This window comes from Arvicola amphibius, chromosome 12, assembly GCF_903992535.2.
Source record: "Arvicola amphibius chromosome 12, mArvAmp1.2, whole genome shotgun sequence".
Taxonomy (NCBI): domain Eukaryota; kingdom Metazoa; phylum Chordata; class Mammalia; order Rodentia; family Cricetidae; genus Arvicola; species Arvicola amphibius.
Genome location: NC_052058.2, coordinates 3,198,624 through 3,341,198, shown reverse-complemented (window position 1 = coordinate 3,341,198; position 142,575 = coordinate 3,198,624). Strand labels below are relative to the sequence as shown.

The 142,575-nt window shown below is 49.8% G+C and overlaps 3 protein-coding genes across 3 annotated transcripts; 2 read left to right on the top strand and 1 right to left on the bottom strand.

The window, feature by feature from the left end:
* Positions 1 to 8,762: 8,762 nt before the first annotated feature.
* Positions 8,763 to 15,488, top strand: Slc30a1 (solute carrier family 30 member 1). Its single transcript, XM_038350094.1, has 2 exons — positions 8,763 to 9,627; positions 11,209 to 15,488. Exons 1-2 carry the CDS (start codon positions 9,021 to 9,023, stop codon positions 12,108 to 12,110), a joined length of 1,509 nt encoding a protein of 502 aa, XP_038206022.1. The 5' UTR covers positions 8,763 to 9,020; the 3' UTR covers positions 12,111 to 15,488.
* A 44,452-nt stretch (positions 15,489 to 59,940) lies between these two features.
* Positions 59,941 to 72,711, top strand: Rd3 (RD3 regulator of GUCY2D). Its single transcript, XM_038348465.1, has 3 exons — positions 59,941 to 60,043; positions 71,757 to 72,068; positions 72,420 to 72,711. The coding sequence occupies exons 2-3, from the start codon at positions 71,773 to 71,775 to the stop codon at positions 72,709 to 72,711; spliced, it is 588 nt and encodes a 195-aa protein (XP_038204393.1). The 5' UTR covers positions 59,941 to 60,043; positions 71,757 to 71,772.
* Positions 72,712 to 85,194: 12,483 nt separating this feature from the next.
* Positions 85,195 to 135,838, bottom strand: Traf5 (TNF receptor associated factor 5). The gene is made up of 11 exons (XM_038349691.1): positions 135,509 to 135,838; positions 107,804 to 108,022; positions 105,839 to 105,896; positions 100,226 to 100,327; positions 97,046 to 97,210; positions 95,966 to 96,043; positions 95,590 to 95,664; positions 94,071 to 94,163; positions 89,426 to 89,566; positions 87,369 to 87,537; positions 85,195 to 86,000 (listed from the first exon to the last, which is right to left on the bottom strand). The coding sequence occupies exons 1-11, from the start codon at positions 135,538 to 135,540 to the stop codon at positions 85,423 to 85,425; spliced, it is 1,710 nt and encodes a 569-aa protein (XP_038205619.1). The 5' UTR covers positions 135,541 to 135,838; the 3' UTR covers positions 85,195 to 85,422.
* Positions 135,839 to 142,575: the final 6,737 nt, after the last annotated feature.

Sequence of the window (142,575 nt, the reverse complement as noted above, 5' to 3'; positions counted from 1 at the left end):
ATGGAGTGAGGAGCTACAGGAAGTAAGTTTGCAGAGACCACTTAGGACTGTTTCCAAAGCTTGAACCTTAAATCAGGTCCAACTACAGTTCTCAAAGGTACTATTAGGAGAGTCAAACTAAGCAGATGTGGTGGTACATGCCTTTAATCTCAGGAGGCAGAGGCAGGAGGATCTCAGAATTCTAGCCCAAAGCGAGTTCCAGGACAGCCAGGACTACACAGGGAAACCATCTCAAACACCAAACCAAACTAAAAGTGAAAAGCAGACAGGAGACATTTATCTGATGCAGCCATAAGGGACAAACAGATGCAGCGACCTCTCCAAATTAGTCTTTGGGGTTCAGGAATAAGATTAAAGTTTAAACAGAGGCGATCATTTGTAGTGCAGCACCGGGGAGGCAGAGACAGGCGGATCTCTGTGAGTTCAAGGACAGTCTAGTCTACATAGCAACCTCCAGGACAGCCAGAACAATATAGAGACTGTTATGGTTTTGGTCTCTAGTCCCTTTAAAAGACAAGCCATACCCACTCCCTCCCCCATCCACTGAGGCAGGCTGATCTTCAGCTTCTGGCCTGAGCTTGCTTTCTTTTCCGTCTTCTCTCGGAGAGGCAGTTTTGCTTCTGCCTTTCTCCCCACTTCTCCGCTCCCCCTTCTCTCTCTCTCTCTCTCTCTCTCTCTCTCTCTCTCTCTCTCTCTCTCTCTCTCTCTCTCTCTCTCTCTCTCTCTCCCCTTCTCCCTTCCCCCTTTATAACCCCCTGAATAAATATTCAACCTCACTCTGCATGTCTTGTCTATCCATGTCTCTGTCTTCTGCCCGCCTGCCATGTGTCTCCCTGCCTAGGACCAGCCACTGCTCGGGGGCCAGCAGCCATCTCTGCCTGGGACTAGCTGCTCCCAGGGCCTGCTGTCTGCCGCCACATGGCCCGCCACCACCATTTGGGACCTAAAGCATTTCTGCTGCCTACTGCCTCCGGGGATCTTGCAACATTTTTTAAAGAACAACAGAGACCCTGTCTCAAAAAAACAAAAAACAAATTTAAATAGGAGGTTAGGATTTGCAGTCACAGTCAAACTGTGCCCCCCCCCCCATCTGTCATTGTCTTGTTTGTATTGTTTTCTATTATTTTGAGACAGGGTTTCACTGTGTAGCTTTGGCTGTTCTGGCTGACCTGGAACTCGCTTTGTAGACCAGGCTGGCCTCAAACTCACAGGGATCCGCCTGCCTCTGCCTCCCAAGGGCTGGGATTAAAGGCGTGTGCCTCCACCGCCTGGCTCATTATCTGGGTTTCTGTGTCATCCTGTCAGGTGGGATGAAAAGTTGTTACAAATATCTTTGTCGCAGACAAGTTCCTCTTCTGACTGACACTTTTTCCTTTTCCCAGCATGAGATTCCTGGGGAAATTCCCATTTCTTTGTGGTCCATTGTTTACAAGAGTATCTTTCAATTATCTTCACTTCTGCCAGGCTGCTTACAAAACTGCAGGAGGGTGATGTGGCCTTCTAGGAAATGCTCAGAAGACGGCTATAAATGCCCCTTTCAGTCTGTCCTTCATGTCAAGCTCACCCGTGGAGCAGCTGCTCCTCTACCGAGGCTACACTCTCTCTACACCAGGAGGCAAGCCAGAGGGTCAGACAGGCTCCACTCCTCCAGCGTGGCAGGCACTTGTGTTCCCGCAGAGTGTCTCAGGGAGACATCTTTGGATGGTGGGCACATCAAAGGCTCTAGGGCTTCAGGACTGACCAATGTGTCCCTGGAGGCTGAGAGATGGTCCCCTCTGACGTCATTCATGATGGAGTAAACCTTGGAGTCAACGCAAGGCATGGCAAAGTCAAAGGCCTGCAAGGAATAGTCTTAGAGGCGCAGAATTAGTCGACAGGCAGAGAGGACTGTTGCTCTCCTCATCCCCATCTGCCTCTGGGAATGAGGACTACCAATGCCCTTGGCGCAAGAGGAAAGAAATTATTTAAATTTGGGGCTGGTGGTGCGGGCAACACTGCACGTGTGGAGGTCAGAGCACCACTGCAGGAGGAAGTCCCGTCCCTCCTTCCACCCTGTGTTCAGGGAAGCAAGCTCAGCAAGTGCAGGAAGTGCCCCTATCCACTGAGCCATCTTACCAGTCCCCTCAATGTTCTAGAATCCCAAACCACTAAGTTTTCTCTGGCCCAATGCAAGTGACCTAGAATGTGACCACTTTTAAGGGATGCCTTCTTACAAGGGTAAGAAAAGGATTTGTTTAACATCTGACTACAAAAGCAATACCTGTTCACCTTAAAACACGGCTGACGGATATGAAATAAAGGACAATTACGCGAAGTTTAAATGTGAAGCATCTTCCTTTTAGGATCTCAAGGAAGCTTATGTGTAGGATACGGTGGCAGGAAGATGTCGTCCTGGTTACTTGGGAGGCCGAGGCAGAGAATTACTTGAGGACTACAGGGTGGCTTGGGAACACAGTGCAAATGAGTTTACAAAGTCTAGAGACACAAAAGTACAGCCTGCCGATTACAGACACCAGGAGGTGGAAATGCAGGCTCCCCCGGGTCCCCACTGCGGACCTTCAGGATCTGAGGTGACACCCAGGCCGTCACAAGTTGCGGCATACTGACCAGGGCAGAGCGCCGCACTGATTTACCTACCCTACAGAACTGCGTGCGAATAGGACCCGATTTTGGAACACATCGCTAGAGAATCAGACCTTGGAGTGACCTGTTAAAGAGAGGTGTCACTCACAAGTAGGCCACCTCCCCTTAGTGCTTATAGTAATTACAAATTAACAAAAGACTCACTGAGACAGCAATGGAGAGGAACGGCGAGCAGAGAGGGTGAGCCTCGAGCTCCAGACCAGTTTGCTGCCGTCCCAGGGAAGGTGTGGAGTTAAACAAACCGTGGTTCACGCCAATGGAGACCCACATCCTGTGGGGTCATAAACCAATTCTTAGCTGCATAGACTCTCCACCCCTTGTCTGCAGATTCTGCCTCACAATTCTGTGTCATTGTGAATCTACACAAAAACCCTACAGAGAAGCTGTGGAGAACCCACTGTGAGGAGGGGGAGTGCAACAGTAGGGCTAAAGACAGGGTCTCGCGTGGCCCAGGCTGGCCAAGGATGACTTTCAACCTCTCAACTTCCGGCCCTCCTGTTTCCATCGCAATGACTGATGGCGTTATTGGCACCTGGCTTGGTCATGCCTGGTCATGTCATGGCCACGCTGACTATTATGCATATACCATCAGGCTCCGCCCCCCACCTCAAGTCTTCGGCTTAAGGTCCAACTGCACCTTTGCTATGCGCAGTTAAGGGCGCCAAGCGCTGTGCTCCAGTAATGACCTGGTCAGAGGGTCAAAAGTGACCCTGCAGCTCAGGGAGGGGGTGGAGGAGTGTCCAGGAGAAAGAACAGTATATGCACAGGCCGGATGTACGGCTGTGGGCAAGGCTGGACCCAGGGCTGATGGGGACAGCAGGGCCATTGGGTACTAATCTGGGTATCCTTTGCTGTGATGACGGGGGTGGGGGGTGGGGTGGAGGATAAGTGGTTTGGTGACCAGAACTGGGTTTTGTTTTGGTTTTTGTTTGAGACAATGTCTCACTATGTAGCCTTGGCTGGCCTGGAACTCTCTCTATAGACCAGGCTGGCCTCCAACTCACTAAGATCTACCTGCCTTGGCCCTCCTGAGTGCAGGGTTTGAAGGCATGTGCCACCATGCACGGTTCCAGGTCTTGGTTTTGAAGGATCACTCGGGGGCCACAGCCTGGGAGCAGGAAGGTGGCATTCCTGCAGGCACTGCCGGGGGGCTATCATGACCTGGAAGAGAGGCTGGGTAGGCTGCCCTCCACAGAAGGTCTCCCTCCCAGGACCAGTTCTGGCCTCCCAAGCAGTCTTTCACCAGAAGGGAAGCAGGAGGCTGTGGTCCAGGAACCCACTGCAGCCAAGAGTGCTAGCTGGAGAGCTGGCTGGTGAACTGTCCTTGGGAGTGGGGGTAGTTTCTGAATATACCGATTGAGAACTCAGTGCTGGGCTACAGGGACCCCAAGGAAAAGTGGCCTAAATCAAGTCACTTTATTTGCTCTTCATCTCTTAACTCCGATAAAGAAGCTACCTTGCCAGACCCGGTGGCACAGGTCTAAAATCCCAGCTACTTAGAGGAGCTGAGGTGGAAGGTTCACAGGTTCAAGACCTGCCTGGGGAATGTAGTAAGCTGTAGCTCAGCGGTCCAGCACTTCCCTCATATACAGGAGTCCCAGGGGTCCATCCCCAGCACCTCAGTCCTAAAGATCATCTTTCTCATAATCCCTCAGCCAAGAGACTTGGCAAGGAAGACTCAAAGATGCTGAGTAACTCGTTCAAAGACAAACAGGAGCTCCTCGGAACCCAGGACCAGTGTCATCCTCTGGCCAGAGTCATCTCCATATAGGACATGTTCTGCCTTTCTTTTTTTGAGGCAGGATCTCATATAGCCTAGGCTGGCCTCAAACACAAGCTGTAGCTAAGGATGACTGTACTTCTGATCCTGCTGCCTCCCCAGCTCTCTAACTCCGGGGTTATAGGCCTGTGCTACCAAGCTAAGTGTATGCAGTGCTACAGACTGGGCCTGTATGTCCGACCTTCCTCTAAAGAGACACTTTATTGTTTTAATTTGAGGGGACATATGTCCAGGGCTGGCCTTGAACCACCATGCCAGATAAATTTAATTTTTTAAAAAACATATCCTTTGTACTTTGAGACCTTCCAACCTGGAGAGTTGAAAGGACTACAGAAGAAGCCAAATGTGGTGGTTAGTGCCTGCAATCTCACCACTTGGGAGGCTGAAGCAGGAGGACCATAAATTCAAGGCTAGCTTGGGCTGTATGTCAAGCATGTCTCAAAAAAAAAAAAAAAAAAAAACCCACCATGATCAGAGAAGGACGAGCACTCCAAGTCCAAACCACAAGATGACCTGAGCCTTCACCCATTTCTGCTGTAACACAGCACCTAAAACATAAGGGTGGAGGAGTTGGCTTGGCAGGGAAAGATGGTGCCGCCAAGACTGAGAGCCCAAGTTCAATCTCTGGGCCTACGGTAGAAGCTGAGAACCAACTCACAATACCCGTCCTTGGACCTCTGCAGACATACGTAATAAAATTTCACAAATGCTTTTTCTGTGGTGCTGGAAACAACAGCCTCCCGCACTTGAGGCAAACAGCATACCATCGAGCTAGGTCCCTGCTTCTCTCTTCACTGTTGACAGAATCTTGCTAATTGCTCAGGCTGGTTTCAAACTCACTCTGTAGTCCAGGCAGGCCAACTCTTGCCTCAGCCTCCACAGCAGCTGGGCTAACAGGCCTGAGCTCCAAGCATTGTTGTGTGGGTACCAATGCCTTAACTTCTTGTCATGACTGCAGAACTTGATATCAATTTCAGTATCTCTGATGCTAGCCTCACCTGCTGAACTTCAGGTCCACCGAGGAAGACAAAAGTGGACCCTTGGACCCTCGCAGCCATGGCCAGGTAGGTCTCTACATCGCTGGGCTTCCCCTCTACCCCAGTAGGCTTCCTGCGCCAGGCTTCTTTATATGTTTCCCTTGGACCACTGGGACCTTTTGTGCTGTTCCCGAGCTTTATGGCCGCATTGTTTCTAGTCTATGCTTTGTTCTGTTGCTTACTCCTCTGGGGCAGCTACACAAATATCAAACCTTGGCACTCACATTGTTGCTAGATACCTCAGCTCAGTATTTAGTAACTACTCAAGCCTTTCCAAAAGACACAAAATAAACAATCTGATTTCCCCCGGAGTTTTCCTCTGAGACCGAGCATTGGGTGTGGTTCAGCTTCCAGCCCGGAGTGGAGGTGAGGGCTGGTGAGTTCAAGGACAACCTGGGCTACACAGTAAGATCCTGTCTCAAGTACAAAAACCAAGCAAGAAGAAACCTAAGTTTCTTCAGTTTCTAGGGCTACTTGTGGAAAAGAGGAAGGGGGGAACAAAACTCAAAAACAAAAACAAAAAACCCATCTTGAGTCAAACTATCAAAGTTATTTTGACCACACAAGGAGGGGGGGGGGGAGGGCTGGTAGTTGATGTGAACACCTTATAATCCCAAACATTGGAGGCACAGAAAGCAGGTCTCTGTGAGTTCCAGAGCAGCTAGGGTTACACAGTGAGATCCTATCCCAAAGACAAGAGGATAAAGGAGAAGATAAGCTTGACAGTTTTGACAGTAGTCCTGCGGCTTTGTGCTCTCTCAGGGACCCAGGAGGGCCTTTGCTCCTGCCAGGCAATCACAGGTCCCCACCCTGTGTCACTTGGGGCTGGCTGCCCTTTGTGACTTCTCCACACCTTGGAACTGGGCTGCTCCGCCCCCTACCAGGGGATGAGGGAATAAAGCCCACTGGCAAAAGGCATAAGTGGGAACCGGGGAAGCACCTCAGATGGGGCTACAGTCTGAAAAGATGGCTTTACACATCTTCCAATTGATCTGCTTAGCCCCTAAGGTGGCAAGGCCCTGATGGCATGGCAAGCCTGCCTTACACATTTACCTAGTATTTCTGCTTTGTATATCAATGCTGAGTTGCGACCCCCTGGGGGGATCAAATGACCCTTTCACGGGGGTCTAAGACCTCAGGAAACATGGATATTTACATTATGATTCATAACAGTAGCATAATTAGTTATGAAGTAGCAACGAAAATCATTTTATGGTTGGGGGTCACCACACCATGAGGAACCGTTATTAAGAAAGGGTCACAGTTTTAGGAAGGTTGACAGTCACTGCTTTAATGGAATCTGTCAATAAAGGGCCACAATAGGAAGCCAAATGGTCCCCAACTGAATAGGCACATAAGGATACCTTAACCGTAAGTGGCCTCCAATTTTTTTTTTTTTTTTTTTTTTTTTTTTTGGTTTTTCGAGACAGCGTTTCCCTGTAGTTTCTAGAGCCTGTCCTGGAACTAGCTCTTGTAGACCAGGCTGGCCTCGAACTCAGATATCCGCCTGCCTCTGCCTCGAGTGCTGGGATTAAAGGTGTGCACCACCACCGCCCGGCCTGTGGCCTCCAATTTTTAAGCTTCTATTATATAGGCAGGCTGGGAGAGAGTTTGAATCTGTGTTTCCCACTTAAGTGTGTGGAATCCCACACCCACCAACCCAAACACCACTATGGTGCATGTATTACTTCAAGCTCAGCGGCTCAGAATGGAACGCAGTATTTTCCCCTTGATGACAGCTTCTGGTCCCATTCCTTATTCAATACCATTTAGGGCAGCGTTTCCCTTACCGGTTTCAAAACTTAACTGCATTAATTCTCCCTTTTAGCTCTGCCTCCCAATAATCAGTCAATCACCAAATTCTACCATTTCTTCTCTTGCGATGTTGGAAACCTTTCTCCATGCTCGCCTATTCAGCGAGACTGAGATGAGGACGCATGGGTGCGGGGATGAGAACGTCACATACAAATGAGAGACAATCTTGGAATAAGAATTATTGCCAGGCAGTGGTGGCTCATGCCTTTAATGCCAGCACTAGGGAGGCAGAAACAGGCGGATCTCTTGGGAGTTCCAGGCCAGCCTGATCTACAGAGTGAGCTCCAGGATAGCCAGGGTTACACAGAGAAACCTTCTCAAAAGCCAAAAAGTAGAATTTTTCATGCAGAAGAGCAACAGACCAAGCGCATCTCAATGCAATGGCTAGCACCTAGGGAGCCCCTCCTCCGGTTTGGTGGCCCAGCTGAGGCCGCTGATGATTCTAGCCACCACTCTGGGGGACTTTTAACCACAGAGAAATGCTCACATCCACTGGTCTCACTTTGAGAGCCAACTCCAATAAGTTTTAGCCCAACTCAGCAAGGGTGTTTGGTTCGTGGCTTCTCATGGCCACCTTTCTTTTGTATTCTGGCCGCCCCTCCCCCTCCAAGCAGCCCACACAAGGGTTCGGAGGTTTGTAGCCTATAAATAGTGTGAAATCACAGAGCCTTGGAATTTTAGCTAGAAGGAAGCAGAAGCGTTCCACTTGCCCAATCCTTCCCTCTATTGATGAAGAAACAGGTGTAGCGAGATTAGGTGACCTGCCCAAGTCACGCAGCAGGCTCCTGCCCCAAGTCTGCACCCCACACCTCAGAGAGGCAGTGACAGGCAGGCCTGACTTCACACGGTTCCCTCGGGGAGGTGGCCCTGAGGTTGACCCGCTGGATGGAAACTGTTCCCGAAGCTGGGGTCGGGCCGCTAGCAAGCCAGTCCCCAGCTCAGCACCCCGCTCGGCCGCGCCCCCGCCGACCCGCACAGCCCGCACTCCCCGCCCCTCCCGGGCGCCGACCTGTCACCCAGCCGCCCCCACGTGCACCGGGATGGCAAGATCAAAGTCTAGGGAGGCCGGGCCGGCGCCGCAGAACCGCAGCCCGGAATCCGCAGCGCGGGAAGCGGGAACCGCTCGCTGCGCCCCAGGGCTCGGCGCCACCGCCCTGCCGCCTGCCCTCCGCTGCACGCGGCCCGCGCCCACCCTCCCCCGCACCGCCCGCCGCTGCACCCGGCCGCGGCCCCCCGGCCCACGCCCGGCTCCCCAGTGCACAAGCCCCGCCCGCCGCTCCCGCGGCCTCGCCCCGCCCCCTCCCTCCTCTCCGCCGCGCCAGCCAATAGAGGCCGCGGAGGGGCGGGACGGCGCGGCTGTCGTGAGGCCGCCCCGGCCAATGAGGGAGCGAGCCGGGCCTAGGGGCGGGGCACCGGGGCCTTGTCACGCTCGGGTCCGTGTGAAAACGGGGGTTCCGAGTGCAAAGCAAAGTTTTTTTGTAAACCGTCTGCAAAGGCGGGGGGGTTAAGACGGCGGCTGCCGCCGGGTCGAGCGCATTCGCGGCGGACACCGTCTCCCGAGCGCCTCGGTCCGATGCTCAGGCGCCCCTCGGCACGCAGTCGCCCTCCCGCGCCCGCGCCCTCCGCCTCGCCGGTCCCCGTCCCGCCGAGCGCCGGCGCTTGAGTCGCTGCGCGGCCGGCGGTTTCCCCACAGCGCCGCTCCCGCCCGCTTCAGCGCCGCGCCTCAGGCCGCCACCGCCGCCGCCATGGGCTGCTGGGGCCGCAACCGCGGCCGGCTGCTGTGCATGCTGCTGCTGACCTTCATGTTCATGGTGCTGGAGGTGGTGGTGAGCCGGGTGACCGCGTCGCTCGCCATGCTGTCCGACTCCTTCCACATGCTGTCGGACGTGCTGGCGCTCGTGGTGGCGCTGGTGGCCGAGCGCTTCGCCCGCAGGACCCACGCCACGCAGAAGAACACGTTCGGCTGGATCCGCGCCGAGGTGATGGGCGCGCTGGTGAACGCCATCTTCCTGACGGGACTGTGCTTCGCCATCCTGCTGGAGGCCGTCGAGCGCTTCATCGAGCCGCACGAGATGCAGCAGCCGCTCGTGGTGCTGGGCGTCGGCGTGGCGGGGCTGCTGGTCAACGTGCTGGGGCTCTGCCTGTTCCACCACCACAGCGGCGAGGGCCAGGGCGCGGGCCACGGCCACTCGCACGGCCACGGCCACGGCCACCTCGCCAAGGGCGCGCGCAAGGCGGGCCGCGCAGGGGGCGAGGCGAGCGCGCCGCCGGGACGGGCGCCGGATCAGGAGGAGACCAACACGCTGGTGGCCAACACCAGCAATTCCAACGGGCTCAAGGCGGACCCGGCAGGTGAGCGAGCGCCGCCGGGGTCGGGGACGGGCGCCCCCTGGCGCCCGAGCTGGGTGCCACGCCCCGCGCCCGGGTGCGCGGCGGTGGTTCCGTGCCCACTGAACAAGTTTGATAATGATGGGTGGAGGGTGTGTGGGCCCTGGTAAAAGGCGGCCTTTGTGAGCCGCGGCGGGTGTTTTCCCAAACTGACCACCTAATCCGGGAAAATCACAGGTTAGCGACCTGCCAGGGCACGTTGCACGTTCGGCGCTTAGGGTTTGGCGGAATGGTGCTAGACCTGACGGGGATGTAGTTCCCTCGTGGTTTTGATGAATGTTATTCATCTTGAGCCCATGTGCTGCTGGTGGAAATTTGGAAGGTGAGGGTGTTGGAAAGAAACGAGAAAGAACCAAGCCAGCATCGCCCCAACCTGGATGGTAACATGTTTGTTGCAGCTTCTCATGCGGTTTCAAACGCACTGAGAGGCAGGGCAACTTCTCCAGTGCACGGTGGAGTCCGGGTGGTGCATGGGAAAGGTTTTCTCTCCTTCCAAACAAAGTGAAACTGCTCAGGTGTGCTGTTGGACTTGAACTTCTGTTTTGTTTTTTAGTTTTTCGAGACAGGGTTTCCCTATAGTTTCTAGAGCCTGTCCTGGAGCTAGCTCTTGTAGACCAGGCTGGCCTCGAACTCAGATATCCGCCTGCCTCTGCCTCCCGAGTACTGAGATTAAAGGCGTGCGCCACCACCGCCCGGCTGTTTTTTGTTTTTCGAGTTAGGGTTTCTCTGTGTAACGGGCTCACCAGAGAGATCCTCCTGCCTCTGCCTCCCGAGTGTTGGGATTAAAACTGTGAGCCACCACCTAGCCCTGAGTCATTCTTTTAGGTAATTTAGTGATTATTGAGTTCCAGCCTCATTGGTAGCTACAGGTTGTGTTTTTTGTTTGCTTGGAGTTTTTTTTTTTCTGAGACAGGATTTCTCTTTGTAACAGCTCTGGCTGTCCTGGAACTCCCTTTGTAGACCAGGCTGACCTCGAACTCAGGGAGATCCTCCTGCCTCTGCCTCCCAAGTGTTGGGATTAACCTGTGAGCCGCCTCTGCCTGGCAGTATCCCCAGGTTGTTGATTTGTCAGTTTGTAAACTCTGTCTACCAAGACACTATATATAACATATATGATAAACGCTAAAGACTAAAGCCACCTTTATTAAGCAGTCTGCCTAGTGCCGCTGACTGCCGAGAGGTCCCCATCAGATCGACTGTGTTAGAGGACTTATCCTCAGCGGTGCTGAACTGAAAGCCCCAAATTTTGTTTAAAATTTTGTTTCTCTTTTGTATGTGACAGAAAGTGTCTCCAGGACACCAACCAGTAGTCAGGGGCAGGGGCGAGGGTGGGAAGGAAATGAAGAAACAATACCCTAATGACACAGTCTGGTCCTCCCCTATGGTTGTGGCCTGGCAGTACCCAGAGGTCCCTTCATTATGCATTGTTCCCAGCATACTTTTATTGTGCTTTTTGAAAAAAAGTTTCAACTTCTTCACCCCTAGGCAAGATGTTTATCTGAAGAGTTTTAATGTGTTTAATTAAAAGTGTATTGTTTGTTGTAGAGCCAGAAAAACCCAGAAGTGAGGATCCGGTGGACGTACAAGTAAATGGGAACCTTATCCCGGAGCCTGAAGACGCTCTGGAGTCGGAAGACAACAAAGCCGCGCAGCTGAACATGCGAGGGGTGTTTCTGCACGTCCTCGGTGACGCCTTGGGCTCCGTGATCGTCGTCGTGAACGCCTTGCTCTTTTACTTTCTGTGGAAGGGTTGTTCCGAAAACAGCTTCTGTATAAACCCATGCTTCCGTGACCCCTGCAAGTCATCCATGGAGATGATCAATGGCACGCAGGCCCCCATCCTAGAAGCTGGCCCATGCTGGGTGCTCTACTTAGACCCAACTCTGTGCGTTATCATGGTTTGTATACTTCTTTACACAACTTACCCGCTGCTCAAGGAATCTGCTCTCATCCTTCTACAAACTGTTCCCAAGCAAATTGATATCCGGCATCTGGTGAAGGAGCTGCGAGCCGTGGAAGGCGTGGAGGAAGTCCATGAGTTACACGTCTGGCAGCTGGCCGGGAGCAGGATCATCGCCACCGCTCACATAAAATGTGAGGACCCAGCTTCGTACATGCAGGTGGCCAAGACCATTAAAGACGTTTTTCACAACCACGGAATCCATGCTACTACCATCCAGCCTGAGTTTGCTAGCGTAGGGTCGAAAGTAGTCCCGTGTGAACTTGCCTGCAGAACTCAGTGCGCTCTGAAGCAATGCTGTGGGACACGGCCACAAACCCAGTCTGTAAAGGATGCAGAAAAGGCCCCAACAGTTAGCATTTCCTGTTTAGAACTCAGTGAAAATCTAGAGAAGAAGCCCAGGAGGACTAAAGCTGAAGGCAGCCTTCCTGCTGTGGTGATAGAGATTAAAAACGTGCCAAAAAAGCAGCCCGAATCATCTTTGTGAGTCTTGAAAAGGATGTGATATTTGACTTTGCTTTTAAACTGCAAGAGAAAATAGACTCCATTGAAATACTAAGTTTGCCAAGTAGTGTAATTGAAGTCCTTGTCTGGTCGCAGAGTTTAATTCTATTTTTGTAAGAACATAAGGGAACTGCATAGTAGAATGTTCTCCATTACAGCCTAGCGATTCCTAGTGCACAGTGCAGCGATGCTGTAGCACTTTTGAAAGCCAGTTTAACACTATGTTACATTGTTGTTTAAAGTAAGTATAAACCTTATATGACATAATGACATTTGATTCCCGAATTTCCCATGGTAAGAATTAGGGGGATAAATAAAATTGTTACTGGAATTTCTCTGCTTTTCTTTCCCCCATTGTTAGGATTGTGATTGCGAGACCTTTCAGACCATCCAGTTTGTCTCCGCTGATGCTGAGGGGTAGCTACTTGCCCTTTGAGATCATAAACATAGCATAATGGCAGCGTGTTTTCTGAGTGACTCATGATTATTAGCAGGAAGTAAGAGTAGTTACTATTTTGTATTCTCTACTGCTGAGTGATAATCTAGTAAAAAGATAATTCACAAAATGAATTAGAGTTTACATGTAGTAGAGTGAGCGTGCAGGGGAGGAAGAAAACCAGGTAGACTATTGTATGTTAGTATTGAGATTACATATCTCAGCTATCTTGAAAACCTCAAGTGGTTTTTTTTTTAGTCTTACCAAAGCCGCTCCACACGTGTGTGCCAGCGTGGCTTTCTTTCAGAGACCAACTGGTATTAGCAGTGTTAGCCTAAAAGTTTCAAAATGCATGAATATTTTGAGATTGAAGACTTGGTCTTTGTCAACTGCAGCTATTAATCTCAAATTGTGTCTTAAAAGCCTTTCCTAGTGACTGGTCAGACGCATTTGGCCTCTTTTAGGCCCAGCAAGCACAGTCTGCTTCTGCCAAGAGCCAGGGACTTGAGAGGAAGAAATCGGATGGTTGCTGCAGTTTGGACATTGTGGAAAGCAGGTCACTGAGAAAGCCTCGGGTCTCTGAGTCACCTGTCTTGACACGCTCGGTTTTCCACCGGCGCTGCCTCTTCACCGGGAAGTGATTTCAGATCCACGCACACATCTGAAGATACTTAAGTTCTATTTTCCTTGATAGAGAAAGGTTAATGCTTTGTGAAGAGAATGTAGATTTTTTTTGTCTTCGAGAGTGACTATTAACATTAGTTGTGATAGCTCTATTTTTCTAGGGACAGAGTACTCTGACTACTTCAATAACTTTTATAGCTGACTACTTTTGGGAAAGTTAAACTTTTGGAATTTGAAATATGAATTAATTCATTGTTTAATAATCTGAAAATGGAAGTGTTAGCATATGACAGTTACTTTTGAAGGGATGGTCTTTCCCTGAGTGTAAAGAGCCTGTTGCTGGCAATGGGCCTACTTATAGCAGCTGCTTTTTCTGCTGAGAAATTTCATTTTAGGAACGTAGTTTGTAAGTTCACATTTACTACTCTGGGCCAATCGTCAGCCTGCATAATGCTTCATTAATATGTGACCCAACCCCTTGACAGGTGGTTACTTTGAATTTTGCAAAAATTTGCTTTTTTTTCTCTTTTCTTTTAAACATGAACTGGAGAGATCTGTGGGTGAGGACGAGAGAGAACTGGAGGTAGTTGTCTGGAGCACACTCCCAACTGGCACCACATAGGTGTGAGCGGTGTCCGCCGTGACCACCAAGGGAACTGGTGAAAGTGGGTGACATTCAGCCAGTGTCCTTCAGAAACACTCTGGGTGGGTTCGTGTTGAAGGTGCCCCAGGAGTTGGAACAAGAGCTATGCTGATCTGTTTTTCAGAAGTGCGTTTAGGTTAAGTGGCTTCTGTGTAAAAAGTACCACAGGGTTTTTTTTTTTTCCTTTAGAAGTGTTTTTCACAGCAAACCATGGGCACCCACTCACCTTGGAGTTTAGAGAATTATTTATTTCTTTACAGTGCACTTTCTAAGCCATTTTTAGCTATATTAGCATTATCTTTAAGAAAAAGACATGTTTTTATATTTAAGTGTTATGGGACTTGAGTGTCTTTTCCAAAATGGCTTCCTTTCGCTGCTCTCCTGGTCCTGTGTCTGAGCCAGGCCAGGGTGGACCTGTCTGTCATCTGGAGCTGAGTGGGAAGGTGCTGCGTGCTCCCCAAGGATCCTTCCAAGCCTCGTGAGCCTTGGAAGAACGGATTTCATTTTCCACGGTCAGCTTTTAACTTGTAGGAGTAATTCTTTTCTGGATGGTATCTACATTGTAGAAGTACATGCTAGAACATGAAAAACAGTCCTCAAACATTTTACTGTATTTTTACATTCAAAAGAGAAGCAAGATGCCGAATGGCTTTAACCTAAGATGTGTAATTTGAACAGGAAGGGTTTGGAAAGTCACAGGAAGCTGTGTGTGTGTCTGTGTGTATGTGTGTGTGTGTGTGTGTGTCTGTCTGTTTGTGTGTGTGTGTGTGTTGTCAGCATTCTGTTTTGAGTTTCGGAAAGTTCTGAGGGAAAGGACGAAACCTAATGTGAAGTATTTGGTATGCAAACTGGTTTTGAATGTTTTTACTGTTTTACAAGCAGATACCATTTGAACAATAAATGTCATTAACCTGCTGTCTTAAGGTAGTCATACACAGATATGGAGTGTGATTCTACAATAGAAAATATTTTAATACTACGTTTCAGTTAAGTAATAAACAGTGTTCAGAGGTCTTGGGGAGGTGGAAGGCTTTTGTTGTCTCTGTGATCGGAACTGTGCTTCGCGGACTGGGAAATGTGACTGTAATCTCACTTTTTGGATACAGCACTGTATATATACATGTGTGTGTGTATATATATGGTCATGCTATTGTCTTACTAACAAGCTCTGGAATATTTAGCAGTCATTTTCACTGGCACAAGAGCCTTTTGTATATTAATCAGTTTAAACTTTTAAACCAAAAATATTAAGGCTCAGTGTCTGGCAAAAAGATGCTGAGGCGAATGTAACATAGAATTAATATGTGGTTATATAAAAAGACACAGATCGCCGTGATAGGGGTCTGCCTTGAAACAGCACAATGGAGCGTCAGTGTCTGATTCTTTGGTGTTCTCGTGTTGGGTGTGTCTGCTGCCACCTGTCCTCTGGGCCAACAGTGTGGCTGATGTGGCTCTCAGCTTGTTGAGTGCCAGTACAGACAGAACAAGTGCAGGACATTTTCCCTAATTTCTGTGTGTTATTTCCAAAGCTGTTCCTACCTCACCATGAGGCTTTATGGATTGTTATGTATTATAAATGTTCTATATGAGACAAGACTACTGTGTTTCTTCTCATTTATTAAAAGTTAAGTAGAAAATAAACTAATTTTAATAATCTACTTTGTTTTATGCTGTGGTGGGTAAAGGAGAAATGGGCTATAGCACAGATTTCACCAGCACATAGTTGGGGCAGTCGTGTGGACCACAAGTGATCAAAGCTTGTCATAGGAACAGAAAGGGTTCATTACTCAATGCTGGGATGTAAGGCGGTGGAAATGGCTTTAAGCACAAGCTTGTAGGATATCACTTCACAGTTAGCCTGCTGCTCTGGGTAGTTTACAGTCTTTAGTTTTAAAGTTACAAATGAGAATACTTTATGCTTATACGACACCTAAAACTCGTGCAAAAGGCTCCTCAGTTCACTTCAGGGCAGTACAGATAATTGGAGGGAAAGCTTCAAGAACTTGCGTCTGGGAGACAACGGTTTACAAGTCGATGGACAATAAATGCACGAGGGAACGGATAAGTACAGAAGGCATTCCAAAAAAGGTGGATATGACCAGAGAAGATGGTTTAAGGTGGACAAGATTGAAGGCAAAAGATGACAGATTAGTGACGTGGGAGGGTCTTCTGTTTTGTGTTAATTTCATTGGTTAATAGAGAAACTGCCTTGGCCCTTTCATAGGACAGAAAATTAGGCGGAGTAGACAGAACAGAATTGTGGGGGAAAGAAAGCAGAGTCAGGCAGTCGCCATGAAGCCAGCCACCAGGTCAGACATGCTGAATCTTTTCCAGTAAGACACCACCTCGTGGTGCTACACACATTAATAGAAATGGGTTATCAAGATGTGAGAGCCAATAAGAGGCTGGAACGAATGGGCCAGGCAGTATTTAAATGAATACAATTTGTGTGTTGTTATTTAGGGTGTAAAGCTAGCCGTGCGGAGGGGTGGGGGGTGGGGGGGGGAGGAGGACGAAAACCGGGACTGCCGCCTCTTGACTACAGATTAGGATACAGAGCGGAGTTGAGAGATGGTGACGGGTGATGTCATACCAGAGAGTTTGTTCTTAAGATTAGTTTTTTATGTGTGTTAAGTTATTTTGCATGTTTGTGTACCATGTGTGCCTGGTGCCCTTGGGTCAAAAGGTCATTGGATCCTCTGGAACTGGGATTACAGGTGGTCAGATGTGTGGGTTCTGGGATTTGAACCTGGGCCCTCAAAAAGAGTAGCAAGTGTGCTTAACTGCTGAGCCATCTCTTAAGACCCCCTATTTTTAATTTAAAAAAATTGCATGTATGTCTATGTGAGTATATGCCACACGTGGCCTGTGGAGGCCAGAAGGGGGTCAAAGCTCATAAAGCTGGAGTCCCAGGGGATTGTGTACTGCCTGGCGACGTGAGGACTAGGAGCCAAACTCAGGTGGTTCAAATATGTGGGGAATGCTTTCAGCCTCCCAAACCTAGTTTTTGAATGGATAAAGTCCTGTGCCTGATGCGGAAAGGAAGACGGGCGAAGCCAGCTTCACCAACGCCCACACCCACCTGTGACTCCGGTCGCTCCACTCCGCGCTCACACTAACACCCGGCTGACCTCAGAATGTATGCCTCCGGTCGCTCCACTCCGCGCTCACACTAACACCCGGCTGACCTCAGAATGTATAGCTCAGTCGATGCCGTCTTAGAATTGCTGCTGGCCAACTTCCCATCTAGTCCTGTTAGGGAGAAATTGCCGTCTGAGGCAGCCGGGATATTCTCAAAGCTCCCACCATCCCCCAGCCTGCGGGCATGCGACACACAGCTGAACAAGAGTGTCATTTTTGAAATAGGTGAGCACGTGAAAGAAAGCAATTTTAACAACAGGTGTTTCTGTACCTCCAGGATCAGTACTCATTTCTGCTACCATCATATCTGCCTTCAGTCCATCGTTTATGACTCGGGCATTTGCTTAAGAACTGTTTCTAGACTGCAAGCTGAGGTCAGGTTGTTTATCCTGTCTTTATTTCCTTGGGATATTTCCAAGGACTGGGACCGCTGTAGGAATTGACAGGTGTTTGAATGAGGCTTTCAGGATGGCGGGCAGGCTAGGAAAGATTCTTTAATAGTTAATAGATGCGCTGAGCACTTGGTACTTGTCAAGTATATTCCAGTTCTTGCAGAGTGGCCATATTCCACTCTTTGTGCGTCTCTGAAAACGTTAAAAAACAAAACAAAAACCCCCACCCACTGATGGAGTCAGACCTAGGCAGAGGCTGGACAGGAAGCAGCTTTCTTCCTATTCCCAACCTAAAAGTTCAAAATGTGGTTCGGTCCAACGAGGTTGACAGCAAAGTCGATTGAGTCACACCAAGAAAGCACGGCCACCAAAAAAAAAAAAAAAAAAAAAAAAAAAAAAAAAAAAAAAAAAAAAAAAAAAAAAAAACACGGGGGAAAGCATTTCACTTGATATTTATTTTAAAAGTCCAAGTAATCACTGGATTTAAACCAGCACCTTCTGCTCTGAATTATACTTTATCAAGTTGTGGCTTAGTGTCAGTTTTTTTTTATTTTGATTTATGTGGAAGAAAGGCATAACATGTTTTTTGTTTTGTTTTTTTGGATTAAGAATCTTGGTTTTAATCCAGCCTCGTGGATTAAAACTGGCAGTGTTTTCACTCAACGAGTGGCCCATACTGTTTCACATGGTGCTTCAGCTGGAACGAGGGACACTGTGGCTTATGTAGCCTGGGGGTGATGTTGAACCCAGGGTGCTTGGGTGAGGAGCAGAGGTAGCGGGCACATGCAGACGAGACACAGAACACCTTTTGACAAACGAGTAAGCAGATCGTCTGTGCTCCCGTGATCCATCCTGGGTGTTGAGTTAGTAGTCTAAACTTCTGGGGTTCCCTCCCTCCTTCTGCTCACTGACAGGACACCTTTTCTGCTGTGACATCCCCTAAGGAGGTGACATTGTACTTGGGAAGACACAGAGGTCTGGCCCACCGTATCTCTTCTGATCTCTCCTTGCACAAACTTCAATTTCACCAAGAAACAGTGCTCACATATCTGGAGAGTCAAACTGAAGGTCTCAACTGGATTTCTGGGTTTATAGTCCTGATAAAGGGTCATCACAGGTTCATGTAGCCAAACGCTGTTCAAAAAAAAAAAAAAAGGATCTGAGAGAGAAAGTAGGTGTGGCCGTCTGCGTTGTGGAGACCCTGCCTAGCTCCTCTCAAGTAGAGAGTAAAAGTGGGGTTCCAGCAATGTAAAAGGAGTTAAAAACCTCAGCATCTTTTAAGATACAGAATTGAATAGTCTTAAAACATATGACTGGCCAACTGACCAAAATTTCTTTTCTAATGGCAGAAATGCCAAGGACAATATTAGGCTAAATATACTAGAATTTTTCATAGCGTAGAACAAGGGCAACTTGGAGATACCTGTTCTGGGCTCTTGTGTTGGGCTTTAGGTTTCTCTGGGTGATGTGATGAGACAATACTTATTAATCTTGAATCTATACCCTATCAGCAGTCAATGAGCTAGAAAATAAGGCCCCTGCGGTAAACAGAATACGGTTCCCTAAAGGAGTGCTTGTCTGCATCCCTAGGCCCCGTGGGTCTGTGTCTGTCCAGAGCCTCTGCAGATGTCAGTATGGGGCCAATCGGGAGAGCAAAGATTGTGGTAGAGCTGATATGGACCCAACGTCGTCATAAGGCTCCTGAGAGAAGAGGCAGAAGGCCAGTCACAGCATGTGATGGACGGCTGAGAGGCCACGGCAGGAGCTTGAGTGAGAAGGTGTTTATGGCTACCTTGAAAAAGAAGGAAGGGGGCACGAGCCAAAGAAACACAAACAACACACAAAAGGCTTCAGCAGGTGGAAAAGGCAAAGGACAGAGCCACTGGGCCCTGTGGCAGGCTCGCGCTCCTTCCACTTCCTCACTGGACCCTGGCAGGCTCGCTCTCCTTCTGTTTCCTCACTGGACACTGGCAGGCTCGCTCTCCTTCCACTTCCTCACTGGACCCTGTGGCAGGCTCGCTCTCCTTCTGTTTCCTCACTGGACACTGTGGCAGGCTCTCTCTCCTTCCGTTTCCTCAATGGACCCTGTGGCAGGCTCGCTCTCCTTCCACTTCCTCACTGGACACTGTGGCAGGCTCTCTCTCCTTCCGTTTCCTCAATGGACCCTGTGGCAGGCTCGCGCTCCTTCCACTTCCTCACTTTGTCCACGATGAGGCTCCAGAAGGGATGCAGTTCAGCTTGCACCTTCAAGATCAGACCTTTGAACTTGTGGCTCTGGAGTGGGAAAATGGTTAAATTTGTCTTCCTTCCTCCCTTTTTACCTCCCTCCCTCCCTCTTTCCCTCCCTCCCTCCCTTCTTCCCTCCCTTTCTTCCTTCCTGCATCTCTCCCCTCTCCCCTCCCTCCCTTTCTTTCTTACCAAGCTGATGTTGAGCAAACTCTAGCTGAGGATGACTTTGTTCTTTGGATTCTCCCACCTCTGTCTCCAGTGCTGGGATTTTGAACATGCACCATCATGCCTGGTGTATGCAGTGCTAGGGATTGAGTTCCGGACTCCTGCGTGCTCAGGAAGGTACCAACTAAGCTACATTCCGAGCCCTAAGTCATCTTCTTTTAAGCCACTAAAGTTATGGCAGCAATAAGAAAAATAGAACAGAAAAGCACATAAACACTACAGTGTGCTTACTCGCTTTTGTATTTATGAAGACTCCTCTCCCTGGAGTTGAAGTACGACCTGACTTGTAAACAGGATTTTATCAGGAAGGACTGGATGCACTGAGAGGTGACAGGACTTATGTAACAGCTTCTATTGAATCTGGACTCTGAAGAAGACAAGCCTGGGGGTGCAGTGCAATATGAAGGGATGGCTTTCTTTAACTCTAGGTGTGGTTTTTCTCAAGTCACTGAGCTTAAAGGTAAGAAAGAAGTCGGGTGAAAGTCCAGACCAACTCCTGTTACAGTAAGAGCCCACCTGAAGTCACCACCCAGACAGCTCCCAGCCTCCTCGTCCCCTGCCCTAAGCGACCTTTCTTCTGCGTTGTATTTCCACTTTCCTTCCTCCTCTCTTGTGTGGAATATTAGCTAAAGCTGTGTTACATTCTTTTTGTTTGGGGTTTTTTGGTTCTTTGAGACAGGGTTTTTCTGTGTAGCTTTGAAGCCTGTCCTGGAACTCCCTCTGTAGACCAGGTTGGCCTCGAACTCAAAGAGGTCCACCTGCTTCTGCCTCCCAAGTGCTGGGATTAAGGGTGTGTGCCACCACCACCAGGCACTGTGTTACATTCTTTCATGCGGTGGAATATTTGTTTAATGATGCAAAGATGTGCTGCATTCTTTTATGCTGTATTCGTTTAACTCTGTAAAGCTGTGTTACTTTGCCTGCCTAAAACACCTCATTGATCTAATAAAGAGCTGAATGGCCAATAGCTACGCCAGAGAGGAATAGAGGCAGGGCTGCCAGGCAGAGAGAATAAATAGGAGGAGAAATCAGGAAAAAGAAGCTTGGGAAATGAGAAAGGAAGGAGAGAGGACTCCAGAGACTAGCTACACAACCACACAGCCAGCCACAGAGTAAGAAGGAAAAAAAGATATATAGAGCCACAAAAACAAACAAACAAACAACAACAACAAAAAAAAAAACCAGAGGCAAAAGGTAATCGGGATAACTTAAATTAGAAATACTGGCTAGAAACAAGCCAAGCTAAGGCCAGGCATTCATAAGTAAGAATACATCTCTGTATTTTCTGTGTATTGATTTGGAAGCTGGGTGGTAGGCTCCCTCCTCCCATTCACACAGCTACACCCTTCTAATGATGTTATTAACTCGAGTTTAGGAACTGGGGCTGAGAGAATGAGGATCCTTCAAACACCCGGCAAGTGTTTGAAGACACTTGTGTTCATCTGTGTAGTGTCTTGCCCAAGCTGGTCACACTCTGGTGAGAGCCGTGGCTCTCTCCACATTCCACAGAACAGCAAAGTGTTTCGTGTGAAAGCTGCCTGGTTGGGTCTGAGTCCTACCTAGACTCACTGCCTTTGTCTCCTCATCTGAAAAGTCAGGGTAATAATAACACTCATCTCAGTTGACCCGCTGATCATGAGAAGGCGCTCTGGACAGTACCCAGTACTTAAGTGTTAAATATTAGCTGGGTTTATTCTGGTCATTTTTTGCTTTTCCCTTTTTCCTGTCTCCCTCTTTTCCCCTTTCTCTCATGACCTAAGCCCTATTACAGACCCTTAAGGCCTTTAATGGATACCTTCTGTGACCCTCGGTCTTACTCAATGGTAATCCTCTTCTTTACTTTTTCAAACCGTGTGTGTGTGGGGGGGAAGGGGGTGTATTTTCCCCATGGTGACTGCGTAACCATACCTTCAGGAATAGCAGGTATTTACCTAGTAATCTGAAGGCTGGTCTAGGGGTAAAAGGAGCCGGGGGGGGGGGGATGCGGGGAGGAGTTTGCTGCCTCTGGAGCAATAATACTGAGCCTCAAAGCAAACAAGACAATTGCAGCAATCTTTATAGGCCATTGAAGGGATGGGTGGTGAGGTGATGTAATTGATGTAATTTCATACGAGTACATGCTGCCCACAGGCCTGTGGCTGGAAGCCCTAGGATGACCTTTGTGAAGAACCTACTTGGACGTGATGACATCCGACAGGCCTTTCGGTGATGACTTCCTAAGTCACTGTCCTGGGACAGTGCAGGGTGCCAGGCTGGATACCCAGGGGCTTTGGTCCTGAACCTTGTTTCTTCCTGCACAGCCATGGGCATTTGGCTTTCCTCTTTGGGCCGGCTCCTCATCCTCAGGCCATGTTAGGGTTCTGGTTCTGTGCCTCTGTCGGGGGTGGGGGTGGGGAAGGGGACACCATGATGGCTTGGTCACCTGCAGTATAAAGTGTCTCTACTGCAGAGCTCCTGAGAAGACTGGGGTTTGGATCAGTACTTTCTGGGTGTCAAGGACTGGACATGGGCATTTGCAGCTCAGTCCTCCACTGTGAGATAAGCAAGCATAAACTCATCTAATTCCATTCATTTCATTGATAAACACATTTCAGGGATGATGTAGCTGCTGGGATCCTTGCTTGGATGTCCATTAATTTTGCTAAGAAGTTTTTGTTGTTTTTATTTTATTATTTGTTTTTTGGTTTTTTGAGACATGGTTTCTCTGTGGCTTTGGAGCCTGTCCTGGAACTAGCTCTTGTAGACCAGGCTGGCCTTGAACTCACAGAGATCTGCCTGCCTCTGCCTGTTTGTTACTACTCATCCCGTGGACACAATCTAAATTCTAGTGCCAACCGCGATCCTTCCTTCTGGGAGGCCCACTGTTCTCATGCTTCCCCGGTCCAGGAATCTCTCACAGTCTCAGCCCAGTGAGGTGCTGAAGAAAGGAGTGAGCCTGGAGGCCAAATGGTGGCTTCCAGGAGATGCAGACATTCTGGAGGAGTATGCGGTACATTCATGCATCAGAGACAAAGACAGCACAAGCCAGCAAACACGAGGCATGAGGCTGTCCTCTCCTCAGACTGTATGGGTGCCCCTGTTGGCCTTTTCTGGTAAGAGACCCTGAGGTAATGAATGAAATTACTACTTTCACTGAAATGTCACAAATATTTCATTTCCTTCCCTTCAAGCAGTGACCGGAGTCTGTTTTGTTAGTGCCATTCCAACTTGGATCCTCTTGGCTCAGCCTCCCTACCACTAGAATTACGATGTGCTCTGCCTTAGAGTTTGACGTGGTGTCTGACTTCTCAATGATATTCTAGAGAGGCCTCCCAAAGAACACCCACTTGGACTAAAAGTTAAAGAACAACAAGAAGTAAATACAGAGTCTGCAAATCTGTTCCTCAATGATGTCCACTGGCTACTTTGTTCAATTTACAGACAGAAACATGGGCATTCATCCAAAATTCCACATGCAGATGGGTGCTGATTTCATCCAACATAGACTTCAGGGTCTCGGCAGGAGGAGTCTCACCTTGTGTGCGTTTGCAGAGAAGAGTGTATGTGGAGCGACCTGAAACCTTTTCTTACCTCATCTTTTAAAGCAAAGCACTAGCTCCCCGCACACACCATGTGTGTAGCAGATGACTGCCGGTCTGTCATTTCTTATTGTACACACACACACACACACACACACAGACACACACACACACACGCTATGGTGCATGACTGGAGGTCAGAGGACAAGACAGTCAGTTCTCCCTTCTACCACATGGGACACAGGGATTAAACTTGGGTCTTCAGACTTGGTGGCCTGCATCTGTACCCCCTGAGCCATCTCTTCAGTAAGTCAGTTCTTAGAGCACTTTATTGTTCAATGATGACACACAGGGTCAGCCTACATCTAGCAATTATATGAAGTATGTACTCATCCATGTATGGATTTGCGAGTATTTCTTTTCTTGCTCAAATGAAAGAAATTCTATTGAGCAACTTCATCCACTTGATAGCATCGGAAAGTTTAGACTGTTTTTAATAAGCATCTAGAGTAAAAAATACCATCCTTCTCTCTCTCAAAAAAAGACAAAAACCAACCAATCCCTCTATAAATCTCACTCTGTGCAAAAGCCACCATGCCTTTGTTGGGTCACCAGCGCAGGCACAAGGCACCCTGAGGAGCTGGGCTGGCTCTGCAGCATTCTGATCTGTTACGTAATAATGGAGACAGTGATAACTCAGCCCAGCCCTGAGGTAGAGAATCAAGCCAGTGGTGGCCAGTTCCAGCTGCAGGTCGGCTAGGGCCCCTCTCAGAAGCTCCACAGAGGGGAGAAGGCAGCCATTTCTCAGAGCTGTCAGTATCTCCACGCCTGGACTCTTGGAGCTGTGAGCAACCATTGGTCTAGAGGGCTCCTGTAAAAACAGAGCCTACTAAATGCAGAGAAACAGAGCCTTTGGAATGAGAGACTCACTCTGGAGCAAGGCATCTTTAGAGACCGAGGTCCAGCCAGCTGCTGGAGGTGTGTGATTCACACCATGCTGGCTCATGGAAGTAGTTCAGGGAGCTAGCGCTGGGGTGGGTTTGGCCCTCTTGAGCCCTCTCATGGCAACGGACCGGCCAGCCATAACTACTCTGCCCATCTTCATCAGCTGTTGGTGAAACTGTGGCCCCTGAGCATCCAGGATCACAACGTGGGCTATCAGCGGAAGTAGGCGGAGGTGGGGTGGGGCCATATCCGATAAGCTGATATTCCTGTCCCCTAAGCGAAGGGCCTGGTGTCGTTCCCATAGGACTTCAGGATATCATAGTCTCTTTGTATCACCCTTCCAGAGAGCCAGCGAGATGGCTCAGCAGGTAAAGGTGCCTGCTGCCAAGCCTGGTGACCTGAGTCCACTGCCCCAAAACCACAGGGAGAACTGAAGTCAGGGAGAAGTGACTCTTCCAAGTCTTCCTCTCACCTCCACATGAGCCTTGACGTGTACAGACACATATAAAAAGTTTTTTTTAAAGCACACAGATTCACAACCTCCTAAAACATCTACTCACTAAAACCAGACCTTCAGAGGTTGCTTGCCGGGTCATTTGTTGCCAGACAGAGCCCTGTGTGGGCCTCCGGGAAGAGATGAAGTGGAGGATTTCAGTACTGCCTTCCTTTCCCCAGCTCACAAGATTGCAGAAGTTGGAGGACAAGCCTGCCTGGGATGAACCTTCACCAAGTCTTCTCTGCTCACAACCCAGAGAAGTCCCTTTAGGCGCTAAAACCTGCTCTCCAACTGCCTGCCCTTGTCCCACTGAGGCTCAGGTCAGGGTAGCCATGGTGGCCTCCACTCTGGGATTGGAAGGTGTAAATTAATTTTTTAAAGATTTATTTATGTATATGTACACAGTGTTCTGCCTGCGTGACAGAAGAAGGCACCAGATCTCATTATAGATGGTTGTGATCCTCCATGTACTTGCTGGGAATTGAACTTAGGACCTCTGGAGGAGCAACCAGTGCTCTTAACCTCTGAGCCATCTCTTCCGCCCTGTAAATTAATTTTTAATCACATATTTTGGCACTTGAAAGTGTAGTCTGTTTGAATTTTTGTGTTCCTTTCCCTGTTGATGTGATTACTGGCTGTTGTCTCTCAGAAGCTGTTTCCAGACTCAGTCTTCTGCATCTGACTCTGTCATACGCAGCGTGCTGTCCACTGGCCTCTGGCTCCACTGGCCTCTGGCTCCACCTGCTACTGCTGCACAGTGCCTTCTGCAGGGAAGTTTACTTGTTTAGGGTCCTACTGAGGGCTACTTAGGGGGCAGCTCTTCATTCCCAAATGCCCCCAGCAAACGCCATCATGGCACCTGCCAAATTGCCCTACAAAGTGCCAGCTAAATCCCCACATCCATGCATGAAAACTCTCAGAAACTCCATACTGGCGAATGTAAAGACTTTCACTCAAAAATGTGTGTGGCATTATGGCTTTGTTTGAATTTGCATATATCTGCATACCAGTCCAGGGATTGTGTTTACTGAGCACCAATGGCTCCTCTTCAGTGAATATTCTCTCTTTTTCTCCTTCTGTGATTTTCTTCAAATTCTCTGTATAGTTTTGCCATGTTAATTTTTAAAAATTTTTTTTAAAGATTCTTTGTGTGTGTGTGTGTGTGTGTGTGTGTGAGAGAGAGAGAGAGAGAGAGAGAGAGAGAGAGAGTGTGTGTAGGCTAATGCTCATTCATACACATGCAGATACCCTTGGAAGTCAGAAGAGGGTTTTCGGTCCCCTGAAACTGGAGTTACAGGTAGTTGTGAGCCGCCTGATGTAGGTGTTGGGGACTGAACTCAGGTCTTCCAGGAGAGCAGTCAGGGTTCTTAACCACTAAGACGTCTCTCTGGTCTTTTAGGCACATAGGGTTTTTACTTTTTATGAATGTTTTTGACCCATCGTTGTTTGGGTCCACACATGCACAGGACTGTTTGCAAAGCATGGTCAGCACAGAGAAAGCTGGGGTCCACGTCCACGTCCTTCTTAGTCCACGCTCAGGTGCTAGGGAAAGCTGGGGTCCACATCCTTCTTAGTCCACTCTCAGGTGCTAGGGAAAGCTGGGGTCCACGTCCTCCTTAGTCCACGCTCAGGTGCTAGGGAAAGCTGGGGTCCACATCCACGCCCTTCTTAGTCCACACTCAGGTGCTAGGGCTCTTTCCCCAGTGCCGGTCCAGCTAAGACTGGACGTCTGGCAGAAGGAGCTCAGCCACACATACCTTTCTGCTCCATACTCTTCCTCTTCCTCCCTCCAAACAGGCATTTTTCTCCCCACGAAAGTGAACCCACTGGCTAATGATTCCAGTTCACCGTCTTTAGTCTCCCACGAGCAGGAACTAGGTAAAGAGAAACTTGGTCAAGAGCGAAGATATGGGTGAGCTGCTGGACTGGGGATCCACACATTAAGGACAGAGTCTGGATTGCGGATTCTGTCTGGGAGCTGTGTCTGATGAGTCTCTTTTGTCTACAGTACCTCCACACATACTGACCTAGGGTTGCCTGTTATCTGTGGCTAGTGGCATCACAGTCCCAGCTGCCTCTGCCCCAGGCAGGCTTTGTGAGGTGGTGCATGCATGGCAGGGGCACCAGGAAGGTCCTGGGTGGGCATTACTCTCAGAAGCACTCACTGCCTTACAGCCTTTGAGAAAGGGGAAAGAATTCTAACCCTTGAGTGCCCGGGTGTGCAACACTCTTCCTCAACAACTATAATTCCCTTGTCTCTTAGCTGAGTTAATAGATGAATGTTGGCTGAAGTGGAAATTAATTTTATTACTCTCAGCAAAGAAAGTCCCAGCTGTGCAAAATGGAGGGGCCCTTGAAAGGTGTTTCTACCTTGGCTTGACTTGTCAGGTTAGTCTAAATGGTCTCACTGTTCCTACAGCAGTTCCTAGAACCCTCAAGGAATGTGCAGAAGGCAAAGGCAATATGAAGGACCCAGCAGGACGAGGGAATGCTGCATGCTTACGCTGGCTCTTGTTTGGAGTGCTGAGTGGGAGCGAGAGGCAGCTTAGGACCATGAACACCAGGGCTGATGCTGGTAGCCCCTGGGGGCTCCATTCCAAGAGCACCTATGGGTGACCTGCGATCCACACGGGCACTCTCCTCCCCAGGCCTGGGTGGCTCTTCTGCCATCATGGCCATGGAGAAGGGTCATGCCCTTCCTTGGTCTCGATTGCCACTGAAATGAGTCCAGGTTAGAGAGAGGAGAAGGGGTGGTGGGAGGGACTTCCGTGTTCAGAAACTCTCTGAAGCACGCAGAAGGGCAGGCCTCTGCATGGTGGGGCCAGTTCCTGCAGGAGATGCTCGGAAAGAGGCAGCTCCCCACGACCTGGGTAGGCTTTGCTGCAGGACTTGACTCAGAGCTCGGGGCTGATTATCCTTAATTACAGCCCATGGGGAACCGAGTGTTGCACAAAGGTAGGGATCTCCTTGGTCCCAGAGTCCCTCCCAACCCTCCTCCTAAGAGGGAGAGAACTTTCCAGAAAGCAAAGCTTTAGACTTCTCCACTGGCCAGTCCATTAAGGCCAGGGTAACCACTGTAGTAGAATGTCCGGTCCTCACCTCCCCACACCTGCCCAGCCAGGTGAGCTTTTCCAAACACGTGGAGGCGTCAACACTCCTCCAGAGCTGGAGCAAGACTGACAGGGCCTGCTGGCCTGGCTCCTGCCCACACCTCCACCTCACTCCACATCTGCTACCTCCACCCCACCCCCACTCTGTCACTGAATGAATACAGCAGAAAATACGCTTGCCTGAACCAGGCATCACTCTGGGTCCTGAGGATTCTCCAGGAGAAGCCCTTGTCCTCGTGTATTGCGGTCTACAACAGAGAGATGGGCACAGTTTACACAGTAAAATAGCCTGGAGTGTTCAGGAAGGAAGCAAAATGAAGGGGTGGGCGAAGGGACCTCATTAGTAATGTTCCCCTGGAGCACAGACCTGTCAGGATCTGAGGAGAGCCGCACTAGAGGGAGAGGCCAGGAATGACTAGGAGGCCACTGTGGCCAAACAGGGAGAGAGTGGGGACAGGATCAAAGAGATACCAGGTACTCACAGGCCAGTTGTCCCTCTGGGACTGGAGGGCTCTCAACCCAGTGAAGACAAACTCCCCACACTTATTTTTAAAACTTAAATGCATCCCTCACTGCTTTGGGGGGAGCAGAACACAGGTGAGCATCTGGGTTGGTGAGCAGCAGGAGAGAAGAGTGGAGGCTCAGGCCAGTTTGGGGCAAGGCTAGAGAGGAGAGGCCAACTCCAGACTTGGTAGGTAGAGATCTCAGTTTCCTGAAGACTCACTGGGGCTGTGAGGGAAAGGGAGGAGTTAGATGTGGCATTGCACTTTTTGCCCCTAACTACAGAGATGGGGAGTAGGAGCCCTTGGTCCTTGCAGAAATAAATAGACTTCAGAAGTGGGGTTCAAGGAAAATGTAGCACCCGGCAGATTACAAATTCCATGTGTCCGCTGGATGTTCCCGGTGGTGGGAGGGAGACAGCTTACCAGGCAGTTGGGTGCTGGAGTCTGGAGTCTAGGGGCCCACACTGGCTGGAAACACAGCTAGCTACCAGCCAGCAGAGGCACCGTAAGCCCTGGATCTGGATGCAACCATCACTTGAAATGGATGGCTGCCAACCTCAGTGTGCCCTTTGGGAAGATGGAGAAGATGAGTTGAGGAACTTGTGCTCTTGGCCTCTTCAGTGTGTTTGGGGGTCAGGAAGATAGATGGGGGCTGGCATAAGACAGCAAGAACCAGCAGCCACAGAGGTAGAAGGTAAGCCAGGAGAGTATGGGACCTGGGAGGAAAGAAGCGTCTCCAGGGAACAAGTGAGGGGGGTGGGGAATTGATTATTATCAAGTGACATCCAGAAGGTCTGCTTTGTGGAGACCTGAGGAGAAGGCTGATGGAATGGGGCCACGGCAGAAAGGGGAGCCAAGAATGGGAATTTATGAACCAAAGAGCCTCCTCTCCCCCTGTAAAATGAGTTTTTCTACTCAATAGGGAATAGGGCTGTAGCTGGGGATAGAACCGAGTCTCACAAGCTGTCCTCTGACCTCCTTACTACGTCATGGCACATACACAGACACACCCACAATAATAATAATAATAATAATAATAATAATAATAATAATAATAATAGCATGGAACTGGGGGAAGGCGATTTTCCAGGTAGAAGGAACAAGATGCGTAGGACCCCGAGACTGGTATGACAGAGAAATGAGGACGTCAGAGTACTGCCCTCAGGAGATCCCAACACAAGAGGCAGAGTCCACGACAGGCAGATAGTGTGGGGCAAAGAGGGTCTCAACCTAGAAAGACGCCACACCATTGTTAAAACGCTGACTCCTGGGCCATCTTAACTGCTCTGCCCAGCTACTAGCCCAGAACCTTCTATTCCATTTAGAATAGGAACTCAGACCCTGGGGTCTAAATGGCCTACCAAGGCAATGGACAGACGCTATCATGCTATGTGTGGTCGCCAAGCTTTGACCCTCATCAATGCTTATGATCCAGCCCTGGTCTCTGTCTCATAACATATAACCCCTAAAACTCGACTCCAAGGCTGGCGATGCATTCGGGACCCATCTCAACCAGCTGTGAACTTCCCTTCCACTCTATGAGATCCTCCCTCCTGTTTACCTCTCCCATCGCGGGAGGCCAAGCTCTGGTTTCTAATCAGAGGGTTGACTGTCAGGTTAAAATGAGGGTGGTTAACCACGTAGATGCTATGTGGGGGCAGGTGTGAAATAAAGAACTAGATTGAAGCTAAGTTGACCTCTCCCTCCTTCACCCCCACAGAAGAATGAAACAAAAAGGACAGCAGAATTAGAGCTAAGCCAGAGGGTTATCAGATTAATGAGGTGACTCCTAACCTGGGTGAGAAGATGTGGGGGAAGGGAAGAGAAGGGGCTATCTTGAGAGACTAGAGAACTGTTGGAGCTAAGGATGGAGAGTAAGTGACCCAGGAAGGTAGGCATGCCGGCCGGAGTGGACGGTGTGACGTTGACATGACGGGATTTTGGGAGTGTGCTGGTTAGTGTTGACTGTCAACTTGACAAAATCTAGACTCTCTTGGGAAGCAGAGCCTTGGGGCCTGCCCTGTGCGGGAGGTGGTAGTAAGTGGTGTGATCTTGATTGTGTAACTGAGGTGGGGAAGATGCGCCCCAGTGTGGGAGGTGGCATTCCATGACTGGGCCCAGGAGTGTGTAAAAAGGAGAGAAGGAGCTGACAGAGCTAGGCATGCATTCTTTGTTCTCCCTTCCTGACTACCCTGACGACCGGGAAATTTTTTTTCAGGTCGGGAAATATTTTTCTTTTCTTTTTCTTTTCTTTTTGAGACAAGGTTTCTCTGTGTAGCCCTGGCTGTCCTTGAACTTGCTCCGTAGACCAGGCTGGCCTTGAACTCAGAGATCTGTCTGCCTCTGCCTCCTTAAAGGTGCTGGGATTAAAGGCGTGTGCCACCACCACCTGGCTCAGCTGACCTTTGTTACCTAGCCTTCTAGTGTTTGTTTGTTTGTTTGTTTGTTTGTTTTTCTTTCTGGAATTTAAATCTCGGTTAAGCACCTTTGTACCTGAGAAACCTCCTTTCTCTATTGAATGGTTCTGGGTGCCAGGCTTCTGCTAGAGGCCTTGGAATGTGCTGACCCCTTTGAGATGCTCTTCTCCAGTTGCCCTGCTTTCTAACCCCTCCACTCTGGCCCCAGCCTAGAAGGCTCAGACAGCTTGGATGACTGCGGTAATCCTGGGTTGAAATACTCTGGAGCCGTCTTAACTTGCACACTTGGAGTCTGGACCGGAGATGTTTAAACTCAGACTGTGTCACTGTTTACTGTCCAACACACGCGGTCTCCCCATGGGACATGGGACTGCCATTTAGCATGGCAGCTAAAGGCAGGTAGTTTTTCCTTTCAGAGATGGGTAACCCAGCCTTCTGTGCTCGGTTCCATTCTGATGAACTTTCACTGCTTTCTGCATTCTTGTCTGTGTATGAACTCATTGTGAGGGCAATCAGAGTCAGGACCTACAAGCCCCACTCCCAAACCAAGCGAGAGGAGGAAAGCCAGCCAGAGATTTCACCTTTTCTGAAGCACTAGCTGAATTGCCCCGTGGGATGTGGCCAGTGTTCCCAGAGCTCACATTTAATAAGGGAGTCCTGAACTCAGTTCTCCAGTCAAGCTTTTTAACTGCCTCTCCAGTGCCTGGCTATACAGTTGGTGGGAAAAAGGATAAACCACTCCCACCACCCCACGTGCGTTGCTCTCTACCATGTCTGTCCCGGGTGTCCTCTCAGAGAAAGGCAGAGCTCATTGGGTGGGTAGGGCATCACACCTTCTGGCTAGGGTTCAGTGGAAGGTGATGGGTGAGCCAAAAAGGGAAGTTTAGTGTGATCCACAGCGAATTCACACTGTCCATACCCTGCCTCATTTATCTTGTAAATAAAAAAGTTGAAATGAGCTGAATTAGATCACTTACCTTCTGGCCTTCCCACACAACAGGTTAAACTCTTGATCGGCTCACTTTCTGTGCCATAGGAAAGTGCCTGGCGTGGAAAATGTCCAGTGGGTTCCTACTGAAGGAACACTGGGTTGGTCACGGGCGAGCCAGGGAGCTAGCAACTCACAAACAATTCAACACAAAAACTAGACCTCTGGCTGCCATGTTGATGCAGAAGCCATTCCTTAACATGTGCCCAAGCTATGTTTTTGGGAACAGTTCTGTAATTTAAAAAGGCATTTGTTAAAAGCAGCTTCTGATGAAGTAAAGAAAGAGATTCAGTTGTCGGCGTAATCCTCTGGAGATATCCAGAGCTTCGGGATTCTAGTATGTTCCATGGGAACTGTAAATACGGGTATGTATGTATGTACGTATGTATGTATGTGTATGTATGTGTGTATGTGTGTATGCATGCATGTATGTGTGGTATGTATGTATGTATGTATGTATGTATGTAAAGGTGTGTAGCTCAGCAGGGAACTGCAGCTGGAGACAAGACAAGCAGGATTGTGGGAGCCAGGCTGTGCAGAGGGAGGGTTCCTTCGCCCTGGTGTACGGCAGCAGAAAACTCATCTGTTGTTTCTTTCTTCCTTTCTTCCTTCCTTCCTTCCTTCCTTCCTTCCTTCCTTTCTTTCTTTCTTTCTTTCTTTCTTTCTTTCTTTCTTTCTTTCTTTCTTTCTTTCTTTCTTTCTTTCTTTCTTTGCTTTTGGACATTTGGGAGTGAGTATTGACTGTTGACGCAGGGATGTGTCAACCCAGACAGCAACAAGTGGAGTTCCATGGCGTCTTAGGTTAACAAGAGGGCAATGCTATGCCCAGCGGCAGAGATGAAGGCATCCATATGCAGCATGCCACTCTTACTGCTCACTGGCAATAGGTCCTGGTGCTGGGGACCCGGAGGTAGCGACATCTTCTGACATTCCTAGCCACTGGTATGTGATAAAAGGGAGGGGACAAATCTTGAACAGAAAAGTGAGTGTGTATCCTTCCAGAGTTCTCTGTTGGATCCAGGGTTGGTTGGGCCCAGAGTTGCTTGACTGCCACTCCATCACACGCGCACACGCGCACGCGCACGTGCACACACACACACTTTACAGGGGTTTCACAGATGAGCCTCACCGATTTCTAGATCGCTAACTAGTGTTTTAAGCTAACAAATGCCAGTTAGTTTCTCAGTACAAACTTAGGGTAGCTTAGGTCGTTCCTAGCCACATGCCTCTGTCTGCCACTCGGAGGCTGGAATCTGCAGCAGTTCTGGAGGCCCCAACCTCACACCAACAAGGTGGCCCAGGATGGATGGATTCCTTGTGAGGATTCCTTCGCTGAGCAGCCTGGGGATGAGACACAGTGGCTGAATCCCTTGCAGATGAATCTCCTTACAGATGGGGCAGTGAGAGTCCGGGAACAGGGAGACTTACTCTCCACTTGCAGAGATCCCTATGAGAGAAGCTAGGATTTGCTGGGAGCCCACAGCCTCCAGGGCAGTTTCTGTCTGCCTGCCTGTTTCTCTCTCTCTCTCTCTCTCTCTCTCTCTCTCTCTCTCTCTCTCTCTCTCTCTCTCTCTCTCTCTCTCTCTCTCTCTGTCTGGGGCTACTTAAGTTGCCCATACTAGCTCAGATCAAAGCAGGTGCTCTTTGATGTGTGTGAGTGGAGGCTCCTGCAGGAGATGTTTGGAAAAGCAGCAGGAGTGACTGAGAGGAAACTGGTTGGGGCAGTAGGTGGCGTGTGCTGCAGACTGGGGGTGTGCGCAGAATGGGATGGGTACAGCTGGATAAGCTCTGTTGGGCCTCTCGTGTCTGGTACAGGGGGGCAGTGAATAAGGGAGGCATCCACCCCATGCCAAAGTCACAGTGAGGCCCACAGAGCTCAGCCCAATCTGGGCAGCTTTTATTTTTGTTAGTGGGGTGAACCAAGCTTCGCGGAGCAGCTTCCTGGCTTTTTTAAGCCTTTCCTTTCCATCTTCCCAGGTCACTGGGCTAAGAAAACACAGTGTGTCCACCTGGCCAGTCTCCTATGTTCCAGTACAGAGAGGCGAGAGGAGGAAGGAAAAGCCTGGGCTTCGTTCAGCCAATGTTTATTGGGGACTTTCTGTGTGCTGGATGCTTGGGACAAAGACCATGACCGTGGGTTACTTCTAGTGCAGTTGGGAGGCAGTAAAAATGGCTTCAAGAAGCGAGTAAATTAGGTCCTAAAGGCAAGCCAGAGCAGAGCAAGGAGGATCTAAGTGGAGTCTGGCTGAGAGTTAGTGACAGGGCAGTCAGGGCGGACTTGTTCTTGTGGGTTCTCAGGACACCCATCCCGGCAGAGACTGAAAGGGAGAGGAGTCTGTGTGTCTGAGGAACAAAGGGAGCAGGAGCTAGAGTGGGAAGGGCAATGAAGGAGAAGCTGCGTCCAACAAGCTGGGTAAGAGGCAGCTGGAGCAGGGAGGACTTGGGTATAACTGAGGGAACAGTACCTCTGGATGGATTAGATTTAGAACAGTCCCTTAGAATATGGAGTCTAAGAAGACCTTGGGATGACTTTTGGCTATGGACCAGTGAGAGGAGGGAGCACTGAGCGCCATTTAGTGGGAATGGACAAAATGGGGCAAAGGACTAGGAGGAGGGAGCATCCTTCAGTGGGGATGGGAAGAGGGAGTAGGATTGGGAACACTGAGCACCCTTCAGTGGGAATAGACAAGAGGGGGCAAAGGATTGGGAGGAGGGAGCACCCTTCAGTGGGGATGGGAAGAAGGGTAGGCTTTGGGTGCTGGAGAGATTCTGCCGTGTGAGAATCAGGCTCTGCTGGCAGGATCAAGCAGGAACAGAGTGTACAAGCCAGAGGTCTGGGCTAGGATGTGAGCAGCACAACCGTAGACAGGTCAAGGCTGAGCCCTGAGCTCCACCCCATCAGGAAGTCAATAGAAGGAGCCCCCACCCCACGCCCAGGCAAGCGGGAAGCCTGGGAAGTGTCGTTCTGGAAGCTGGAGCTGTGTGAGAGGTGGCCCTGAGGAGGAGGGCAGGGCTACACAGCATGAGGCAGAACCCCCACTGCCTCTGCTGGGCAGCCAGCATCCCTCCCTTTTGAGATGGAAGGTGGTTTGGGGATTTACCCTAAAGACTCCAAGCCGACCCATCAGAGGGACGCCAGTGTCTACTTCAGGGCTGTTCAGTACAGCTGAGCATGAGGCCAGCCTGGGTGTGCAGCAACAGAGGATGGAGGAAGAAACGCAGTACTTACACAAGCGGGGTTTGGTTTTGTTTTTTTAGCCCTTTAAGTTATGTCCTTTGCAGGAATGGATACAACTAGAGAGACTCATACTGTGTGCATGAGTTAGGCCAGTCTCAGAGAGACAACTGGCCTTCTCTCAGGTGTGGGCCTGATACACAAAGTCTCGGTGCACGTACGACACAACAGGAGTGGGGCAGGGGGGAGGGGGAGAGGGGAGGGAGGGAGAGGAGAGTCCCTTTGTACATTACAAGCTTGCAGGGCAGTGGCTTATGCAATCCTGTATGATAGAATTAGGAGGAAAATGATACTGTATCCAAACTAAGGAAGAAGCGTTAAAGGACACAGTGGCCACCCCCAACGGACTGTGTGCAGGAAGTGTGTCGCATGCCAATGGCTCTCGTCCAGCGTGACTGTCCGTGGGAGAACTTACCCAGCAGTCATACTGATTAAAAAATAAGAAGGTGGTGGAAGCCAGGACAAGGAGGCTTGTTTACGTCCCAGGAAAAAGTAAACAGGAAACACGCCCTTGTCCGTGCCCAGTACAGCCCTGCCCAGCGCCGCAGCACAGGCTGGACTCCGGAGGCCAGGACCCAGAGGGCTTCCTGGGAGGCGAGTACTGGGCTGGAAGAGTGAGCGGAGCTGAAGGAAACAGAGGTACAGCCAGGCCTCCGGGGGCTAGAGAGGACCTTGTGAAGACAGCAGCCGAATTGGGGTGTGTGTGTGTGTGTGTGTGTGTGTGTGAGTGAGATGGGGTGGGGGGCGAGGTCAACGGGAAGGAGATAAAGGTGGCCCACTGCACAATGACCAGTTTTCTAAACTGATCCATTCCTGCTGAACCCCTGTCTCGCAGAGTGAGGCAGGCTGAGGTAGGTTCACCCTGCTTTGGTGTTGTGTTGAGGAGCCACGTTCCTACACACTGGGGGTGGGGTGCACCCCCTGAGTCCATGGGCCATTCGAGGAAGGGCCAGGTGGGAGCCTTTCCCACTGCTGTAAAGACAGCCATCTGTAGCCAGAGGATGGTGGCACACCGCTTTAATCCCGGCACTTGGGAAGCAGAGGCAGGTGGATCTCTGAGAGTTTGAGGCCAGCCTGGTCGACATAGTCCCAGGACAGTCAAGGTTATGTAGAGAGACCCAGGACTATGTAGAAAGGCTCTCAAAACAAAACAGCGAAATAAAAAGACACTTATCCCTGAGGACCATGCTAAGGAGCCCAGAGGACGCTGTCTACCCTTTAGCTTCCCCTTTTGGCACAGATAATACCCAGTGCAAAGTTTCTTTGTCACCTCTTCCACGAGGGACCCCGCTCTGTCCTTACCACCCAAGCCTTTCTCCCCGCTCCCATTTTAGACTCCCCCCTCTGTGCTCCTCTCCCATTCTGATGAGAAGCTGTCTTTACCTCCCCCTCCCGGACCCACCCATCTGTCCTCTGAGCACGGATTCGTCTCAGAAGGGATTTCTGAAAGACCCTGTCACCAGTTGCCAGGCAAGACAAGGACTACAGGAAGCCACTTAGGGAGCTGGCAAGACTAAGAGAGGGGACCAGGAAGAGAAAGATCTGCAGGGTAAGATGGGTCCTGGGCTGAGGCAGGGGAATGGATGGGAGCTGTGGAGTCAGAAGGAATCCTGGGTGGAGGCAGGGGAATGAATAAGAGTTGAGTCTGATGCAAAAAATTCAAGTCCACTGGACAGGGGCCATTGCTGAACTGGGGCTAAGAAGTTCTGGTAGACAAATGTGGGCAGCTCAGGCCTGGACCCCTCAGATGTACCCAGATGCCCAGGGGAAAGGGTATTCTCACCCCTGAGCACAAGGTCCTTGATGCTCCCTTCAGGGTCTCCAAGCTCACAGGACCAACAAAGAAGCATCCGAGATTTCAGGGGCATGAGGAAGCTTGTATCCTGTCCAGCCTGCTTGGGGTGACTTTCCTTAGCTCTGGGTCTTTGGGGGTGTTGTTGAGGTATGGGGCTCTGTTTGCAATAAGGTTACTGCGGAATAAATAAAAGTGGGAAGGGGAAAGCACTAGCTTGTTTGTTTTTGTTTTTGTTGTTGTTTGTTGTTTTGATTTGGTTTTTGGTTTTTGGAGACAGGGTTTCTCTGCATAACAGTTCTGGCTGTCCTGGAACTCACTTTGTAGACCAGAGCTGGCCTCGAACTCACAGAGATCTGCCCACCTCTGCCACCTCTGGGATTAAAGGCGTGTACCACCACGCCCAATTCATTACTGATTTTTTTTAAGGTGAGGAGAGAGGGTTTTTGTTACTTCTTTGGCCCATGTCTCCCTAGGTAGGTAGTCTACACTGTCCCTGAAGTCACTGTCTTCCTGCCTGCTAGGCGTGCTCCTCTAAGTCATCTGGAAGAGAGTGCTCAGTGCTCGTGGGGCTAGGAGGCTCCTGGTCAGAGATGGTGGGTGACTCCACAAGCCCATGAGTTCATTGCTTTGTTCCAGCTGCAGAGGGGGAGAGTGTCAGACTGTGGGTGTAAGGGTGTAAGCAGGTATGAATTGAAGGTGTGAGTGCATGAGACTGCATGTGTGATGGGGCGTGCCTGTGAACGAGAGGGATCATCTATGTGGAGGTGTGTGCCTCGGGGGAGTTTATGTGTGTCTAGCTGAAGGGATCAACCTGATGAAGCCTTGCTTCCATTTCTGCGATCATCAGCGAGAGGACCCACCTAGGAAGGAAGTAGGTAGCCAAGTCTAATGGCAGTGGGGCACAGTAACCTTCAGCCTCCTCCTGAACTCCCAGCAGCCCTTGCCCTTCCTCTGCTGGGTCACTGTTCGCCTCTTGGTCAGTCTTCCACATTCCCACCTGGAAACAGTTTGAACCAAACTTGTCCAGACCAGGACAACCATCATGAATCTCTGTGGTCCATCTGTGGGTCTTGTGGGGAGAGCTCACACTGGGAGAAGGAGGGGGGTGTCCCAATCTAAAGGGCTGGAGGTAGTGTGGAAAGATGAAGTCTCCTGCTTCCAGGATGCTCCAGCCCCTCTAGGGGCTTGCAGGTGGCTGGGGCAGATTGCGGAATGCGATGATCTGCTGGCCTTGCTTTTTGTGGGCTGGGCACAAGGGAACAAGTGCTGTCTCCAGACCACAGCCCACTCTCCCTCTCTTCCCACTCTGTGCCCCTGAGGCCAGCAGGGTCTGTAAGGTCAGGACGGTCCACACTCTCACGTACCATCCACAGCAGCTGGGTAACTCCTTTGGCCCAGGGAAGGTTATGGTATTTAGGATATACTATAAATAACCTGTGTGTCTGAGACCCAGACCCCTGTACTCTGCCTGGTAGCCCTAGCCAGGGGATCCAGAGACATGCCAGGGCTCTGAATTCTCTAGAACCCCTGCAGGAAGGCCCAGGGCACCTTGGGGCCCGAGCTTCAGGGTCCCAGCACAAGAGTGTGGTAGAGGAAGCAGACTTTAGGCGGTACATCACGGCCTTGAGGTTGCCCTTCCCGTGAGGATGAGGATCTAGATCTGGGTCCCTATGACATCAGGCCCCTGGGTAGGGTCCTTTTGCCTACTTCACGGAGAAGGAAAAGGCCAGCTTACCTTCCAGTCAAGGCTCTGCTTGAGCCAGGAGCACAGTGAAGCTCAGTCTTAGCTTCTGGTTTTCCCCAACTGCCCCCTGAGGGCTCAGGTCCTGGGAGACAGTGTCACAGAGTGACTGAGAGCCAGGGCTGCCTGGAGAGACACGGGACACCAGCTAGACTTCAATTTCAGACGAGCTTGGGTGGTTTCAATTATCAGCGTCCCGTACAGTATTTGAGATCCATAAATTCCTTAAAAGTATTTCTTGTTTATCTAAAATTCAATTCAAGCTGGTGCCAGGATTTAGTTGCTATTTGGTTGTTTCTGATAAGTATGGTCCCCTACTCCTGACAGGGACTTTGGACTCCAGACCCTGGGTACCACCTAGAGTTCCTTCCTCCTGACCGGTGAGGAGGGGGACATGTTACGCCCCTTATCTGCCTCCCAGGGTGAGTGAAAGCATTAAATGGCACACATACAATTGTTCTTGTCTCCAGCCAACCAGGGTCCCATAGCTAAAGGATTGGGGAGTGTCACCCTCCAGGTTCCAGTTAGAGATTTTTCTTGCCTATGCAAAGGTCACCACTGCTCCCAGATCCCATACTGTGCCTACTCAAGGGACCCAGTAGAGACAAGGGTGTCTGTGACCAGGAAGGCAGAAAAGGAACCAGAGAAGGAGGTGAGCTCAGGTCTGGAGACCCTCCTGACTTCTTTTTGAGCCAAATGGGATAGAGCATCAGGGGTGGGTGCTGGTATATCTTGTGCCCAGTGCCTGCTGGACATCTGTCACAGAGTTGCATCCTCCAGGACCTTCCTGCTCCCACAAAGCAGCTAACGACGAAGGGGCAGTCACTAGGCTTTGCTGCCCCGTAGTGTAGGACTTCAGGCTCTCCTCCCTCCAGCCCTCCTCTCCCTTATCACTGCTCTCCCTTCCAGCCTGGCTTCTTGCCATGAAACCTGCATCCAGAAGCAGCTCACCCCTGCTCCGTCTCCTTTTGTTTAAGCATCTCCCGAAGGTTTAGCCATGTTTGGTTTGTTCACCCCTACCCCATTATTATTATTATTATTATTATCGAATAATATATATATAATATATCGAGCCTGTGTATTGTGATGTGTGAGGTAGGGGGGAAGCAATGACAGCGACCCATGTCTTCTTAGCCCTTTACACATGTCGCTCATGAACACCTCACACCTCCTCTAGGCAATGGAGCCAGTACCTAAGGTCACAGTGCTTGAACAGAAGGGCCAGTCTGCTTGGCCTGAGTTCTCAGCTGTCAATCTTTACACCTCCTCAGGGTTCCTGTCTTTGGCCCTGGTTTCTTGCCACTCAGGAGGATGCCCTGGCAATCCTCCAACTCCTGCCCACTTTCCAGGTTGACTGACAGCCCACTGAGGCAGGACACTCAGATGCCATGGCTCTTTGGTTTCCATTTGACCAATGAAGACCCAAGGTCAGAGAAAAAGAAGCAATGTGTCCACCCCTTGAAGAGGAGAAGGATCACACTTTCGGTTCAGTTGTAAGGGGTGAGGGAGGGTCTCAAAGGGTAGGAGTGGGCCCCGGAGCTGGGGCTCATGCTGCAAGGATTCCTCCCACTCCCTCCTCCCATTCCCAGCAATACAGGGTCTATTTAGAGGCATTGGATACTGAGGGCCAGGCCTCCATGCTGTCTTTATCAGTGGTGGGAAACCTTGGCCATTTTCCTCTTTAGAGGAATATGTTCCTTGGACAAGAGGTGATGGAACTTTGTAGTGTATGAAACCTTAGCTGCACATAGGAAGAAATAGCACAAAAATAAATTAAATATGGAGCTGGGGAAATAGCTCAGGCAGTAAGCCGCTTGCCATGCATGTGTGAAGACTGCATTTGTATTCCCAGGACAGAGAAACCCAGGTGTGCTTCATGGGGAAGCAGAGACAGGAGGACTCTGGAGAGCCCTGGCCAGCCAACCTAAGCTGATTTCATGAACTCAAACTCAGAGTACCTCCCAAAGATTTTAACCATGTGGACCCCTGACGTTGACCTCTGGGCTCGTCATGCATGTGCACACACACTTGCATACACAGATGAACATGTATGTATATTCATGTATATGAGGTAAAGGGGGAAAAGACAATGACATGTTTTACCCCATGCATGTGTGTTCGGGCACAAGCGTGCATACATGCACATGCACACACACACAGCCTCTCACACACTCACTCACTATATGAATATGTCACAGTTGGAACCAGACAGTCCTTAAGTCTGTCCTCCTTGGCCCCTGAGAGTGTTCTGGGGGCACAGATTTCTGCCGAGAGCTTGGTATGGCGGGTATGCATCCTTTCATCCATTTAACACAAATAAAACAAAAGACACGAACAAACACACCATGTTAGCAAGTATTGAGTGCATTTCTGCTACGTTCCCGACATGGAGCCGAGTGTTGAGAATATTCCAGGGAAACGGTGCGTCTGCCATTCTAGCTGTACGTGCATCTCACCGGCAGCCAGAGTAAGAGGTCTTGTCACTTCGCCGCTGTAGGCACGCGGTGTTTGAAGGGCGTCACTGGATTGCGAGAGGTCACATAACAGCTGTTTCAGTTTGGGGGTTGTGGAGGGCTTCCTGGAGGAAGGGGGGTTTAAGCTGAGATCTGGGTTGTTGGAGTCAAGGCCAGACCATAGCATTAAGGCACACATTGTCATGGTGGAGCAAGGTCACAGATGAAGGGATCTGGAGTGGTTCGTGCTTGGACTGTAAGCTGGGATACAGCTCCGGCTTGTGCCTGAGGCACGAGATTGTGGGGCTGCACCCCGGGAGCAGTGGGCTGTAAGGTCTGAGGCAAGGCTTGCCAGCAGCCCACGGAGTCTCCTGGAAAGCTTGTGGAAGGAGGTGAGCTGGGTTTGGATGACGGGGTGTGCCCTGATTTGGCAGAGGGTGTAGGAGTTTGAAGAGCTGCCTGTGAGCTAAGACAGTGGGCGAGCATACTTGAGACGGGAGTGGGAAGTGGGTGAATGCCTCCTTTGAGTGTGTACACCCTATCTCTCCATGTAATCCTAATAGCTACTGTTTATTCCACAGCCACTGGAGTCTGCAAAACATGGGCCCAGTTCATTCAGTTTGTTCACTGGGTGTCTGAGGTAGGCAGGGCTGTCTCATCTCATAAATGAAAATAAAGGGGGCTCAAGAAGCAAGGAGGACAGATTAAAAACCTTTTCGGCTCCAACAGTGATATACTCCTTATTCTCTGCTCTGTGTGTGTGTGTGTGTGTGTGTGTGTGTGTGTGTATGTGTGTGAAAATTCATGATGTGCCCGCCATGCCATGGCACAACCAGGCGCTGTAGTTTGCTTTTCTGTTGGTGTGGTAAAAACCCTGGCTAAAGCAAACTGGGGGAGAAACAGGTTTATTTGGCTTACAAATAACACAGTCTGTCATCGAGGAAAGCCAGTGCAGGAACCTGGAGGCAGGAACTGCAGCAGAGACCATGGAGAAATGCTGCTTATGGTTTTGCCTCTGCTGGCCTGCCCAGGCCCACCTGCTTAGGGATGGCACTGCCCACAGTGAGCCGAACCTTCCTATATCAAACAACAGTTAAGAAGATGCCCACAGCTATGCCCACAGGCCAATCTTATTGAGACAATTCTTCACCCGAAGCTCCTCTTCAGGGTGTCAAGTTGACAACTTACACACACTGGTTATTTTGTAGCCATTACACACACTGGTTATTTTGTAGCCCAGCCACCGTTCACCACATTGGCCCTCTGAGTGACCTGCTATCTTACAGGTTCTCTCTGCTTGGTCTGGGGACAAGGAGTTTGCAAGTGTGGACTGTCGTGCCATTACGGGAAGAGAAAGCTGTGTGTCTGTCTTCTTCCCCAGCCCCTGAAAAGGTGAGTCCAGGAGCATGCTCACAACAAACAGTGCAAGGCAGGAAGTAACTGTCTTTTCCTCCACCGGTACCCACTGTCCTGAGCCTTGTCTGACATCCCTGAACACCACAGGGATTTCTGTTTCACTGCTATGATCCCCAGTCCCAAGAATGATGCCTAGCCCTAGTGGGCACACACTGAGTGGGTGTAAGTACATTTCTCCACTCATGGTGGCAGAGTTAAGTGAAATACGTTGTTGTTGCTGCTGAGGCAGGGTTTCTCTGTTTAACAACTCCGACTGTCCTGGAACTCCCTCTGTAGTCCAGACTGGCCTCAAACTCACAGAGATCCACCTACTTCTGCCTCTCGAGTGCTGGGATTAAGGGAGTGCACTGCCACACCCGGCTTAGTGGAAATTACAGACAGTACTGTCCCCTGGTAGTTTATCAACTGATTGGATGTATACAGTACGAGAGTGCTGTACGCCCACACGGTAACATACACATGCATACAGGAAGTCAACCTTTGAGTCAGCCAGGACACCGAGGAAGACATTGCTCTTTGTACAGCACCACCTCAAGACTTGGGTTAGACTGGAGCGATCCAGCTTCTTCCCAGTGGTAAAATCAGAAAGAAAACTCAAACTATATAAAACGACCTCATGTTTTGCCTTCTTTTTGTGGGTGGGCAGAGCTAACACATAATAAAGTTTGCAAATCTCAGTGTGGAGCCAGATGGAGTGTTACATATGTCAAGTACACCATGCCACACACACAAACACGTGACTTACTTCCAGCATCCCACAGACTTCTGTGTGCTCCCAGAAAATACGCCTCCTCCGCAGGGCAAGAGGCAGCTGCTGCATTGCAGACTGCCTGCTCTTGGCCTTTTGAGGGGGACCTGTGCCTGGCGTCTTACTCAACATTGCATCCACGAGGCTTGTGTTTGTTGCTGTGGACGGTATAGATCATTGTTTCTCATAAAACACACAGTATCAACTCACTCATTCTTTCTCTTGATGGGCATTTGGGCTCTGTTATGAGGGAACCTTCTAGAAGTGTGCCTGTGAAGGGACCTAAGCCCAAATCCCACTCGTTCTTCTATGGGTGATCCCATGAGCTTCTGGGAGTTTCTAGAAAACAGGAATTGATACCTTCTTTCTTCTGATCTTCCTGGCTGTTCCCCATCAGATTGAAAATACTGGGCATGGGGGAAGGGCTGAGATGGGCTCCCCAGACCCAGTGGAGCTCTTCCTGCCTTCCCACGTCAGGGACTCATGGTCCGGGTGAAAGAGTAGGTGGTCAGGATGCTGGGCAGGGCCCTCCAAGGAGGCTCGCAGCAGCCCAGGATCAGAGCTGATGGAGTCCCGTGGCCGGGACTCATGTCACAGAACCCTCTCCAGCCTGCCCACAGAGAAAGGCAAGAGGCGTTCTTTACTACGGGAGGGATGTCTGACTGGAAGCGTACCTCCCCCAGTAGCATCTGGCTTTGTGTCTTTTCTGATTTTCCCTTCAGTGCTCTTCTTCCCAGCTGTGAGAACTCAGAGCTGACTTGATACAATCAGCAAGGCTCACAGGGGAGAGGGCAGTAGCAACAAGTTCATCAGGTTTCCTAGAGGGCCGGAAAGCCGAAGGACTCAAAGTCTTCGAAGATCTCCAGGAGAGAGAACTGAGGTCGTGAAGAAGGGGGAAGGGGGGGGCCTTGCTCCCCAGTTCAGGAGGCCCTGCCATGGCTACTCCCTACTGACACCACTGGAGGCTCTTTATAAAGGGCCTGGGGAAGGCACAGAAAACAGTCAGTGTAGTCCTGACCCTGTGCACTCGAGTCCTCTGACCCCATAACTGACCCATAACTGGGGGGACACTTGCGGAGGACAAAGAAATAAACAGAGTAGTTTCTCAGGGTGCTGTCTGATTCCATCCTGACTCTGTTCCTCCCTAACTATGAGCCTTGAGCCTTCTGAACAGCCATTTCCTTGTCTGTTAGATGGTGACAGGGAGTAGATTCACACCCTCTCTGGGGCACCCTGGACCTCACCGTTATCCCGTTAAATGACATTAACCAAAGGGTGAGCATAGGATCTCTGCTACCTACTATTACCCCCACTGCCTGGAACTGAGGCAATAGGCAGACAAAGGCCCCTTCGGATTCCCTGTTTTGGTTGATGCGGGGAGTGAGTGTGGGCCTGACTTTATCCTAGTCACCAGCAAGTACCTCCGAGGACGAGGACTGTAGGTACCCTCGGATAGAGTGCTTCCTTGCTGTTCATTAAAGTCAGAGCTGGGGCTGGAGCCCTACTTGGTGTCAGAGACATTATCCCCAAGCCCTGGAGGCTGGACTGTGCACAGCCTGACTAGTGTGGCAGAGGTCACTGGTTCAGTTGTCCTGGGTGCTGGGCTTAGAGCCGTGCAGGCCCACTCTCTTTGCCCTCTGGACTCTGTAGCCAGGCCCCAGGCAGTGGGTGGCCCTCTCCCCAGGCTCCAGGCCTGTACTCATTTCTTCCATCCCCTGGAAGCCCTTGGTCTACCTTGGGCCTCACCCCATGAGACTTCCTTCCCCTGGTGACTGTGCCTTTCAAAGTGGCTGAAGAATTTCCTGTTACAGGCAGAGTTAGGCTGGAGGATGGCTGGGCTTCCTCTCTACCCTAGGAGCTGTGGCCAGGCTGTTTTGAGTCTGGGCCAAGCTTGGGCAAGCCCTGATTGGGCCTAGAAGAGAAGACCACCAAGAGTTCGGGGAGGGCAGGGCTAGGGTGAGCTGCTGCTGCTGAGGCCAGACCCATGCATGATGGCACAAGTGGCACCTCAGTCCCGGTGGGACAGAAGCCAGAGTTTACTTCTGACCCTCTAGACAGGATAGCCCAACAGGACTCAGGGACAGAGGCCAGAGGCCATTCCTGGGAAAGAGCCTGTGTTTGTGAACCGGGGCAGCGCAGCTTCCGATGCTTGCTCACTGGCATTTGGCTCCCCCAGTGCTGAGTTCTAAGCCAGCTGCTTCTCTCAGTTCAGGGCTTATATGCCCTCGTGTGTCTCTCTTGAATCTCATCCTGCCAGGGTCCAGGATCATCCTCAAGGCAAAAAATAACATGGATGTAACCTTGCTGGGTTCCGTCAGGTGAGCCACCAGAGAGGAGTGGACCCTTTCCACTCAGCCTGGAGCATCTACAGACCTTCCGCCAAGATGCCCAGGGATTCTTCATCCACCTCCTCTTGTGAGGGCTGGAGGAATGGGAGAAGAGGTTCTGTTGGGAATGTAGCTGCGAAGGCCACAGCTGAGGAACGTGCACACCAGGAAGGCACGGAGTGGGGAATGAGGGATCCATGCAAAGCCTCCTGTCTTGTCATGTGGGGTTTAGGGCTAAGAGAACCCGAGTCTCGGAGCAAGGGCTGCAAAGGGTGTGAGAGTGTAAGGTTATTTGACCTTTTCATGCGCTGTGCAGAACACAGTTCACCTTCCTGAAGCCCCCCAGGTTAGGGGCAGTGGCCTGGGTTTCTCTTCCCCTGCCTCTCCTCGGGTGGGGGCGACCGGCCCCATGTTCCTGGATCTGAGCAGAGTGTAGTACCCCTGTGGTGGGGAAGGCTGTGGAGGATAGGAGTGGAGGCCATACTGTTCTGAGGCGAGAGGCTCTTCTCTAAGGCAGGGCCAGGAAGGAAGGAAACAGATGTGAGGCCTCCTGAGTCCCCTTGAAGGTCTGCATCCTGTGGGGTCTTTGTTTTCTAGGAGCCCTGCCCCCTTCCCCTGCACCCCCACCGGCCCTCTAGCTCCAGCCCACCTCTGCATCCCCCTTAGGGTGTCTAGGGCTCTGCCTGTCAGTCTTGCAATCACAGTGGCTCTCAGATCTGGACAGTCCTGACCTGAGGTACCCGAACACTTGTTGGCTTCAGATCGGTCAAGACTATTGTCGGGGTGCAGAGGTGGGTGAGGGCCGGTGGGAGAGTCTGCACCCTCGTCTGTGGAGGTCACACATTTCCTCTCCCAGTCAGTTCTCTGGGTTCGCTCTCTTGCTGCTGTGCCCCTCCATCTGTTGTTGCTGTGGACTGTGAGGCCCTCACAGCTCTGCTAGGTGCACAACAGGACCTTCCTCTTCTTCTAGAAAGGCAGCTGTCCACTAAGGATCAGGCACAGGGGTGAGCAGTGGGGGCCGAGGCTTACTTCTGGGGGCAGGAGACACATCTAGCAAGACCTGGGTTTACCCCAGAAGGCGGGAATGGCCACCAGAACCTGGGAAACCTTCTGTTGCTCGCACTCGGGTGGGGTGGCCTGATGTCGGCTCTCCATGGAGCAGTACAGCCCATTTCTGGAGCCAGTTATTGAATACCCGGTGTCAGGGCACCCCAAGAGGCCTGGCAGGCTCAGCAGCTTTTCGCATATACACAGACCACTTACAAGCTGGCTTGTAGCTTCTGGATCTGTGTACGCTTGTCCATGGACACACATCCATGCACACTGACTCCATGCATTTCCAATACTTAGAGGAAAACAGCCAAAGGCACTGTGTCTCTTGGCTTGTGGTGAAGGTATAGCCATGTGAACAAGCTGAAAAGATCCTAAGTCCAAACCCATTTAAGAGCTAGGCCTGGTGGTGATGCCAGCCTGCAAGCCCACTGAGGAAGCTGAGGGAGGAGGATCAGTCAGTTCCCGCCTGCCTGGGCTATAGAGCGAGTTGGAGGATAGCCTGGGCAACATAGTGAGACCCTGTCTCAAAATAAAAGGTTAAAAAAGAAACAAACAAACAACAACAACAACAAAAGGTTGGCACACAGTTTGGTGTCAGGGAGCCTGTCTAGAATGTTGGTGACCCCAACCAGCATCATACGGGCCAACCTGCCCCATCTGCCATCTGCGGAGCTACCTAGCACTTCTGGCTGAGGCTTCTGCTCGACTTCCCCCGACAGGATCGTACTGCAAGCCGAGAGCAGCAACAGTTAACTGTCCAAGTGCCCCTCTGCTGATGACATATTCCTTTTGTGTCACAGCGGAGCAAGCTCAAGTCTAGCAGGGGTCCGTGGTTCACCAGCGTCAATTTCCTCCAGGTGAAGCGGTCCATTTTGTCTTAAGCTGAACTCTTATCACTTTGGAAGTTCATGCAGTGTGTATTCCCCCATCTCCCTCCCTCCCTTCCTGTTTTACCTTCCACAAAACCGAGACCAAGTAGGGCAGAAGTGACTTACCTCAGGCCAAAGAGACACATTCTGTCTTAGTTACAGAATCTACAATATAGAGAAGACACAGATTTGTGTGACTCAAGGCCAGAGTTGGGAAGAAAGAGGACAGAGTTTGGAGTCTCTGAGTCCAGCATCTTTCTAACTGTGTATCCTTTGAGAAATCAGGAAGCCTCTCTGGGCACCAGCGCTCTTCTCTTTCAAGTGGGAGCGAGCAGACCTACAAGACTGTATGACTTCATGGTACTTAGCAGATACTCAGCAAATGCTTTACAACTATTTAATAAGTCAAGGAAGAAGCCACATGTGATTTTTTTTTTACATTTATCTATTCAATTTGTTTATTTATTGAATTTTATGTGTGTGTGTGTGTGTGGCAGGTGCTATGACCTGGGTGGTGAGGTCAGAGGACACCTTGCAGGAGTCTGTTCTAACATGTGGGTTTCTCGGGATCAAACTCAGGCTTGTTGGCAAGCACCCTTCCCAGATGAGCCATCTTGCGGGCCCCATGATGCTATTTAGTGATAGTCATTATGATCCAGCTCATGCTTGGATCCGGGAGCCTCTGACAGTTGGAGTGCTCGTGCAGGGAGACCGTATGACGAAGATAGAGAAACACAGCTGAGCCAGGGGAAAGAAACGGAACGCGGCTGGGTGTGGGGACTCTGGGGAGGGGGAAGTGGGGACAGGTGGAAGGAGATGGGTGCAATGGATCCAGGGAAATGGGAAGGGAAGTGAGGCAAGCTGAGACTTGTGAGGACGAAGATGCAAGGGTGGAGAAAGTCTGCTGTGGCGGGAGCGGGGTTGGAGGGGACCCAGAGGGAGGCTGGGATGAGAGCCCTACAATGGCTCGAGAGTGGGGACCTTTGTACCAGCCGTGAGGACACCTACATTCTCAACAGAAGCATATTTAGAAAATAATGAACTTTGTTTCGATTAATTCTTTTTTTTTTCAAACGTAATTGCTTCATTGTCAGTCTTTGTGAAAGACCTCTGGCAGAAGCTACCAGAGGTGCAGGGCTAGGCTCCTTGGTGTAAAAGGAAGAGATTCACATACGCCCGTGAAGGACACAACTTTCAACTTCCTGGTGGATTAGAATGTGTTTGAGAAGTTGCCACTCTGGCTCTTCACCCAGAAGACAGTCGGAGCTCTCCAGCTAAGAGTCCTCTCTTATGTCATTGGCACTCAGCACACTGCAAGTGATGACTCAGAGGGGAAGGAAGTTTCTAGAAGGTCCCACTCAGTGCAATTCATCTGTCGTGTTTGCCTGGACCTTTCTAGGTTTGGTCCCTGTACTCCTGGGGTCTGACAAAGCAGGTATTTGGTAGCCTCTGTCAAATTCTGCTATTCTAAGAAAGACAATGGCACTGGGAGTGGCTGAGAATCTGGTATTTTCAAGACAGAGGAAACCTGACTTGAAGTCTCAGTTGTTTGAACTCAGGCAAATGACTTCTTTGGCCTCTGGGGACTGAAGCGAGAGAGGCTTCCCCTACTTTATGTCCTGGAGAGGAGATGGAGGACAGGGCTCAAATCCCGAGTGAGTGAGCAGGAAGGAGGCTCGGGGATGGCAGAAAGTGTCCTTACCACAACCACAGTCTAGACCCTAAGTCCAGACCCCTAGGGAGACTCCATACGCTAGAGTTTGTTTTGTTCATGTGACACCCAGTGACAGGAAATGACAGGATGCTGATAGCAAGCACTACCTGATTGGTTCTGAGCTCCTGAGCAGGACCCACAGTGGGGCTGGGTGTGTCAATCAAATGGTTCCAGGAAGACACTAAGAACCTACTCAGTGAGCTACTTCTTTTTTCTTGAGACAAGGTCTCTTTATTATGTAGCCCTAGTTGATGTGGGGAACTTGCTAGTAGACCAGGCTGGCCTCTGACTCCTGAACTTCTGCTTCTGCCTCTTCTGTGATTAAAGATGTGCATGCACCAACACTCCCGACTCCGTGAGCTACTCTGCAAGGAAGGTCAGTGAGCCTGGGACACCATCGGGACCTGGGTCACTTGTGAAATAAGCAAACACCACCCGGACACCCAGCAGGACATTCCTGAAAACTGCAGAGAAAAGGATGTTCGGAAGGGATGGGCTAGGGCTAGGGAAGGAGTCATTCTGCCAAAACTCCAGGAAAGTGAAAGCAGACGCTCAATGCGAGCCCTGCGGAAAGCCAGTCTCCACCCTCCTTCACCCCTCTGTCCCTCTATATCTAATAAACTTCCAGATCCTGCTATTTGAGCTTCTAAACTCAACTCCAGCCCCTTTTCTTCTACTTCAGTGCCATCCCTTGGCAGCTACTTGGGCAGCTATCTCACTACTCCACCTTGGTCCACTGTGGACAAATCCAGGGAAGTCCCCACAGGGAAGCATTGTGGTTTTCAAAGGACACAAACCTAGTGTCACACACACAATACACACCACACACATTCCATATACACAAACACACACACACAGTACACATCCCAAATATACATACACCCTATATACACCACACATACACCACACATACCATACACATTCCATACACACACCAACACACACACCATACAAATCCTATACACACACCAACACACACCATACACATTCCATACACACACCAAACACACACTACACATACCAAAACACACACATCAACAGCATACACATCCTATACACACACCAACACACACACCATACACATCCTATACACACACCAACACACATTCCATACACACACCAACACACACTACACATACCAAAACACACACATCAACACCATACACATTCTATACACACACCAACACACACACACCCATCAGCACATACACCACACACACCACACACACCATACACACACCAGCATACACACCTCACACACACCATACACACACTATTAATATATACAGTACACACGGCACACACACACAGACACACACACACACACACACACACACACACACACCACATACACACAGAGATCAGCATGGGGAAATGTCAATGGCTTCCCTTTGTTCTTAGAATAAAAATAAAACTCACTGGAGAGACTGACAAAGCCTTGAACTGTTTGGACCCACCTCACTTGCTAAAATGTCACATGGCATGCTCCTTCTCTGTGCCCCAGCCACACTGGGCTGCTCTTTATTCTCAGCTGCCCTGGTTTGGTTGTGGAATGACCCCCATCCCCAGGCTCAAGTTTGGATACTTGGCCCTCCTTGGGTGGTGCTGTTTAGGTGAGAGAGAGTGCAAGTTGAGGATGTGTTACATTTGTTTATGCTGTGGAACCTTTGTTTAATGATACAAAGATGTGTTACATTCTTTTTTTTTTTTTTTTTTTCCGAGACAGGGTTTCCCTGTAGTTTCTAGAGCCTGTCCTGGAACTAGCTCTTGTAGACCAGGCTGGTCTCGAACTCAGAGATCCGCCTGCCTCTGCCTCCCGAGTGCTGGGATTAAAGGCGTGCGCCACCACCGCCCGGCGTGTTACATTCTTTTATGCTTCATTTGTTTAACTCTGTGAAGCTGTGTTACTTTGCCTGCCTAAAATAGCTAGGGAGGCAGGAGAGAACAAGAGGTGGGGCTTACAGGCAGAGGGAATAAATAGGAGAAAAAGACAGGGTAGGGGAGCAAGAAGGAGAAGGAGAGAGGACACCAGGGACCAGCCACCCAGCTACACAGTAAGCCAAGGAGTGAGAAGTAAAGAAAAGTATATAGAATAGAGAAAGATAAAAGCCCAGAGGCAAAAGGTAGATGGGATAATTTAAGAAAAGCTGGCTGAAAACAAACCAAACTAAGGCCAGTCATTCATAAGAAAGAATAAATGTCTGTGTGATTGTTTGGGAGCTGGGTGGCAGGCTCCCAAAGAGTAAAGAGCAAACAGCAGCAGACACAGATAGAGGAAATGGGTCACTAGGGATGGGCTTTGAGAAATGACCCAGGGGTGAGCAATCTCCCAGTCTTGACCACAGGCACCACTGTGGTGACCACATCTAAGTCGAGATGGTCCTCCCTCTCTAAAGTTGTTTTAGCTGGTTGGTTTGTTTGTTTGCAGTAACTGATACCCAGTGTTCTCTCCTGCCACAGCGCCTTTGCCTCTGCCAGTCCCCTGACCAAAATGCTCACAGTCTTTTGTGGCCATGGTAACACCATGTATTCTCTATCACAGAGAGCTGGGCATAGACTGTAGGTCCATCTACACCAGCAGGACACCTTTACTTCTAGAAGGAAAGCCCCTGGATCCACCCATGTTCCATAAGGTGACAAAGCAGACAATGACATCTGCCTAACTTCTTGGGAAACTGTCCTGGAATGTCTCCAAACACAGTGCACCCAGAAGATCAAGCTTGGTAGAGCTGAGACCTCATTCAGAATGCATCCTCCAGGAGGTTGGTCTGTGATTGGCAGGTGCCCCATGAGCAAGGACGGAGCCTCTTACGCTGGTGTGAGGTGGAGGAGGGACCTGAGGCTTGTGGTGGAAGGACTAACGTGACAAAACCCAGTCTCTCTCGAGGGGCATGAGGCTGGCAGGTTAGCTTCTGCCAGGGACTGGCATGGTGACCACTCCATACCTAAGCCTGGGCTTGCTCCCAAATGTCCCTGCGTCTCCGCCGTTCTCCCAGCTCTGTCTTCTTCATCTTGCCGTGTTAACCACCCAGCCTGATCCACTTCATGACACTCAGGAGTGAGGCCTTTCACCTTAACCCTCTCTGCCTGGAAGCACCCTCGAGGCAGGTTGGAGTTAACTCTCTAGGCTGAGTCTGTGGGAGAGCAGAATACGCAGAAGTCTGGGCCTGAAACAGGAGCGAACCGTTCTGGTTGGACCTCCAGGGCGATTTCTCCAGGTGTGGAGGTCAGTCAGGGAGAGAATGAGGCAATACTCAGAGGCTCAGGGGCTGGTGAGTCACCCAGAGGTTCTGGAAAGAGACTCACAAAGAGGTCTCATGGCCTGATGAGACCGCACAGGCCAGCAGGTCCTCCTTCCTTCTTCCTCCTGCTTGCAGCACGGCCTCTCTCCACCTCCATGTTCCCGCCCTTTTCCTCCTTGCAGCAGGATTCGGGTTAAGACAGTTTGTATATGCAGTTGGTAGTACCCGGGGCAGGGTTCTAACTGGGTTTTTCTGGATGTTTCTGCTGCCCCTGAGGGGACAGGCCATTATGTTCCAAGTGAGTTTTTAACACTTGTTGAATTAATGAATGAATGAATCAATGACTTAACACATGAGTTTCCTGTTTTGGAGCACCCAGTTGATGTTAGTGCCATTAACAGCTATGTTGCCCAGTACAGTGGGGACCCCACTCAGTGTGGTTCCAGCTCCTGCACCATAGCTGGCGCTACTCTTGGGGTCAGACTTGGAAGGCCCAGCAACAACCAGGGACCACCAGCTCTGGAACGGGACTAAAAGTTTGCTCAGATGGCTTCAGCCTGGACAACCCGGACTCCCTGAGTAACCTGACAGGACCTTTACAAACTGCGTTTTCTCTCTTTCCCTCTCCCTCTTCCCTCCTTCCCTGTCTTCTCTCTCCCTGTGCCTGTCTAAGCTGCCTCCTTCATCTGCCTGCCCACCTGCCTGCCTGTCTAAACTGCCCTAACTATTCCAGTAAGGATGATTTAGGACTTTGGGAAGGCACCCTTCCTCCTTGGCCATTGGCTCCATCACCTAGCAGGGCGCCCCCTGCTGCCTGTGATCAGCCCGAAAGGACAGAGGTTGCTCTGGGGCCAAACTCTGCGACCCTGGCTGCAGGAAACTTGCCAGGCCTAGGTGACTCAGCACTAAACCCAGCCGCAGGGACTGTGGGTGGGGGCCTGCTGCCCTCGCCCCTCCCCGGGTTCACCTCCTCCCTCTGCAGGCCCCCTTAACCCGGTTATTAATCATTAATGTCTTGTTCCAGAGGGAGCCAGCTGCCCTAGAGCCTCGGGCCACTTCTGCTCCTCGTTATGCCCCAGGCACAAGTGAGACTCAAGCCAGGTCTCAGTGTCTGGTGGAGGAGAGGGCCCTGAGCTAAGAACTTTCCCCTCCTTTGCTGCTGCCTTTCCTGCGCTCAACTTCTCTGCTTCTAAGTGGCTTATTTCCCGAGGTCCTCACAAGTGCTAGGAAGCTTAGGTCTAGCTAGGATTCAAACTAAGGCCCCAGCAGCAGGGTCAGGTTGTCTTCCAAGCCCAGAAAGTCACTATGAACTGCTGATTTCACAGTTGCCTGCGTCCGTGGCATCGCCGCTCCCCTCTCGACAGCCCGCAAGTCACCCCACCTCTTGCCTCGCAGTCTTTGTCGGTCTCGCCGAGGATGGATGACGTGCCACCGTGGGTATTATGTCAAATACTGCTTTGGGTTAGTTACTGGGTGCAGAGCTGAAGGGACAGCCCCCCTGATGATTATTCACAGAGGAACTCTCTCATAAAAATGATTATAGGTAGTCGGAAATAAACCAGAAAATTTCCGGCACTGGGCTTCCCCGTCCCTAGAGTAAATATAGCTTGCATCTGAGGGACCTAGCAAGCCCAGCGCCTCTCTCTGTTGACCCTACAAGTAGTATTGTACGGTCCAGCAACATCCTGGTGTGGTTAGTGGAGCTGTCACGCTCAGCAAGGTCTCTTCCTGGCATCACCACAAGATGCCGCTGTTGTTCACAATTAGCCGACACCGGGCACGAACAACTCCCAGCCCTCGGTTTTTGTTGTTGTTGTTTGGCTTTATTTTTATTTTTGGTGGAGCCCAGAAATCTCTTTTCCACAAGCCGGCCAGGGGGCTCCGAGCACATTAAGTTTTGAGAACCGTGAGAAACCCTGCTTCCCTTAGTTCCTCTCTGGGCAGGTCAAGACAAACCTGTCTGCAGCTTGCCTGGAACTCCCGCCCTGCTGGCCTAACTCTGGGCAGACTCTGGAAACCTGACAGTGGAAGTGTCCAGACTCCTAAAAAGCTGTCAGAACTGTTTCACTCATGCTCGTACCAGCAATGTGGGTTTCTGCCTCATGCTGTCTAATTTTCTTTCTTCCTTTCTTCCATCCTTCCTTTCTCCCATTAATTTATTATGTATACAGTATTCTGCCTGCATGTTTGCCTGTACGCCAGGAGAGGGCACCAGATCTCATTATAGATGGTTGTGAGTTACCATTGCTGGGACTTGAACGCAGGACCTCTGGAAGAGCAGCCAATGCTCTTAACATCTGAGCCATCTCTTCAGCTCTTTTTGTTCAATGTTCAAAGTCTCCCCCTCCCCCGCCGCCCCGTGTCCCCCCCCCCTCTCTCTCTGTGTGTGTGTGTGTGTGGTTCCATTGCCTAGCCTTGGGTAGCAAGAAGCACCTTCTCCCTTGATTAACACAGGAAAGCCAGGGAGCAGCAGGTAGGGTGGATATCTCCCAAATAAAATGCCAGAAATCTAAAGACGGGATGTTGGGACTATTTGGAGTCCTGGCCTCCAGCTGCTCTTCCCTGCTAAAGATCTCTTTCCTTCTGATTTGAGTTACTGAAAGCTGTGTCAAAGTTGTTTACCAGCTCTGCTTCACGAGCACGTGTTGCCTTGGCCTTGAGGATCAGAGGATAAGGTTTTCACCTGTTGGCCTACTTGACTGTTGGGTATATAAGCCTTCAGGGTGCTATTGAATAAAGGGCTTCTTACCAGTGACTAGAGGTCTGTGTCCCTGTCTGTCTGTCTGTTTGTCTGTGTGTCTTTGTGTGTTTCAACCTCCAGCCCCTTGCCCGAAGCTCGTGAACTGTATGGTAGCGCATAGAGCACAGACAGGCGTTGTGTGCTGCAAGGGGAGATCATGACAGTAACCAGAAAGAGAAAACACCTGAGTATCAGAAGCCAAGAAGACACTCGAGTGGAACAGTTAAAGCACTGAAGGATCAAAAGCCTGTCCACTTCGCGTTCTATATGCAGCAGCATTATTTCATGACACACACATTAAAAGGTGAGAACACCATGTTAATCAGATCTACTGGGTATAAAATGATAACATAACTTTATCAGCAAGGGAAATGACTGATGTGTTAGCTTTTCCTGTGGAGACGTGAACCAATGCTGGGCCAAAGCAATGGTTCCAGCATCTAGCTCGGTGAACCAATGAACTCATTGAACTTACAGAAACATGGGTGATCCCAGCATAGATGATGATGTCCCCAAAGCTGCACGGGGGAGGCCCTTCCTTCAGTTAATGCTCTGCCCTTTAGCACTCGTGAGACCACGGGGACAAAATTACATGGAGGTGGGAGAGAGGTGCTGTAGGAAATGAATGGCTGGACTCCAGGTCAGGGTCTCATGGCCCCTCACATTTCTCCTTCTATGAGAGAACTCAACATCCCTGGTCTCCTTTGGGCAATTATAGCCTCTCTGAATAAAATGGTACTAATTAAGTTTTGCTCAGAGGGGAGCAGTCCACAGGACATGACTCAAAAATGCAGACCTCGGAAAGGACTCGTATAAAAGACAAAGAGAAATTGACAATTGTTCTTATTCTCAACTGGTCCAAAAGGTAACTGCTTGTTTAAAACAATCATGGTACCACGGTCTCCCGTGATTATAGCCTATGTATAACTGAAATGAACAGCAACATCATCCTAAGGGCCGGAGGGAGGAAGGGAGCCGGTAGGAAGCCACTACAAGTTGCTCATACCACACACGGAGCAGTACCCTGCTATCTGAAGACAGATTAGCTGTTATTACATATTGCGAATTTGAGGGTAACCATTTAGTTTAGTTTTTTTTTTTCTTCGAGACAGGGTTTCCTGTAGTTTCTAGAGCCTGTCCTGGAACTAGCTCTTGTAGACCAGGCTGGCCTCGAACTCAGAGATCCACCTGCCTCTGCCTCCCGAGTGCTGGGATTAAAGGCGTGCGCCACCACCACCCGGCCCATTTAGTTTTTTTTTTTTTTAAGAACATAATTGACAAGCTAAAAGAGATGATGAACTAGAATCTGGGGTGGTCGTGAAGACATGACTCGATGTTTGGAGGTTCTACTGCTCTTACAGACCTGAGTTCAGTTTCCAGGACCCACGCTGGGCAGCTCAGCAGAAGCCTGGCGACCAGAATCTCCTCCTCAGAGCCCACTTCCAGGTGGAAGGCAGGAACGACTCCATGTTGTCCTCTGATTCCTCATGGGTGCCTGACACTTCCAACAAAAACTGACATCCAAAATAGAAGACGGATTCAGAAAGGAAGCAAACACTTACTCATGAAGGGGTGTTCCCAAACGATATCTTCACAAATCAAACGCAGGAAGGTGTCAAACAGTTCTTACTTCATAACCAGATAGGACTTAATAGAGTGCAATGCAATTCACCATTGAACAAATTAGAAGCAGAAATTCAAGGATCATCTTGACAAAATAGTCATGAAATCAAATGCCCTTTCACAACACAGGCTCTCACCCAATAGGAATAGAGGGGACTCGCTCAGCTGGACAGTTGACACCTTTGAAGTCTGGCAGGGGACAGTGTGATCGATGCCAAAAGAGAAACCAACATCCAGAGGCCAGGATCCTGAACATCTATGGATGTCTGAGTTAGGGAGATTGGGCAAGAGACAAAAAAAGGCACCCAGACTGGAAAGAAAGAGGTATTTTCTTGGCAGCGGATATGTTCTTGTATGTACAAAAATCTACATACCAAAGAGATCTTGGTATGGCTTGGAGATGGCTCGGTGGGCACAGATGCTGGCTGCCAACCTGAGTGTCTGAGTGTGCTCCCACATGAGGAAAGCAGAAAACTGGCTCCTACCAGCTGACCTCTGACCCCCACACAACACCCACACTCTCCCACACCCAAAGTAAATAAATGAATAAAAGATAAGGTATAAAAGAGAAAGGAGCCAGGTGGTGGTGATGCATGCATTCCATCCCAGCTCTTGGGAGGTAGAGGCAAAGTCTGAGCTCAAAGTCTGCCTGGTCTGTAGTGCAAGTTCCAGGACAGCCAAGGACACCACACACACACACACACACACACACACACACACACAGGGTAAAACATTAGCTATCAGAATATATCAATATATAAATCTTCAGTTTATATTTGTCAATAGCTTACAGAGAGAAACTGAAATCCATGTATAGCAGCTAAAATAGGGAGGACTGGGGCGGGAAAGACAGCTCTGCCGTTAGGAGCACACACTGCTCTTGCGGAGGATGAGTCCAGTCCCCAGAACCCACGGCAGGAGGTTCACAGCCACTTACTGGTGGGATGGTTCAATACACAACACGCCAGTCTTCTCAAACTGAACTGTGGAATCAGTTCAGTCCTGAATGAAGTCCAAGAAAGGATCTCTGTGGAAAACAACAACAAAATTCTACATTTCCTAGGGAACTTCGAAGAACCTTGTTTCACTCACTGTTCTATTTCTGTGAAGAGACAACAAATGCAAATTATAAAGGAAGCATTTAACTGGAGGCTTGCTTGCAGTTTCAGAGGGTTGGTCCACGATCATCACGACCGGGAGTGTGATGGCAGGCAAGAGTGCAGGAACGCAGGCAGGCACGCAGGCACACAGGCACGGTGCTGGAGCAGTAGCTAAGAGCTCACACCTGGCCCATGGGTAGCAGGCAGAGAGACAATGGCCTGGTGTGGGTTTTTGAAAACTCAAAGCACACCCCTAGTGACACACCTCCTCCAACAAGACCACACCCTCAATCCTTCCCAAACAGACTATTTTAGTTCACGGTTTCAGAAAGGTTGTCTGGACAGTGTGATGTTAGCATGAGGAGAGGCAGGCCCCTGAGATCTATTCTTTAACGTAGATGGAGAAAAGACTCCACTCACAGAAAGGATACCCTTACCAAATGTGCCCAACTGCTGGCAACTCCTGTCTTCCCAACTGCGCTTGGCTAGTACACATGGTTATAAGCAAGACGCTGGCTAAAAGTGTTGCAGACCTGGCAGAAATGAAGACATTCTAAAAGGATGCTTGTGCCTCTCACTCTCAGACTGCTGAAACAGACCCTCCACCCCAAACAGGAATTTCCCCAGGAATCTCATACTGGGAAAAGAACAGATGCCAGCCAGAGGCAATCTTGCCTCCCTGAAAGTGATTTCACACAGTTCTACCTTGTTAGCCTGCCTTACAGGATGAGACTGAAGCCCAGATAATGATGGGTCAGCGGTGGGAGGGGCCACCCCTTGACCAGGACTGCTTCCATGTGCCTATTCTTGGCCTCTTTAAACATCAGCTCACTTCAGGACCTGAGGGCAGACCTGGGGTCTCATGGGATCTCTTTTTCCCTTTCCCCAAGTGGCTATATTGGATGGACCTCTTTTTTTTTCCGTTTTCTGCTTTTAACTTGACTCTTGTAATTGGCTTATTGAGGACCCATGGCTGGCCCTGCTTGGGACAAGTCTGATAAATGGATCACAGGCATCCATGTGAGTTCTGACACCATCTATGAGAAAATGTGAACATCAATGAGCTTCGTGCATTCTGCACAGACTCATGAGTGCAATCTGAGCAAGAGTGTGTAGGGTATCAGCAGGACACATGGGAGTACATGCATGTTCTCAACACTGCTAAAACACATGGGAGTAAGTATCAGAAGTACTACCTACTAAAGATGAATGGATAGGGGTGAGCACAGGGAGACAGACACGGATGGGGTGAGCACAGGGAGATGCAGTCCAGGAGGAGGACCCCTGAAAGTCGCACTTTGAGACCACCATGCATGGGCTACAACGACTGCAATTAGAAAGACCATCTACACCAAACGAAGGCGAGGATGTGAAGGACCTGAGACAGGATAGCTCATGGATGGGGCAGTAAGCAAGTGTGATTGGCATCCTGCCTGTCGCACAGCAGAAGTCAGCACAGAAGTCAACAGTGGCTCCGTGTCCTCCCAAGATGCTGATTCATGAAGGCCTTTGTTCATGCAGAAACCCTGCATGCTCCTCACAAGCCTCAGCCCCAGGGCCTTGGAGTGGGGTGTTATATAACTGATCTTAAACTCTGGTTTCTCCCGACTCTGCCTCCTCAGTGCTGGGATTACAGGCATGGACCACCATGCCCAGGCGTGGTGTAGGCTTTCATTTATAGGTCTGTCCAGAGTTTGGGCAAGGGACACCTGCCCCTGCCCTGCTCTCTGGTTACAGACAAAGGCCGTCACTGGGGGGAGTGTGCCTTTGGGCTGTGACAATTGGGGGAGCAGGTGAAGGGATTTGCAAGGTGCTCAGAGGTTTTCATGAGAGATGGGGATTGCAGACCGGTGGGTCCCTCTTCAGAGGGGCGGATCTGCGGTCAAATGATGAACATCTGATCCCACACTGCCTTAGTGACAACCGCGTCTGTCCCAGAACAAAGATCATTGCCTGAGATCTCCTGCTGCCCTGATTGTTTGCCTCTGTGTGGTTCCAACACGTTACACAATTGACGTTTGTGTCTATGCTTCACGTGTAGGCCCAGTGCTGCAGACAGCAGAAAGTGTCAGATTCCCTGGAACTGGAGTCACAGACGGCTATAAGCCACCATGTGAGGCTGGGAACTAACCTCAGTCCTCTTTAAGAGCAGCCGAGACTCTTTAACTACTGAGCCATCTCTGCAGTCCCAAGGTACTGTTTTAACAAGAACAAAAAAGAAATAGCAAACAATAACCACATAGAAAATATCAACATGTTCTTATGGATTTTGTATGAGCTTGAGACCTGTTCAAAATAAGCGAACAGATAATTTTGCTCTCTGTAGCCTCAGGCGGCCAGGGCAGGAGAGAGATTTGTTATTCCTTACACATCTGTGCCTTGTTGCTCTGGTGTCGGCTGCAGGATTAACAGACTTGGATCAATCAGAAGAGGGAAGCTCAGTGTGGAACTCGGCAACTAGCCCAGGGCCAACTGCAGCACCAGGCTGCCTTGCTTTGAATCACGTCATAGATGGCCACTTGTTTCATGTGAACCCTGGGTTGGTTGTTTAACTCGCAGCCATGTTCTTCCGTGTGTAAAATGGAGGTTACACTCATTGTGCTGGCTGGTACGGACTTAATGCATTTAATGATAATTTTAGGTTTTTGCACGTGCATGAGCAACATGGCGCTAGTTGCACAAATTAAACTCCCATGAGGCGAGCTTTGCGGGCACCTGTGGAAAGATTCAGACTTGATGTGGGGGTTGGATCGACCTTTATCTAGTGACTCAACCTGAACTTGTGCAGAAATGTGGTCCTGTGGTCAACGCCATTAGAGACAGATACCCTGGACCAGCAGTTCTCAACCTGCGGGGTGTGATCCCTTTGGGGGGTCACATGACCCTTCTACAGGGGCCGCCTAAGGCCACTGGAAAACATAGGCATTCATGATTCATAACAGTAGCAAAATTACACTTACGAAGTAGCAATGAAAATAAAGTTGTGGTTGGGGTCACCACAACATGAGGAACTGCATGAAAGGTCGCAGTGTTAGGAAGGCTGAGAACCACTTGCTGTAGAGGTAGAGTCTGTGTGATTCAAAAGCACAGAGGATTCCTGAGCTCTCTAGAGGTAAAAGTCTGGTCAGAAGGAGGCTTGGACAGGAGGAGTCGGCAAGGGAATGGAAGGGGAGAATGCAGGGGAAGTCTACCAAGGGATGTGGGAAAAGCTGAGTCGATCCTCATTTTTGGTTTCACCAATAGCAGTACTCCAAATCAGAGTGGCAACAGAAGCCAGGTAACTGTTGCTATGTTTACCTGCCTGGGTGACTCTGGGGACCGGGGCATCCAGGAGGGGCACAGCTGAGTGTTGATGCTTCAGCCCTGGGCACCCGGAGCAGGCTTCTCTGGCGCCAGCTGGGCACAACAGGGAGGAGCTCTGGTCAACAGGGAATTCTGAGTCTGTTCCCAGCCACCCAGACCAGGGAGCTGTGGGCCGAGCCTGGGTTTCCCCCACACAAACCAGGACTGCTGGGGAGCTGAGGGCAAAGCAACATGGGAGCCCCCAGTCTTCTTCAAAACCTAGTTCTGGTTGACAATGTGAGCATTGAGGCTCGGGGCCAGGATGCATGAGGGTGAGAGAGAACAGGCGCATGTCAAGGATTTGCACATTTCTCAAAGGATGCAGAAAGGGGCCCTACCGTAAGTCCAGGCTCCATAATGTTATCAGACTTGGGGTCACCACTTGTTTGTGCTCCAAGTCCGGTCCAGTCACCTCTCTTCAATAAGGCAATTACAAGAACCCAACTAAAAGGGAAAAGCAGAAAAAGGAGATTTATTTAATGTGGCCACACTGGGAAGAGAGATAAAGGGATTCAGAGACAACCCCCCCCCCAAGTCAGTGAAACCAGAGTTTAAATAGAGGTGGAGGATATCATGTCTAAGCAGTCCTGGTAGAGGTGTGGCCCGCCTACTGCTGACCTGTCCTAGCTTGAGTTTCGGTCTCACCCTGGAAGGTGGACTGGCAGGTGAGAATGGTATGGAATCTCTTTCCAGCAGAGATCTGGCCAGGGTCTTTCTTTCTCCCAGCCAGGGTGAGAGTCCGGAGGGGGGGGCGGGGGGCAGAAATTACCATATCCTATTGGGTCCATTGTTACACAAGAGTCCCTTTAGAGTATCTTTGCAGGGTCACCCAGCAAACAGATGTCCAGTCCAGATTTGGATCCTGAGAAGTGGCCCTTTGAAGGGGATCGACCCTCTCAGCTCTTGGTTCACAAGGCCTCTGTCTCTGTACTAGGATCCTAGAAGGAGGGGAACTTCAGCCATGTCTCCAAGATGTGGAGAGCAGACAGAGGACCTTGAACTCTGAGGGAAAAGCCATCAGAGGACAGGACACAGAGTTCCAAAAATTTGTCCTTTATGGCCTGGGACTGCACAGATCCACCTACATTCCCAGTGCTTTGAGAATTGCTTAATGTTCTGCAAATTATATGCAAATATATGCAAACTATGCAAAAAGAGGATTGAAAGGAAGCACTGACTGCCCTGAGGATTAGGGGGTTTGGTCCTCCTCCCCTTAAAACTGCTTTGGTGACATCATAAAGCAGGGAGGCCAAGTTTCTTCATTTTGGTTTTGTGCAAATTTTTCTTATCCAAACTTTGTCCTTTTATAGAGACCAAATAATTTGTCACTGCATGTTCATTAAGAGATGTTTTCCATCAGGGGGTGGTGGCACACACCTTTATTGCTGTCACTCAAGAGGCAGAGAAGTGTGGATGTCTCTGAAGCCAGCCTGGTCTATAAAAACTAGTTCCAACACAGGTTCAGAAGCCACAGAGAAACCCTATCTCCAGGAACAAAACAAAGAGAGGAGATGTTTCCCCAAAAATGAACAAACTTGTCAGCAGGTAGTTCAGTGGTTCTCAACCTTCCTAATGCTGTGACCTTTAATGCAGTTCCTCATGTTATGGTGACCCCCCCCAACCATAAAATTATTTTGTTGCTGCTTCATAGCTATAATTTTGCTACTGTTGTGAATTGTAAGTATTTGGGGAGATAGAGGTTTACCAAAGGGGTCATGACCCACAGGTTGAGAACAGCTGAGCTAGGTCAACAAGTAACACTCTCTGTTCTGAGTGCAAGCAGGCCTTCACCTGGAGTGCAAGCACCCCTTCACCTGGAATGACACCCGAGCTCCTGGTTGTGCTTCAGGCATGAGTGAGATGCAGGTCAGGTCTGTGTCTGGTGGCGGAGGGACCAGGCTGTGGCTCAGGTCCTTCCCTGCCACCCCAGACACAGACCTGGCTTGAGTCTCCCATCCGGCCTAGGGCAGTCCACCAAGGATGCTGCTGCTTTTCCCAAGGCAAAGCTAGAGAGTGCTTTGTCGTCATTGTTGTCTTTTGGATGCAGAGTTGGGGATGCTGATACACCTGTAATTCTGAAGCACCTTCTCCCTCGCCCGACAGTTTGCTTCTGATTTGTGTCAGAGCAAAGCTCCAAACTTTGTCTTGTCATTTCTGTTTCCAGTCCTTATTACATGAGGCCCCGTGCCTGGAAGTTTTCACGAGCCACTTGTTCCTATGGAGAAGCAAAAGGGGTCTCTGACCCCAGATGCCCACTGGTGCCTGGATGCTAGGCTGTAGCCCTCTGCTTTTCCTGCGGTTGCTTGGCAACTCTATTCTTTTTTCTGTGTGTGGTGGGTGAGATTGAGGAAGTCACAGTGCTTTTGGCTTACCTTCTGGGATAGGGCCAAGGGCACTAGTTTAAAACAAAACAACAAACAGGCGAGTAACAACAGCTCTGGAGACCTTGCTGCCGGCTTCTGAAAAGTTCTAGCAACCAGTGGATTTCACAGAGGGCCAGTTCCATCCCCCCTCCTTCAGCCTGGCAAGATCTTCTAGTATTTCGAGGTCTGTGAACCGGCCTCTTCTCTCAAAGAGCCTTTGGAACTCAAAAGGAAACACAACACAGATTTCCACACTGCACATACATGGGGACACAGCCTGACTGACTGACTGCACACAGACACGGGGACACGGCCTGACTGCACACAGACACGGGGACACGGCCTGACTGACTGCACACAGACACAGGGACACAGCCTGACGGCACACAGATATGGGGACAAGGCCTGATTGCACACAGACAGACACGGGGACACGGCCTGCTTCATTCCCTACTTCAGAGAAGAGGGGATATATTCAGTTCTTTCACTGATGCTGGGTGTCATTGTTGGGCTCAGGAGTTCTGGGAGTTGCTGAGGCCACAGAGGTGTGGTGGGCAGAAGTATGGTTCTTGCTTGCTTATTGTTTGTGGAAGTTCCCAGTCCCTTCTGACACCGTGATGCCAGTAGGCACGGGAGTAAAGGACATTGGTTGCTCCATGCTCAGGGAGTCTCAGGACTGCAGCCCTATAAGGTGATGGCCTGCCTTCTCTGTCTTCATCCTTGGTCCTGGGACTGGTGCAAAGCACACAAGTCAGACTTTAGTTGAGGTAATACGGAAGGGGCTAGGCAGGCAGAGACAAGGAAAGTCTCCCAGAGAGAACTGTCCCCAGTCCTGCTCCTGGCTCAGGGCAAGGCAACCACTCTGATTCAGGGGAAGGGTGCTGTCACTTGGTCACTCTTGTCCTGGCTCTTGCCTCAAGTTGCTCTGGCCTTCGCTGGCCTTGGATGGAGGCCACCTGGGAACTGTAGAGGAGGTTCCTAGCCTGTCCTTTCATGTCCTAGGACTGTCATGATGTGAGCTTGCCAAGAGAGACATTTGACCTTAAGACCCAGCTCCTGACAGGAGACCCTACTACCTCTGCCAGGCGAAGGAAGGCAGAAGAAACTGCACACTAACCACCTTCTACCCAAAACCTCCGATGTGCGTGCGGGAGGGGTTCCAGTCTGAGTGGTCTGGCCTGGCCTACATTCTTCTTGGCTGAACTTTCTGCTTTCATTTCCAACACAACTGAATGAGACATGTCCAGAGCCACCCCATTCCTGCTGTGGGTTCAGCCACCCCTAGGATCAGTGTGGGCTGTTGCAGCTCACTGGGCCTTCACGGGGCGCCACTCCTTCCTCAGGGCCTTTTAACATCTGCAAGACACACACTACTCGTGGCCTAGAGCCAGAGTAGCTCACACGTGGCACCGTGTCCAGAGAGCGGAAAGGCAGGGGACTTGTGGTGAGTGGGATTAAGGGCACAGCAGGGAGCCCGTGCCAGCCCCTGATGCAGACTCCAGGGGATCCACTTCCTCTCTTCTCCCTGGACCTTCCTTTGCCCTCTGTGCCGGTGCTTGGTGTGAGGGAAGGAAAGACAGAGAAGGCGGCAGGTAAGGGAGTGGAAACGGTGGAGAGAAGTCGCCCTGGGCCCCAATTCCCAGGAAGACGTCCGTTCGGAAGAAAGAGTGCATCTGGTTCAGGAACCATCCACCTGGCATCTGGGGACATCTGCCATGAGTAGATGCGCCAGGAGTCTGGTGAGGTCCTGGCACCTCACTGGGTGGTGCTGGGAAAGGAAGGGGTTCAGACGTCTCCTGGGAACAGAGCTCTCTCTCAGCCCGATCTTCTTGCCATCTGTGTCAGGTCACACTCCCTCATCAGCTAATACTGCTGCTGGCCAAGAGGCTTAGGTGGGTCTCCATGGCAACCGCAGCTGGCCTGCCTCCAGGTTCTGCAGGGAGTAGTGGCTCAGCTCTAGGGACAGACACACACTCCACAAACACCAGCGCAGCTGGGGCCCTCCTCCAGTTGGTACCTCCGGTAAAACAGTAAAACGTCTCCGACAGGAGAGGCGTCCAGGAGGCAGCCAGCAGAGAAAGAGTTGGGGGGGGGCAGTGTGAGGATGGTGCCCACTGCTCTACCTCTGCCTGTCTGCAAATGCTCAACTTTCTACTTCCCCTAGAAAAGATCAAGGCTCTCTCCTCCTAGAGTGGGAAGCAGAAAGCAGGACCCCTACAGTGACATTGCCCCAGAAGGAGGTGGATCTCAGGTAAGAGTGTGTGCGCACGTGTGTGTGTGTGTGTGTGTGTGTGTGTGTGTGTCCCCAGAAGTGACAGCTTCCTGCCCTCCAAGTGAGCAGCTGCATTTTTAGGAGTCAGCCACACTTGGTTATGAACTTGGAGGGGAGACTCCCTGGCCATCTGGGAACTAAACAGTAGGCTGGATCTAGGAACCAGGTGGTGGTGGAAGGCTCCCTCAGTCCTCACTGGTCAAAGATGGGGTCGGGGGTTGCCTAGCCTGGGCACAGCAGATTTATTCTTCATAAACTTGTGGGGAGCCACGGCTGTTGTCTACTCTGGGCAGAGTGAGCCTCGGAGAGAAACCAGCCTTGGTGTTCCCTCTTGTACTACACAGAGGACACAGGCAAGGGGAGAAAGCAAATCTCAAGTCAGAGGGTGTCATCCATCTGGGAAATATAAGTTCAGCACCTCTGGAGGGCAGAGTCAAATCTAGACATACAGCAGGCACCAGGGAATGTGTGGTCCCCTCCTCAGTGGAGCAGCCTATGAGGTCCCAGTAAGGTACCAGCGAGGGAACCTGGATGGAGGTGGGGAGGATCCAGTGGGTTGTGACATTGGGGTGGAGGGAGTTTCTTGGAGATTGTCCACCATAGTCAGACCTGAGTACTTGCCCCTCTGCCTCAGTGCTAAGAAAACTGATTGAGACTCCATCCATCCATCGACCCTTCTGCCATTCACCCATCTACGGCCCCATCTATCCACACGTACAACAGACCCACCCATTCACCTGCTCTCTCACCTGCCCATCCATCCACCCACTGACCCATCCATCCCCACACCCAGCTGCCTGTGCAGGTGCCCATCCTTCATTACAGATGCCGGAGTGATGGGGCCCATGGCCACTGAGGTCCATGCCGTCTCCGTGGGGAGCAGTGAGGGCCAGACTACAGGAAGAAGTTGACCCTCAGAGAAGGGTTTGAGGGTTGACCAGGGAGGCAGAAGGCTCATAGGCCAGGCCTGTTCACACCTGGCTCAGTGAATTATAGGTAACTTTTCTAATGCCGAAAAGAAACAATGCTAACTTGCAGCTAGTAAAGTTGACCTTGGGCCTCTGACAAACAGAGCCCAGGAGAGAATTAGTGAGAGAGAGCAGTTACACATGCTCTCTGGGCCTCTGCCAGAACCCAGGGTCTGACCTTAGCTGATACTGCTGCTCTGAGAGGTAACCTATGCTCTAGGACAGCCTGAGTCAGGTGCCCGTAGACACTAGGGTCACCAGGAACGCAGCCCTCTCTAGCCTGCAGATACTCAGCTGAGCTGTGGGAGCCCAGCCCTACAAGGGCAGAGCAGCAGCTGCTGGCCTGGGTGTGGCTCCCTCTGGACTAATAAATCAGGGTTCTTGGAGGAAGGACAGCATCCCCTTCATTTTGTGGCACCGGTGAGCATAGTAGTCCCCTCTATTGTCTAGGACCAGACTTCTCTTCCCTTGGGATTCAGGGCAGGCGTGGAGCGTTTCTAAGATGAAAAGCCACTATCCTCAGGGATGTCCAGAAATGGGTGGAGGAGAGACTCAGAGTGTGAGCAGAGGAGGCAGTGTAATGAAGGGGAGGGGCAGGGGTAGGAATGAGGGCTTGTGTGTGGATCAGCCCCAGGTGCCCACAACCAGCTTCTCTCAGAAGATGGCGGCTCAGCCCAGGGCCAGGGAAGCCAGGATCCAGGTTGGAGTGAGACTTGCACTAAGTCGTGGGGCTGGAGGGCAGGGTAGGCTTTCCTTTCTGTTCCAAAGACTTCTGGGGGTCACTAAGAAAAACATTTCTGAAGTGTTTCTGAATGAAACATCACCCAAGCTGGAGTAGAGAAAACCAGCTCTTTAGAAATGCAGCCAAGGAAATATGCAAAAGAACAGCTTATAACATAGCGATATCTGTGCTTTTTTTAGAAATAGGTCGGATTATAAAATCTAGTGACATACCTAATAAACACCGTATTTCAGAGTAGCGGTGAACACGCAATATTCACAAATAACAACGTTGAAGAGTAGGGACTATATTTGTGATCTTGGCTGGAGGTAAAGTCTCAGGTGTCAGGATATTCCTGGGCTATGTGGTGGGCATTCCTTCCTGGGGGAGATGCTACATTAAAATAATTTAGATTTATTTATTTTATGTGTTTGTGTGTTTTACCTGCATGTGTGTGTGTGTGTGGTGTGTGTGTGTGTGTGTGTGTGCGCGCACGTGTGCGTGCTCCACATGTGTGACTGGTGCCTGTGGAAATCAGAAGTGGATATCAGATATCCAAGAATTGTGAACCACCAGGTAGGTGCTGGCCCCCTGCAAGAACAGAAAGTGCCCTAAACTGCATAGCCCCTTCTTCAGCCCAGAAATGCTACATTTTAAGTTAAAGGTGGAAACAAAGTTTTTCTAAGTTTGTAACTTGATTTTCCTAGGACCCCAGGGAAGAGTCCCAGCACTAAGGACCAGTGACAGCCACAGGTGGACCAGTCTTGTGATGTGAAAGCTCTTGTCAGGCTTACCTAATTTTACAGGAACCTGAAACAGGCGCCCTCATTGCCCCTCAGGTGCAATTCCCTCAGGTGGGAAAATTGAGACTCCGGTCATCTGAACATAGGCTAGATGCATCAGGTATGGCTGGTACTCTCTCCCAAGTCTCAGGATGTCCCATCTGAGACAGAAATTGACCAAAGGGAAGGGGGACAACCAGGCCCCCAAGCATGTCTAAGGTTGAAGGGAAGGGAGACTGTGCCCCTTAGCGGAAGATACCCAGGGAGAGAGGAGAGGAGTAGCTACCATCAAAAGCAGCTTCCATCCTGCCCCATCTCCCAGCCACGGGAGAGAGACATATCCCCAAGATATGGGGATATGGGGGTCTTCACAGTCTTGGGACCTTCAGTATCATCCTAGCTGGCTTTCATTTCTTCTTTTCCCACTTCATGTTACTGTAGGCCAGCATTCTGCCTGTTTTCTCAGTCTTCTGGCAGGCAGAGGGGCCGTGCTGACTTCTGGACTGTGTACCAGGTTCTGGGAGGGCAGACCAAGGACTTCACACACCTTCTTTGGAGTGTCACAGAACTCTGGGGCGTGTGCTACACAGTGTGCCAGTCCCGTGTGTAGATGAGAACCATACAGCCTGGCTGAGAATGAGGCAGAGAGTTCTCAGTGGGGTTCCTGGACATCCTCTCAGACGGTCACACAGGGATGGCAGAGGTACCTTCCATCTAGGAGAGCTGACTCAGCGGAAGCATTGCGATGATACTCTATAGACCCCCACCTCAGACTCCAGAGTGCTTGGATCACAAGCACACACCACCACACTTGTTCCTGAACACACGCTCCCCGAGGGAGCCTCACATCTAGTGCAGTGGAAGGCATGGCACAGGCCCACGGTCTGCCAACCTCAGGCCAGCCCGGCGCTCTACCTGTGCCTGTGGTAGAGAATTCCACAGCCGCATGTGTGGGCATGCAGGGAAGTTGAAAGAAAAAGACAACACCAAAAGGCAAACACAAAACCCTAAGATAAAACAGCTGTTTTTGCTATATGCTGGAGTCACACATTTGTGTGTGTAAACGCCCATGCGTGTTGCTTGTCTGAATGGTTAGAATGTAAGCCTGCCCACACCCACAAACACTCCAGCACAGTCTTCTAACACGCTCTTAGACCCCAGGGCTGCTTCATACCTAAGGAAACCAACACTCACTCCCGTAGACCCCAGGGCTGCTTCACACCTAAGGAAACCAGCATTCACTCCCCTAGACCCCAGGGCTGCTTCACACCTAAGGAAACCTGGCAGTCACTCCTAGCATCCAGGCTGGTATCTGAGCCTGTCAATGAGGCTGAGTGGGGAGGAAGCCTCCATGACAGGCTCTGAGATCCCCAAGGCCCTGTCACAAGCTGCAGTGGTGACTAAAATGTGAGGGACTTTGGAAGCTTGCCCAGAGTTCTGTTCCTGAGGGGAGCAGGGCCTCCAGAGTGGGCAGTGAGGAGAGCTGAGGAGCAAAAACTACAATCCCGCAGAGCGAGTCACACAGTCTGGCTGGTCCTGGAGTCTGTCTGTCTGACAGCTGTCTAAAGACTGTCCTTCCCTTCCCCCACCTCCCCTCCCCATCCTGTGGCCTTAAGAACTTAATCGGGCTTGCCCCTAGAGCTTCCTGGGGTAGCAGCTGGCACCCGGGACAGAAATAGCTGCAGCAGAAATCTTGCTGCTGTTGGATCTGAGCCAGTGTGGAGAAGCACGGGGTGGCGGCAGAGGGAGGGGGGAAGAAAGCTGAGAATGCCCTCCCCTTTCCAGTGAGACTCCCAAGCTGGGGCCCAGAAGTTTAGGATTCACAGAGCTCGGGTCTCAGGAGGCCCACCGAGCCTTAGTCTCTGAAAAACATCTGCCTCTACAGGCCAGAGAGAGGGGCCCAGGAGGCCCCTCTTGAGACCAGCTCTGGAGAGCAGTTGAACACTTCCCGGGGGGTACTGGTACTGGCCATTTGGACTCCATCTTTTTTGTTGTTGTTGTTTGTTTGTTTTTTAATCCTTTTTGAGACAGTGTTTCTCTGTGTAATAGCCTTGGCTATTCTGGAACTCACTCTGTACACCAGGCTGGTCTCGAACTTATTATAGATCCATCTGCTTCTGCCTCTTGAGTGCTGGGATTAAAGATGTGCGCCACCACCTCCCGGCTTACATTTTCATCTTTTGTGAACTGTCTGTTCATTTTATTGGTCCACTTACTGACTCTGTCCTTGGAATTCTTGCTTTTTTTAAAAAAAAAAAATTCTTTGTATATTTTAGATATTAATTTTATGCCATGTGTGCATTCATCAGATCAAAGGTTCTCTCTTGCTCTGTAGGCTCCTACATACAGTTAACTTTCCTTTAAAATGTCACCTGGCTCTGTCGGTCCACTGTCGGCCTTATTTCCTGAGGAACTAGGGTCCCACTGAGAAAGTCCTTGCCTATGCTTGTGTCTGAAGTGTCCCTATGGTTTCACTCACAGTTATGGAAGTCTGATCACTCTGGAACCGGTTTGCGCTGTGTTCTGCGCAGGCAGCCCTGTGCACACCTGGGACCGGGGCTTGGTCTTCCACTCAGGCTGCCATCTCTCTCAGCCCTGGTGTCTGATGTCTGCCCTAACTCTTACCCTCTCACCCACAACTGCTTCTCTGAACCCCTTTATCACCTAGTGTTCCCCATAGATACTGAGTGCGCTCGGCCCCAGTCATGAGATTCAAGTTTTGTGTCCCGTGGAGAGCAGCACCCCCACATACTTCCCTGTTTGTGGCCCTCCACTGAGTGGCTGATGCTTGCTGGATGATGAATTATGAACAGACAGTGGGTGAGTTGAGTTTTATCAGGGCGATGTCGACCTACACACTTCTAAGTGTACCAGCCTTAGTCTGGAGGGATCTGAAACAGCGTTTTCTTATGGGACTGGGCATACGGTGTATCTCTCTGTGTGTGTGCATGCATACGTTTTGTATCTTGTGCTGTGTGCGCTGTGTGCATCGTATGTGCATATATGTGTATGTGTGTTGTTTGTGCTGTGTGTATGTGTGTGTTGTGTGTATTCCCCCATAGACCATGGGGATATGTATGATTGTGCTCAGCTCTACATGGACTGTTTCCTGTTTCGGGTAGGCTTAGTGAGATTTAGGGAACAATTTCTCTGGATTCAGTCATCAGAATTCCTTCAGGATTCTTATCACCATGGTTGCATATGTTATTTCTTTGTAATGTTTACAGTGACCTGAGCTTATTCACCACTGCTTCTCAAATGGCCCTATCTTATTTTCTATAATTATTCTGCTTAAAGAGATTGTGACCTACATGAGGCTGCACAGCTGTAAGGGGTGGGGGTGGGAGCGGATATTTTCAGCTGGAGCCCAACTCTCTTCTCTCCTTCTTAGTCTCTTGGGTTTTCCACTAGCTGCCAAGGGACACAGGCAAAACCCATCCACTTCTTCTCTGTCACAGCAGGGCCTGGGGGACCATGTCCCTCATCCCATGGTTCCGGTGGAATGACACCCCGCCCCGGCTGTCAGCCCGGAGCCCAGCTGAGATGGTGCTGGAGACACTGATGATGGAGCTGGCTGGGCAGATGCGCGAGGTGGAGAGGCAGCAGAGGGAGCGTCGCAATGCAGTCAGGAAGATCTGCACAGGAGTTGACTACAGCTGGCTGGCCAGCGCGCCCAGGCCCACCTATGACCTCAGCCCTGGTGAACGGCTGCAGCTGGAGGATGTATGTGCCAAGATCCACCCATCCTACTGTGGGCCTGCCATCCTCAGGTAACCCTAGCATTGCCCTGGGGACCAGCTGGGGGAGATGGGACTATGTGATTACACACAAAGACATAACCAGATGTGCATCTCAGAGCAATCACTAGGGCAGGTGAGGCACAGAAAGTCTTACACAGCTAGGCTGCAGTCTCAATGTGTACCTTTGAGGACTCTGCCCCTCCCCCAGCCTTAGGCTGGTGTCAGGTTACTTGCCCATGAGCTTGAACCTTGCACAAAGGCAGGAAATTGAGGCTCAGAGGTGAGCAGAGCTGGGTTTTGAGCTCAGTATTGACTGGGACAAGAGTAAGGCAGGGAGTTGCCGGCAGGTGGGATGCTCAGCCCATCACGTCGTCCCTGCAGGTTCCGACAGCTGCTGGCTGAGAGGGAGCCCGAGGTGCAGGAGGTGGCGCGGATCTTCCGCTCCGTGCTGCAGGAGGCCCTCGAGAAGACAAAGCAAGAGGAGGAAGCCCATAAACTGACGCGTCAGTGGAGTTTGAGGCCTCGCGGCAGCCTGTCCTCTTTCAAAAGCCGTGCACGCATCTCCCCCTTCGCCAGTGACATCAGGACCATCTCGGAGGACGTGGAGCGCGACGCGCCACCCCCACCACGTACCTGGAGCATGCCTGAGTTCAGGGCGCCCCAGGCCGACTGACCTCCATGGGCGGGCACCTGCTGGAGGGAATGACAGGCCAGTGACCAGGTTGCCGGTGCTGGAACCGCCCCACCTATCCCGAAGACCCACCAAGCAGCACTGCTGACCACCGAGCCACCTACCCCATGGAGCACAACTGCTAGGCTACAGGGAGGAGTCAGGACTTGAGCCCTATTCCTCCCCAATAAGGTCTCCAGGTCCCAGTCTGATGCAGACACAAGGCCTGGCATCGTCTCCTTCCCATCTCCTACCACTGTCTAGAACAGGGGACAAGCGTCTGCCTCCTCCTCAGGGCTTGCATCCTCATCCCAATTTCCGGGATGCCCTATTCACCCCCATCCATTCAGGGCATGTCTTCTGACGACCAGATGACACTCACTGCAGGGTAGCCACAGTCTCGTAGTCCAGGACAGCTGGTGGGGACCACAGAGACTGTTCAACTCACTCTTGAGCTAGCGGTAAAAATGAAGTCTCCCAAGGGTCTCACTGCTTTTGCCTTAACCCTGGTCCCTCTAGTGTGGAACTGATCCTGCCTCTGAGGACCAATGGCTACATCTCCAGCCGCTGTATGTAGTCTTACCTCTTCCTTACCACCACATGGGTCAGGTTGGGGTCAAGTAGTTAGGAATAGTTAGGATGATCACGACCCTCATAGTGTTATCATGTGGAGTGTGGCCAGTCCAGAGTTAGGGCTGGGAAGCCTTCAGACACTGCTGCTGGCGCTGAGGCCTCTGCTCACACCTGCCCTCCAGTTTCCCTAGGAAGTGAGGTCACCTCCAGTGTCTGAGCGACCAGTCCCACGTAGTGTCCTACAGCTTCCTGCTCTAACTGATGGTGCACACGTCGGCCGCCTGTGAAAAATCTGGAAGGCGAGGTGCCCCCACACACTCTGGGCTAGAAGCGGGGTTCGGGATAGTGGGTGAGCCGAGTGTCTGTCTCCAACTCCCAGTGCATGTCCAGAAAACACACGTGAACCTTATAATAGTGCAAATGAAATGCCAGGGGAGGGAAAAAGTACCAGGGAAGGCATGTAGTCTCTGGCTCAGTGGGATGGCTCCAGGTGTGCGTGTGTGCGTGCGTGTGTGCTTGTCTCCCCTTCCTTCTCCTCCTCTCTTCTCCTCTTCCTCCCTTCCCCTCCACTCCTCCCTCCTCTTCCTTCTCTTCCTTCAAGACAGGATCCGACTATTCTGACTGGCTGGTCAAGCGGTTCTTCTGCTTCAGCCTCCTGAGTGTTGAGGCCACAGAATGGACACTCCTTTTAGTGATCTGGTTTTGGGTGACTTCCCTGGAATCTGGATTGAGAGTGACAGGGTAACTCCTCTCATCCACTGTTGTCAGGATGAAGACGCCGACTGGCTCATTAGTGTAATCCGGTCTAAATAAAAACATGTTGAACATACCGTTCACTAGAAGATACTGAAAAGTTCACTTGGCTGCCAGGCTCTGGATGGAGCCCCAAAGGGACCTGTGCTGTGTGATGGGGATTCACGTTGATTCCGTGCATTTGTGGATGCTTCAGCTGTGACACCCAGAACTGAAAAGACCTTGAAACAAGTCTACAGTTGGGAGGAGATGCTGAGGGATATGGAGCTCACCAGGCACCCTGGCTGAAGCCCTCATTGGAAGGAAGGGAGGGAGTTTCAGAGGCGCCTTCCGAGGATGACTGATTTCTTCTTCCAGGTCTCATGAAAGGAAAGGAAATCCTGAGGTGGTGAACTTGCTTTGGAATGACAGGCAGGGCGGCCCATGTCCCTGCCAGCTTCCTCAGTGCTGTCCTGCTTTGTCCCATTTTGGCTGTGACATGCAAGCCCGCAAGGGTTCCAGAGCCAGCTCTCTGCACCCAGGCTGTTAAAGGGACTAATGGCACTCGCTGCCATTTCCACTTAAACTCAGGAACAGCAAACAAAAGTGTCTGACAAGCAACTGGTGGTGGGGGTGGGAGGGCTGGATGCCTAGAACAATGATGAATTCCCTCTGCAGCCTCTGCCTGCTAAGCTGGGGCTGGAGCTGCATTACAGGATGACTGCGTGTGATTTGTGGGGCCTTTTATTTGTTATGAAAACTTCCAAGTACTAGAAAGTAAAGGGAACTTAAATAGTTATTAATATTAATAACTAATATTTCAAACAGTTATCTGGGCAGACACTTTAATATGAATCTCAGTTATATTTCTGCACTCCTGAGTACTTCAGTGTGCTCTGTAAAGAGAACATCCCAGAAGGTGGGGTAAGAAAAGAATGTGACACATGCTTTTGTCTGAGCACTCGGGAGGCAGAGGCAGGCGGATCTCTGAGTTCCAGGGCAGCCTAGTCTACAAGGCGAATTCCAGGACAGATGTGTGTGTGTGTGTGTGTGAAACATTGCTGTTCAAACTGCTAATAACATTAACACTAACTCTTTCACATTATCTAATAACGAGCCCACACTGAAATTACCTAGATAGAGACTTTCTCCAACATATGATCCTGCGGTTTGTTTCTAAGAATGAGGGTCCATAAAATCCCTCACATCGACAGAAAATTATGATTGATTTGCACTCGGTTGTAGTGCTCTGGACCTCTACAATGGAGAATTGTTTGTGGAGCACTCTGGTGACAAAGAGCAAGCTAATAAAGGATAGTGACCCCGAGAGTCACTAGCTAAAGATGCTCTCTGCTCAGATCATCATCGTAGCCGTTTGGGAAAATTCTTCAACACAGCCAAGACTCTAATTCTCTGAAATAATGTCTGCAACAGTACCGAAAATACAGCCGTTTGGATGTGGGTGCTCTCGTAAGGGTCTGACTTAAGGCATGGTGAGCAGCTGTGGGTGTGACCAGGAAAGATGCTCTAGGGCCCCTCCTTCAGGGTAGTCTGTGGATGGAACCATCACTAATGGCATGATGTGGGGTAATGAGGCCTTGCTGGTGGAAGGGGGAGTCACTGGGCTCTGTCCCTGGCCTCTTCACCTGCCCCTCTCTCCACTTTCCCAGATCCAGGATGCCCGTCCTCTGCCTCACCACAGTTCCAAGTCAGTGAGGCAGAGCGAGCGTGAAACTTCTGAAATTGTGAGCCAAGCCGAGTCCTTTCTCCTCCATGTGTCCGGGGTAAGATGTCCCGGGATGGGAGAGCAAGCACCACACTCAATCTGCTTTTTGTTCGAAGCCGCTCCTTGCCACACCCATTTGCTGTGTGTCTCTGAGCTTGCAAATAGCAACGAAAAAACCATTTCCTCTTCTCATTAGAGACAGAACTAAAATCCATTAAAATAATTCAGGGGAGATAGCCATAACCATAACCGTAAAGGCAGGTAATAAAAAAGTATTTTATTTTATCTTATTGTGGGTTAGAGAGAAAATCCAAGGCTCAACCATGGTAGGCAAGCAATCCACGGCGTCTTCACTGCCGCTGACGTCCATGTCAGATGCCCTCATTCTAAATTTCACCACGTTAGCAAGCATTCATCCAGTAACCAACAAAGCACGCTACTTCAAAGTTTATCAGACAAACCAGATTTTAGACAATCATCTGCACATGTACATGTGTCTGGAAATTAGCTCCTGCCGCTTTCTGTGTAGTCATGTGTATTATATTAAATCAACATCATGAGCTCTAAAGGTGCTAGCCGAAAAATAGAGATGCTTGCTAAAGGTTTTCTCCACCATAGCTAGAAGAAAACTAACAAATACTTTTTAGAGTTTCCCAAACATTCCCGAGTTTGTCTATTCTTGAGAAAAGTGCTCACAAGCCCAGAGAGGCTGCATGTTCTAGTATGTTCCATCACGGTGTCCAGCTCAAGTCCAGCTGTGGGTCCTCTCCTGAAAGAAATGCAGTCCTTACTCCCTAAGCCCGCTTTCCCTGTCTTGGCTGGGGAGGTGAGAGGTCTGGACACAGTGGACAGGAAGGAGGAAGACGTTCCGGGAGCCAGCTCTTTCTCTAGTTCTGAACTGGGACCTATGCTGCTGGCAAGAGCCTATTCTGGCCTCCACTGCGGCCAGGCACATCTGCTGGACTCTCACCAAGTGTCCAGGTTTCAGATCAGGACAAAAGCAGTCACAAGCAGCAGGTAAGCAGACCTGACCCACAAAGCTGTCAAAGGAGTTGGGAGAACTTCATCTTTTCACCAAGGAAGCCAGCGGTGACTGCCACGGACAGAGGGTTGTCTGTGGTAGAGAAGTTCCCTTAAGAACTTCTGACTGGTACTTACGGTTCACACAGCACCTCAGGGTCATCTCAGGAACTGACAGGTGCTGTGTGCTGGCCTGGGTTTTGGGATCAGCACTGGGACCAGGCTCCTCCACCTGCTGCACTGCAGTCTGCAGCGCAGTCCCTTGGAAGAATAGCCCAAGCATCCCTGTCACTGTGCTGACCATGCAGAAATGTGTATGCCCTTACTCCCCAGCTCTCCTTCCATCAACACCTTTCTGCCTCCAGAGTGTGTGAGTCTCAGGTGCCGGAGTCTTTTATGCCTGTGTTTCTTCCAAACCCAGAGTAAGCACTTTACACATACAGGATGAGCATATGGATCTCAACATAGAGTTTTCAGAGGCAGAGGGAGAAGCATGAGGCATTTTTGATGTGTCTCTACTGCTCATCAGATTGTTAGTTCTCAGAGGCAACGGTCCATGTCTGATTTCAGTTTACATCTCCCAAGCTATGGCTGGCACGTGGTAGAAAGTCAACACACTTTTTATTTCACTTATTGTGCTAGGTAGTTTTGTGTCAACTTGATACAAGCTAGAGTCATCTGAAAGGAGGGAACCTCAGTTGAGAAGATGCCTCCATGAGATCTGGCTGTAGCACATTTTCTTAGTGGTTGATGTGGGAGGAACCCGTCCATTGTGGGTGGGGTCATCCCTGGGCTGGTGCTCCTGAGTTCTAAAGAAAAGCAGGCTGAATAAGCCACGGTGAGCAAGCCAGTAAGCAGCTCCCCTTCATGGCCTCTGCAGCATCTCCTGCTGCCAGGTTCCTGCCCTGGTTTGAGTTCCTGTCCTGACTGCCTTCCAGGATGAAGGAAGTGTAAGTTGACTTAACCCCTTCCTCCCCAAGTTGCTTTTGTCATGGTGTCCATCATTGCAATAGTCACCCGAACTAAGACACTTGCCAACATTTATTGAACAGTTCTGTATACAGTATCCACCGGGGAGCTGGGTCAAGATGGGACTACCCAAGGGGTTCTCCTCGATAAGATAAAGCTAAGTGTTTGATGATCTGAGTTGCCCAGACAGCTCTGGGAGGAGGTGGGATTTCCTGAGAACAGAATGACAGGTGTGTGTGTGTGTGTGACTCAGTGAGCCTGGGTTGCTATACTCATTTTGACAGTGCCTTGCCCACTGTTGCACTTGAGGTAGATGCATCTACTTGGCATGGGTCCCTCTGGAGAGAGGCAGAGGCACCCACACTAGTTCTGCATGGTGTAGTGATCAGTCAACGCTGGACTGTGTACACAGCAGTGGAAACATTCCTAGCTATGTTACAACTGAGCACAACGCATCGCTCGCGTGCCAAGTGGCATTGGGGCTGAAAACCTCCCCGTCTGAAGTGCAGTGATGGGAGTGCTGTCGACCTCAGTGAGCGACGGAGTGAGCGACGTGCTGCTGTGTGGTCCCTGCGGTGCTTCTGCTGTGACTTCAGCAAACAAGGCAACAACTACAGGCAAGGATCCCGGAGGACAGCCTGGTTGTCTTAGTCCTGTGTGTGCTGTGACCCTTTCAGTAGGACAGGACTTGGAGGCAGCCCTAGTGATTACAATTCTGACTCAGACCAGCAGGTGTCAGTCTCTGCAGGACGGAGCCAGGCCAACGTGTATGCTTATGTCTTAGTTTTCAGCAAAAGTTAAAAAAACTTATATGTAAAAAAGCTTATTGATGAGGATACAAAGAAATATTTTGGGAGCTGGAAAGATAGCTCAGTAGTTAAGATCGCTGGCTGCTCTTCCAGAGGATTTGAGTTCAAGTCCCCAAACTTCCACTGTGGCTCCAGTTCCAGGAGATCCAATGCCCTGTGGCCTCTGTGGGCACTACGAATGTATATGGTGCATATACATTTTTATGCAGACAAAACACCCATACACAGAAACTAAAAATAAATCTTTAAAAAAAATCCCCATATGTCTGGCAGATGAACGCCTGAGAACGTCTCAGAATGCCGTTCTGTTCTCAAAACAACCCGCGTTTTCAGAATGACTGGTCTTCACAGGCATTCATTTAATCTCTTTTCTTATCTTTAATACTTCTGCCATCTACAGGATAAAAGCCTTAAACTTCTGGTTTAGTTCTTTTTAGTTACAATTTTTTTTTCCTAAGTCAGGGAGTTTTTTGAACACATAATTCTGAGAGTAGAGACCCTCAAACCTCCCAAGATTGAATACAGAATGTGAATGAGCATTTTATTTCCAGAGCAAGGTACAGCTTTTACTGTGTGTTCTAAGCGACGGGACTCTGAGCTTAAAGCTTGTCTCTGCACCCGGCGCACGCTGTCGCTCACTGCTCCGGTGCTTGGTCGGCGGCGGAGACGTCAGTCGGTCGCAGCCCCGACTGTGAGCGCCACTTGCTGGAAACTTCCCTCCGGCAATAGAGCCGGAGGAACCGGGAACCCCGCGGACCTGAGTCCCACGGCCCACCGAGAAAGGCTGGGCGGGACTTCCGGGAGAGCTTGCACCCGCCCCGCCGAAACCGCACAGCGCGGGGGCGGGGCAAAAGGCTCTTTCGGCTCTCGCGGTGGGCGGGGCTGAGCCCTCTGGGCGACTTCCGGTTAGGACCCTCTCGGGTGTGGGTTCCTTTGCAGCTGCTTCCTTCCGCGGAGCCTTGTCACGCTTGGTGGACGGCGTCAGGCTTTGTAATTTTGTTAGTCGATCGTGACCAGGGTTTGAGACTACATGTTTTTGCAAGTTAATCTGCCTGGGTCTGAGGACCGCTTCCGTCTAGCGTCTTCCTTTAGTGTTCCGGGGAAGTGATTTTTCTTCTCGTTTTGGAGTATTTCTTGCAGGTTTGGCTCGGGCGGTCTTTGCTGGCATACTTTACACAGTGATGCTGTTTGGTGGCTGATCTTTCTGGTTTCTTTACTCGACCTTTGTGTTTTGATAGTTTTTGACTTTTCCTAGGAGCCTGGTACTCACTGGATAGGACCTCCAAGGGTTATTTAAGGTGCATCTTATGTTTCTCCAGATTTCTGGTAGACAGCTTTTTAAAAAATTACAATATTCATTTCCTTCTCTGTGAGTCCTTTTTATTATTACTATTTTCTAATTAGAAATGACTAAGGTCTCCCAAATATTTTCAGTACCAGTCTTGGAGGTGATCATTATATGTTTTCTCCATTGTTTAAATTAGTGGGCTTTCCAGTGGTGATTCCCCACGTGCAGTAAATGAATATGAATCACAGCGCCGTGCCGTTAAAGTTCCCAGAAATGTGGAGACAAAAGCCAGTGATACAGAAATGATGATGCATCACAAGCGTGTGGGATCTATGGGATGCTTTGCTGTGGACTAGAGGCAGGGGCTTGTGGCCTCTGTCACCAGCGACTTTAATAACAGATGGGCCCTCCTCACCCTATGAGCCCCCAATAGCGTGTGCTCCCAAGTCAGGCCCAACCCCAACACCTACAAGAGGGGCACGCCCCTAATTCTTCTCTTATCTCCTATCGGGTGTGTTTTCCATAGCCAGTCCTTACAGTCCCCACTCCAGCCTGTCCCTGAAGATGCAGACTCAAATAGGGAGGGGAGACAGAACAGAATGCTGGGAAGAAGGGAAGTGAGTCAGACGCCTCAGGCAGTCGCCATGAAGCCAGCCACCAGGTCAGACATGCTGAATCTTCCCCGTAAGCTACCACCTCGTGGTGCTACACACATTAATAGAAATGGGTTAATCAAGATGTGAGAGTTACCCAGTAAGAGGCTAGAAACTAATGGGCCAGGCAGAGTTTAAAAGAATACAATTTGTGTGTTATTATTTCGGGTGTAAAGCTACCCATGCGGGAGCTGGGCAGGAACGCAGCCCGCTGCTCCTACTACAACACTGGCCTTGGGGGTCTCAGTAACCTGTGTCTCTTTTTGTGTGTGGGTGTTTTGCCTACTTGCATGCATGTGAACCACCACAGGTATGCCAGGCCCATGGAGGCCAGAAAAGGACATTGGACGCCCTGGAACTGGAGTTACACATGGCTGTGATCAGGTGCTAAGAACTGAACCCAGGCTCTCCGGAAGAGCAACCAGTGCTCTCTGCAGAGGAGCCTTCCATCTCCATGACTGTTCCAGACTGATGTGTACTTACTTAGGTGTGTGTCTGTGCATTTGAGTACAGGTGGCTGTGGTAGAGCTTCAGGCAGTCACGAGCTCCCTGAAGTGGGTGTGCTCTTAACAGCTGAGCCATCTCCTGGTATTGTAAATAGAATCTGGCTGTGAACATCTTGACTCCCTGAAAACAGTCAGGGGTCAGAATTCAGAGCTATAGATATACGTCAATATCACACTCTCCTGGAACCCTTACATACCCTCCCTGAGAATATGAACTCCCTTTTGCCTACTGTATTGCTTTTTCATGAGGAACCAAGGTCCTATGAAAAATGAAAATAAGAACTTTAATCTTATTGTTATCTAGTGAAATAACTATTCAACACACCAAAGGGAAATTTATTTACATGGATCCACCTTTTCCAGAACAAAAACCTATGACTTTGATTTTGTGAAAAAGTCTGCTGTTTGCTGTTCTGTTCTTCTTTAGTGACAGAGGAACTCTGAACTCTAAGCAAACCACACCCCAACATTTTATATGCAAGAGGGCCGGTTAAAACTCAAGGCCAGTACTTTGATAGGTTCACTTTAAAATGTTTTCCATACCAACCACTTACAGTATGTGCTGCTGGGATGGCTCGGGGGTGAAGGGACTTGCTACCAACCCTGACAACTTGAGTTTAACACCCCCGGACCTGAATAGTAGGAGAGAACCAACTCCTAAAAGTTGTCCCCTGACTGCCACTGTTCCTGATAATGTTTTCTTTCTTTTCTTTCCCCAAAGCTCAAGTTACAATATGATCTCCTACTTCAGAAGACACAGAGAAAGACCTTTGAGATTGTAGTGTTATTCTTGGTTGTCAACTTGACTACATCTGGAATGAACTACAGTCCAGAAGTGGTGGGCACACCTGTGAGAGATTATTTTTGCTTGGGTGAAGCCACATCTAGTCTGGACTTCTGAGGTAGGAAAACACACACTTTTGACCCAGGTCAGAGGTAGGAAGACACAATTTTCCTCTGGGTCATGCCTTCAGCGGGTAGCCTGTCTAAGGACAAGGAAGAAGGAAGCTTCTGTTCCTTGCCTGCTCATTCTTCCCTTGCTTGCAATCCAATCCTTCACTGGCAGTGGAGCCCACTTCTTCAGGATTCCAGTGCCTACTGAAGACCAATGGAGACATCCAGCCTTGTGGACTGAGCAGCTACTGGCTTCTTGGACTTTCTGTTCACAGCTAGTCATTGTTGGATTAGGTTTACTGCAGTCTGTCAATCATTCCAGTGAATTCCATACACACACACACACACACACACACACACACACATACACACACACACACACACACGAGAGAGAGAGAGAGAGAGAGAGAGAGAGAAAGAGAGAGAGAGAGATTCATTATGAAAGTTGCTACTTTAGAGAACCCCGGCTAATACAGAGATGAAATAGGAACAGTAGAATGAGAGAGCTGCTTGTTGGTTTCCGGCTGCTCAGCTATCTTAGATCCGAAATAATCACACAGAAACTGTATTAATTAAATCACTGCTTGGCCCATTAGCTCTAGCTTCTTATTGGCTAACTCTAACCCACTTCTATTAATCTGTATATTGCCAAGTGGCTGTGGCTTACCAGGTGAAGTTTACAGCGGCTGTCTCCGGTGGCTCCATGGTGTCTCTCTGACTCTGCCCTTCTTTTTTTTTTAATATTTATTTATTTATCATGTATACAATTTTCTGTCTGTGTATATGCCTGCAGGCCAGAAGAGGGCACCGGATATCATTACAGATGGTTGTGAGCCACCACGTGGTTGCTGGAAATTGAACTCAGGACCTTTGGAAGAGCAGTCAATGCTCTTAACCACTGAGCCATCTCTCCAGCCTGACTCTGCCCTTCTTTCTCCCAGCATTCAGTTCCATCTTCCCCGCCTGCCTAAGTTCTGCCCTGCTATAGGTCCAAATCAGTTTCTTTATTCATTAATGGTAGTCACAGCACACAAAGAGGACTTCCACATCAAGGGACAACCCCACAGCATGTCCCCAGTCTGGCCTTTTGGGCTGGAGATTGGGTTTCTGGGTTATTCTGAGGTCATGGGTAGCCATCGCTGTAGCAGGGCTCACCAGCAGCCAGGTACAGTGTATTCTAAGATGCACCTGTTTTCCGAGTTTTGTCCTGTGGCGGCGTGACACAGAGAGATTGAGACTCCTGGAAGTTGGCCAGGTAAGTTGTTTCTACTCAAAAACAGTATTTAACGTGTATGGGTGCTTTGCCTGCATGTTTGTTTGTGCACATGAACACAGTGCCCACAGAGGCCAGAAGAAGGTATTGGATCCCTGAGTTACAGGTGGTTGTGAGTCACCATGTGGGTGACTCTGGAAACTGTTCTCTGGAAGAGCAGTCAGCAGTCTTAAGTGCTGAGCCATGTCTCCATCCCCTTGTTTTTATTTTTTCCTTTCTGACACAGGGTTTCTCTGTGTAGCCTTAGCTGTCCTGTAACTCACTGTAGACCAGGCTGGCCTCTAGCTTACAGAGATCCTCCTGCCTCTGCCTCATGTGTGCTGGGATCAAAAGCATTTGTCACCACCACTTGGACCATGTTTTGTTTTTAAGATTAATTTTCAGTTGTGTGTATCTGTGAGCACCTGTGCACAGGTGTGAGTGCAGGTGTCCACAGAGGCCAGAGAGGTCTCCTCAGTTGCAGTCACAGGTGTGAGTGCAGGTGTCCACAGAGGCCAGAGAGGTCTCAGTTGCAGTCACAGGTGTGTGAGTCACCTGCCATGGGCATTTGGAACTGAATTCAGGTTCTCTGGAAGAGCAGCAAGTACTCTTAACCATTGAGCCTTCTCTGCAGCCCCAAGTTCTGTTTCTGGTTAAGTACCCATTGCAAGGTGCACAGCAATCACCCGAGTGAGCTCTAAATGGCCACCGGTCACGGCACGGTCCTTCTGTGCTAAAGAGCCAACTGTGTAAGAGCAAAGGAGACAGCATAGGATGCATTTCAATCAGAGCAGGTTGGCAGGTGTCAGTCTCAGGCTTACTGAGTTGAAAGGACAAATCATGGCTTGTATTTATATCCAGACCCAAGAGACCAGTGGTTCTCAACCTTCCTAATGCTGGACCCTTTAATACAGTCCCTCATGTTGTGGTGACCACCAACCATAAAATCACTTTCACTGCTACTTCATAACTGTAATTTTGCTACTGTTATAAATTGTAATGTAAAATATCTGTGTTTTCCAGTGGTCTTCAGTGACCTCCGTGAAAGGGTTGGCTGACCCACCCCTAAAGGGGTCGCGGCTCACAGGTTGAGAACCGCCACAGTAGACAGACAAAACCCCGGTCATTTCTAGTCACAGAGTACTCAGGACTCTGGCAGGAAACTCCACAAGTTTCTACAAACATCCATTTTCTTGTCAATATATGAATTTAAAAGTTCTCCCAAAAGAACAAGAGTTACTGTTTCACTGATGTTTGGACAGCTGTGACCCACAGCAAATCTCTCACATCTTCTCCATCATAATAAATTTGCTCATCTTCACACCATTATACAAATGTCCTTTGGCTGAGTTTTGTGAAGCCGCTATAGTTGACCAAAGAAGATGGTTTCCATGCGGTCACACCCAATGGAATCCACAATTGGGCTCACTGGGCATGGACTGTCCACACCTTCTGCACTTGGGCTCACTAGACATGGACTGTCTGCACCTTCTGTACTTGGGCTCACTAGACACGGACTGTCCGCACCTTCTGTACTTGGGTTCACTAGACATAGACTGTCTGCACCTTCTGTACTTGGGCTCACTAGACACGGACTGTCCACACCTTCCACACGGGCTCACTAGACACGGAACCCATTTACCAGCTGTTACCTAACTTTGAAAACTGTGCTTACAGACTGCTAGTGACTCTTATAAAATGAGAGGTGACACAATTTCCAGGATTTGATACTTAAGAACTGCACCAAGTACAGCAGGCTGGCTCTAGCTAGAGCACCTGTGCTGACAGGGATGGCCTGCCTGCCTCTGGAAAGATGGGGCCTGGGGCAGGTGTGGAAGTCAATGAGAAATGCCAAAGCATTCAACTGGGATTTTTTTGTTTTGTTTTGTTTGTTTGAGACAGGGTTTCTCTGTGTAGCCCTGTCTGTCCTGGAACTTGGTCTGCAGACCAGGCTGGCCTTGAACTCAGAGGTCCTCCTGCCTCTGCCTTCTGTGTGCATGTGCTGCTGCTGACAGGACCACGAGAGGCACTTCTTTACCATCAGTGAGAGAGGAGTCCCAGGCCTTATTGTCAAGATCATTATACTTTTTCAGAACATATAAAAATATAAATAACAGCAATATTCCAAGAGTTTAAGTTTCAAACTGGGGCAGGATCCAAGAGAAAAGGATAACATTCAGACATTAAAGGCAAAAGGCTGAAACCAAGAGCACGTCTGGTCTAGAGGTCCGGGCTTAGAACACGGTCATCTGCCCCTGCGCTTCCGGGCCAAGGTTTCCTATCAGCTGACATTTACAGATCCTCCAAGTCAGTCAGATCCACGGCCACTTTCAAGAACAGGGTGTCGTCTTTAATGTAGGTGTTCTTGGGGTGCTCCAGGGTGGAATGCGACACAAAGCGGGGGCAGCCGGAGGCAATGTTCATCTCGCCTTCGGGCCGTCTGAAGCTGCTGCTGTTGGGGTCAGCTTTGAACGTCTCCGCAATGTGGTTCTTCTTGCCACTCTGGTCCAGAAGCATCAGGGTCACCCTCTGCCTGAAGGGCCACTGTAATAGCGAGTCAAACTCACCCCTCATGACCACAAAGTACAGGGACAGGTGCGTTCCCTTCCCAGACCCGTCCCCGTTGAGGTACGCTCGAGCGCAGAGCCGGTAGCCACAGCGGCTGGTGTAGAAAGGCTGGCTGAAGACGGACACCACGTGCCCCTCCATGGCCTCCCTCTTCTTCACCTTGTAGTCGGTCACCTTCCAGATGAGCTTGCCGCTGTAGCAGGCGCCCTCCAGCAGTTTGAACCGCTCCTCGTTCTTGTTCAGCTGGGCCTTGTGGATATTAATGTGTGCGTCGTGTTTGCTGGTCTCCCCCTCCAAGACGACTGAAAGGAAACACAGAACAGGAGCTGCAGCACGGGCCTGCTGTCTAACCGCCACCAGCGGAGCACTGGCACGGTCTCCACATGCCCACCGCATACACACGCGCACCACGCACATCGCTAACATTAACTCAGCAGATGCCACACCTGGTAAACTGACACCAACCAAATAAGGTATGTCCTCTTCACCCGATGCTCGAGCGTAAGACACACTGGACATTCACCTCAAGTGAATTCTCACGCGGAGCCTTCTGAATCTTTAACTAGTGTGTGCGTGGGTGTGATATATCTGTGCATTCTTGTATGCATGTGAGGCATGTGTGTGCAGAGGGAGGCCAGAGCGGATGTTGCTCTTGAGTCTTTTCAGCTGGGTCTCTCACTTATCCCGGGGATCCTGTCTCAATCTGCAGAGTGCAGATTACAGGGAGCCCTCAAGCTTACTCAGCACTCACAGGGCTCTAGGGGGCTCTAGGGATTCAACCTCCGGGGCCATGTTTACCCAGCAAACGTTTTCTCCACAGAGCCATCTCCCCAACCCCCACAATGCATTTTACATTAAAAAGCTTTACTATCATCATCATTATTATTGCACGTGTGTTAGGTGCAGGCACGTGTGTGCCATGGCATACTCGTGGAGGTAGCAGGACAACTTTCAGTTTGTTCTTTCCCTCCACCTGTGGGCTCCAGAAATCAAACTCTGGATGTTGTATTTTTGAATGAGCTGTGCCCCGTAAGTCTCGGGCATTGGAATTCTTGGTCTCCAGTTGGTGGTGGTTTGGGGAGAAGGTGTCAGAGGGGAGGTTAGCGCTCTCTGCTTGCTGTTTGTGTATAGAGATGTGAGCTCTCAGCGGCTGCTCCAGCGCATGGCTGCCTGCTGCCTGCTGCCTGCCTGCTGCAGCTGTGCTCCCTGAGTGTTGGTGATGAACTCTGACCCTCTGGAACCCTGAACCCAAACAAACCCTTCCTTCTGTAAGCCGCCTCTGCTGTGGTTATCTTGACGGCACAGCAAGTCACCGCTAAGCCATCCCACTGGCCCTCGTGTGCCTTTCATAGCCAAACCCTCTCCCTGTGTTCTACACCTAAGACAGCCAGTCACCCATTAGCTGTCTCCCTTAGCCTACCATTACTTTCCACGGTCCTTAAGAGTAGCTCCCCGCTCTCGGAACTGCCTTGGCTGTCTCAGTGCCCTGCCTGACTCCCCCACCAGGGCAACCCTCATTCTGGCCTAGGTAGCTAGACCCTCACGCTGCTTCACGAACAGGCTCCCGCCAGTCTGTCCTGAAGAGCTGGGCTCTGACAGGCTGGAGGCGTTAGCTCCCCTCACGGCGGCATGCAGGGGAAGTCAGGAGGGAGAAATGGACCGCCACGCACCTAATCTCTGGTCACTGGCTTCTAGCAGGGTGATCTTTTGTTTCACAGTGTCAACCGCTTCCACCAGGGACCGCAGATCCAGTCTGTTCTGCTGCTGGTTAACCGTCTGCAGCAGCTGCCGCACCTGCGCTTCCAGCCAGGCCGACTTGTCGATGTGGCTGGTCAGAGCCTGGCAGTGCAAAAACAGCATCATACATGGAAATGAGACCATGGAGTCATAACTTGTTAAGATTGGATCTCAGCACACATATTTCACATATAATCCACATTGAAAAGAAAGTGACCCAGGCCAGAGGGAAAATTCAGTGAGCATGGTGATCACCAGCCCCCGCCTTTGCCCCTCCTCCTCTCCCGTCTAAACTCCTCTAGTGAACCTTTGGGCCTTTCTTAATGTGTCTAAAGTCCCCTCTCCACTCACATACATGTTCCTTAGCTGCCACTCCTCTTGCCTTAGCACTTCCTGTCCTGAGACACCATTCTCCAGGTCCCCTCTGTAAGGAAGCTGAGACTGACCAGGCCCCCCTGTTCTGGCCAAGGCAGAGCAGGACAAGGTTTGGGAGAGGCCTACATGCTCTGTGGCTCTTGGATGGAGGGCAGTAATCTGTCTGCCTTGCTCATACAGTCTTAATTCCATCCTGGTGGTCTCCAATTGGAAACAAATCAGGACTAATAGTATGGTAGGTTTCTTTTTCTGGACATGTTCACACATGCACATGCACACATATCTGCACATATATGTACATCACATGTAGAACATGTTCATATATGTGTGCATATATATGTGTATGATTGTACTGAATAACTAGAGATTATGTGTCCTAGATTTTCTGGAACAATATAAATTTCAAATATATTGTCCACATCACATGTCTTAAAATCTTCCACTGGAGAACTTTTATCTATTAGGGACCTGTTCATGATTATCTAACATTTATGATCCACTAAGTGATGTTTTATGCACTATTTTAGTGATTTATTTTTAAAGATTTATTTATTTATTATGTATACAATATTCTGTCTGTGTGTATGCCTGCAGGCCAGAAGAGGGCACCAGACCTCATTACAGATGGTTGTGAGCCACCATGTGGTTGCTGGGAATTGAACTCAGGACCTTTAGATGAGCAGGCAATGCTCTTAACCTCTGAGCCATCTCTCCAGCCCCCTATTTTAGTGATGTTTAATGCATGTTCTTCCCAGGGTAACTAATGATTTTGCTTTGTTATCTTCAGAATGCAGAACCGTTCTCGATGTGTCTCAAGCAGGGTAATATTAACCCAACATTAATTAAAACCCTAATTTTCATACATACAAAAGTATGGTATAAATGTTACATGCTAACATTGGTAAACATACCTGGTCATGAAAGCAATGGTGTCACTGTCAGAGGCAGAAGGCCACAACAGATGCAGTGTTCTTTCTGGTGGGTGCACAGCCACGCAGCAGAGGAGGGGAGAGAGCCTAAGACAAGGTGCGGATGGGGATGGGGCTGTGCCGGGCGCTGCGGGCATCGCCTAACTCTGGCAGCTTTGCTATGCATTCAAAATGGTTTCCATTTAAAAAGTTAAGAGGAAACCCCTAGGAAGGGGTCCAGCCAGCAGTGCTGACTAAAAGCAGGTCACAGTTTTGAATGGAAGAGTCATGTCTCTCCTGAATGCTTTTCCTTGCTTTAAAAGATTTATATTAGGTTTATTGTATTTCATTGTGCTTTGCCTGCATGTATGTTTGTGAACCTTGTATGTGCTTGGTGCCTGCAGAGGTCAGGATTGGTACTGAATCCCCTGGAACTGGAGTCATGGATGTTTGTGAACACCACTATCATGTGTGTGCTGGGACTGAGCCCTAGTCCACTACAAGAACAGCAAGTGCTCTTACCTGCTGAGCCATTTCTCCAGCCCTTCTTTATTTTTTTTTTAATATTTATTTTATGCCTATGTGTGTGCGCCTGAGTATACGTATGTGGAGGCCAGAAGGAAGTTCGGAGCCTCTGGAACTGGGGCTGTAGTGGCCGTGAGCCGCTGAGTCAGCACTTCCAATCCCTGCCACTCACCAAGCCTCACCTGGACGTTTGAGAGGAAACTCCCATTTCTGCCAAACATCTGCGTGAACTGCTTAAACTCCTTTTCAAACTTCTTCACGGTGTCCGCCAGCTGCTGGATCTTGCTTTCTTTCTGTTCGAGGCTCTGATATAAGTCAGAGATCTAATAACAGGCAGGTGAGCCAGGAGAGATGAGTCATTAAGTGCACCCAGGCAGGCTAACGGGGAGGGGAGGGGTGCTTTCTAGAGGGGAAGGATGGGTGTGGTGTGGGTTTCCAGGGCAGGGTTGAGGGCGAAGTCCCCTGTAATTCAGGGAAGTATCTGCAGGTATTCCTCAAAACCAGACCCACGGACTGCTCCATCCTTAACCCACAGGGACGCCAGCCAGTCAGGGGTATCATGTGGCTGAACTCGATAAACTGCCTCCCCGTACTCTTTCTCTGCATGCTGTCAGACAGCCATGATACCTGTTAGCACCCCGCTGGATTTCTACCAGCTCTGTCTCTGCCCTTCGAGTCCTCCAGAGAGCCCCCTGGGGTAACCATCAGCATGCAGGCAGCAAGTGTAGCCGCTAAACTTAGACATCGCATCCTTTGTGCACACATGCATGTCTGCTGCTTCCTCTGCTGTTCTGCACCTCTTCCCTTGAGAGTCTCTCCCCGAGCCTGGACTCAGGCTGCTGGCTCTTTACTTGGGTCCTCACGCTTGTGTGGCAAGTGCTCTTACCCACTCAGCCATCCTGCCAGCCCAGAATTTGCAATCTATTTGAGGGAAACAACCAAAAACCTAAGAGTGCTCCTATTCCGTCTGAATGCTGGGCAGCTTCCATTATACACAGAAAAGCAATTACATCCTCTTCTCACTTTGTCTCATCTGTGTGTTTGTTTGGCTTCTGGTTTTTGAGAGTCTGTGGCCTGGAACTAGCTGTATCACTGAGGATGACCTAGCTTTCTTGCCTCCACCTTCCAAGTGTTGGAATTGCAGGTGCGTGTACCACACAATACACACACACACACCAGACACACACACACACACACACACTCACAAAAGTCTCTGTTTTAGCAATCACAGTCTTCATCGGCTCCCACCTTGGCTGTGATGCTTCCCAGCTGACCCTACCCTGACACCTCCTACTTTCACACAGGAGTGTTCCCTCCACGGAAGCTGTGATCATCTGGATCTCACAGCAACTGGATGGAGCCTGGTACCGGTTGGTGCTGGAAAAATATCTGCTTAGTGGCAAATGTTCTGCAGTTCATACTCCACATCACAACTAACAACACCAAGAGACAAATCTGGTCTTCTGTTTCTCCTGCTTCAACGTCTCCAATGGAAATGGGGGTTCTATAGCATCTGATACCGTTGTGGCTTCACACTCATTTCTAACCAGTGTGCATCCTGTCCAGCAAGGCTGCACAGCATCTAGCTAACCCGTGTGCATCCTGCCCAACAAGGTTGTATAGCATCTAGCTAACCCGTGTGCATCCTGTCCAGCAAGGCTGCACAGCCTCTAGCTAACACGTGCATCCAGCAAGACAAGTACCTGGCTTCCACGAGTGAACTTCCCTCATCCAGAAACCACCTTCTCAGTGCGGTCACTCAAAGGCACAGCCTCTGGGAGTATGTCCTGACCTATGTCACCCACCCAGGTCTTCCCAGTCCCACTGGTACCCACCCTAACTCATCTCTTCCTCTTACAGCTTGCTTCCACTGGTGTTTCTGTCCTTTTCCTCCACTAGAGTGTTACTGCGACTACGTCTCACTTCTTTATTCTCTAAGCCTGCACGATACCTTACGTGGAAGATGCTGGCTATGTGTTTGATGAAGGATGTGCCAATGGCCATAAGGCCCACCTGACAGCCCCTCTCCCCACCCTTGCCTCTAACCTGCTCCCGTTCTCATGGTGCCCATCTCAGCTGAGAACATTCCCAGGTTCTTTGCTTCCCAAGCTTAAAGCACGGCACTTCAACCTCGGAATGTCTCCATGTTATCTGCAGTTCACGGACACAGGGGTGGCCTCTGCCATCGCCTCTTTTAGCATCTCGATTCCTCTCAGTGCTGAAATGCTTGTGTGCCAGGCGCTAGGCCGAGAGTGCAAATACATCCTCTCACTCCCATCTACCACACCTGTTTACAAGTGAGGAAATGGGGCAGGGAAGTGAACTAGGTGGGCGTGCAGCCTGCACACTCAGGCTCCAGCACCCTCACTATCAGCCACTGTTGTGCTATTACCTTTTTGTAAAGGTAATGTTAATAACAGCTATTTGAACGGTAATGCCCTTCTATTACATTTTTAAAAAGCCAAACACCGAAACACATTAGTTCTAACTCTTGGTTCTTAAACCCCTTCTGGAACAAGACAGAATATGCATGCATAAAACAGTAACTGAACACACGGTGTCCAGTATAGTGATACTTTGTTTGTGTTTTAATAAATAAAGCTTGCCTGAAGATCAGAGTGCAAAGCTAACCACACTAGTCAAGCCATACAGGCCAGGCAGTGGTACACACCTTTATCCCAGCAGCCACACTAGTTAGCCATAGAGGCCGGTTGATGGTGGTGCACACCTTTAATCCCAGCATTAGAGAGAAATATAAGGCAAGATGAGAGAGGAGCTCACTCTTTTTCAGTCTGAAGATTTCATAGAGGTAAGAGCTCTCTAGGGGCTGGCTGCTTTGCTTCTCTGATCCTTTAGCTTGAACCGCAGTATCTGTCTCTAGATTTTATTAGTCGTGCTACAGTCCAGCTTTACAGAGAAGGTCACTGCTGTCTTGATTCAGCCTATCAGTCCCCGGACATTCCCGACTCACACTTGGGAATTCAGGCACCCTGCCACTCTGTTTCCTTAAACTACAGCATCCTTTATGCCAGCTTGTCTGGGCACACGCCCTCCTCCTGCACATTCCACTTCCTTAAACTACAGCATCCTTTATGTCAGCCTGTCTGGGCACACGCCCTCCTCCTGCACACTCCACTTCCTTAAACTACAGCATCCTTTATGCCAGCCTGTCTGGGCACACGCCCTCCTCCTGCACACTCCACTTCCTTAAACTACAGCATCCTTTATGCCAGCCTGTCTGGGCACACGCCCTTCTCCTGCACACTCCACTTCCTTAAACTACAGCATCCTTTATGCCAGCCTGTCTGGGCACACGCCCTTCTCCTGCACACTCCACTTCCTTAAACTACAGCATCCTTTATGCCAGCCTGTCTGGGCACACGCCCTTCTCCTGCACACTCCACTTCCTTAAACTACAGCATCCCTTATGCCAGCCTGTCTGGGCACACGCCCTTCTCCTGCACACTCCACTTCCTTAAACTACAGCATCCCTTATGCCAGCCTGTCTGGGCACACGCCCTTCTCCTGCACACTCCACTTCCTTAAACTACAGCATCCCTTATGCCAGCCTGTCTGGGCACACACCCTCCTCCTGCGGTCTCCCTTCAGTGTCAGCCTGGGGAGCTGCAGAGATGGCTCGGTCCTTAAGAACATGTACAGACTGCTTTTGCGGAGGATCCAGGGTCAGCTTCTAGAACCCACACTGGGCAGCTCACCGCTGCGTCTTCTGCAGGAGACCTGACCCCCTCTTCTGCCTCCTCACACACCTGCGCTCATGCCCACACTCGCCACACACACAATTCAAAATAAGACAAATGAAGGTACCCTGTGAAGCCTTCCACAGTTATCCCAGAGTGCCTTGCTGCAGCTTCTGTATCCAACACAGTATTATTGTGTTCCAGAAGGCCCCACCACCTATCAGTTCATATCTCCACGGTTCTTCATGGGGAAGCTGTCTTCCATGCCTCAGTATCCCTATCAGCGAACCCTATACCTTGCATCTACTGTCTATTCAATCAATGGAAAGATGCATAGGAAGAACATTAAGAACCCAGAGTCCCCCGGCAGCAGGCCTGTGACCAGTTCCTGCTGAGTCAGGATTCCTAATTTTCTCCTGGCTGTGACCCTGAAAAGCCCATACCCACTGTGGTGTGGAATTGGACATCACAGAACAATCTGCAGTGGTAAACTCCTCTTTTGATAGTGGGCCTGAAAAGTCTTCCAAAATAGTCCTGTAACATAATTAACTTCTATAGCAACTGCTCCTTAGCGCTAGCCTTTGTAGATACTATGGACGCTCCAGGAACCCTGACAGGCTTTTACAGCTATGGTCAGAGTATGTATGAAGTTAGTCTATGTTTATCAGGTTACAAAGTTTCTCTAAGGCAGCTCAGCTCTACACCAGAATTCCCAAAGCCCACAGTCCTTAGACCATCGGCTACTGTAATGCTCAGATGGATTTAATGGAAAAATAGCAAACAGCTAGTAGGAGCTCCCTAAGGATGAAGGGTGTGCGGACCCACGGTGGAGTGGATAGGCTGTGGAGTGTACGGTAAGCCACCGAGAGTGCTGGCTTGAGATCCAGCCACTTACAGGTGACTAACTTCAGGCTTCTTTGCTCTTAGTTCATCTGCAGGAGACGATGAACCCAAAGAACTCAAAGGCACCTTCCAGCTCAAAGGTTCTGTTACATCAAGGGTGTATCTGGCCAGTAGCAGAAAAGCATGCACCTTTAATTGGCTTACATGGAACCAGAGAGAGTATGAAAAACAGGGTAGCTAAGTGTCAGCATTTCCCTGCCCCTTCCCATGCGGACCCAAGACTCACCTGCTGCTCTAGTTGGAAGTTCTTCTCTAAAACCAGAAGCATGTGGTCCCGTAGGGCTGCCTGCTCATGCTCCTGCAAGGTCCCCCTCTTGCCCTTCAATACGAAGCAAAAGTGAGTCTAGTTATTAAGAAGCTCCCCAAAAGAGGCGGGCGACAGGTTAACACAGAACCTCAGAAACTTTGCCGACTTAGTTTCCCATGCACTTTTTTCCCCCTACAAAGATGCAGGAAAAATGACTCCACTGGGTCCTTTCCCAGCTTTAGAATTCTTCAGCATCCAGAACCAAACAAGTTTACAAGACAAAGAATCATGCTGCTATCAAAACTCTCCTGCTGACTTTCTTCCTGCCTTGCCGCAGGTGTGGTCGCCGCTCAGCTATCCTCATGCATAGCCTGGGCTAGGTCCCCTTCTCCAGAGTGCATTTCCAAGCTGCCCTGCAAGCAGTGAGCTTGCAGCTGGTTCTTAATTCCAGCTTCCAGCTTGCGCAAATGTGTTGCTCTCGGAGTCACACATCTGAGAGAAGGAATGGTTACATCTCCCCTGACTGTTACATTGTTCATTGGCTGACAGGGTCTACTGCTAATACAAGCAAAGGTCCATATTCCCATATGTTTCTAGGCGAACATCCACCCAAAGCTTCCCTTCAGTGGCTGGCTGGCCCCTTGGTAGCTGGATGCTCCAAGGAACGTTCCAGAGAACAACTCCCCTACCCACCCTGGCTCTTGACACTGAGGTTAGCACTAGAACACAGCCCAGTGGGAGGCAGAGCCTGACTGTAAAGTCTTTTCAGTACTAGAAGCAATGCTGCCATAGCACCCGGAAAGGTAAACCCTGACCCTTCCGCAGCCAGCACAACCACCAGTTCTCACGATCTATTTAAAGGCTCCTAATGATATACAAGCTGCCGGTGGTGTAGGGACCAAGTAGCATGCTCCCCATGTGCTCTACCAACTACTCAAGTATTTTTAAAACTAAAATAATGTGCTTATGTTAAAAATAAAAGTGTGGTAATTAGTATATGGGTTATACTCAGCATGATATTTCTATATATATTCTGATTGAATGGAACCTGCCAAAAGGTCCGAAGCAGAGGTCAAACTGTGTTCTCTTTAATTTTTTATGCAACTTATTGAATAATTATTTTAAAGGTGTTTAAAAATATTAAAAATTATTTCAAAACATGATTGATAATCACTTTATTTTAGCAATTCCCCCATACAGGAACAGAACCTATATATGCAAATATGTATGTGTGTAGGGGACTTGCGGGTGTGGGGCCCATGAATCCCACAGCAGCAGAACGAGTCTCCCTACACATCTACATGATCAGACACATGAGCATGACATATACATATGCACATATGCGTGTAGGAGTTCTGTTTCTTTGGAGAGCGCTAACTCTACTGTAGTCCTGAGGTTCTAATGTCCTTCTGCCCTTCCGTATCTTGGATGGAGTTAAAGAATCAACTGAACTCCCCATGACTTAGAGCCGTAGAGATGAAAGTGACCCACACCTTACCTTGACAGTGCAGCCATAGTACTTGAAGGGACAGTCTTGTTCGGCCTCAGGACACACAGTAAGGTGTTCATTCACCTGCAAAATGGGACAGCCTATGCTATGGAAACACATGGATTCTTCAACTGTTGGGTATAAGTAGGGAACCAGGGGTTACTGGGGAGGAAGTGAGGGACAGAAGGAGGAACTCTGGGGTGTGTGTGTGCAGAACTAGGATGCAAACAGAAGGGTGTGCCAGGGATGGCCCCAGAAGACAGGAGTAGAGTCATCACCAGAATCATGCAGCCCTCAGGCCTTTGGCTATGGTTCTCACCAAACCCATACCACAAGGGTTGCTAACCATTTCCCCTACACTCTCCAGGGAGGGCTGTTGACTCACCTCAGTTCTCGGAATAGTCCTCAGACACTTGTTGGGACAAGACACTGGGTACGCAGGACACATGTTTTCCTCATGATCCTGAAACAGTGCGTGGGAAACAAAGCCAAGATCTCTTACCTCAAGGTATTCATACGCGTGCCTCTGGAGAGACATATCACGTGGCTTGCTCTCCATGGAGAGACGCATCATATGGCTTGCTCTCCACAGGAAATTATAGCTCAGTTTCCAAAAAAAGTTTAAAGATGTTTGCTTTCTTGATATAAATTAATTCAACTAAAAAATGAAAAATTTTGAGCATCTAAAAAATCAGAAGGTTTGTGGCTCAGAAAAGGCAGCCTGAGGATCAACCAGCGAGGCTCCTCCGCACTCCTAAAAGCACCTGTGGTCTCTAAGTTGCTGTCCTGCTGCTCCGGCCAAATAGCAGAATCCAGAGAGCAGACATTACCATCACTTCCCCGTGACCCAGGCCCTGCATCTCACCTCCCGTATTTGCAGCAGGGGACCCAATGCTGTCTTCACCCACGATAAATGTGTAGAGTCCCACCAAGTAAAAGGTGTAGCCTTCTCTGCGGAATCTCCAGCCACTCCCTTCTCTCTTCCCCGTTTGAAAACCACCTATCTGCGCGGCCAAGGATGAGCCATCCTTCAGATCTTCCGCCTCTACTTTCAGGACTTCCCACACCAGAGCTCCAAGAGCATAGGCATGTGCCACCTGGTTTGGGGGTGGGGGTCAAACCTATGACCTTATGAATGTTAGGCAAGCATGCTACCGCCTGAGCTCCAGCTCCAGTCCCAGATACAAGACCACTTCTTTTTAGAGATAGGGTCTTGTTTATGCTGCTCAGACTGGCCTTAACGCTAAGAAGCCAAGGAAGAACTGCTCATCCTCCTGGCTCCAAGTGCTGGGATGAGAGGTTTGAGCCACCAGGCCTGGTTTACACCATGCTCAAGATCAAATCCAGGACGTTCTGAATGTTAGCCAAACACCCTATCAGCGGAGCCGCATCCCCAGTCAGGTAAATCCTCTCCTCAGTCCAGATAGGTAAAGAATGGACTTTCAAGTCTCCTGTGAGCTCTCACCTGCAGGTTGGTGACCACCACGCCCCTTTTACAGTAAAGGCACTTTTCCTCTCGGAACCGGCAGTATGCGCTCAGGTGCTCCTTCAGATCTTTCCGGAGCATGGCTTCCCGGCACCTCTCATTAGGGCAGGGCACGGCTTGGAAGGAGCAGTGCTGAAGATGGTCCTGCAACAGCAGCAGCAGCCTCAGAGGCAGGGCCAGTGCAGGGCACAGCTGGGCTGAGAGCCAAGTGCTAGTCGGGCTGGCCTCTCCCCAGCTGTCATGGTGACCCACTGCCTAGGACAAGGGCAGAGAGGCTGCTCCGGCTGGCACTGAAAACTAGTCTGGCTTGTTGGGAACTAGGAGAGGGATAAAGATTGAGTGGGGTGGGGTCTGGGAGGGCTTGCGGGGGCAATAACATGAAACCCGTTTAGAGAGTCCAGTGGCCTGCTCCTGTATGAAGGTGTCAGGTTGTGCGTGTTCTCCCAGCCTTTCCAGCGAGTGTGGCAGGTCTTTGTGGTGTTTCCGTTTCTGTTGTGTTTTTTCCCAGCCACCAATCGGAAGGACAATCAGAAGGGCGGGAGAGAGGAAGGGAGAGAGGGAGGAGAGAGAGAGGGAGGGGGAAGGAGGGGGAGGGAGGGAGAGAGGGACCATGCTGACTCCACAGAAGTGGGGGATGGACTAGAACAGTGGGGGAGACCGGTAGGAAAGAAGGGGGCATGCCGACTATAGAAGGGGGTACAGACTAACAATGGGGGAGACACAAGGAGAGAGAAGACAGAATCCTGGGCAGGAGAAGGATGGTCAGGCTTTGTTTAGTTATCTAATCTGGAATGTTCTTAATTCGGGTACTAGTGAATTGAGGGCGTTCATTCAGCACTTGTCACGCAAGACCCCGAGAACCACCCCACCACTGCCGGTTACTATGACGCTGCTGAGGAACGAGAAGCCATCTCTCCACGTGACACCTTCACACGGCGACCCACTGGAGCCCACAGGCCAGATGTGGCCCCACTGCCTGTCGACTCCGTAACCACCTCTTTTTCTGCGCTGTTGCATTCAATACCGCTATGGCTGGTTTGCTCTGAAGGGTGAGGGAGGAGGAAGTGGGAGCCATGCGGAGCCTGCATTTACTCTCCAGCTCTATGGCTGAGGTGTCAGGTATGGTGGGGCCACACCTTTAACCTTCGGACTAAGTGGGCAAAGGTAGGTGGGTTTCTGAGGCCAAGAAGCCTGGTTTCCATTGGGAGTTCCAGGTTAGTCAGAGGTACACAGTGAGACGATATATATATATATATATATATATATATATATATATATATATATATGGAAGAAAATAAAAACTTAATTACATTTATTTATTTGTGAAGGGTGGGGTGCAGGTGGCATGGTGGTGTGTATGGAGGTCAGTAACAACGGGGGAAAGTTTGTCTCCTTCATGCAGGTCCAGGAGCTGAACTCGGGTCATTAGGCTGAAGCTGGCAGCTTTTCCTGATGAACCATCCTGCCTACCCTCTGGTCAGGCTCTCAGTGGAGGGGCTGAGGAACTGCGCGGATGCCAAGCCTGCAAAGTCTGAGTCATTTTACTGCTGACTCTTTTCAAATTTTTATTTACTTATTTACTTAATGTGTATGGGTATTTTGTCTGTGTTCCATCTGGGTGCCTGATGCCCAAGGAGATCAGAAGAGGGCATGAGATCCCCTGGGACTGGAGTTACAGATGGTGGTGAGCCACCATGTGGGTGCTGGGTGTTGAACAAGGGTCCTCTGGAAGAGCTGATGCTCTTAACCGCTGAGCCACCTCCCCAGTGCCTACTATTAGGTCTTCACAGGAACAGTTGGCCGCCTGTTCCCAAGGGAAAGCAACGGGGTAGTTTTTTCTTTCTCAGCATGAGATTAAAGTTGTTTTCTTTTGCCTTTTGTAGTAAGCAAACTGAAAACCCAGACTAACTTGCGGATAGTCCCCTGCCTCACCTGAACCGTTAACATTCACTCAGACAGGGGAGACCCTCCACCTCACCATACAAGCAGCTGGAGGCGGGAGTGAGAGAGCTCGGCAAACGGGAAGAATGCAGATCCCGATCCTCACAGCCTGAGCTGTGCTCTCTCCAGCTGTCTGTTGTGTGTGCAAGCCCCATTTGTTCTTCTGGCTTGGTGACAACACAGCTGGACAAGAGGCCCCGTCTAGGACTTGTCGTTCAGAGTGAGCCGCAACAGACAGTTGCCGAGAAAACAATACAGTTCTGTGAGCTCCTCCAGGGTGACGAGGAAATCATCTCCATATTTATCATCCCAGTGCCCAGGGTGTGCGTCTGTGTGTGCACGTGCCTGCATGCGCACACATGCGTATGTGAGAGAGGGTGTGTGTGAGTGAGTTTCTGGAGGCTTAATAAAGGGCTGAGTCACCTGACATGCATGTTACAGACTGTGTGGGTATGAGGGGAAAATCTCAGCAGCTGCCAAGCAATTCCCTGGAAGCAGGAGGCGGCTGAGTCACCTGACACCGGGTTGATTAAGCCTGATATGGGCTGTGCCTTCCCCAGCTGGACGAAACTGTATCTTACGGGACTCCACGTCCCTGTACCTGCACCTCCCTGACGCCTCTGTTCACATCTCCACCCATGCCTGACTTGTAGCGCACATCCTGTGTGACCTGACCCAGTGCTCTGCATGGGTCACACGCAGCAGACCAGAGTGCACAGCCCACAGCACCAAGTGGCAGTCAGTGCTTGGAGGGAAGAAGGGTCATGCCTGCTCCACAGTTATGCAGCTCTGCGGGATGGGCTTTATTTCTTTTATTTCTCTCTCTCTCTCTCTCTCTCTCTCTCTCTCTCTCTCTCTCTCTCTCTCTCTCTCTGAGACAGGCTTTCTCTGTGTAGCCCTGGCTGTCCTAGAACTTGCTCTGTAGACCAGGCTAGTCTTGAGCTCACAGAGATCCACCTGCTTCTGCCTCCCAAGTGCTGGGAGTGTTCTTTTAGCCTGCTGCATCCCGCACCTTCTTCTTGGCTCAACAATCGCGTAATGTGGGCTCTCTTCATGCTCTGGTTACACCTTCACTCTTGGTGCTCATGGTACTGCTAGACTGGGGACAGTATGAGAGAAACTCAGGGAGCCCTTTACAGTGTCCAACCAGGTCCCATCACACAAAGGCTAAGTCACTAGAAGGAGGCATAGACAACACTGGTCACAAGTGATACTGACCTGGAACCTTCCCAGAATGATCCTGGCGTCACACCCTGGGGCGTTTCTGCAGTAGACCTGTAAATTGAGGACCTCCCTCTTGCAGCAGTTGTCTCTGAACACCTGAAACGCAGATGCAGTTAGTCTTACACCATCTAGTACACCTGAAATACAGACGCGGTCAGTCTCCCTCATACCGTCCAGTACACCTGAAATACAGATGTGGTCAGTCTCCCTCACACCGTCCAGTACACCTGAAATACAGATGTGGTCAGTCTCCCTCACACCGTCCAGTACACCTGAAATACAGACACAGTCAGTCTCCCTCACACCGTCCAGTACACCTGAAATACAGAAATGGTCAGTCTCCCTCACACCGTCCAGTACACCTGAAATACAGAAACGGTCAGTCTCCCTCACACCGTCCAGTACACCTGAAATACAGACGCGGTCAGTCTCCCTCACACCGTCCAATACGCCACAGCGGCACAAAGAAAGCTATGGTGAGATTAGCCTTCAAATCTGCCTCAGAAGCAGACGGAAAGTTCCAGGCAGTGGCTGAAACGGAAATGTCACAAGACCATATTGAAAGTCAAGGCTGCCTCAGACACGCACTCCTAGGGAGTCATATAACTCAGTGCTCAACACCACAGGCTGCAGCCAGGGGAAGCACAGGGTGAGCTCGACCCCACACAGTCAAAAGGAGGGCTGAGGCCAAGGGTAGAGTGCTGTTTCCCATTCTGGCGTGTCAGTGCCCCTGAAGCCGTGCTGGCTGGTTATTTCGGCACAAACTGTGTATAGGTACGCTTCCTCTACAAGGTCAGAGGGTAAATACTGTGAGCTGGGCAGGCCACGTGGCAGCCATCCCTGAACTTGCTCTGTAGACCGGGCTGGCCTGGAACTCACAGATTCCCCTGCCTCTGCCTCAACTCTGATCTCTACAGAACTCACACAGGTAGACACAGCTGTGCTACAATAAAACACGTATGGACACCAAAGTCAAATAGCGTGTAATTTCCACGTGCTACAGAACAGGATGCTTTGATTTGGAGTTTTGAGATGACTTATTTATTTGTATACATGTATGTGCCTGCGTGAGTTTGTAAGCGCCGTGTGCATGAGGCCAGAAGAGGGTGTTCGAGCCCCTGGAACTGGAGTTACAGACCCTTGGGACCTGTTGTGCCATGTGGGTGCTGGGAACCAAATCGCGGTCCTCTGCAAGAGCAGCAGGTGCTCTTAACAGCTGGACTGTCACTCCAGCCCCCTTGTTTTTTTCAAAATAAGTTATTTTAAAATAGTTTAAGACTCACAAGAGGTTGCAAAAATAGCATAATTTTGTGTCTCTTTTTTCATGAATGTTAAGAATGTGAAAGCCATTCTCTTAGCTCAGAGGCAAAACTGGCAGAACTTGCCCCAAGGTCATAGCATGCCTGTCCCTGCCCTGTCCTAATGGGAGACACACAACACACAGACACACATACACACAGACACACACACACATACACACACACACACGAGTACTTGGCCCTCTGGAAGGCCATTACTGGGAAGAGGCTGGTGAATCAGACCAGCTGCTCAGGAAAAACTTCAGGAGGAGGCAGAGTTTGAGTTCCTGAAACACAGAAAGAAAAGAAAATGGCACTAAAGAGACATTTTCAGGGAGAAAATCTCCATGACCCTGAGTTAGAAGAGGGTTTCTTTGGCACAGCAAAAGGACAAGAAACAAACAAAACCAAAAGGACAATAGACAACAACAATTGTGTTGGTTTTTTTTTTCAACTTGACACAAAGAAGAGTCACCTGGAAAGGGGGAATCTTAACTTGAGAACTGCCCAGGTTAGAGAGGCGTGTGGCCATGTCTGTGAGCCATTTTCTTAATTGTCAGTTGATGGAAGGCCCAGCCCACTGTGGGCATTGCCACCCCTGTGCAGCCGGGCCTGGACTGTGTAAGAAAGGCAGCTGAGAAACCAGGGGAAGCAGCCAGGAGGCAGTGTTGTTCCCTGGTTTTTGCGGCCCAAGAGCTGCAGGACTGATGGGGTTGAGAGCATCTCTGAAGAGAGGGCTGGAGGCGTCGGTCTCAGTTGCAGAGGAGACGCTAGCACACTGGAGATGCCAGGACCCTGGGGAGATGACCAAGGGCAATGGCAGGTTCCTGGGCCTCTTGGACAAGCTGCGGGTCGTGGACAGCAGAGCCAGAGAAGCACCACTGCCCAAGTCCTCCCTAGCACAGAAAACGATGAGTCCTGATGTCAGACGCTGAATCTTTTATACTGTTGAAATTCGGTTATGCTTTGATCTGACTATAACTGCTTCCTGGCTTTCCTTCTTGGAATAAGAAATATTTAACTTTTTTTTTTTTTTAAAAAAAAACAGGAGCCCACAGGTTTTATTTGTTTTGTTTTGCTTTATTTTTCAAGACAGGGTTTCTCTGTGTAGTCCTTGCGCTTGAGGCCAGGCTGGCTTTGAACTCAGAGATCCGCCTGCCTCTGCCTCCCAAGTGCTGGGATTAAAGGCATGCGCCACCACTGCCTGGCTAGGAGACCACAGTTAAGAGACTGGGTACTTTAAAGAGATGTTAATTTGTCTGTTATCAGTATTAACGTAATCTTGGGGACAAAAAAGAAGGGAACTGTTGTGGTTTAATAGTGATGTATCTGTGTCAAACTGACAAGGGGCAATCAAGCTGGTTAAGGTCGCCCAGAAGAGGGAGCCTCCACCAGGCTTGTCTGTAGGCAAGCATGTGCGTCATTTTCTTGACTGATGATTGATGTGCGAGGACCCAGCTCACCGTGAGCTGTGTCACCCCTGGGCAAGTGATCCCGAGTTGTATAAGAAAGCAGGCTAAGTAAGCCGTGGGGAGCAAGCCAGAAAGTAGCTCGGCTCTAAGGCCTCTGATTCAGTTCCTGCCTTGGGGTCCTGCCCCAACTTCTCTAGATGATGGTTTGTAACCTGGAAGGGTAAGGTGAAGCCAACTTCTTCCTCAAGTTGGTCTTGATCATGGCATTTACCATGGCAATAGCGAAGCAAACTAAGACAACAGCAGAACCCACAAATAAAACAGATGAACTAAAGTTCAACAAACAGAAAACCATCTGCTTCAAAAGACACCACCAACAAAGTGAGAATAAATCACGTGATAAGAGAAAAATACTGGCAGACCTGATAACAAAAACCTGGTATCTAGAATACAACAAAGAACTTGTAATAATTCAACAATTAGAGAAAAAAAATCCAGTTAGAATGGGCAAAGGTGGGGCTGGCGGGATGGCTTGGGGTAAAAAACAATTGTTGTTCTTGCAGAGGAACCAAGTTCATTTCCCAGCACTTGCATCTGATGGCTCACAACCACCTTTAACTCCAGCTTCAGGGGATCTAATGCCCTCTTCTGGCCTCCATGGGTACTACATAGACACACACACACACACACACACACACACACAATCTTGAGAGGCATTCCAATAGAGAAGACACACAGCTGGGCAGCTAAGATGACAATGTCACCAGTCATCAATGAAAGTGACCTAAACCCTGGGTAAATAAGGCTTCACATCCATTGGGAAGATGCAGCTGAAAGGATTTGCTACCTAGAACCAGCCTGTGCTGTGTAAGGAAGGTACAAAAGGGGCAACTGTTTTGCAAAACAGACTAGCAGTTGTTGACATGTTAACCCAGGTATGTGGTGGTGATACACGCCTTTAACCCCAGCACTCAGGAGGCAAAGGCAGCCAGATCGCTGAGTCCAAGGCCAACCTGGTCTACACAGTAAGTTCCAGGACAGTCCGGGCTACACAGAGAAACCCTGTCTCAAAACACCAAAACAACAACAGCAACAACCCCCCCCAACAACAAACACCCCAAAATAAATAGATAAATAATTAAAAACAACAACAACAACAACAAGTGTTGACACATTACTCAGGAGTTCCACTCTCAGGCACACGTAGAATTGAATATCTGAGTTGTGCACTTTATGAAGCCAGCATGTAACAGCAATGTTAGCTTCTTAAAGTAACCTTTAGGGTCATGGATATAGTCAAGTATATGAACTGTATCTTTCCTCCAGTCCTGGACACTGAGACCCAGCTAGCTTGATGAACAGGAGCCTACACAAACCACACCTCAGCTCCTATATTAGATAGCAACTTTCCTTGGAGTGCTGGGGTAGATGTATCTATATCTATATCTATATCTATATCTATATCTATATCTATATCTATATCTATATCTATATCTATATCTATACTCCTCATACATGTGTGTGCGCGCGCACATGCCTGTGTGTGCCTGCATGCATGTCTGTGTGCCATGCGCAATGCAAGGCACTGGATCCCCTGGGACAGTTGGTTGTGAGTCACCCCATGGGTGCTGGGAACTGAACTCATTGTTCTGGAAGAGCAGCCAGCCTTAACCATGGAATCATCTATCTCCCAAGTCCCATATTTTAAAAAATTAAGCTTTGTACATGAATATTCACAACAGCGTTATTATTCATAGCTGTCCAAAAGGCAGGCACAACACAAATGTCCACTAGCTGCTGGCAGAGAAACCACATGTAGCACAGCTGTACAACAGACTGGTACACAACAGTAAGAAGAGCGAAGAGCTAACACAACCAGCCACGCGGATGAACCCTGGACACCTGTTGAGAGGAGGAGCTCGGAAGAGCTAACACAGCCAGCCACGTGGATGAACCCTGGACACCCACTGAAATAAGGAGCTCGGAAGAGCTAACACAGCCAGCCACGTGGATGAACCCTGGACACCCGCTGAGTGGAGGAGCTCGGAAGAGCTAACACAGCCAGCCACGTGGATGAACCCTGGACACCCACTGAAATAAGGAGCTCGGAAGAGCTAACACAGCCAGCCACGTGGATGAACCCTGGACACCCGCTGAGTGGAGGAGCTCGGAAGAGCTAACACAGCCAGCCACGTGGATGAACCCTGGACACCCACTGAGAGAAGGAGCTCGGAAGAGCTAACACAGCCAGCCACGTGGATGAACCCTGGACAGCCGTTGAGTGGAGGAGCTCGGAAGAGCTAACACAGCCAGCCACGTGGATGAACCCTGGACAGCCGTTGAGAGGAGGAGCTCAGACAGAAAGGGCAGGATTCCACTTATGTGAAACATCCACGAGTGCAGCTAAGTCACGGCAGAAACTAGATTGTGGTTTTCGTGGGCTAGAGAGGTGTGGGAAGGTGAGGGATGGTGGATGTGGGATTTCTTCCCAAGGGTCATTACACATCACAATGGCTATATGACTCTGAAAATGTGAAGACCCGTCGAACCAGACATTTGAAAGGTAAACTCCATGATATATGAACTACATTCATAAAGTTGTTGCTAAACCAAACAGTATATAACATTGTATCCTAGGAATTAGCCAGAGGGGAGGTGAACCCCAGAAAACATGTTCTACCTTTCCCAGCAGCTTGGTGTGGCTGGACCTGGGTGTGGTGTGGTCAGTAAAACCCACTCATGCTCCAAACATATAGGAGGAGGGTGTAACCTGACCCACAGAGGAGGACTGTGGGCAATGAGCTGGGTCCCCACATACTGTCCTGTTCCAACCTGGATGTCAACCCTGAACGCTGGTGCCATCTCCAACACCCAAGCCAAATCAGTGCCCTACTCACCTCCTGGGGCTTGATGACCTCCTTGTCCACAGGGCAGATGGGCACCGCGTTCAGCTCTCTGACGGGGAAAGCGTAGATGAGGTGAAGGTAAGTGTTTAATCTTCACACGTTCTTCCGAGACCATCCAGGCACCGAGCCCCCCATTAGCCCTGAGTGCCCCATCTCTGTATTGGCACAAGCTGAGCACTCTTCCCAGGGACAGCCTTGCACCTTGCTTCAGCAACATCACAGTCTTACAGCATTCCTGAACAACGCCTACCTACCGGCAGCATGCCACCAAACACAAGCCCCCCAGATGGTGTTGATGGCCCCATCCCTGTCCAGCATGCTGTACTATAGCCTGCCTTCTTAGGTGGGGACACACTAGACATCAGACAGCAGACCCACACTGCCTGTGGTTCTGCACCTTCAGAACCTGAAGCAGAGTCGAGCAAAGCAGTGTAGACAAACAGGTGCTAAGAGTGTAGACCCGTGAAGGGGGTGAGGACGTTCTCTCTAGCCCTGGCGAAGTATGGCGGGCACATCTACAGAGTCCTCAAAGCCTGCTTCCATGCCTCTCATGGCTGTCAACAAGTGGCATGACCCAGGTTGCTATGGTTTGATGTTGAGGGTCTCCCCAGCCCCATGTGTTAAATAATGGCGTGGTCCCTGGGCTGTGCTGTTGGAATGCCTTAGCTCTGGAATCACCGAAGAGACCGGCATCTGGGAAGATTCTTTCCAGGAAAGATTCCCTGAGAGGGGAAGCCCTTCCCTTGGAGAGGGCAGCACCTTCCTGCCTAGGGTGGTGTTGTTGGGATGCCTTAGCTCTGGAATCACTGAAGAGACCCACATCTGGGCAGATTCTTTCCAGGAAAGATTCCCTGAGAGGGGAAGCCCTTCCCTTGGAGAGGGCAGCACCTTCCTGCCTAGGGTGGTGTTGTTGGGATGCCTTAGCTCTGGAATCACCAAAGAGACCCACATCTAGGGCAATTCTTTCCAGGAAAGATTCCCTGAGAGAGGAAGCCCTTCCCTTAGTGAGGGCAGCACCTTCCCGCCCAGATGTGAAGCATCCCAGGGAAAGCAACACCGAGCGCCAGCTGTCATTTCTTCCTGCTCTGTTCTGCAGCTCTCACCACTGCTACTGTCCTTCAAAGGCTTCAACTCCCAGCTTCTTCAGCTTCCAAGGTGTACTGGAGACCAGCGGCTCTTCAGGAACCCTCCAGGCCTTCTGAGTCTGTCTAGGGGTGCTGTGGCATCCAGCCTGGTGGACTAAGCACCTGCCAGGTTCTCAGCCCTTCCACATGCAAGCAGACACTGTGGGATGGCCCAGACTGCAGCGTGAAAGCCCTTCCAATAACCCTCTATGGGTTCTGTTCCCAGGAGCCTGGGAGAGCATCTCTCAAGCCACAACAACTCCCCTAACCTCAATTACAGCCCTGCTGGCCCTGGAAAGGTGGAGCCTAGTGGGGGCTCATAAGGGTGTGCCCATGAAGGGGACAGAGGGACAATGTGCCTTCCTCTCCCTCTCTTCCTTCCTGGATGATGGAAGTAGCTGGTTTGACTCCAGTATGTTATCCCGCCACGATGTGCCTGCTTCATTTCCAAAGCAATGTGCCTGCCAATCATGAACGCCCCCCCACCAAGCTGTGAGCCTAAACATACCCTTCCTGAGCTAATTACATTTTGATGGAGTGATGTTACTGCGGGCTTTCCAGCTGCCTTAGCGGTGGACGGCCCTATGGCAGTCTGGTCTCTTATAGACAACGACAGTCTGCAGGAGAGGTGCAGGGTGAATGTCCATGGAGGTGTGGCAAGCAGAGGATTACACTTTGGTTCTCGGCCAGGAGTCTGGGAGAGCATCTCTCAAGCCACAACAACTCCCCTAACCTCAATTACAGCCCTGTTGGCCACAGCAAGCTCAGACGCCAGGAACACCTCCAGCTGTCTGGTCAGCTGCGGTTAGAGCTGCAGGCCCTGCACACTCACCTCAGAGACAGGATACAGTGCTGGCAGAAGCGGTGTCCACAACCTGTCTGGTGGGGGTTGTGCAGCACCGAGCGGCAGAAGGCACATTTGTAGCGTTCTTCCAGCTGCTCCACAAACTGGTAGTCTGTGTCGGGCTCAAAGTCCAAGGAAATGGAGTTGCCAGAATTCTGGCGGATGAAGGCACAGGGGACAGCTCCTTGTTCCTCAGATTGGGACATTCTGGGGAGTCAGAGAGGCAGAGCACTTCAGTGTAAGATAACAACCCAAATGATAGCAGCCACCCTGTGGGTCATAACTAGCAATCACTATATTCATTATGCAGGATTCTAACAACTTCCTGCCACAAGGGGGCACTTGTGAGGGTGCAGATGGCTGTTAGCTAGGCTGTGGTTGGCCCCTCTTGACTGGACTGATAATCACCTTGAAGGCCTTTGCAAGGGGATTGGCTGAGAGAGAAGGACACACTGAACGTGGGTAGCACCATCACATTAGATTGCGGCCCTGGGCCAGATAAAAAGGAGAAAGCCAACTGAGCTTGGATTTCCCTTCTCTGCTTTCAAATCCGTGGAGATGTGAGCAGGCCACCTCAGGCTCCCACCACTGTAGCCATGCCTCCCCGCTGCTGGGCCTCGCCTGTCGTGATTTGCTGTATCCCTTGTCTTAGGCTTTTTTATTCCTGTGAAGAGACACCATGAGCATGGTAACTCTTTTTTTTTTAAAAAAAAAATATTTATTTATTTATTATGTATACAATGTTCTGTCTGTGTGTATGCCTGCAGGCCAGAAGAGGGCACCAGACCTCATTACAGACCTCATTACAGATGGTTGTGAGCCACCATGTGGTTGCTGGGAATTGAACTCAGGACCTTTGGATGAGCAGGCAATGCTCTTAACCGCTGAGCCATCTCTCCAGCCCTGAGCATGGCAACTCTTATAAAGAAAACATTTAGTTGAGGTAGCTCGCTTACAGTTTCAGAGTTCAGTCCGTTATGATCATCAAGGGGAACACAGCGGCATGCAGACAGACGTGGTGCTGGAGCTGAGAGTGCTACATTTTCAGGCAACAGGAAGTCGACTGACTTGCTGGACAGTATCCTGAGCATAGGAAACCTCAACGCCCGCCCCCACAGTGACAACTTCCCCCAACAAGGCCATACCCGTTCTGGCAAAGCCACACCTCCTAATAGTGCCACTCCCTATAGGATTATGGGAGCCAAATACTTCAGACTAACTACCACCTCCTCAAACCTCAGACCAAATAAAGTCTTTCTCTCTTGAGTTGTTTCTTCGGGTATCTGGCCACAGCAACGAGCAATATCACGACTACACGACACAATAGCTCTTCGTCCATTTGCCTTTTACAGAACACCAAACAGTACGGTCGGTTGGGCCAGAAGCTGCGCAGAGCACATCCACCCAGGCGTTAAATGCATGGTAAGCAAGCAGTGAGACTGTGCTCCCGAGACCGAGAGACTCAGAGAGGAGCTAAGGCCGCCCAGGAGAGTCTCACACTTCTCGCTGCCCATCTCAGCCTCTCACTTTCCACCTCTCTCCTCCATCCACCATTGCAGTCGAGTAGATGCGTATGCCTCCCCAGGAGTCCTCTGTGGAGAAACTCACTGATGGTATCTGGAGGTGCGGCATTTGAGAGGATGAAGTCCCCATATGTGAGGTTAGTGCCCTCCTAGAGAGGGTCCAGAGAGCCCCCTCTCCCCCTTTCCTCCTGCAACAATACAAGGGAAGCCTCACCAGAGTCGGAGCGTGCTGGACAGCGCTAGCATCCTGTCTAGACGCCCACCCCCAGACCGGGAAACAGATGTGGCTGAGGAGTCGCCAGGGCACCTGTCAGTCACCCACAGCACCAGGACAGCACCAAGTCAAATCACGTCCCCCCCAAACTAAGATCCCATTAACCGTTTTCTCCTCTAAGCGGCACACCAGGATATTTCCAGGGCTACTATTGTTCAGCTACTGTGGTTCAGTTCTGGCTTCTCCTAGCTCTGATAAAAATGTCTTCAATGCAAGTTGGGCAGTGGTGGTACATGCCTTTAATCCTAGCAGAAAATGGTACGTCCTCCATTTTGAAATTGGAGAGAGGTGGAGCCAACATCCAGAGCAGCCCACTGCTCTGCAGCTCAGAAGCTGCAACTGATTCAGTCACAAGCGGTTCTGCCATGTTGGACTGGGCGTGGCAAGCCCGCAGTACCTGTTTTTGACCTAGGCATGTCACAGCTTAGATTCTTAAGCGCTTAGCGATTTAAAGGCGCAAATCAAAAGTGCTCCTGGACAGTAAAAAATTACAGATTCACAATAGGACAGATTCAGACATAGAAGACCTTTAAATGGGTCACAATGTTGGATGAGTGTACGTAGGCTTGGGAGAGAGAAAAAAAAGAATATAGAGAATAAAATTAATGCCTTGAAAAGGGTAAAGTGTTTAAAGAGACAGAGTACAGATAGTTATAGATTAAAAGAAATAAAGAAAAATAAGCCACGTAAAAATGGAAAATTCATCTAGAAAGGGAAACCCTGTCTCGAAAAACAAAAAACAAAACAAAACAAAAAAAAAATGGAAAATTCACAGAGGGTCTGGATTATGTATTTTATTGTGTTTTCTTTAAAATTTTTGACTGTGAAGAAGCTAAGTACAGAGAGACATTTCATTATACGGGCTACCAAGCTAGACCAGAATGGATATCATAAGGTTATGACTTCAGAATTTGGATCTAAAGTTATGATGCCTTGGAAAAGAGGATCTTCTTTTGTTTTCATGGAGGATGAGACCCTGTGAATTGCTTCTATCCCAATATGGTATGATAGACCATGCCCTCCTGAAAGGTCACTGTGAACACCTTCAGAAAATTACTTCATTCAACTGCCAACTGAGATGAACCTAGCAGACAGGTTATACCATGAAAGACCTAAATAACAGCGCCCCCATACAGCAGGAAGGAGTTTGGAGAGAACTAACTGCGCCCATATTCCCAAATATTGTTTATAAATGTTCTTTTACATTTAAAGGGGGATATGATATAGATATGAATAATTTGCATTAGTATGGATTTTAAGGTCTATTTTGTTATATGTATATGTATTTCTGATCTTGATTAAGGTATTGTGATTGTGTAGTTCATTTAAAAATGTAATGTATAATTAGGAAATATATGTTGTTAATGGATAATCATCGATAATAGTCAAGCTTGTAGTCATGTTAGTTAGATTTTCTAGAAATATAGAGATCTATTTCAGTTAGACAGGCATTCTTCATATCTTTCAAAGACTACAGAATATGGCATTTAATGTTTTAATAACTTAGGGCTTTTCATGACAATGAGACACGTCTGCTCCTGGTAGCACCAGTTAGTTCAAGAGGAAGATGGGCATCGAAGAGGCTCCTTATGGAGTTTGATAGCCATTTGGGCAAGAAACTGCTCTTGCCTAGACTGTTGAATAAACTGTTCACAGAGAACCCTCGGAGAGAGGACTGCTGAACTTGCCTAAAGGTAAGATGATCTTTGGGGGTTCCTGATTCATGAAAGTGTCTACGAGACAGTCTGCAGGACACAGCAGATACTGACTGAACTGTCTTTGAAATTTCCTGCTTCATGGAAAAGTCTTCTGGATACTATAGGCCTGAAGGCTGAAGATGGATGCCCTAACAGTTCAGAGGAACTTTGGGTGACTGTCTAGGCAGCGAGATGTCTCTGTCATTTCTAGAGTTTTGGAAGTTGCTTACTTCTTGTTTGCTTAGGTAATATTATATCCTCTGGAGTCTTTGATGGAGTTGAAGAATGGTTATAGTTTTCCTTAATTATGATAAAAGATAAAGTAGATATAAATATTGTAACTGTAATTCTTGCTTGATAACTGTTTTGCTATATGTAATTTTACTATGTTAAAGTTAAAGCCTTTCGTAGCCGGGCGGTGGTGGCGCACGCCTTTAATCCCAGCACTCGGGAGGCAGAGGCAGGCGGATCTCTGTGAGTTCGAGGCCAGCCTGGTCTACAAGAGCTAGGTCCAGGACAGGCTCTAAAAAAGCTGCAGAGAAACCCTGTCTCGAAAAACCAAAAAAAAAAAAAAAAAAAAAAAAAAAAAAAAAAAAAAGTTAAAGCCTTTCTTTTTTGTTTAAACAGAAAAAGGGGAAATGATGGAGAAGGGTCATCTGTTTATGTGTTACTTTCATTGGTTAATTAATAAAGAAACTGCTTGGCCTGATAGGTCAGAACATAGGTGGGTGGAGAAGACAGAAAAGAATGCAAAGAATGCTGGGAAGAAGGGAAGTGAGGCAGACGCAATGAAGCTCCAGCCCAAGATGGACGTAGGTTAGAATCTTCTTAGTAAGCCACCACCTTGTGGTGCTACACAGATTATTAGAAATGGGTTAACCAAGATGTGAGAATTAGCCAGTAAGGGGCTAGAGCTAATCGGCCAGGTAGTGTTTAAATGAATACAATTTGTGTGTTGTTATTTTGGGTGTAAAGCTAGCCGGGTGGTGGGACGGAGCCTGCCGTTACTTCTACATTTGGCGGAGCCGGATGGGAATGCAGCCCACTGCTCCTTCTACAGCCTTGTGATGGTTCTTGTGAAAGGCTGGTAAGAGGAAGTCTATCACTATTAATCCTTTCCAGTTTTTGAGTGGGTGTATTACCAAATCAAAAATAAACACCTAAAGCTAAACAGAACATGGACTAAGTTCAGCCACCAGGTTCCTTTCCATAGCACCCCCTAGCCTGAGATTAAATGCACGTCTGTATGATTACATGACTGATGTCTGTGTCCCTCAGGGATACAGACAACATCTGTTCTTGCTCATCGCCACATCCTGCCCTTTGGACTGTAGCTGTGGGGACAAGGTCAATGTTGACACTGATTCTGAACGGAATTTTAGGAGGGAACTGCATTGATGCTGGCCTCAGTGCAGCGATTTTATATGCGTGTGCATGTGTGTGTGTGTGTGTGTGTGTGTATGCATGTGTGCATGCATGCCTTATTCCTACTTGTGAAAATGTAGTAAAACTGCCTACCCAATCTGTGGGTGCACGCATTCGGGGGCCTTCTGAGAATGCCTGGACCTCAGGTAAGGAGCAGCAGTGATTCAAGCCCTGCTGTGGCCATGGTTTTCAGAGTCCAGCAGGGGTTAAACACGGGACCTCCTGGGGGTCCCCGGGGATATCATCCTTCTACATGGGCGGGTCAGGAAGGCTTGGCCTGCAGACTCACTCTGGCGGGTCATCCAGGCCTAGCAGCAGCTGTGTGACCCTGCCAAGCAGGGCAAGAGGTGAGTGGCCTCTGCTGCGGGCATCTCCAGCCTTTCTGTCTCGTGTCTTCTTCCCACTGCCGCCCTGACTCAGTTTTCCTGTGACCCTAACGTCACTCTAACATAAAATCTGTTTTCAGTAAAAGGAGGAAGCCCTAGACTTCCTATCTGTGTGGGTCTCTCTCTTTTGACTTCTGCTAGATTTGAGATTAAAATAGAGGAATTTAAAAACATTTCATTAATTAAAAATTTTTATTTATTTTACATGCACTGGTGTTTTGCCTGCATGCATGTCTGTGTCTCCAGATCCTCTGGAACTGGAGTTACAGTCATGAGCTGCCATGTGGGTGCTGGGAACCTGAGTTCCCTTGGAAGAGCAACCAGTGCTCTTAATTGCTGAACCATCTCTCCAGTCCTTCATTAATTCATTTTAACATAAGCCAATCATATGCTACCATAATTAATTTTTAATGAAAAATCAAAAACGAGCCACGCTGTTTAACATTTTTCGTCCGTCTTCACATCATGTTCCACAGGACACAGCTGAATCCCCACCTGGGCATTACAGCATCCCGCCTCAGAGAAACTTCTGGAAAACACCCCTGTGTGTTTGTGAAGGGGGAGAAGAAGTGGCCAACGGTACGGTTTATTTGCAGGTGCAGACCCTCTAAACAGGAATCAGACAGCCCAAGGCAGGAAGAAGCCACACCAGGGTTCTCCCACTGCAGCCAAAGCCAGAAGCCACCAGGCTCTCCTTACCTAATTCACCAGAAGCTGGCAAGTACCAGCAATGCTTTGCCAGTAGAAGCTGCTTGGGCACCACGGGTCCCTGGAACTCATTTTGGGAGACACATTTGGTTTGGCCGCTGGGCCTGTGGCTTGCAGGGCTAGCGGTTCTATCTGTCATGGACACTCTCTTGCTCCTGGTGAACAGAGAGCCGGGCATCAGTACTGAACATCTTTCTTTGCTCTCATGTGCTTGTGTATTTCCTAGGCCTAATCCAAACGCCTTTGCCTCTGCCCGTGAACCCTGAACGCTCCTGAGTCTGCTGGAATCCAGCCATGACTTTTCTCTCACCACTGTTCAAAATTCAGCATGTTTGTTCAGTTGTCAGGGATTCTGAGAGTGCAGGACAGAGTTCCTATACAGGAAAGGGAGCGGGGTGCCTCCTGAGGTGGGGTACTGCTCCTTCCTCCCAAGCATCCTCCAGCCTCCACCCACTTGGCTCACCCACAGGAAAAGCCCAACAGATTAGGCTGGTGTCTGCTGGCCCTAACATACTCTCTAATTAACTAGATGCTTCCACGTGGAAATGGGGGATACGTAAGCACCCACCGTGTTCAAACCTTCCCCTCAGAACTACAAGAGCCACACAACAGGACTGGCAAAGGAGTCCAGTTCTGCGCAGAGGGAAGACACCATCAGTCACCACGGAGTGCGAGAGCCTCTGTGCTCCCAACAGCAGCTATTCTGCGAACAACGGAGCACAGACCGCTGGAGAGTTCCAGTTCATGCCAAGAAAGGAAAGAAATTGCAGCCATCTGCGCTCTAAAAACTCAGAGTTCTTTTATCCTCCCCCCTTTCCATCTGTAAACGAATGTATCCTTTTTAGAATTCAAGAATTCCTAAGGATAGCCATGAATATCACATTTTAAGTACTTTTTAAAAAGATTTTAGAGTGTGTGCGCATGCAGGTCAGATTCCCTGGAGCTGGGAGCGTCTCAATGTGGGAAACGGGACTGAACTCCGGCCCAGGAGCAGCGTTCTCTCCTTAGCCTCCAAACCATCTCTCTAGGTCCCAACAATTCAAGTTCTTGTCCACCTTGTTATTTTGTTCTAACTCATTTTTAGGAGATATAAATCCTCTCAGATGTGGAAGCTGTGAACATTTAGTTTTCTGCAAACGTCATTTATCTTAGTCTCAGATTTATCAAAGTGAAATGGTCCTTGCTTGTCTGCCCACATCGCCTCCCATGTCCTAACATCCTGTTTGTGTGGAGAACTTGGGAATGTTTTCAGACATTGTGTTTCTAGGACAAGCCCAAGTGGGTTCCAAGCTCTGGTTCCTGGGAGAGATTCAGGACCTAGAACTAAAACTCAGAGAGAAACAAACACAGAACCAGTAACTGGGCACTGTCTGCCCCCCCTCCTTCCTAGCTATGAAGCCCTGAGTGAGACCTGTCCATCTCCACCCTGGCAGATGACTCACCCACTGATTCCTACGTAGCCACAGCAGGCACTGCCCCCACGTCAGGGCCTGAGATACCAGCTGTCCTCGAGGTCCAACAAGGGCAGGATTCTGACAGAAATCGGCAAGTTACAATATCCAGTGACAAGTGCCACCAAAGGGACTCTGATGAAGGAGTAATGGAGCCTGGATGAAGCCTAGGAAAGTCTACGAAAGCGCCTCTGCTGAGCTCACAAAGAAAGCAGCTCATCTGGACTGAAGGAGGCGTTTTGTGGATGACAAACATAAAGGAATTTCTCAGAGGGCATCATACAAGTTCTAGATTGGCTAATAATAAACTATATCCAGTGATAATAAACTATATCCAGTGATAATAAACTATATCCAGTGTGAAATGAAAGCAATGGACCAGTTGTTTGCTGCTTGCTGAAAGCCATCCTCTACCCTTGCTATGCTGGGGTCTGCACCAGGAGGTGGGGAGATCCGTCCTCTACCCTTGCTATGCTGGGGTCTGCACCAGGAGGTGGGGAGATCCGTCCTCTACCCTTGCTATGCTGGGGTCTGCACCAGGAAGTGGGGAGATCCGTCCTTTACCCTTGCTATGCTGGGGTCTGCACCAGGAGGTGGGGAGATCGTCTAGGCTGAGGTCTGCAACAGGAGGTGGGGAGATCCGTCCTATACTCTTGCTATGCTGGGGTCTGCACCAGGAGGTGGGGAGATCCGTCCTATACCCTTGCTATGCTGGGGTCTGCACCAGGAGGTGGGGAGATCCGTCCTATACCCTTGCTATGCTGGGGTCTGCACCAGGAGGTGGGGAGATCCGTCCTATACTCTTGCTATGCTGGGATCTGCACCAGGAGGTGGGGAGATCCATCCTATACCCTTGCTATGCTGGGGTCTGCACCAGGAGGTGGGGAGATTCGTCCTATACTCTTGCAATGCTGGGGTCTGCACCAGGAGGTGGGGAGATCCGTCCTATACCCTTGCTATGCTGGGGTCTGCACCAGGAGGTGGGGAGATCCATCCTATACTCTTGCTATGCTGGGGTCTGCACCAGGAAGTGGAATGATCTGCCTATACTCTTCTATGCTGGGGTCTATATCAGGAGGTGGAGTGACAGCTGGCACCACAGACGTTTTCTTGGAAGGAGAATGAGGTGAGATGATAGAGCAACACCTCGATGTGACCTCATCTGTTGGGTCTCACCACTGCCAGACAGCCCTTCTCCACAGCGAGTTCTCACCAGACTGGTTCAGCAGGGTCCCAGATGATAACCAGAACCACTGATCACCACCCCTTGTGCTCTCAGCCCCAGAGGGCGTGGCCTCCGCTGCGGACTGCCTCATCTCCCAAGAGCCTCATCTGGGTCTGCTTGGCTTCTCAGGCTGCCCAGTTTTCTGTCACCTGTGTACTGATTACTACATAACTGAAGTCGCTGTCAGAAAAGGCTCTGAAAGTCGCTGAGATACCAGTGTGGAGACAGAGGAGCCTGTGTGGATGCCACAAGGACGTTCGCACCTTGCCTCTGGTTTTCATCTCGTTAGGGTTGATGTATGTGGAGGATGGCTGGCTGGGAACTGTGGGAAGAGACTACTTCAGGGGAGCGCAGGAGTGCAGGATAGCCCCTCTATCTGTTAAAGCAGAAACAAACATCACCACAGCTGCCCAGCCCTGCTGAGCCGAGGCAGAGCCCTCATCCGGGAAGCATTTCTGAGATTACATGCCTAGGTCAGAGGAAGATTTGAAAAGAGGATGAGAGAGAGAGGCTAGAGAAGGGCAGGCCCCAGCTCCAGGAAAAAAACAATAAATGGGGGAGAGGCACAGGAGGAGAAGAAAGCCAAGGGTGTGGGCAGGAGATCTTCCAGGGCCGGCTGCCTTCCAGACCATCTTGGCAGGATGTGTGAGCTGTGAGTCAAACCAGCAGACTTAGCACATTTCTCCTAGCAGAGCAAGTCACATAACTTATCATATCATGGCAGTTATCAGGGCTGTGGAGATGGCACCATTGGTAAAGTGTTTGCTTTGCAAGCTTCAAGACCCGAGTTTGATCCCCTGCACCCACGTGTAAAAGTCAGGCGGGGGGGGGGGGTGCACACTTGTGATCACCGCACCAGGGAGATGGGACGGGAGGACCCTGGGGCTCACTGGCTAGCGAGCCTAGACTAGTTCCAGGTCAGTGAGAGTCAGGTGCCAATTCAGAAGACCCGAGACTGCCCTCCACATGCATGAGCGAATGTGTATATACATACTCCTGCACACATGAACACGTGTGCACACACACACAAAGTTATCAGAATAAATCATGATTTCTCAGATTATATATTCTTATCTGCTTTCAGCTTCCAAGGTCAGATATCCTTTGTAATATCAACTTAAAAACTGCCCAAGAATTGCTCAGCAAATCACCAAGAGGTACATTTCATGGCATGTGAATTTCACTTCATAAAACAAAATAAGACGTGATGTTATATCTAAGAACACCAGGAAGTTCCAGTAAAGATACAGAATTACCAACTAAAACAATAACAAAAATATGCCCAAGGAATTAAGATTTTTTTTACCTTATACTTTTCTTGTTTGATGGTGACATTTAATATAACAGATTTAGTCTCTGCTCTCCCAGGACAGCATGTGGCAAAATCCCCAAAGCAGATCCAACCTTCTAATTTGCACCCACTGGGGAACACAATTTCTGTCGCAGCCAAGGGAGATTTAACCCAAGAATCTCACCTACAGAGTTCTGTGACTATTTTCTACCCTCCAGATTCCATCAGTGATGATTGGGTTAAATAAAGCCCCACCAGGACTGCGGGGAAGCCTGTGCCCTTCACACTAGGTCCTCTCTACGGGAGCGTTCTAGTCAGGGTTTCCAAGCTCTTATAAACACCGTGACCAAAAGCAGCTAGGGGAGGAAAGGGTTTATTCAGCTTACAGTGTCACATCCCAGTCCATCGCTCAGGGAAGTCACTGAGCCAGGCCGAGGTTCTTCCCAAGTTCCTGTCAGAGACATGGAGAGTTCCTCTGAGATGGAGGAGCGGTCCTTCCAGACAGGGCTCTGCGCTACCCCTGACCCACAGCTGGAACCAACACAATCCTGCTCTCCACAGAGCTGAGCGAGGAGGCCCAGGGAGGCAGGGGAGGCAGGGGTAGCAACAGCCAGGTGAGATGAGAAGAGACAAGGCCGGTGTGGGAAGGAAGAACTAAGAACTGCCAGGGTGGGGCTTTAATTCCTCAGAGAAGCGTGATTTCTCTCTCACCTGTCAAGTCCACTTCCTCCTTCCAGCAGCTTAGCAGCCAGCGACGACGGGTGACAAGATGTGGGTGCAGGGTTGAAGGGCAGCTCTAGAGCCCCTGACCCACACGTGTCCTGAGGAACTGCGAGACCGAAGCCTTTGTGGGACACTGTCTCCCCCTCAAGTCAGCTAGTGCCAACCAGGAAAAGCCACAGCAAAGCTTCCCCCTCAAAGGCCTACTTGCTCCAGAGCTCTGGACCCCCTCCACAGCCTCCACTCTGTGTGGTCCCCACTTTCTACAAACTTCCCAGGGCACATCCATTCCTCATTACTCTCCTGAGAAGCCAGCAGCGCCTGGCTGGGAGCACTCAATCCACGATTGGTAAATAAGGACACGGGGCCCAGCCTGAGGTCATGGTGCAAAGGCACTACAGACAATCCAGGACAGGCCCAGTGGAGGGGACATTGTAGAAAAACACGCATGGAATCCAGGTGCTGGAAGTAAGCATGGGAGGGGGCAATGTCCAGCGTGGCTTGATCACTTGCACACCTAGCTTGTTCTGATTCCCACACTCCTTAACACACACATTAGCATCATCCCCCGGTTTTTAAATGGGGAGATGAAGGATTGAAGGGGTCCTGCTGCCTGGGGAATCAGCAGGAGCAGGGGTCCCTCCATGCCTTTGCTTCCTCAGGGCCCACATGAAGGCAGCGTATGTGGAAGGCACCTCCATGGACTCTGGGGTAGACCAGTCTGGATTCAAATTCTGGTTTTACACCTTGTTACCAACTAAGGCAATGTACTTGGTCTCTAGGCCCCTCTGTTTCATTCGCTAATGGTGACAGTGTGGTGACCTCACAGGCCTTTGAGGATAAATAAGTTAATACTGTGGATCAGGAGATGGCTAGCCTGCCAGCTCCTTTCGTAAATCAAGTTTTAGCAGAATGTAGCCAGGTCAATTTTTTGCAGATGTTACAATGGCAGAGCTGAACAAGCTAACACAGAGAGTGTAGCCCACATCCTAAAACAGTAACTAGCTTCTCTCTAACCTAAAAGCCTGCTGACCCATCTCAACATGAAAAGCGTCCAATGGGGGCAGGTGGGGCACACAATGGTGTCCAAGGGCTCTGGAGATCATGAGGCATTTGCAATCCCCACCCCCACTGACCCATCACTCCTCATGCTCAGGATAAGATGCCTTCCAGACACGCCAGGCTACCAAGTTCAGGAACTGAAAGTGGACAGGAGGGACTGGAGAGATGGCTCAGTGGTGAAGAACACTGGCTGCATTTGCAGAAGGTCTAGGTTTGAATCTCGGCACCCACGTGGTGGCTCCCAACCATCCATAAAACTTCAGTTCCAGGGGCTCTGATACCCTCTTCTGACCTCTGCAGGCACAGACAAAATCACTCATACATATTAAATAAATAAATCTTAAAAAAAAAGAAAAACAAAAGAACAAAAACCCAGTGAACAGGATATATGGCCTAGCCGTGGTGGGCGGTTGGGGACACAGGAGCAAACGAAGGTAGAACTACAGAGTGTGGTAAGCTCTGTGGAGAAAATAAGGAAGAGGAGCTGTGAGAGCCACAGCCAGAGGGACAGTGGTTTACTCTGTCTGAGAAACCGAAGGGAGGCTGTGCTGCCCAGGTGCCATAGGTGGAGGAGGGGGTAGGAGAGGGCAGGGCCCAGTGTGGCCACAGCCAGATGAACCCGGAAGCGCTCCGGCTTGTTCAGTTAGCAGAGTGCTGAGACCCTGGGCAGGCTGCTCTGGAATCTGAAAGGACCTTTCCAGACACTGAGCAGAGGGTGGCAGAGGTTAGCAGTGTCTGAGAAACGTCAGGGTGCTACTCCACCCAGGTGGGAGAGAGACAGGGCAGGCCCATGTGATATGGGGGCTTGAAGGCCCCCAGAGAAACCAAGGCTGGATTTGGGGATCTAAGCCCCCACACCTGGCAGAGGTGCTGGCATCCAAGGGAATGGGAGAAGGTAGAGTGGAGGGAGGGGGCGTCTGGAGCTGACTGGGACTCTAGGTAGATGGTGGCTCCTTCTCCCAAAAACTCCCGTCTCAGCAAAAATGTGCCATGCCTCCCACCTCCTCATGCCTGCACCCTCTGAAGCGTGCTGTGGCCCCACGCCCTCTCTCCTTGCACTGTGATGACCGGGTATGGCTCCGGCACAGTCGAATTCCCAAGTCTGGAATTCTGTGGAGGCTGAGACCACAGCTGTAGTCTCTGGGCAGCAGCTCTCTGCTGGCTGGCAAGCACTTGAAAGTGGAACGTGTGTAATTCTAGGGTTTCTCTAGATTCTGACGCACGTGTAAGCTTTTTGTCCGGTGCCTGCTGTTGCTTGTTTGGGAAACAAGCTCTCTGCATCTGGGCCTTCCAGTAAGTGGCTTTCCTTCTGCTCAGAGCTGTGTGTGTGTGTGTGTGTGGTCAGTAAGTGACTTTCCTTCTGCTCAGAGCTGTGTGTGTGTGTGTGTGTGTGTGTGTGTGTGTGGTCAATAAGTGGCTTTCCTCTGCTCAGAGCGTGTGTGTGTGGTCAGTAAGTGGCTTTCCTCTGCTCAGAGCGTGTGTGTGTGTGTGTGTGTGTGGTCAGTAAGTGGCTTTCCTTCTGCTCAGAACTGTGTGTGTGTGGTCAGTAAGTGACTTTCCTTCTGCTCAGAGCTGTGTGTGGTCAGTAAGTGGCTTTTCTCTGCTCAGAGCGTGTGTGTGTGTGTGTGTGTGTGTGTGTGTGTGTGTGTGTGTGTGGTCAGTAAGTGGCTTTCCTCTGCTCAGAGCTCTGTGTGTGTGTGGGAGGGTATGTGGTCAGTAAGTGACTTTCCTTCTGCTCAGAGCTGTGTGTGTGTGTGTGTGTGTGTGCGCGCGTGTGTGTGAGTGTGTGGTAGTAAGTGGCTTTCCTCTGCTCAGAGCTCTGTGTGTGTGTGGGGGGAGGGTGTGCGTGTGTGGTCAGTAAGTGGCTTTCCTTCTGCTCAGAGCTGTCTGTGTGTGTGTGCATGTGCGTGTGTGTGTGTGTGTGTGTGTGTGCGTGTGTGTGGTGGGGAAAGGGGGGGCAGCAGAGGCCATGCAGGTGTGCCCTGCTCAAGCTGTCTCAGCTCACCACCACTCCCAGCCACACAGCCCACCCTCTCCCACTCCCCAGCTCCAGGTACACCTGTGCCCACACGTGTGCATGTATGTGCAGTACGAAAGTCAACCTCAGGGGTCATTCCTCAGGAGTCTTCCCTTACTTTCCGAGACAGGGTCTCTCGTTGATCTGGAGTTCACTAACTAGACTAGGCCAGCAAGCATGTTATCAACTGAGCCATCTTCCCAGTCGAGCTGTTTTTGTTTCTCCGTTTTATCTTCTCAGCACATTTCCCTGTCCCCTTACTCAGTGCATTGTTTAGAATTCAGGGATTTGGACCATCCCTCCGCTCAGGTGTTGAGCAGCTGCTGTGTGCAAACCATCCCTTCCCTACAGATACACTGGGGAACAGGAAGCACTGCTGAGTCGGCCCCAACCTCGCATTCCTCGGGCCCCGTCGGAAGGGTGCCCTCAGCCCAGGAGCATCTCCCAGCCAAGTGTTCCATCTCTGGAGCTCAGGGCACCATCTGACAGAACCACACCTTCCCAAAGGTCCCAGAAGACCCATGTCCCTTACCAAATGCCCCCAGCACCTTTCTGAGGTCTTCCCTACCCTCCTGAGTGCCCCTGCATCCTGCTCTTGAATAAACTGGGGTGTGGGGCTGTGTCATCTGGAGGTGAGGGGTAAGTGTATCACAGTCCTCCTGCCCTTTGAATTGGTGGTCTGTGGCATATCCCTCTTCAACCCTGGCCTTAGAGACACTGAACTCTTAGTTTCTCCTCCCAGGCTGACCACATCTTCAGGGACTCCTCCTGCTGCTCGGCACCTCACTTCCTGCAGGGCTCCCCAGGGTTGGTTCTCTACACTTGGTCTTAGCCACAGCTCCCAGTTCTCATCAGAAAGGCTCCCTCCTTGGCACCCAGCTCCATCGAGTGAAGGGGTAGACAGGACGGATCTACAGTTCCTTCTCCTCTCTCCCTTTCGGGCCATCCACGTTGCTCACACAGACAGATATACAGGGCACACACCCACGGAATTTGAGAGTCCAGGAACCGTGTGGACACAGAACCACATACATAGTCAACAACAGACATGCTAGATGTGGCTTAGAACCCCCTGGCCCAGCTTGCATGGTCTGAAGGTGTTCCGAAGGAAGAGGAAGCTGAAATGGCTCTAGTCAGGCTCCAGAACCCATGGCAGCGAGCACAGTGCCCCCCCCCCCCATCTACAGTTTGCTGCTTGTGGTTTCTGTTACCTGAGATCAACCAATGTCTCAAACATTAAGGGGAAAGTTCCAGAAATACATAATTCATGAGTTTTAAGCTGCATACACCATTTCTTGGTAGCTTGTTGACATCTTATGCCTTCCTACCCTATATTATTTATGATATGAACCTTCTCTCTCTCTTTTTTTTGGAGTGGGGGTTTTCCCTAGATATCCTGGAACTCACTCTGTAGATGAAGCTGTCCTCAAACTCACAGAGATCCACCTGCCTCTGCCTCCCCAGTACTTGGATTAAAGGCGTGTGCCACCACGGCCCCATGGACTTTCTCTTTGTCCAGAGTATCTAGGCTGTATACACTACCCACCTGGAAGTCGTCTTGTTATCATATCAACTTCTATGGTTTCTCAGAGCTTCATTATTTATTATTACACATGAATAAGTAATGATTCTGGCAGTTTATCACGGCATATTGTTCTATTTATTATTAGTTGTTCATCTTTTACTATGGTTAATTTATAGATTAAACTCAATCATATACATAGGAAAAACAAAGTACGCATAGGTTCAGTGTTATCCAGGGTATGAGGTAGCCGCTGTGTATTTTGGAAGCTGGAAACTGGCCACAGACTTGAGCTGAAACAGAATGCCATGTTTTATGAGTGGCAGATAGGATACCCCCTTTCTGGCAGGGAGGCCAGCATTGATCCAGGCCAATGGAGAAAACAAATGGCCTCATTAGTTGGACAGAGGCTTCTGAGGTCCACTCCCCAACCAGACACCCCAGATGCCCAGCCCATGTGGTGGGTATTCCAGGGTCGGCTCCAACACTGTATCCTTTAGACACTCAGCACTATCAGGGTGGGACGGCTGGATCAGCAGGAAGCCTCGTGAGGTAAGAGAAGCAGGCAGAATGGATTAGGGGTGGCCTTTTCCTCCCTCAGTGGAACCAGTCAGCCCTGGAAAGACTCATGAGATGAGCTAGCCACGGGCTTCACAAGTAAATATCAGGCAAATGCATCACTAGAGTGGCCAATAGTGATGGCACACGCTATTGGGAGACTCAGGGAGAAGGCACTGAGTCCAAGGCCAGTTGGGCTGGCTGTATACTGAATAACAAGACAATAAAGAAAAAGAGTGAGAAACTGTGTCCAGAGGATTATCCTGGCTGAAGTGGTGCTTTTGAAGGTAATTCTATGGGACCTATAGTTTGATTATTTTTTAATTGTTTATTAATTAAAAATTAATTGTATATGGCATTTTGCCTGCATGTCTGTTCTCAACACGCATGTAAGGCCCTCAGAGGCTAGGAGAGGGAGTCCCTGGACCTGGACTTACAGCCGGTTATCAGCCATCATGTGCATGGTAGGACACACACCAGGGTCCTCGGGAAGAGCAGCCAGGGCTCCTTTAACTACCGAGCCCGCTCTCCAGCCCCTGGAGCCTGGTCCTTCGTCAACTGTTACAACTTGGACTTTCATCACATGCGATCTCCTGCATAGGCCTTCGACCGTGTAACGAAACAACTAGTCTTAAATCAGACAGCTGTATGTGGGGAAGATTTATATATATATATTTTTAAGAGATTTGCTTGTATGTGTATGAGTGTTTTGGATGCAGGTGTGTAAATGCAACCCATGTGTATGAATGCACTGTGTGTGTGCAGTGCCTGCAGAGGCCAGAAGAGGGTGCTGGAACCCCAGAACTGGAGTTGTGGACAGCTATCTCTCCATGTGGGTGCTGGGAAGTAAACCCAGATCCTCTGCCTGAGCAGCACATTGTTTGTTTGCCTGTTTGTTTTTAACACTGAGCCATCTCTCCAGCCCCTGATTTAAACACAGATTGCTCATCCCTCATCCAAAACATGTGGGGGTGATAGTGCTTTTGGATTTTGAATTTCAATTTATTCTGAAAATTTTGAAGTCTTGATGCATTTGTATATATGTAACAAGATAACCTGGAAATGGGATCCAAGTTTAAATTCAAAAACTCATTTAGGTTTTATATGCACCTTATACATATATCCTGGCGCTAATGTAGAGAATGTGTGTTCACACTTGCATGTGATTAAACCTAAGCCCGCACATATGCTGAGTAAGAGCTCTATCATTGATGCCTAATCCCCCACACACACACACACTTTTTTTAAAAATATATTTTAAGATGGTGTCTCACTAAGTTGCTCAGGTTAGCTTTCAACTTACTCACTATGGAGCCCAGGCATGCTTGAAATTGCCATCTTCCTGCCTCAGACTCTACTTGTTCTGATCCTGTCTGCAGTGTGAGCCCCTCCCTTGAACCCCAGTCTCATCTCAATTACCTAGTGCATTCCTTCACTAGTATTGGCAAGTATCTCACACCTAACACCCAGTGCCCACTCCACCTGGCTCCTGCTACTCTTTCCCCACCCTTGTAAAATGCTGCCACGTTCACCCTCACCCTGTGGCTTGGGCCCGAAACTTGGGCATTGTCCTTGGCTCCTTGCTACCTCACAACACCAAACCCTATTGCCCTGTGGTGCCCAGCCAGCCCCACGGACCCACCTTCAGTGCTCCCAACCCCACCCACAGTGCAGCTGTCACTCCACTGGTGACACTGGTCTCAAGGCTGGCCTCTGGAGCTGCTTTATTCCTTTACAGCCCCATAGCCAGAGTGACCCTTTTAAAGACTGGAAGTCGGTGGAGCCTAGTCCCAACGGATATATCTACAACACACTCCTGCAGCTAAGGCTCGGGGAACACTGCAGAAGAGGAGACAGGAAGGTTCTAAGAGCCAGAGCTCAGGGAGTTTGCGGTGAGACTGTGTTCCTTAATGTCAGAAGCTACACCCCTACAGTTTCACCAGCATGACTACCCAGATGTGAGTGGATCAACAGACATGCCAAAGTTGATGGGGGAACATTCACAGGACTCAACCCTACACAGAGGAAACCACAGAAACTAAAGAACGCTGTGAGTGGAAGACATGGTGGTCCCAAGGGAAGAGCACACCAATTGCTTATCCAGTACCCAATGGTCACCCCTGAAAACGTATGCACGAGTAACGTTATACAGACTGAGCAGGTTATATTTAGGAATATATATGTATGTGCATATACATATATGCATGTAAAAACAATGGGAAAAAAGTCAGGAATCTGAAAGAGAGCAAGAAGGGATATATGGGAGGGTTTGGGGGAATAAAAGGGAAGTGAGAAATGAAGTATTATAATCTCAATAATAATAATAATATTAAGAAAAGACAGAGATTAGCTCTGTCACTGCTCACCTCCCAGGGCTGTGTCAAGGGACACTCTGGTAGGAGCCGGTGTCACTAGCAGTCAATGCTGCTGTTCTAGGACCATCATTCTGTGTTCTTATCGTCTATTCCCTACCCCTTGTCCACTGTGCCGTGACAGCAGACATGCCTCCTGCTTGCTGCCCAGCAGCCATTCAGTCCTGCTCCCTCGCTTCAAATAAACCTCATCAGCCAGTATAGAAACCCACCACCTGCTACTCTGTCCCCGCAGCACTTGCTACCTTGTACCAAACGTTCGTGCCTTTGCTCTCTGACTTCCCTACCTGACTAAAAGCGCCATGGGGGCAAGGGGGTTTCCTCTACTTACTACACATCACAGGTGCTCAGTAAATACTGACTGAGATGAACATTTTGCAGCCAGCAGGAGCCTTTGCAGCCAGCAGGAGCCTTTGTGCCACTGAGCACACCACCCAGGGGCTAAGACTTTTTATGCCAGCTGTCTGTAAGTCTTGAAATCTCACGGTACAGAAAGACTGGCTAATGGTGGCTGGCCTAGAGTGGGCTGCGGATGGAAACAATGTTCCCCACTCACAGGGAAAAGCCATAAAGGAGGCTCCAGCCTCAGAGCACTGGGTGCCTGGGTAAAGACAAGACAGCTGGGAAGGACTTACACACATGGGCAGGCAATGGTCCATGCCACCCAATGTCCATGGGGCTCTCACCCAGATCCCACAAGCTGAGGAGCCCACTACACAAAGTGCTAGGTCTAAAATCCTGCTTACCAGGGTCCCTTTTAGGAAACTTCTTGGTGACAACAGTATGAGGCCAGCCTTTCGCTTTCAGACCCTCACGTTTTCAGTATCTATTTCAAACTTTTCTCTACAAGCCTTGACCACTCCCTCCAGCCTCCCCAGGCAATGTCACTTCCTACTGCATAGAAAACACAGAAGCCATCAGACCAGAACAGCCTCTGCTTCCTGCCACCACACCTGTGTCTCCCTGCACGGGGCCCCTGATCTGCCCTGGCCCTCTCGCAGTGGCTGCAGAGGTAACTTCTGAATCCAGCCCAACTCCCCAGCCGGCAAACGCCTGCCCTGGTCTCCCGGGCAGCATCCGTGGTGGCTTCTCATGCATGCTCACCTGCTCCACCAGGGGCCACACTGGCCAGCTCTGTCCTTTAGCATTCAGTGTGAAGTCCCTCACAGGGCTGAGGGAAGCCACAGCCTCTCTGCTCTCAGCTGTCCCTGGGATCCCGTGCCTCCTCTCTACTAGGCCACATCCCCTCATCCACACAACCCAGCTTCCCAAGAAGGACTTACACTCTACCACCCCCAAACTTCTCTTTTCAAGGCCTCTTGTGACTTCACTAACGCCACTGGTCAAGCTGGTCTTCCCCTTATCTGTCCTGGAGGCAGCTTGCGATACAGTTAACCCCTGACAGCTCAGACTTAACACACACACTTTAAAATACTGAACAGCTTCCTTGAAACCACACTGAGCTGGCATGGTGTACAATGTGTGAGGTCCCTTCTTCTCCTTTCAACCCAGACATCCTCCCTGAGAGACCCACCTGCACGATTGTTGACCTCAGACACTAAAAGTCAATGCATCTGAAAAGGAGCAGACATCCCTGCTCTAGGTCGCTTTCTCCAGTTACTTCCAGAAGAAGGTTTATTCTCTTCCCTAGCTGATGTGGGAGAGTCTTCTGTTTGAGTTGATTTCATTGGCTAATAAAGAAACTGCCTGGCCCATTTGATAGACCGCCCCTTAGGTGGGTGGAGTAGACAGAACAGGAAGAAGGAAGTGAGGTAGATGGCTCAGTCAGATACTACACCTCTCCTAAGTTAGACAGACCGCCGTGCCTCTCCTCAGAGAGAAGCCAGATGCAATGAAGCTCCAGCCCAAGATGGACGTACGCTAGAATCTACCTGGTAAGGCACCACTTTGTGGTGCTACACAGATTAATAGATATGGGTTAGTCAAGATGTAAGTAAGAGGCTGAAAATAATGGGCCAGGCAGTATTTAAAAGAATACAATTTGTGTGTTGTTATTTCGGGACATAAGCTAGCAGGTGGCGGGAAGCCGGCCCACAGCTCATCACTACAGAATGGCGCCCAACATGGATAACTGAATCCACAGAAAGCCTGAGAAAGCTTGGGAAAGAATAGAGTAAAGCATGTTTTCTTGGTAGCAGCTATTTCTCAGGTTTGGCTTTGCTTGCTAGAGGTAAGAAAGTGCTCTCATCTAAGAGAGGCTTCCTGACTCAGCTTCAGCTGCAAAACATTGCAGCTCTTTTAAGAGGTCCTGCTACAAAACACTTAAATGCTGTTGATGAAAATTAACTGCATGCTTTTCGGTTTTCAGCCGTAGCAGGAAAAAAGCTGTGTCGTTTTAAAATGCCAGCTTTCTGGGCCATCCTGCCAGGGCAAACTCTGACTCTTTCAAGCAGGCGGTCCTGACTATGGAGCTTTTGAGTGTTGTTTAACACTGTTGCAGCTTGCTTGCTGGCAGGGACCTTGAAACACTGTAGAATTATGGCAATGAATGTGGCTCTGGCCAATATCTCAGCCACAAGGCCGGAATCACAGAAAGCTAAGGAATGGGCTGGATCTTGCTGTCAAAGCCACGGCTTTAATCCTACCTATATTGCTTGGTAAATTAAAGACTCGTGTGGTCAGAAAAAGAGAGATATACAGTAAAGAGAGATTCAAAGACAAAGAAAATCTCTAAATGGTTTGCAGTGAGTTAAAAATACATGCAGGCTAAAAGTTAAAGTTCTTACAGTTAAAAGAAAAAGAGAAAGAAAGAAAGAAAAAAGAAGTAGTTTGTTGTGGTTGTATACACCTTTAATCCCAACACTTGGGAGGCAGAGGTAGATTGACCTCTGTGACTTCAAGGTGTGGCAGGACACACCTTTAATCCGAATGCCTGGGAGGCAGAGACGGAAAGATCTCTGTGAGTTCAAGGTGTTGTAGCACACACCTTTAATCCCAGCACTGGGGAGGCAGAGACAGACGGATTTCTGAGAGTTCAAGGACAGCCTGGTCTACAGAGTTATTCCAGGACAAAGATATACAGAGAACCTGTCTCAAAAAATAAAAGTAAAAATAAACGAAATAGAGGTTAAAATAAAGCCGCACAAAGATGGAAAATACACAGAGAATCTTGATACTGTATGCTATTATGCTCTTTTTGAATTGTTTGAATGCTGAGGAAGGAGCAACAGCTGCTAAAAGATATTTGTTTATAAATGCTGCTGAACTAATCCAAGAAAGATATCTTGAAAATACCTTGACTTTAGAATTTGGATCTAAGGATATGATACTTTGGAAAAGAGATTCTTCTTTTATTTTTACAGAAAATGAGACCCGTTGGATTGCTTCTATCCCAATATGGTATGATAGACCACGCCCTCCTGAAAGGTTGCTGTGAATACCTTCAGAAAATTACTTCACCCAACTGATGACTGAGATGAACCTGGCACACAGGTTACACCATGAAAGATCTGATTAACAGCGTCCCCATTCAGCAGGAAGCAGTTTGGAGAGAAATAACTACGTCCATATTCCCAAATATTGTTTATAAATGTTCTTTTACATTTAAAGGGGGAGATGATATAGATATGAATAATTTACATTGGTATAAATTTTGCCTTATTGATAGAAATTTAAGGTCTACTTCGTTATATGTATATGTATTTCTAATAACGATTAAGGTATTGTGATTGTGTAGTTCATTTAAAAATGTAATGTATAATTAGGAAATATAGGTTGCTAATGAATAATCATTGATAATAGTTAAACTTGTAGTCATGTTAGTTAGATTTTCTAGATATATAGAGATATATTTCAGTTAGATAGGCATACTTCATATCTTCCAAAGACTACAGAATATTGCATTTTAAATGTCTTAATAACTTAGGGTTTTTCATGACAATGAGACATGTCTGCTCCTGGTAGCACCAATCTACTTCAAGAGGAAGATGGGCATCGAAGAGGCTCCTTATAGAGTTTGATAGCCATTTGGGCAAGAAACTGCTCTTGCCTGGACTATTGCATAAACTGGACACAGAGAACCCTCAGAGAGAGGACTGCTGAACTTGCCTAGAGGTGAGATGATCTCTTTGGGTTCCTGATTCATGAAAGAGTCTGCGAGACATTCTGCAGGACACAGCAGATAGTGACTGAACTGTCTTTGAAATTTCCTGCTTCATGGGAAACTCTGCTGGATACTGTGGGCCTATAGGCCGAAGATAGATGCCCCAACAATACAAAAGAACTTTGGGTGACTGTCCAGGCAGCGAGATGTCTCTATCATTTCTAGAGTTATATGGAAATTGCATATTTCTTATTTACTTAGGTAATATTGTGTTCTTCTGGAGTCTTTGATGGAGCTGAAGAATAGATAGTTATAGTTGTTTTCCTTTGTTATGATAAAAGATAAAGTAGATATAAATATTGTAACTGTAATTCTTACTTGATAACTGTTTTGTTATATGTAATTTTACTATGTTAAAGTTAAAGCCTTTCTTTTTTGTTTAAACAGAAAAAGGGGAAATGATGTGGGAGAGTCTTCTGTTTGAGTTGATTTCATTGGCTAATAAAGAAACTGCCTGGCCCATTTGATAGACCGCCCCTTAGGTGGGTGGAGTAGACAGAACAGGAAGAAGGAAGTGAGGTAGATGGCTCAGTCAGATACTACACCTCTCCTAAGTTAGACAGACCGCCGTGCCTCTCCTCAGAGAGAAGCCAGATGCAATGAAGCTCCAGCCCAAGATGGACGTACGCTAGAATCTACCTGGTAAGGCACCACTTTGTGGTGCTACACAGATTAATAGATATGGGTTAGTCAAGATGTAAGTAAGAGGCTGAAAATAATGGGCCAGGCAGTATTTAAAAGAATACAATTTGTGTGTTGTTATTTCGGGACATAAGCTAGCAGGTGGCGGGAAGCCGGCCCACAGCTAATTACTACACCTAGCCACGAAGTCAGCCCAACGTAGCTCACACTTACGTTCTGCCCACGTGCCTCACACTTACGTTCTGCCCACATGCCTCACACTTACGTTCTGCCCACGTGCCTCACACCCCACCTGATTTTGTAGTTTTGTCATTTGTTCTGCTTCTTTTACACAAGTATTTATTTTCGCGTGTACAACTGTTTTGCCTGCGTGCATGTGTGTGCTCCAGAAGAGAGCCTCAGACCCATTGGAACCAGAGTTACAGACCGTTGCGAGCTGTCATGTGGATGCTGGGAACTAAGCCCAGTGCTCTTAGCTGCAGAACCACGTCCCCAGCATGGCTGTTTCTTCTGTCTTTGACTGATGCTGACTTGGGAGATAGGATACATTTTCCTAGGCTGTACCTAAGCTATAGTCCTAGCTTCTCTCTCAGAAGAAGACAGAAGTCCCTTTGCAGTCTCTGTTTAGTTTGATCCCATTCACCAACCACCTTCTCCGTCGCTAAGCCACCCATTTGAACAAGGAAAAAGGTGGAGGGCTGGCTGGGGACTCCAAGTCAGACCCTGCCACTGCTCCCTGCTCCTAGTGACCTGGAGTCCCTGGGCCACTTCTCCAGTCTGTTTTATTTCCTTCTGCTGGGTCCTTGTGTTGGCCTCCCACCAAATGCTGTTCTTCCTTTAAATGTCAGTCTGCTTTGGGTCTTTCCAAGGACCTGGAGTCCTGGCCCTAACTCCCACTCCACCCCTTCCCCCAGCCGCCACCTCTGAAGCTGCCTGGGACTCATTCTAGCTAATCCCCCGTGTCCTGTCCCAACCCACCACCACCTGAGGTCTCTGGCCTAGACTGAGAAGTGACAGCATAGGATGGCATAATTTCTGGTCTATCCTGGCACATGGAGGTTTATCTGGTAGTCCGTGCTTTTCTTTAGGCCAGGCATGCCTTCCCCAGATCCCCGACCTCAAACACACAGCCTTCCTGAGCTCTCACGCACCGGGCTTGGTACGGATGTCTGCTCAGTTTACCTGTCTAGAGCTCCAGGCGAAGACTCCACCACCCCTTCAAGCCAGTGGGACTACGGATGCTTATGAGACGTGGGCAACTTGCCTTGATCACATGACCACAGCCAGAAAGTCAAAACCCAGATTTGACTGCTTCTTTTGCTGAGGCACCAAATACCACAATGCCAGCATTTGGGAGGGGAGTCAGGAAGATTGTCGCCGAGCTCCAGGGCAGTCTGGGCTACACAGTGAATTCAAGGGAAGCCTGAGCTATGTAGTGACACTTTGTCTCAAAAATAAAAAAGAGCAATCCAGATTTGAATCCCAGCCTGCCAGGTTATACCACCCACACTCTTCCACTCTGACAGAGACCCTCAGGGTGCAAAGAAAAACAGAATACAGACAAACCTGGGGCCCAAAGAGAGTAAATTGCTATTCCAGACCATCCAGGAAAGAGGTTGTTCTGAGCCTGGTCAGGGAACAGATGAGAACGGGAGGAACACAACAGTGGGAGATCTGGATGCAGCCGGAGACGCCTGTCTAGGGAGCTCTCGAAACATCACGTAAACCAAGGTGACTAGTATCGCAGAAAGCAAGTGTCTCTCCTTAAGAGTGGAGGTTTAAGCCTTAGAGCGACAAAGAACTCCAAGAGAGGAGCCTAGGGACAGAAAGCTGATTTCCAGACATAGCCACATTAGCACCTCCAAGGCAGGAGGAGGATGGAAGGAGGAAGAGGGCCAAATTAGGGAGTTCCAGTGGGGACACAGCCAGCTCCAAGGCTGATGGACAGGCTAGCAGACAGCTGCAAGGCGCCTGCTGGTGACAGAGAATTATCAGACCTCGGGAGCCTTCATAAGCCCTCTGAACAGCAGCTCAGCAGGTGCAGGGAACCCCAGGAGGCTGAAGCCAGAAGTGCAGACTTCCAGAGAACCCAGGAGAAGAGAAACTCTGGGAAACACAGGGCCTCCAGTCAACACCACAGAGGAGAAGGCTGAGACCCAGGGGCTCGGGAGGAGGGAAGGGAAGAGCAGGGAAAGCCCACCTCAGGAAGAAGACAGCGGGTTCCTCATGGAGGTGGAGGTTTCTGGTTGGGTTGGAAGGAGTGCAGCTTGGCCATGAGGGAAGAAAAGGCTGCGGGGAGATTCCAGAGGTGCTCTGAATTGGCAAGGAGGGGGGAAACTGACTCGGCCCAGGCTGCGGAAATGAGACCTGCCCTCTGGGCTGTCAGGGGTGCAGAGGACCCTACCTGCACATCTGAGTGCACCGCACAGGGCTGGGCGGCACAGGTGCACACTGCCTTTGCTAGAACATCACAGTCAGCTGCCTGCAGCAGGTACTCATATGCAAAATGTGCCTGGGACTAGAGTTTCTGTCACGACTAAGGGTGTTTTCACTTTTATTTCGAGGTCTGCCATTCCACTTCCTCCTGAGACAGGGCTTGCCAGCGGCCACACATAGGAATTCCTCAAGCACTGTTTTCTTAGCAAAGCAACAACACAGAAGTGCTGGCCCAGGCCTGGTAGTGGTGGTGGCAGGTGTCCCAGCCCTTGGGATTCCTCTTCTGTCCCATGGAATGAGTCACCTTTCCCTGTCCCTAACATGCTGTAGACATTCCACCTGCTAGCCCTCACGGCCTGACCATAGCTCCCGCCCAGAAGAACCCTGGGAAAGCTACAGCTGGGGCAGAGGAAGCTTAGAGACTGTATCTGTCCCTGTGTCCCCTTCTTCTAGTTTGTTAAGTCTTTAAACCTGAAGTTTGGGGGTAATACCTGGCTGGTTCTCCCATTACCCCTTATCTGAAGAATCTTGGCTTCTAGTCAACATATAATGGCAAGAAGGTAGGGGTTGAGTCAGAAGACTTAGGCTTGGGTCCTGCCCACTCCTATGGCTGTGAGATTTTTCTCATCACTTCTAAGTGGAGTGGAAGAAAAAAAGCACCTGCCTCTCCCTAGTCTGATGTGACTAGTTATTAATAACCTGCATTTGATTCCTGAGATCTAATCATCACTAGCACCTGTCCTCAGTAGCTGGGTGACACACCCTGGAGAAACTGAGTGCAGCTCAGCCAACGTCTTTTAGGCTAACCAAAGCCAGACACAGGTCCTGCCCCAGGCACTCGGTTGCTGGAGTGGACAGAGTAGGTTTGTTCACAAAGCAGGAGCTGTCTCTAGCAGAATGTTGTTGCCCACACTGCTGGTAACAGATGTCCCAGGGACTTAATGGGAATCTAGGCCCTCTTGCTGACCCATCAGACTAAACAGGAGGGAGGCAGGTGCGGCTCTCTGAGAAATCAAGGTGACAGTCCTGAAGCAGAAACCGCAGAGTCCCACGCCTGGCTCGGCGGCAGAGCTCAGGGGTTGTTGACACAGGATGCTCACCATCTGGGGGCTGTGGAAAGCTGCCCTGAGTCACAGGGTGTCGTGGGAGACAAGTGACATGAGCCAGGGCAAATGGGTCTGAAAGGGACCACTCCACTCACATTCAGTGACCCCTTTTTCCTTCCAGGTCCCCTCAGCAAAGTGGAGGTTATACCTACCTACATAAGGCTGGTGTCTCCCACTGCTCGAATGGGACTGACTCAGAGGCCTTGGCTCCCTTGACTTTCAAGTCACCCCTGAGACACCCCAGACTCTCAGAGGCTGGGCCCCTATGTCATCCACCCACGCCCAACGGGTTCTCTGCTGACGTTGGCCATGCCTCTCCCACACCACAGGCCTCAGCCAGGGTCCCTTTCCAAAAGCTATCGCTCCAGTCCAGGACCTGGGGATGGCCCAACCTGGGCTCACCACATGAACAAAAGCTTGGCATTTCCGACCTTCATATCCCATTCAAATTTCCTGTTGTAATTTTTGCTTTTGTTCAAATCAGTCGTCCAAGGAAGCTTTGCACTCAAACCCTTAGTGGGGCCACACTCCTGGCTGTGGGCTGTGAAGCAAGTCAGGCAGTGGCCACTGGACTGAAGAGGTCATACAAACCTGGTCTTTTGCTGCCCAAAATTATTTCACACACACCCAGAAAGCTCTATTCTCAGAAATGTTTCACCCAATTTCTTTGCATTTTAAGTCTTCCCGAACACTTCAAACATTTAAAAATGCATATATTCCTGGAAAAAGGAACCATCCCTTTCGGCTCTAATCCAATTTTCGCACCGCACCTATGCCCAGTATGTACTGTAACAAGCTGGTGGCTGTATGCTTTTCTCACAAGCTGTGGAGGGTTGGGGAGAAGGGAGCTTCTCCTCATTTCACAGACCTCGGCCCACAGCCCAACTACGACCGGCCCAGCGCCTGCAGCGGCGAGACACCGAGTGCTCAAAGTAAATCTGAAATAGCCAAATATGGAAAGAAAGCAGGACGGAGTGGAAAGGCTGAGGAAAAAAAGAAGCAAACCTAGAGGGACCTGCAACGAGTCCTCAGAACCATTTGACCCTACAGCTGTGTGGCAAGGGGGTCAAGCAGTGGTGTGAAAAAAACTGTCTCCGTCCACCCTGCTGGGTGCTCACCTCCAGGCGCCTGGGTCAGCTCAAGTCTGGAACTCACCTTCTGGAAAGTCGGGCGCTATCTCCAAACATGCACGCACTATAGCACCGGTGCAGGTCTTCGTCCCTGGCATTAAGTTCACGTTAACGGGTTCGGCTGGCACAGTGCCGGGGTGGGGGTGGGGGCTCGGCGAGCGCGGGTGTCCCGGGTCGCCCCAGTCCCCCCACCCGCCTACCACACACGCCTTCGGCTCGCCGTCCTGAGCTGCTTTCGGTTTCAGAGTAGATGGGAAGGTCGGCTCACCGGGCCTTCGCCACCAGCGGGACTCAGCCGCTGGCACGGAGCAGCTTCGTCTTAGAGGTAGGCGCCGTCCAGCCCCAGAAGTCGCCCCAGGGAGGGGCGGGGCCGAGGATGGGGGCGTGGTCTTGGCGTACTGGATGGAGGGGCGTGGTCACGACCCCAAGAGGCGGGGCGAGAGGGCCTGGAGGCGGCCCGGAACTCCTGAGAGCTGGGAGGGTGAGTCACCCACACCCTTGAAGCCTAGCCTTCTCTTTTTAGGACCATGGGTACCTCATGTGCCTTTGAACTGTATGTATTTTGCTTTTCAATAAGCCTCTTTCCTGCCCCCCACCCCCCGCCCCAAACCTGTTTGTTCTGGAGCAGAAGTGTCTGAATCAAGTTACTTCTTCCCGGAGCTTCCTGCAGAGCAGTACAAATCCACCGCCAGCCCTCGTCCTGCTGTTAGCCTAACATTAGCAGTCTCTGAGAGTCCTAATTAGAGTTCATCAGTCAAATGCTCCCCAGACAGCTCTCCTGGCCTGCAGAGCCACCTGGTGCCTGAGCTCTAGAGGTGACCCAGATGATATACCCAAGACTAGAACTTCGATCCTGGCCTCCCAACTGCTAAACGCAGGACTGTTATAATTTATTCGCGCCACACAGTCACAGTAATTTCAGCCTATATGAATGAAACGAGATAGCATCCCAAGTCAGCTAACCGCGGGAAGTACTTAGCCATCCCGAGTGTCAATTGCCCATCACTAAGAGAAGAGGGTACTAGGCACCTTAGAGTGAACACAGGTGTGCATTGGAGCTGGGCAGCAGCTTTGAGGAGTAGATATGAAGTCTGGAGGAGTAGCCAACAGGAGTCGGAAGTCCACATGCAAACCTTTGGTTAGCAAGAGTAGACAGTGTGTGGGGAAGACGGCCTGTGGGTTTGCTTTGGCACTCGGGGTCAGCTTGTTCTTGGGAGAACTGAGAGAGCTGCATTCTCGGATTGAGCCCAAGTCCTCCTCAGTGCCAGCGGCTGAGTCCCGCTGGTGGCGAAGGCCCGGTGAGCCGACCTTCCCATCTACCCTGAAACCGAAAGCAGGGCGAGCCGAAGGCGTGTGTGGTAGGTGGGTGGGGGGACTGGGGCGACCTGGGACACCCGCGCTCGCCGAGCCCCAACCCTCACCCCGGCACTGTGCCAGCCGAACCCGTTAACGTGAACTTAATGCCAGGGACGAAGACCTGCACCGGTGCTATAGTGCGTGCATGTTTGGAGATAGCGCCCGACTTTCCAGAAGGTGAGTTCCAGACTTGAGCACATCTATTGCTCTGTCTTCCATCTCTCCTCACGCTACTACAAGGTGACACAACCCATATATTGATCCTGTCTTCGTTAGGGTTCTATTGCTGTGAAGAGATACCATGACCACGGCGACTCTTATAAAGGAAAACATTTAATTGGGGCTGGATTACAGTTCAGACGTTTAGTCCATTATCATCATGGCAGTAGGCGAGGCAGCATACAGGCAGACATGGTGCTGGAGAGGGAGCTGAGAGTTCTTACACCTTGATCCAAAGGTGACAGGAAGTGAACTGTCTCCCTGAGCATGTCTTGAACATATGAGACCTTAAAGCCTGCCTCCACAGTGACACACTTCCTCCACCAGGACCACACCCACTCTAACAAGGCCACACCTCTTAATAGTGCCACTCCCCTTGGGTGCCATTTTCCTTCAGATCACCACAGATACCATATCTGGTATGAAAAATACTGCTAGGCTGGGTCACTGGTGCTATGCTCAGCTATGATTCCCTGGTCTCTTTTAACCGACTGAATGAAGTAATCTGCTCCAAAATGAGACCCAAGGTTTTGATATGATGAAACCCCAAGCTGGAGAGACTAAATTTTCATCAAATGGTGGCCGCCAGACTCCACAAACAGGTCTAAATAAGGACACATAGGACTTTTGGTGGGGTTGGAGGCGTGGAACACACTTAATTTTTTTTTTTTTTTGTCTGAATGGATGTCTGTAACCTTGTGTGTTCCTGGTGCTCAGGGAGGTCAGAAGAATGAACGGGAGTTACAGACAGCTGTGAACCACCATGTGGCTGTTGTGATTGAACCCAGGTCCTCTGGAAGAGGAGCCACTGTTTGTAATGCTGACATGTTAGTTGTCAGAAGTGGAGGCTAAGTTTCCAGTTCCCACTGTTGATCCCAGAGTCATGGGCAGGATGACTAAGAGAGCAAACACAGACCTTGGGGTGCAGCCCAGATGGGAAAGGGTCATGTGACCTCTCCTAAAAATATTTGATGGTGGCTGGGCATGTAGGCTCATGCCCATAATTTCATCTCTTGTAAGACTAAGGCAGGATTGCAGAGTTCAGTGGCATCCTGGGCTACATCAAGACCTTGTCAGTTGGGGGCACAGAAGTCCTTGTGCCCAGAGTACCAGGGAAAATATAAATATTAGATATGCAGGGATCTCTCCTTGAAGGAGGAAAGACTTGTTTTATGCCCAGAAAGGTGGGAGTAGTTATTATTAATGATCTGGTCATCTTTCTGCTATCTGTAGTCAGAGCTCACCCACCCTGTGTTACAGAGACAGAGCTCACCCACCCTGTGTTACAGAGACAGAGCTCACCCACCCTGTGCTGGAAAGACAGAGCTCACCCACACTGTTACAGAGACAGAGCTCACCCACCCTATGTTACAGAGACAGAGCTCACCCACCCTGTGCTGGAGAGAAAGAGCTCACTCAGAATGTTATCCCAGATGCCCTCCCACCCAGATAGATTTTTATCTTCATTTCCAAGTTACTAGAACCCGTCCCTAGGGGAGATGTCACATGTACTTTGTGGCCTACTGACTTCTCTGCTATCTTGTCAGAGACCACACCAGATTCTAGCCTTTTATCCTTAGAACCTGCCTTCATGGTCACATGTCTCTGTAGAGGAGTTTTTGTGCAGCCACATACTTTTTAATTGATTTTTATTGAGCTCTACATTTTTCTCTGCTCCCCTCCCTGCCTCTCCCCTCCCCTTCAACCCTCTCCCAAGGTCCCCATGCTCCCAATTTACTCAGGAGATCTTGTCTTTTTCTACTACATTATTAGATCCATGTAAGTCTCTCTTAGGGTCCTCACTGTTGTCTAGGTTCTCTGGGATTGTGATATGTAGGCTGGTTTTCTTTGCTTTATGTTTAAAAACCACTTATGAGTGAGTACATGTGATATTTGTCTTTCTGGGTCTTGGTCACCTCACTCAAAATGATGTTTTCTAGCTCCATCCATTTGCCTGCAAACTTCAAAATGTCGTTATCTTTTTCTGCTGTGTAGTACCCCATTGTGTAAATGTGCCGCATTTTCCTTATCCATTCTTCAGTCGAGGGGCAGTTAGGTTGTTTCCAGGTTCTGGCTATGACAAACAATGTGTGTAGCCCCACATCTTAAGTTTTATTGTGTACCAAGAATGGGAATGATTGTTGCATGTACACCATTATCCAAATTCTATTGTGTCTAAATATGCCTACCTTAAGCTGCCTGGTGATGTGGTGTGGGATTCTCCTCTGAATGTTGTGAATACGACTGGTTAATTAATATAGAAAACTGGCTTGGCCTGATAGGGAAGAGTAGAGCTAGGTGGGGAAAACTAAACTGAGTGCTGGGAGAAAGGAGGCAGAGGCAGAGAGAAGCCATGGAGCTGCCACCAGAGATAGACACGCCAGAACTTTGCTGGTAGGCGACCTCGTAGTGATACACAGATTAAAGGAGATGCGTTATAAATTAAGATGTAAGAGCTAGCAAATAAGAAGCTAGAGTTAGCCGGGCGGTGGTGGCACACGCCTTTAATCCCAGCACTCGGGAGGCAGAGGCAGGCCGATCTCTGAGTTCAAGGCCAGCCTGGTCTACAAGAGCTAGTTCCAGGACAGGCTCTAGAAACTGCAGGGAAACCCTGTCTCGAAAAACCAAAAAAAAAAAAAAAAAAAAAAAGAAGCTAGAGTTAATGGGCCAAGCAGTGATTTAAATAATGTGATTTCTGTGTGATTATTTTGGGAGTCTGGGTGACCTCCCTACGACATACAGTCTGGCATCAGATTCCCTGAGGTTTGATGCAGGTTGTATTCCCACCTCTTCACAGATGGCTCCTCAGCCTGCCTTGACAGCTGCAGAGACACCCTCACTTGTTTCAAAACAAAACAATGCCTGAAGGTATATGGGAAAGACAAAACATAAATGTACAAGATAAGAAATAAAGCTGGATGCGGTGGTTTAAGTCTGTAACCACAGTCTTCAGGAGGCAGAGGGAAGAGGGTCAGGAGTTCAGGTCAGTCTCAGATACATAGCAAGTTTGAAGCAGCCTAGACTGCAAGAGACTGCTTCAACAAAACAAACAAACAAACAAAACAAAAAGTCAGGTACCTTTAATCCTTGCTCTGGGGAAGCAGGGAGTTCTCTGTGAGTTCAAGGCCAGGCTGGCCTACACAATAAGTCCTAGGATAGCCAGGACTCTGTAGAGAGCCTCTGTGTCTCAGAAAAGTAGCTGAAGTGTGTCCAGTGTGCCCAGCACTTGATCCATAGTAGCCCATTGTCTTGGTCAGGGTTCTACTGAGACACCATGACCACGGCTACTCTTATAAAAGAAGCATTTAATTGGGGCTCACTTACAGTTTCCGAGGTTCAGTCCATTATCATCATGGTGGGAAGCACGGTGGCACACAGGCAAACATCTGGATCTGTAGGCAGCAGGAAGAGCAAGCTGCTGGGCCTGGCTTGGGCTTTTGAAACCACAGAGTCCACCCGCAGTGACATACTTCCTCCAACAAACCCACACCTCCTCCAATAAGCCAATACTGATGACCAAACATTCAAATAGATGAGCCCATGGGGGCCATTCTTACTCAAACCGCACACCCACTTAATTGTCATAATTTTACAGATTGGAAAACTCATCTATTGAACCATTTTCTCCAAACTACAAAACTCTAAGGTGGAAGATGAACCCAGGAAGTCATGTTTGGGCCTCTTAGCCATGACAGTACCCTGCCCTCCAAAGCAGCGAGGAGTGGGGACTCAAGCCAAACAGCCAGAGGACAAGGCAAATGGGGACGAAAGCCAGACAGCCAGAGGGCAAGGTGAATCTGAGCAGTTTTATTATTTTTAGAAATATTCAGTATTAATTTCCATATCATATTTAACTGTAGACTAATTTACTAACCCTTAAACTAGATTCACCTACAAAGGCAAGGGTTGGGCATTACGCACCAACTCCTTCTGCAGAAGGAAAGGGGCAAACACCTGATGCTTCTGGGCACCCTGCAGTGCCTACAGCCAGTGGACTCACTTCCTGGAGTGGCTGCACCCTGGGCTGCCAGCTGATGACGAGGGGAGGCCGCCATCTGCTGGTCGGTGCCTTATTTCCCTCATTCTACACCGGAGACTGCTGAGGTTGTGTTAGTGGAGGACAAAAAGTGCACTTTCAATCACAAGAGATAGAAGTGACTAGACAAGGAGCAAACCTCTTTTCCTTGGGCTTGGAATTGCACGGTTATGGGCTACAGTGGAAAGTATGCTCATCAGGGGACATGTAGAAAGTGTGGCACAGTGGCAGACCAGGGGACAGCAACCCTGATGGTGCTGCATGTGACACTTCCCAAGTGTGCTCCACCGACAGCTGTGGGTTTCTTCCTGACGAGTGGCAGAGGATCCTTTCTATTCCATCCAATAACCGCCCTAGGTCAAGCTTTTTGTTGACTCCGACAAAAAGACAGGCAGCCGGCAGATCTCCCCAAACGGATATAATTAGTTTTGTAAGATACTCTCTTTGGAGTTAGTGAGATGACCCAGTGGTTAAGAGCAATTCAATTCCCAGAACCCACATGTCAGCTCACAGCTGTCTGTAGCTCCTGCTGCCCTCTTCTGGCTGCTGCCAGCAGTGCATTCACCAGGGCAGACACAGGCATGCTCACACAAATTCCTGCCAGAGCCCTTCTATATTGGGAAGGGCCATCTCGATATGGACCACGCCTTCTGATGACAAGCCACCTAAAAGGACACGGAAGAAGTTTTCGTTTGCCTTTTCCTGCTTGATCCCACTCTGGCTGGCAAGGCCAGCTGTCCTGTTGCTGAGGCATTCCTTCAGTGGTATCAGGACGGACTTCTTTGGGATTCCAACCCAGACTGGAGAGCAGCAGCTCTCTCGGACACCAACTCCAGGTCTGCGCATGGAGACAACCTGTGTGGTGACTTGGCCTTCGCTGGGCTGCTCAAACCCTGCCTGTAAGCCCCTCTAATAACCCTGTATCTATATGAAAATGTGTTTACATACGCCCACGGGTTAGCGGCCGTGAAACAGATTGTTGAACTAACACAGCAAGGCTCCTAGGCTTGGCTGGGTTCTTCCTGCGCTCAGTCAGTACCACCTTACAAATAAGGTGATCCTGTAGGTGTCTAAGTTAATTAAAACTTCAACACGTTTTGGTTTCTTGTTCATAGTCTCCCTGCAATCAGAGTGTGGTTGTTATTTATTTTGGGCAAGCCCACAGGGAAAGACAAATCTTCTGGAGTCCTAAGCTACCTTCTTTCTGAGGGTCCTGGTGTCCCTATGCTGCCAGGACCAAGAATATTTACGGGGCAGGAGGGAACATCAATAGAACATACCTAGCTAACAACTGAATTTTGTACTTTGAACCAAAGCACTTTGTAATTTTAGGAGTAACGACTGTGGCGGTCCACATTAAGATAGAGTTTTGCCTTCTCTCACTTTCTTGTGTATGGTTCTACTCAGTTGTCAGCTTATTCTTGGCCATCACTTAACTTGGTTCCCATCCACATTACCGTGACTTCCATACTGGAATTAAA

Bases quoted from the DNA above. Each gene is read 5' to 3' on its own strand.
- Slc30a1 (XM_038350094.1), top strand. From the start codon at position 9,021: ATGGGCTGCTGGGGCCGCAACCGCGGCCGGCTGCTGTGCATGCTGCTG. The intron at 9,628-11,208 runs GTGAGCGAGCGC...TGTTTGTTGTAG, and splicing joins GCTCAAGGCGGACCCGGCAG to AGCCAGAAAAACCCAGAAGT.
- Rd3 (XM_038348465.1), top strand. From the start codon at position 71,773: ATGTCCCTCATCCCATGGTTCCGGTGGAATGACACCCCGCCCCGGCTG. The intron at 72,069-72,419 runs GTAACCCTAGCA...TCGTCCCTGCAG, and splicing joins TGTGGGCCTGCCATCCTCAG to GTTCCGACAGCTGCTGGCTG.
- Traf5 (XM_038349691.1), bottom strand. From the start codon at position 135,540: ATGTTTGGAGATAGCGCCCGACTTTCCAGAAG. The intron at 108,023-135,508 runs GTGAGTTCCAGA...CTGACTCCCCAG, and splicing joins AGCGCCCGACTTTCCAGAAG to AATGTCCCAATCTGAGGAAC. The intron at 89,567-94,070 runs GTGAGTCTTGGG...GCCTGTTATTAG, and splicing joins ACTTCCAACTAGAGCAGCAG to ATCTCTGACTTATATCAGAG.